This window comes from Zosterops lateralis, assembly GCF_965231275.1.
Source record: "Zosterops lateralis genome assembly, chromosome: 5".
In the NCBI taxonomy this organism is placed as follows: Eukaryota; Metazoa; Chordata; class Aves; order Passeriformes; family Zosteropidae; genus Zosterops; species Zosterops lateralis.
Genome location: NC_139766.1, coordinates 18,626,704 through 18,770,882, shown reverse-complemented (window position 1 = coordinate 18,770,882; position 144,179 = coordinate 18,626,704). Strand labels below are relative to the sequence as shown.

Below are 144,179 nucleotides of genomic sequence, written 5' to 3'. Positions count from 1 at the left end.
CTAGTTCCAAGCAGATTATCTCCTAAAAATTCATTTGTTAACTCTTGCAGAGAACAGCTAATTACACTGATTAGAGAAACTAGGCACAAATGTCCCCTATAGTCTGCAGATTTATGGAGAGAGCTGAGAAGTGAGGACTTCATCAGTTGGGAAGACACAGAGGAACACAGAGCAGATCCCAAATTAAATAAGCAGTAGCTGTCAACTATTAATTTCTACCCCTTGTTTTTAATTTGGGCATTGTTCTTTGCCCAGGAGAAGTCAACCTAGGGACCACTTTGTTTCCTTCTAGTGTTTCTATGAACCCTCACTTCAACCACAGCCTAAGATCTGTGCCAGGACTGCCTTTCTTTGCTACAGCTTCAAATCTCCCCATTAAAGAGAGCATGAAGGAAAGGCAGCCTGGTGAAAAAAACCTTAACATTTGCACTCAATGGATCCAGGCTGAAAAACTGCCTGGACTGCACAGGGAAAGACAGGAAAACACCACTATTCAAGGCTGCCTTATCCTGCTGAAGAGAGGGTTAGGCAGCAGAACAGGATAAGATTATTCATTACTGCAAACTTTTTTCAATTTGCTTTAGAAGGAAAATGCAGACCCTGTGCCAGAGCAGGTAATCACAATCTCAGTACTTCGGTGCTATCTTTTGAGGATGGGAACATTACATTTCTAACAGCTAATGATTATACATCTAGAAACAGAGCCTGGACTTTGCCTTCTAATGCTGTTAATCTCCTGCATTTCTCAATCAAGCTGTTCACTAATAGATTTTTAAATGAAAGAAAAAAAATATTTTGGAGAAAAAAGTTCGGCAGGGTGCATGATATTCATCCAATAATATTTTCTTTAAAATATTCTATAATATCTTCCAGAACAGGAGACATCAATAAACATGCTCAGTGTCCTTGTCATTCCTGAAAACAATCCTCAGGAAAAGCAGATAGTTACCAGTGTTGATTGTCTTCTTGATAACACTCGCCACTTGTCCTTTAAGCACAGAGTTTAATAGTTTAACAATCATTATCAAACAGGAGCACAGAACAAGCAGGGACAAAGCCAAAAGGATGAGCCCGATGGCAAGATCAGGCAGGTCTGAGTTTGCAAAGAGGTGTTGGCCTGAAAAAGAAAAGGAAAATGAATTAGCCTATTCATTTTTGCCTGTGATCCTAAGTCCAGCTCTGGTTCTCATTCACTCCTCTAAGAAAATTGGACCAAAGCACACACAGCTTGAGGGGTTGATGGAAAGAGGGAAAATACCACCTTCCTTCCTCCACCAAAGCCATGTCTGAGTGAGGCAGGAGACGTGCTTCCATAGACATGCTTCTAAAATACACAGCCAGTACCCCTATGGGGCAGGCAGGAACCACGTGCATAGGAGAGGTGTACAAAGGCAGGAGAAAATTTTGGGGTGCTCCAAGCCACATGGTGCGCCACCTTTTCCCAGAGGTGGCTGTATGCCTGAGAAGGGGTGTTGAAAGTCCTGCAGGGCATGCATAGGGATGGAGATATCCTAGCAACCATTACAGCAAAGTAACCGTAGCTCCAAGCCATCTGAACATCGAGGGTGACATGATACTGAAGGTATCAGGCAGATACTGAAGGTATCAGGCAGATACTGCCTGGTATCAGCCAGCATGGAAAGAGATCCATCTGCAGCCAGATACCATGATGATGCTGGTAACTCCAGCTGTGCAGGTACAACAGAGCACCTCAGGCAGCACCCACAGCAGCACCATGTGTCCATAGGCAGGTGAGGGCCTCTGGATACACCTCTGAAGTGGTCTGTTAGCACCATTAGAAAGGTATATACTATATACTTTTAAGTAAAGATATGGCAGAGAAGTAGTTCTACTACTTACATTTACTAATATACTCTGTTTCAGTTACATTCATGAGGGTCCATGTAATGTTTCCCATAGTCCAGCAAAAGTCAGGAGATGTGCAGTTATCAGGAGATGCAACTGTGACATTCTGCAGTGTCTAAAGATTGCCAGACAAAGCAGATAGTTCAGTCATCTACAATCCTTTATTAAGAGTTCATGTAGAATTTTCGAGTTTTACTACAATCAAGATTTATCAGCTAAAAAGTTAGAATTGTAAGCTGGCACCACATTAATGACATGATAACATTTGCATTCTTAAAATAAATTATTATGCTGTTACCCAAGTCAATCAGTACATCATTTAAAAGGTTAAAATACCCCCAAAATCTTCTAAATTGTAATAACCACAGCACCAAGAAACTAATAGCTAAGGACCTTAACTACTGATAGCAGTTTTTGTGGAGTGAGGTTCATGTTTGGCTGCAGCTGTGAGACAGTGGCATTCCTTTTCCAGCCAGTGCCCCACCTTCCTTGGTCAAAGAAAGACCTCTTTACTGACATCTCAATGCAGTTCATAGTCTGATGAGTATTACAGACTGTGAGTCAGAATGCTACAACACTAGCACAGCCTCTCTTGCTGGATGAGCACAAAGTGCTCAAGCTGATTTTCTGTGCCTGAGTTTTCTATGTCAGTAGAAACAGAAGTGCTGCTACTACTTTAATTTTCAAAGTTTAAATGCTATCTAAGAGCTTATTACAAGCTGATTAGCTTGTAATATATGATTGTGATATATGTAATATATGATTAACATTACTAAATTATTGAATTTCTGTGTGTACCACAATAAAACTTTCTTTATGAGCCCTCCTAGCTCGGACATACTGCATTCTGACACCAGGTCCATAAGTCATTATACAGATTAAGGTAGAGTTTGCTGACTGAGCTGTACTTCCACATGAGAGCAGCTAGCAGCCAAATGGACTCTGAACCATGCTCCTGAACACGAGGTATCTTTCCTAAGCGCTTGAATGATTTTCTTTTACAGAAATGGGGTAAGAGAAATCATATATTTTTGCTGGGTAATGCCTACTGACACCTGCATTTTGTACCTCTCTCCAGATGATGCAGGTGGGCAAAACTGGGAGTGCATCTAGTGCCCCCACGTCTCCAGGGAGTGCCTGGGCTCCAGGCCTCCCCATTGTAAACCTTTACAAACACAACACTATTCTGTTTCTCACCTTCCTGAATTTTTTTTCAAACATCTGAGTTTCCAAGCAGTTGCACTAGGTCAGAATGTTTGCTTTGCTTTAAACATATGAGGTCTGCATATATTTATCCTTGCCATAACTCTGTTTAATAATTTTTGCTTGAAATTAGTTTAACCCATTAAGAATGCAAATACTTTAAATTATTATCCTTTTCCCCCGCCAAAATCAAATCAAAATTCTGGGGGCTTCATATGTTTTTATAATTTAACTGTAAGTTTGAGCAGTAGATACATAGCCAAAATACAGGCAAGCACATAAAAAAGCGTGCACCTGGAAATATACATTTCCCTCAGCCTGCACTTTCTGTGTGGTTTCTTGTCTTGTGCAGGACTCTGGGGCTCAGACCTCTGCAGCTGAGGGTCAGGCTGTGCCTGAGGGGCAGTGAGGAGCACCAGGCTGGGGCTCTGACCGGGGTCTGGCAGCTCTGCCCCAGCCCACCTCGGGCTCCCCGAGGCGAGACACCCAGAGACCCTGCGGGTAACCCGAGCAGGGTTTCAGGTGAGCACAGCTCTGCTCCAGCACTATTTCCATAGGTAGCATTTCACTGGCCATCCAGACTGTCATTCAATAGGAGCTGAGCACTTGATTTCAATCTCCACTGTGTGTCCTTAAGTATCTTCTGCCTCAGGACTTCAGGAATTACTTTTCTATACATGCCAACAAGTAGAATACTCTAATTAGAGAATCAAAGGATATTTAATGCTGTAATTGCTAGTTAGTTGAACAATGCAAACCAAGCACTCAGCTCCATAGTTTACCAAAATACTCATTGGTGTTGATCTGGGTAAGAGATTCCTCCAAGCTGCAGGGCTGCTTGGGGTGAAGAGGAACAGGACACAGCCCCACAGAGGCTTTCTCCAAGGGCAGTTTTCCAACAAAGCTGCAAACAGCCAGCTGCCACCAGATCACCCTAACACACGTAAAACTAAAGCTGATTAGATCAGCAGATAAATGGTGGTTGAAGCAATCTTTTCTCTGGCCTATGCTGCGGATTTTTTCCACTTTCAGGGAGTTGGTAGGAGTATCAGAGTTTAAAAGCATTTGGGTTTGAAAGGAGTAAAAGACTTGGCACCAATCCACCAGTTCTGATAGGCAAGGGCCTGCATGGTACTGAAAGCAGCCAGGTCAAGGTCACCACTGGTGACTATGCTTTGTTTAAGTGGAGCAAAAACGACATTAATTTTTTTTCATTCTTTTTCTGCTGATAAAAACCTCACCATCATAAAAAAAATCTAATTTCACAATCCTATGATAAGGACCATCAGCTGCAGATCAGTAACATATTTCCTGAGGTACCTGACAATTAATTTAACATAATACTCACCACATTGGTTTCAGTGACACACCAGATCTTTACCAGGCTTTTGTTTTTTGCTGATTCGTCATTAGTAGCAATTGCGTTTATTACTGATTTATCAAGCTTAAAAAAAAAAAAAAAAAAGATTTTTTAAAAAGCATTATTCCAACTTGTATCACATACTTCTGTTCAGCTCTACTCAAATTACCCCCTTTGGAAGCTCAACCTATAAAGTCTGCACGACTCTAATGCTGGAACTCCTGCCCAACAGGTAGGAGGGGGGTTACTCCCAGAAAAATGGTACAACTCTGCATGCCCAAACGCTTTGTCTCATTCTCCCCACATCATCTGCTCCCTCACCTCACCCTTTCTGTTTAATCAGCTGCTCTGACATAACTGCCTGACCGTATTTACTGTCACTTCAGAAGCTGTGTTCATCCTCCTGGCCTCTAGATGCACATGATTATGTCCCATAATTGCAGTGTCATCATCAGGTCCAATGCTGATCCTCTGGCTGTGCAGGGTTGTCTCAGCTAGTGCTATCTGCCAATGTGCAGGCAACAGGCTGCCTTCCCACCCATCCCATATAGCTCTGTTTGTCCTCACCTGCCTTCCCAATCCTCCTAGCTTGGTCTGCCATTGTTACAGCAAAATGTGGGAGAAATAGAAACTGGAGACATAGAGCTGGGGCTTTATGAAATGTGAATAAAGAGAAGAATTCATCTGCTAATGAACTTTACCCCGAGGATACAGAGAAAGGAGTCAAAGCCTTCTCATACTCAGAGCATTTTGATTAGTTGTGACTGAACCAAGTAAACAGCTTCCTTGAAGTGAGAAGGAGCTTACCTCAATGATGAGCTTCGTGAAAGGGTCTGTGATAACTTTTAGTAGCTCCGGGGCATCCTCACCACTTTCAAGATGAAAGGACTCAACTATAACATTGGTGAGATGGTAGAGATAGCCAGAAATAACTTCAATGGGCAACAGAGCAAACACAGCTAGCCAGTTAAAGAAATCATGGATTGTTGCCCCAGCAAAGGCCCTGCAAGAAGTTTAAAAACAGAATTGATTTTAATTAAACAAAATGTGTAAAACATCAATTAGTTATGAAATCATAAAAGGTAGAGATGAAGGCCATTTCAAAGTGGGAATCATTTAATTTCTGGGGTGAAAGGAGATAGCTACTTTGTTATGGAGTGCTAGGTTGGCTCCACACTGTTGACCAATTAATGAGCCAGACAAGTGAGTAAAACAAGAAAAACTAGAAAAGACAAAAGAGATCCTTAACCCGAGGCTGCCAAGAGTACTTGCTTGAAGAAAGAAGTGGCTGTACAGCCTGTATTTATTTTGCCTCTCACCTGTTTTTGGTACATTTTTAATCCTCAACCAGTCATTGCCTCCAGGACCTGATCTCCCTGACTTCTGGGGCAAGAGGGCTTTGCAGCTCTCCCATGTTTCTGCAGACTGTTGGTGTATAGCTCCCTTCCATCTTCTCCTCCAAAGCCTGAGGAGCCACAGCTCGTCCCTCAGAGGCTTTGGCTAAGAGTATTTCAATACGCCCCGTGAGCCATTAGAGACAGGGCACCAAAGTCTCCTATCTCTCCCAAGTTCACTGCCCTTGTCCAGTAAGCCTCTAATGAGGCTGCTAATAATGCTCCATGAGCTCCACAAGCTCTCTCAGTGGCAATGTCAAGTGCCAGTCTAAAAATTGTCACTGGATATATTTGACAGCCAGAACACTCCATTTCTCTACAGATACTAGCTCTGGCTTTCTGCAGACTTAAGAACCTTCAACATTGATATCTCTTTTAAGGAAACCAGACCAAATTTGTGGAATATCAACTTCTTACACAGCCCTCCCACAACTAAGACATAATACAATGTGGGTGGTATAGTAGGAGTACTTGAAAATTTATCCCCATGTAAGAGCCTTAAAAATGGGGAATTTTACAAACCCACAAAACTTTTAAAGGAATGTGATATGTTTTTCTTCAAGCATATGAAGACATACATGTAGGCAGCATTATACCTTTGCCATGGCCATGCTTCTGACTTTCCTACCTAGAAAGGTTGAATGTCTGTAGTAGTGATAGAGAATATAGAAGATGACTAACAAAAAAGAAAGAAGCAATTTTCCAGATCTAGAGTTCAAGTACAATACCTTCTAAATTCATTCCTGTCCCCAGCTTGCATAAGTGCCACAATTGTGTTTGTAACTGAGGTGCCAATGTTTGCTCCCATGATGATAGGAATAGCTGCTCTAACAGTCAGTACTGGAAAGCAGAAAAGGAAACACTGAATGAAAAAATCAGATCATCAGCAAGCTCTACGCTCCAATGAAAATTTCTATCACTGTCAGTGAAACCCTGACTTCCCTTGATGTCAGTGGGATTAGCTCCTCCAATCCAAACAGGTTTACTTTTATTTTTTATTGCTTTTATCAAGCCCCTTGGGAATACAGCACCCTCATAGTCCCACGATCCCCACTATGGCCCATGGTTATCCATTTTCACCACATGGGCCAGATGAAGATAAAGTCTTTTCTTTCCCAGGCATTTGCCTACTTACTGCAGAGTTTTGAAATGATATCAGATATAATGAGGTTCAGTAACTGCCTAACATGAGAAAAGTATGCAGATAATTTCAAAATTAAGTCATTCAGTGCCAAGGCTTACAATAATTTTCATTGCAGTTGTGGTTTTATTACCACTACCACTACTACTACTGCCACTACTATTTCCACTACCATTATTATTTCTTTTTAAAATTTGATTTTAATATCAGGGAAACAGCTGTGAAGATCTTTTCCTACAGTCTCTATTCTTTACCTAAAGCTTCTACAATTTGAACACAAGTAGGAATGTTTGCACTTGAGACAAGGTTTAGGAGTGGTCTCTAGAAAGATACTGTAAGCAGACTTACATGTGGAGGACACCATGCTGACTATAATGGAAGAAGAAGTGCTGGAACTCTGGACCATAACTGTCACCAGAACTCCAATCACCAGTCCCGCAACAGGATTTGAGAGCACTGAATCATCTTTAAATATGTCCCCTGCTGCTTTACCTATAAAAAAACATATTCACAGAGTGAGGGAAGTACAGAGTAAAGTCCATAGAAATTATCAGAGTGTTTAATTAAAGATCATTCAGCCATTTAATTGATCCATATATAACCATGCTTGCTATCCCAAAAATGTACAATGCAGCTCAGAGATCCAGATTCCTGTCCTGGACTCTCAGCTTATCGGTTTTTAGAGAATACTTTATATCCTCTCATTTCAGTGACCATAAGTCCTGCTGCACTCTGCAGAGAAGCATATAATGCCACAGCCATCAGCAGAAAGACTGTAGGACAAAAAAAACCCATATGCCTTGATTTAAATGTTATTATTTGGTATTTTTGGATACTGAATTAAGGAAAATGCTTTTAATAATACTGATTAATTCTGGTCCTGTACCTTTCTGTGTTTGCAAAATACTTCCACAGAAGTGCACATATTTCTCTGATAACCACTCCTGAGCCCATCACCTGAATTCAACACTTCAAGGTAAATGTGAAAAATGCATTTTAATAGTTTTCAGCTTTGAAGGATTTGGGGGACATTTCAGTGTTAGATGCTTTGGTCAAGAGCACAATTTTTTTATTTCACCTTGTTGAAATGCCTTTTACATGGAACAAATTTATGCACAGATGTATTTTTGCAAACTATTACTAAAGTAACAGGAAGCTACTGGGAAATTTGGGCCAATAATCCCTATGTCAACAGCTTTTTGGAATTTGAGACAGAAAAACCCTTTCAAACAAAAGAAGGTAAGTGTTCAATCAGAGCTACTTCCTTATGAATCTATGTCTCATCACATATGAAGAATGTTCTTGAAATATGGTAGTTGTAATTGTCTCAGACAAAATTTACTGCCTTATTTATAGTTTACTCTTGATATTTTAGATATTTTCATACCTCCTACCAGCTGAAAGGCAGAGCTCAGTATATCCAGAGAACACACGAACATGTAGAGTAATCCAAGTAGCATAATGAACTTCCCTATCCCGTAGAGTACACGAATGATTTTTCCTTTTCTATCCAGTTCTGCAAAACAAATACATTATGTATGAAAGAATCATTTGAATTTTTCTCTGGAATACTCTAGTGCACAAACAGAGACAGTAGAGACAAAGACAGTGATATGGCTCCAGTGTGTGATTAAACCTAAAAGAATGTTCTTAATCACATTTTAACTGCAGAAGCAGGTATTTTGTTTATCTACTTTTACCACAAAAAAAACCTTTTTGGTATGTGAAAAAAGCCTTATGAAATCTGACATTGGTTTCTTAGTCATCCTACTGAGTAAAAAAACCCAACAGGTGGCTGGATAAAAAACTATAATGGTGGACTGTTTTACATATATCTCCTTGTGTTTTAAGGAGGGTAAGAAGCATGATTTCAGGATTTTTCTTAACTGACTGAATATGATACAGCCATTAACTCTTGAAGAACATGAGACAAGTGATGGGAAAACAATGTAGGTAACTTATTTACAGAGAAATGGCTACCTGACCACTTGACCCCGGTGTCCTGCAGTTCTGGCAGAGCCCACGGGTCTTCTTCTTGCCTTGTCTCATCTATCAAAGCTACTGTGGAAAATGCAGGTTGAATTTCCCCTTTATTTCCAAGTGAAGCCACATTGCCTGATGAAATAGAACATATAAAAAACTGCTTAATTACTTTCCATCTTTTCCAAGGATCCCCGAAACTTATATATTTTTATAACTCATGAGTGAGCACATTACCTTTGTGATTTTCTCCTTCTTTCCCAGCCATGTTCTGGTTTTGTTTGGAAGAGTCTCCAATATAGTTGTTGGTTTCAGGCTTTTCTACCTCTGGCCAGGGAGCCATGATCTGTGACTAACAAAGTAGTGTTGATTGAAATGAAAGTGCAGTCAAACTATTCACCTTACATGACTGTATGTAAGAAATATGATAAGGATAAAGAGCAAAGGAGATGAAAATAAAACATAAACAATTTTCCCCTGAACAAAATTTTTTTACTAAACTTTATTAGTTATTCCTCTGTTTGGGAAACTGATTTCTCAATTATTTTTTAAATCACAGTTTATTTATTTGTGTACACAATTAAAAAAAATTCCATCTCACATCTGTATTTTTATACACTTTTAACTGCAATGAAAGCAAAGATTCCTCTGCTTTCCAAAAGATAGGCATGTCTTTTCTTTAATTAATTTTAACACCTTTCAACAAGAAGTCAGAGAATTGTTTTGCTTTCTCCCACCTTCTGGATTTAAGCAACTGCCTGGTAATCCAATACACAGACCTTTACCTGGTAATTCAATACAAAGAAATTTTTTAGCAAAAAAAATTTTCCTTAAAGCACCTGTTAGTTTGGGTCATGAATGCTAAACACAATGCCTTGTTGCCTATACTGGTTCATTCCCATGGAAACATGAAGAGGAGAATCTTGGACAAGGTGGAAGAGGAGCCCAGGGTTTTGAGCTTGCTGAATGCTCAGAGAAGAGGACAATTAGAGAGCAGTGGCCATTTGCAGGTCTGTATTTGCCTGTAACTCACAGCTGATGCTGCAAATGAAGCTGAGCTGTTCACAGCAAGGTCCAGCTCACTCAGCTCACACAGGCTCTCTCTCTGAACCTCTTCCTTCCCAACCCCTTTTTGGGCACATCCGACATGCACTGTAATATTAGTGAATAATAATTTAAAAAGTAAGACATGACGTGTCCAAATCCTGCCAACACAGGTGCAAGCACACATGACAGACCTGGTCCAGGCACAAGAGGAGGCCAAGCCTGGAAGAGTCCTCCCTGTTTACTTCACCAGTACTGGAAGCCAGAGGGAGAGACATGAAAGAGGGGAAAGTGACTGTGGAAAGACAAGCCAATATGTACCACAATGCTTCTGCCTTTACAGACTTGGTGACATCGGCCAGCACATATGAAAACTCCACATATGAAAGGATGGGAAAAGTGAATCCTGTCCAGGAAAGCTTCACCTTCAGGTCTCTCTCTTCCACCCTCTCTGCCACACAGAGTCAGCCAGTGCTGCAGCCACAGCTGCCCCATGACCAGCACATCTGGCATCCACACAGCTGAAAGACTGGTCAGCAAATTTGCCTCCAACACTCTTCATAAGCAAAGCCCCTGTGCCCAGCCTCCAAAAGTCAGAGCTGTTGTCATGCTCCCATAAACAAGGTTCAGCAGCAGTTAGCAGTCACTCTAAGTAAGTATAATTAATCATTTATTTAATTTTAATCTTTTATATAGCTGATGGTGAAAATGTTTTTTCCCTGCCCACATAAGTAAACCACACAGCTTCCTCCTTTAGCTGGGAAGGAAAAGTCACAGACAATGCACTTGTGTCTTACTATAACACAGGTGGGCATTGTTTTCTGGCACTCCACAAAGAAAAGAGTATCTCCCCTTCCACATTACCAGGAAAAGTTATTCTAATAGCAAAAACTACATGTTTCACATTCTTTATCTGTGATCTAAGACCCAGAGCAGCTCCCAAGATATACAAAGATCTTTGAACAGATGAAAGAAAGTCACTCTTGCTTGTTTCAACAAGGATTCCCATTTGCTTGAAGCAAATTCTCGCATTTTCATCCATGCCAAAACAACCTCTGGCCCCACCCAGGAAAAAACACCTCCATCTTGTTAAACAAGTTTTTCATTTATATATGTTCAGCATTTAAAGAGCTATTAAAAAAATAACTGCTCTGCACAAGGGATTCTTAAGTGAAATGTAATCATGAAAATATACTGGAAAGTCAGATGTGAAGTTGCAAATTATTCCAACCATGGAGACACAGAATATGCTGGACACCACCGTCCCTAGAGATGCCATCAGTACGACAGCTCTTCTGTTACGCTTAGTATGGTAATGAAGGATTCAGCCTGCATGATTACTGCATTATGGAAACTGAGCTGATGCATTCAGTGGAGAAATAGGAGCTTGAAAACTTCAGCAGACAAACAGCCTCTATGTCTCCTAAATAAACTCTCCCAAACAAGAATTCGGCAGAGCATTTTTCCATAGTAAGCATCTCCCATGTTTCTGAGGCGCTCAGGATCCCACAGGTACGTCATGTAATATTATTGTTTTTGCTTTATGTGATTAAACATCATAGAATGAGAGTTAATCACCTCTTTAGAGGAAGGCTTTTAAAGATATGTATATAAAGTCATTCATATGAGCCCTAGCCAACCTCTTATTTGAGAAGGTAGACTTGAATACTGGAGGCCTTTACAGCATTTGCCTTGAGCATTTGGGTTTGCAGACTCATTACTAGAGTAGTCCATGCTGTGTGAATGGTATCAAGGACTGATGCTAGCAGAACCATCTATACCCTTGAAGTCCTACCAAAGTTGTCAGCTTTCCCAGATGCCAGGTCTTGCTAAGAGGAACAGCTGTCAAGACAGTGGAGAGACACCTGATACTCTCTGCTGGAGTCCTAGCCACAGCTACTTACTGTTAATTAATCACTGTGCTACAAAGATAATCTACATTCTACAGCTTTCCCTTTAAAGGATTTTTCTTTGGCCCAAATACAGACATTAACACCTTGAGAACATACTCAGAAGAAAATCTATGTGCTGTGGAGGAGCAGAGCAGTGGAGTGGCAAAGTGACCACATCGCTCCCTGGCAGCTTCCACATGCCCTTGGAAAAGCTGACGTCAGGTGTGGCAGAAAAGACCAACATTGCTGACGCAAGGTATCAATGACAATGAAAACCCTAATAATGGTTTACTTTTGAGCACCAAAGACAACTACATGAAAAGGAACATATTAGAGAACAGGCCAATGACGACACACACTGAAACAATTTGCTGTGTTCAGCTGGACGCACCTGTCCAGGTCCAAAGGCAGGAAAGCCACAATTGCTGGATGAGATGCTGGAGTGATGAGTTCTGCCCACCCCTGTGCCAGCCCAGGTGTCTCAGTGCTGTGCGTCTGGTTCCTGCCTTGGCTGGCAGGACACCAGCCAGGGTGCCTGCACCCAGGGTGAATCATGGAGCTCACATCAGGACATGCATTGGTGCTTTGGATATCCACCTGTTGGCATCGGTACTGAAATGGGAGCTCGTTTCCTCCTGAAAGTGGCAGGTCATAATATGCTATGCATATTGCAAAGGTCTGAAAACCAATGCCTCTGCAAGATGTAATCCAGTCCGTTTCGGTGAACCTCGTGGCAAATCCTCTCACACCATCGTGTATGCTTCTTTTGCTGTGAGTATAATCTTTCCTTGCCTTTGGAAAATGCTAACCACGTGTGACATCCTTTCTAACTTCAAAAGAAACGGAACCCTCCCCCGCCTAAGAGGGAGATAGATGGAAAAAATCAATGGCATTTAAATTCTGAAATAAAATGTGAGAGAGAAAAACTCAGAGCCAAAGTGGGCTCCTGTGGTTTTTATGTCCGTACTCTCTCACTACAGCATTTCAAAGAGTTAAAGTCTCTGGGGAATTATCTAAGCAACACTAGGTGTCATGCAGTTGCCCTATATTGCATTCCTCAGTGACTCACCAGTCTGTAACAGCTTTGCCTCTGTTGCAGAGTTGCACTCTCTATGCTTTGCAGTTCTAAATCAGAAACAGTTGTCAAGTTTTTGTTCTGCTGGACTTAACACAGCTAAATGAACTACCACCTGCATGTGCCCAGCCAGAATTGTTCGTACCTCTCGAGGCATGACAGCTCACCAAAAGGCCACATTGTGCCTGACCATAACTACAGAGCAGTAAGCCTTAAAGAAATCTCACTCCTGGGGAGCAGACCCAGTCAAAACAAGATAAAATAAAAAGTGCTGAAGAAAAGAGCAGTATTTTCAAAACTAACTGATAATACCTACAACCACCAACGTGACCATACATGCACTTCAGGCTGCTTAAGGAGCTCCTATCAGATTTTGTGCTCAGCCAGGCTTTCCCCATTCTCTCCCCCTCTTGCTCCCTCCTTCTGTCTCAGCCTTTCTACAAAAATACATCACCTCGTTATCATTCACCACAGCACTAAATTTTTATCTTAAAAAGGGATTTTTTTAAGGGATAATCCCTTAAAAAGGGGATTAAAAGGGATAGCTAATCTGATATCCAAATATATGACTTCTTAAATATGAATATTTATCACATATACTTCATGGGAATAAATACCAAGCTACATATCAGCTTTTCTTATACAAAGTTTGAAGAAATATTGTCTTTTTCCCCTCAAAATGTACCACTTGAACATAGAAGCACATTACGAAAAGACTGGAAAAGAAAGCTCCTCAGCCAATACAAATTCATTCAGTAGCTTTACATCAGCTGATAGTTTTGCCCCAGAACCTGTTCCGTGGCAGCCACAAAGCCCCAGGTACAAAAGAAACAGTAACAACCTAAATAAACACCAGCAATAATTCAGCCTTGCTAGGAGCAAGTCTTGTCTTTGCTCAGGCACCAGCCCCTTCCTTGGGGCTTTTTCTTTGAATAAGTCAGCAGGCTTAGCTGGGATGTAAACTTTCAACTCATGCAGTACAGAAAAAAGAGATATTATGAAAGCTACAAAAACAGAGCACTGTGCCCAGTTTTATTCCTATGCATCTGTAAGACCCATTGCTCACAAGCCTGAATCTAGCACAAAGCAAAACTAAAAATACCACACAGAACAAACCTGAAAAGAGAACAAATATCTAGGTATGTGCAGAGAGAGAACAAATCCCAAAGATTAATTTTTGAATTCACATCCAAGCAAAGCACTGGAGATTGCCACCAAGTAACCAGAGCCAGGAAATACTAGTGAACTACTTGAAATGCCTAGTAGATATTTAAATAAAACAACTACTTTTTCAGAATAAAATGCCAAGAAAATTAACCCCACCAACAAGGAAATAGTACAGATCTACCCCATCCCATAGACAAAATACATAGTAAAGAATAAAGAGAGGGAAAAATAATGACATTAAAAAGACTTACTGATCTAATGGAAGAGCTGATAATAAAAGTTACTGAGAAACCAGTTGATTTCTGCCTACTGCCACATTGTTTGAGCAAGCTACATTAGACTCTAATGTATTCCCTTTACCTCCGTGTATCAAACCAAATTAGCATAAGAAAATGTTTCCATCGAGAATAGCCTGACAGGACCGTGGTGAGGCACACAGGCTTTACAGAAGATCTATGCTAACACATGAACTGACCGTATTTCCTTCCAATGTTTCATTAATCATATCCTAGACATTTTCCAGTATCTGATACCACTGATTACTATGACTTAAAATCTCACTTCTCTTCAAATAACAGTTAAACAAATATTTTCTTTTGCTATAGGCAGCTGTTTCAGGGGGGTGGTTTTTTGGCAGCTGTTAACAAAATATTTCTTTATCATATTTCATAAAAATGAACCTAGCTAATTGCAGGAAAAAAAACACAGTTTGTTTTCAGAGCCTTTTTTTTTTTTTTTTAATCACTTCCTTAAAATATAGATACAGGTAAAGGAAAACAAGGTAAAAACATTAACAAGAGGATGACATTTCACATGCCACTCCAGTACCCCGCATTACCTGTCTGTTGCCATTTCTTGAAATGCAAAAGCAGAGGTTTAGATTTGGAAGCTAAAAAAGTTCAAAAGAGAAGAAAAGAAAACTCAGTCTTAGTTGCTTTTACTTACCACGACTTAATTCCGAGACAATAGAGTAAACGGATCAACTGGGCAGCCACTGAAACCTGCAATATATATAGACAGGTGTTGAGCAAAGTTTGCTTTCATCACTGCACACTAACATTCCTATTTTACAGTCCAGAGGCACTGCCTACCTGCAACTTAATGATCACAATAAAACTTTTTTTGCATGAGTGGGCAGCAACCAACACTGATAAAACTATGGGCTATTTCACACTTATCACATTCTAAAAAATGTCCCATCAGCATTTAAGTACAAGTTACAAATGTGTTCATGTGAGTGCTGGGGAACGGATTGTTCCAGCCTGAAAAATTGCCGTCCGCCTGATCATTCAGTAATCTTTTTTCCAATAATAATTTTCCAAAAATAATTTGCAGTCTCAAAAGTCTGTCAAAAGGCTGTGAAGGAGATGTAGTACTGTTATTTGTCTGTTCAGGTGCCTATTAATCTGCCTAAGAACAGAAGTGAAGGAGAATCAGATAAAAAACGGTGTAAGTAGGAAACACGTAAGAACTCCTTAGAACAGAGGATGGAGTTTCATTCTTATCAGTGCTCAATGTTTACAATTAAGGCAAGCTCATTAGCATTTTGGCTGTGGCTCTACTTCCAAAGTAGATTTAAAGGTGTAAGGACACCTTTGATCATTGCATTCAGAACGCTAGAGATGAAAACAAATAGATGAAAAAAAGGTATATTATTCAATAAAACAGTGTTGTACTGTAGCTTGGACAAGGCAGCCACCAGCATTGCTATCTGTTCTAGTGCTGATCTTAACAGGGAGCTGGGTTGGGGGGCTACGTTAGCTACTGCAGCTTTATTATCTTTGAATTTTTTCTGTTTCAGTAGGCTTCTTACACTGAGAAAATAAGCCGTAAACTAGTCGTCTAAAGAGCAGATCTGCTTTGTCTGCTTGAATGCAGTCATATCTCCCAGCAGCTTAGTGACTTAGTAACTTAGTGAAGTAAAACTCCTGGTTTTTGCACCTTTCAGTCCCATGGAGATGCCCAGCCTTTGGAGCGGTGAGTCACAACTTCCTCTTCTCCTGAGGCGGCGTCAGAAATGTTTAATAAGCAGTGACCATGAGAGCCTCTGCAGCCCCGCTGCAGCATCACATCCTGGCAGCAGAACCACCAAGCACCTCCCCTGCCTGCAAGTGGCTCTGCTGGTGTCGAGCCCACTGCCCACACTGTACTGGGCAGGGCTGACAGTACAGCCCGAGGATGGAAGCAGCTGCCCTGCCTCACCCTCTCCACTTCAGTTTGCACAGAGGTGGAAAGGATGGAAAGGAAACCAATTCCTCTTTTATGTGAACTGAAGAACTGTCCAAAAGTGGAAAGAAGTCATGGAAAAAGGACCCAAGGTCTATCGTGGTGGTTCACAGGCTCAGTTTTCTTAACAGAAGTGCGCTTTAACATTATATCTAAAAATAGTACGTTTTAAGTGATGCTCAACATGTAGGAAATCAGGTGAATCATTTAATCGGAAATACTTGTATTTCTTTGAGTTATGGCATGTTCTCTTCTGAGTCTCTGATTGTGCAACCCAGCTCTTCTGAGTGGGAAGGTATGAGATGTGCACATTTCAAGTACCCAAGTACCCTGTCATGGCTCAACCAGAAGCTGGTGATGTTTTCCGCAGTGGTGGTTTTTTTTCCAACATTGCTCATTCCATTTGCTAAAAACAACCTTGCTGAGCAAGTTAGCATTTTAGAAAGAGAAAAATTCTATATCAGACATATTGTACTAAAAAAGAAAAAAAAAAGAAAAAACAAAACAAAACAAAACAAAAACCACAAACCCCTAGGAAAGAAAAAACAGTCATTTACACAAAGGCAGACAATCTACAGTCTGTCTTTGGAAGTCCAGGGTGAATCTTCTGCAGAGTTGCTCTGAAAGAGCCTTCATAAGAAGCTTGTCACAAGGGTTGGAAGTGGGTGTTATTTGTTCCAGAAGCCTTCCCTTCGTTCAACATCAGAGGAGAAGAAGCTGATGTTCTTCCCGGAACACCAGGGCAGCCAGACTGATAGTTCAGAGTGCTTGTCTGGCACACATTCAAAAGATGCTGCTGCTGCTGTTGCTGCTTAGGAAGTATAAGGTAATGCTCTATCTTACCACTTTAGAATTTACTTTGTAACAACTGATCTAAATAAAAAAAAAAAAGAAAATTGATAGGAAACAATAAAGTAAAGCAAGCAAGCAAATTTCAACAGTCCTGGTTTCTTCTAACAAAGGTGGTGGAGTACTCTGCAGCTATTTGGAATAATACCTGTGAAATCTAGCATTTAGCAGGAAGTGCAAACACAGAAAATGTCTTAAAAGCAGAATAAGAAAAAATTCCTAGCATGTGCAAATTCTGTGAGAGGTGAACTCTGTCCAGTCACTGTTATATGTTGCAAGAAGTTATGACACAGAAAAGAAACATGTCTACATAACATCTGTACTACAAGGTCTCTTGCAGACCTCCCCCACAAAAGGGATATCTGCTGTGCAAGTGTACTCCACCCATCTTTAAAACCCAAGCCCTAGTAGAGTAAACCAAGTGCACTTAAGTCACAACAAAACCAAAAATAATTAAAAGGAAGTAAAAGAAATGGCCATTTATCCTGAAAAGGTGTCAGTGTAGTCCTAGATACATATTCACTAACAGTAATACTAACATGATGAGGTTTGATCTTTTGGTAGATGCAGCTTCAAAAGACAGCAAGCACAAGCATGGATCTCAGCTCATGTCTGAAGAAAAAAAAATATACCTCTCTGACACTTTAATTTAAATTTTAATATTCCAGAAATCCAAAGAATTCACACCTAAACAATGTACATTCAAAAGGGTTGGAATCTAGAAAACAGCTACATGGCTTTTAACTGAAGAGAACAGGTATTGTTTCCATCATTTGGAAACAAAAATGTATATTTTATCTTGTTCAGAAACCTTGAACAAATTTTGTTGTCTACATTTGGGAATGACATGAGTGTAAATCAGCCTTCCCTTTTACAGATATGTGAAACACAAAGCCCTGAGAGAGAGACCAGCGCTGACTTCAATAGAAATTATAGCCAAAAGAGTTATTTGTTTAAGGACTTACATCCATTCTGCTGAAGAACATTTTCCTTCTTTGTGCAGTTACCTGGGAAAATTTAAGTCCTGGCTTTATCTGTTGTCTGAAAAGTATTCTGTCCATAAACATTTTAGCAGTGATGTTTATTAATGAGAACACCCAGACAGATGTGGTTTTCAAGTATGAACTTCCACAGTGGTACCCAGCTGAGTATTTATTTGGAAACCATTTGTAGCAGACTTTGACCCTGACATTATAGAGGATCCTTTGACTTTGTAACAGAGGGTAAGTGCTACAACTTTACTGTTCACTAATCAATTTATTTTCCATTAAGAAGCGTAAATTTGTCTTTGAAGGAGATCATTAGCTTTTAGCTACCATGTACTCTTCTGCCTATTACTACTGCAATACATACTCAAAACTTTTTAATTTTCCCCAATATTTCTGGCATGGTTTGGAATTGTAAAGAACAACTTCTAAGTCTACTTTGACAGGAATAAGAAAATCCCTAGTTTAATGTATAAAGAAACTGGATCCTATCACAGGGTTCTGTATTACTACACTGTGCATTTCATCTAACATGAATGATATGCAAAAGAATTAATGGAGTTACAGTAGTTAACATACTTACAGAACTGAGTAATGAACAAAGTCATAAAGAGACAGCATTCGACAGAACTAATGCCAGGAATAGAAGGGGGAAATAAAATGTGAACTTAAGGAGTCACAAAGGGAAAAACTACAGGAAGGGCTTGCAGACATACAAAGGAAAATAAATCAAATGCAACACAGGAGAAATAGTTTTTATGAAGCAATAATATGGCAAACAATTTTAGACAGATAGAAGTGTTTGAAAGGGAAAAGGAAACCTCTTTTGGTCCTATAATAACTGAGCAGCTCCTTCAGTATAGAATGAGTTGATTTTCATTACCACCATGTCTCAAACTTTTCTGTCAGTACAAATGCCTCCTTGGACATGAGTTAAGGGGGTTATTCTGTTCATATTTTTCATGATAGCTATGTTTTTCATTAAAATCACTTATTACAGTTGTTTTTATTGTTCCTGAAGTACCTTAGTTTAACATCCTATTTAGTTGATAATTTGCTACTAAGATGCACCATTCTCAACATTTCCTGACGTGTAAGGGACTGCTCATCTGAAGCCTGCAGTCCAGTCACTGGCAGTTCAGAGCAGGGGCAGTTCTGCTTAGCCCTGCAGCAACCAGGCACCACAGCTTCTGACCCTCTCCCAAGGGAGGCATGGCCAGAGGCAACAAGGTACAGGCTAAAACAGGGCATGTGAAAAAACAGTACCAACAGCAGCCTGCATTTGATTTCAGCAAGAATGCTAAAAATTTGGATCATGTAACTTGCTTTGACCACTGAGTCCCAGATAAATTTTTAAAACTTCACTTACCACAGCTGGTCTAAACTTTTACTTCTTGTCTGGAGTGTATAACTAAAAGGTTTAACTAAAGGTTAAGATAATTCATTAAATAATCTCCAAAACAAAGACCTGGTGATGCTTTGGGGTCAGAAATTTTTAATCACGAGAGAAACCCAATATTATTCCCCTCCTGTTAACCTTTCCTTACACTTTTTATACTCTCTCCCCTTACCTTGCCTCGACACCACACCCCTCTTTCCCCACTCCTGTTCACTCTCTCAACCAATCTTATATTGCACAGCCTCTGGTTGCCTCCCATCTTGGACACATATCCATGAATGTAAGTAGCACCTTCCCAACAAACAAGTAACGGGGAAGAGGAAGAGAAGTGAAGGGAAATGTGAGAGCCCTTAAATAAATAATAATATTCACACTCTTTGGCAAACCTTAATTTACAGATTCAAATGCTTCGGGAAAGTAAGCAATGTTGACTCCTTTATTGTCCACAGACAGTTTAAAGATATGTTTAATTTTAAGAAACCCATTGTTTTCTTCCTACATGCTTTGTTAACTCAGCTGACACTGGGCATGATGTTGCTGGCAGCAGGACAAGCAAGTATAATTATTGCCAGCCAGCTGAGCATGATTGCAGGGATGAGAAGCTTCATCTAACCTTTCCCACCTGTGCACTCCTCCTGTGCCTGCTGGCCTCCCCATGCTGCCTCTAGACAGCCGCTCAGGTTCCCCACCCACACTTATTTATCTTCTCCCCAGATGAATTCTGCCAAAAAAGCAGATTTGAGGGTGACATAAAATTAGGATTTTTGACAAAATAATCTCCCAAGAATATGCTACTCATTCAAAGGCCATATGCACTAATTTTGTGAAAAAATGTACATTCCAAATAAAGTATGAAACACTTCAAACTCCAGGTGAAAAATTACAAATTATTTTATCAATGACACTGTTCTGTAATTACTGTTGCATAATGCTTGACAGTATCTCCTTTCTGAGCTTTCATGCATGAAACAGCTTTTGGACAACTCTAGGTGACTTACCTAAAGCTGATCTGTTGCCATAAGGTGAGGGAATAAATGTCTTTTCTTTGAAATTAGTTGCCATACAACTAATGGTCCAACTCACTAATTCTATACAAGTCAATAAACTAGATCTGCAAAATTAAAATCAAAAAAATCAAAGCATCTGGTATTTAATAATAAATAAATATCAAATACAATAACTTTCTTTAATGTATAGTTTATAAGCAATTACCTGTGATTAGCATCTAATACGAAGGTCTTTGAATGTGTCTGGAGAAGGGCAACAAAGATGGTGAAAGGTTGAAAGGAATATCATGTGGGGAGCTGCTGAGGACTCTGGGTTTGTCCATGTAGTAGAAAAGGAGGCTGAGGGGTGACTTTATGAGGAGGGGAAGTGAAGAAAGAGAGAGCTGATCCCTTCTTCTTGGACCCAGGGATAGGAGTCATGGGAATAGTTCAAAGCTGCATAAGGAAAGGTTTAGACTGGACATTTCTTTAACAAAAGGGAGGTCAAACCCCAGATCAGACTTCCTAGAGAGGTGGTCAATGCTCCAGGCATGTCAGCATTTAAGAGACACGTGGACAATGCCCTAAACAACATGCTTTAACTTTTGGTCAGCCCTGAACTGGTCAAGCAGTTGGACTAGATGATCACTGTAGGTCTCTTCCAACCAAGTCCTATTCTATTCTATTCTATTCTATTCTATTCTATTCTATTCTATTCTATTCTATTCTATTCCATTCCATTCCATTCCATTCCATTCCATTCCTGCCAGGATAATCAGGAAAGGAATTCAAGGCAAGTCAGGTGTGAGGACAGCCCTCTCCTGTGTGAGTAGTGCAGTAATTTAGTAATTTTCTTACTGCATTAGGCAAACTAGTCTTGCTGCATAGTTGAGAGATCTTGCAATTAGGAGTATGCCTAACTTCAGAAAAATTGTCTCCTTTCACAGCAACTTCTCTCAGTGATACCTGTGCCACATAAACAGTTTTGATCCAGTCCTGCTGTTGGCCATTGAAAATGTGGATTCTGTTGGAAGATTTTATTATTGGAAACATGACATTGTACAGAGTGCAAGAACCATTCTCACCCTCCTTGCAGTTAAATTTGACATAAGTCCTCAGCCTTTAGTCCCACACAAAGAAATGCAAGGCTTTTTTTTCTTTATATACTTTGCCCAGGACTTTCTATAGACTTCAGGTGCCCATCTTCAAGGTACATGCAATGGGTTACTTCACTAGAATAATAAGATGTAACTTCTTGTAAACTTTTGAAAGATGAAATATTCTATCCACACACAATTACAGTTCCTATTGACTCAGAAGTGTAAATGTATATGTGTAAGGCATTATATTGACCAAGGCATGCAGGCAGTAGCTGCTTTTTAATTGCTTACAGTTAATCTTTTTATACAAATATTTTTAGCTTTATAAGGGATAATTAAGGGAGTAACTAGACCAATATTGCTTTTACAAAGGAGCACTGCAATAGGCACGAGGCACACCTGAAGAGGAATCCAAGACAAAAAGCATTTCTTCTTGTGCAGGATTTTTGGTGTTTGCTTCCCTGAAATGACAGAAAGTGATGTGCTTTTATTGCAGTTGTGTCTCTTATGGAAAACCAGAGAATCATAGAATGGCTTGAGTTGGAAAGGACCATAAAGATTGCCTAGTTCCCACCTCTCTGCCCTGGGCAGGGACACGTTTCATTAGACCAAGTTTTTCAAAGCCCCGTCCAACCTGACCTTGAACACCTCCAGGGATGAGGCATCCACAGCTTCTCTGGACAACCTGTCCCAGTGCCTCACCACCCTCATGGGGAAGAATTTCTTCTTAACATCTAATGTAGACCTGCCCTGTTTCAGTTTAAAACCATTGCCCCTTATCCTGTCACTCTCTGTGAAAAATCCCTCTCCCTCCTTGTTGTAAGGCCTGGAATCTGTAACAGCTTTTCCTACTGAGTACACAAAGCAGAACTTAAAGGTATTAAGTAAATACCCAAATCTTTGGGCTCAGTTATGGCAGAAAAATGCCAGCAAAAACTCACAACAAAATATTCTCTGTCCTGTTCTTAGGCTGAATTAATGAAACAGTAATTTGAACATTTCTTGGAAGTACAAAGCGATACTTCAAGAGTATCTGAACACATCATTAGCTACCTTTCCTAAAGGAAAAGACCTAAACTTTGGTTGGTTGCTCAAGTCTAAAGAGGAAATACTATAGCAAAGACCATCTTCTTACTCTAAAGAGTGGATCATGTTAGCTTTTAAAAGCATTGTGAACAATTCCTCTGCTCAGGAAAATATAATTTTATCTCTCTAAAAAATTAATTGATAAACCACTGATTATATAGTTGGGCTGCCCTTTAAAACCACTTCAAACTTAGGCCCAAATATTGTGCTTACTGATAAGCCGGAATTTTCTGGCATAATGTGACCTAGTTAAGCTCTGGCTTTTAAATCTTGCTAAGTATCTCTATCAGTTAGCAGAAACACAGTCTTAATAATAGTTTATTACATTTTCATTGAAGTTCCTGCACTTTCAATAAAAATTATACTATTACAAACCTTCAACTTCCATTACTTTCAAATTAAATGTTTCTTTGTTTAAGTTACAAGTGTAAATTAGTTCAACGAGAAGACAAGAATTGCTTCTTAATTGTGGTGGAAGAACTTTTTTTTTAAACCTGAAGGTAACAAGTGTCATTTTGCATATATTAAGATTTAAAGAGGTGCTTCTGTTACAGCTGATGTGTAACTTGAGACTTTCAGTGTTGTAAAACTGTAACTTTATGCTAATTTATATAAATAATGTATAGCCCATTTACAATACGTTACGTGCTGTCCTTGATCCTCACACCATGCTTGGATTGGTCTGCTATTTTTTAATCAGCTCTGTCTCCACAGGCCTCATAAGCTGTTACAGGTTCCAGGAAACAAGATTTGACTTACCAGCCTTCTCCCCTGTCAGTCACAGCAAGGGTTTGCACATGCCATATGCCACAGAGAACATTCTTTGGTTATTAGGTGAGTTTGGTTCTTTATTTGAAAAATATTGTTGAAAAAATAAAAAATTATGAAGTATAGAGCTTGTGATATTCAGAGATAGTCAAAGCAGACATTTCAGAATAATTATTATGTATGACTTTTCCACAGTCTGAAGCCCTTGATCAGATGTAATTGTTCCATGCTTGCGGCTGTTCCTTTCAGTGAAACTTAGCAGCAGGAATAACAACCAGGATCCTTTTTCAGCCCAGGTGCATTAAGGGCAACAGGGAACAACTGTGCCTGGAATGAAAGCCTGTCTGAGGCACCCACTGTGAACTGCAGTCTGTCAAGACAAGCAGTGACGGGGGTGCAGGTGGGACAGAGCTGCCCACCTGCACTCAGGGACATGGACATGTCCCTGCTCCCTCAAGGATGATAAACACACACTCCAGCAGGTACACAACAGGGGCCTGGCAGCAACTGAGCATCAGTTTCTAAATGTGGTGCCTTGGGAGACACATGGCTGTTTCTCAGGAGTGAATAAATAGTGTCATGAAATACAAACCCTGGAAAATTGGAAAATGGGAACACAGCAAATTGCCAGGGTTTCTGGTAGGGTTTAAAGTACGATTGCACACACAAACAAGTGCACAAGGCTCAATCCAACTCCCTTTTTACACATAGAAGCAGTCCACAAAAATGTTGTTTCCAGTTGCAGTGTCTTTCATGTGTGTAATATGTCATGCACTTGCCTGCAAAGCTGGAAGCCCTCTTCTGTAGCTGGATATTACAGAGATGAAGACAGAAAACCATCACAGCAAAGGATAGCATGAAGAAGGAGAAATAGCTTTTACAACCCATTTATTTCTAATATCAAGCATGCTATTGTATGTCTTTTACTGCCTTACTGATATTTCCTCTAGAAAGTCATTGACTCTTTTTCCTAGTCTCATCATTTCTGAAAGGTGTCATATTTACTATGTGGCGGATTCAACTACTGGTCTTGCATTATGAAAATTAAAGCAGACCATAAAATGGCATTAATGGAAAGCCAGCATGATCTTTTCAGGAGGTATATAGAACAGTTTCCAGCACATTTTGTGTAATCTCTAAACAAAATATATAAGGCTAATTATGCCTGATAATGGTATAATAATATCTGATTTTTGCATAGTGCATTTCACATTAAAGGGAATCAATCTGTTGAAGATGTAAGATGCATGTTGAAGATATAAGATTAAGATAGCTGTAAATGGTTAAGAGCAATTTCTGGTGAAGGACAAGTTAATGTAGCCTGAGACAGGTGCCATACCTTTCACAAGATACTTACACATCTCTGCAGTCTTTGTTTTAAAGTTTTCTGTTTCAGGTAGTACCGAGCTTAAAATTGTTCTTTGAAAGCAAAGACAGGGAGATGTCCATTTGAACAACCATTTCTGAGAATTTTCTGTCTTTGGAATACTTTCTTAAAATAAGTGCTTCAGTGGCACTTCTATCCAGGCCAGTAAGCACAGGAACATTGGGGTGGCCAGTTTGAGCTGGCTGACAAACTTCCTGCTGAATTCTTCAAAATGTGCCGCCTTTCAGTCAGGTGACAACATCATATCACCAGTAGAGCAGCTTCCTCTGGCTCCCAGTGGCCCCTTGCTCTCCAAGTCAGGCTGCCTGCAGTACCCCAGTTCCTGCTGCCACAATTTGAAACAATATTTGGGTTTACACAAGCTTCAGAGTAACAGTGGAAACCTTCCTGCTCTAGCCACAGTCCTTTCTGGGATGCTTTGCTTTGAGCTGGACCCCCCAGAGTACCTTCAGTGCAGAGAACTCGACCATCAAACCCCTTCCTCCTCCTTCTGCCCGTGCCTCACCCCCTTCCAGGGCAGCCTGAGCCCAGCAGCCACAGCTCTCTGGCAGTGCCAAGAGAAGGGAATTCATTGCAGGTGGGAGCAGCCACGGGATTCGCACTGCTCCAGGGGCAGGGGTGGCTCCTGCTCTGAAGGAGGCAGGGGCAGCCCAGCATATCACTGCTGCTCACTCCATGAGTTTGCCCCAGCACAACGTGCCAGCAGCACCCACCAAGGGACACCATCCTCTGACAGCGAGGCTGTGGTCTGCAAAGACAGGCATGTAGAGGGATGGAAGGGAGGAAGGCTGAAGTGCTCTCTGATGTTAGTGTAGGAGTTGGTCCTCATCCTCACTGACAGCAAATCCAGCTGTGCTGTGATCTGTTGCCACACAGAAACATGCACCAGCTCTAAGGAACAGGGTGAGATGTGCAGCTCTCATCCTCCTCAAAGGGTTTACAACTTGCCAGGAGGAATGAAAACTCACAGGCCTGGAGGTTCAGGGTGTAACTTGCACATGCTTAGTCTAGCCCACAGATCCTAGTGATACAGTAAATTCTTCACAGATAAGAAAATGCACAGGGCTTTTTGCGGGCTTTTGGTTTGCAGGAATTGCAAGATATGTTTTGCAAGATAACTTTTATCTTATCTTTATTTTTTCAGTTCTAAAGTAGAAGTCTGTATGCTAAAGCCATTTCTGCCATAATATTAACCCCATAAGGCAGAACAAGATTCACTAAAAGAATTTTAGCCTTAGCCTGAGATTCAAGGAGTTAAAATGTGGCATTAGAGCTTCAACAGAGTTTCTAGCACTGGAAGATGACTCCTTCTACACTGCAGAAGGCAGGGTGCCAGAAATAGCTAGATAAACCACTCTCCCTGCTACTCTCCCTACTACTCTCCTCCTAACCTACTCTCTGGCTAAAGCCAGTAATGGTTGACTGCTAATATTCTTGCCACCCACTCATTTTGTATATATATTTAGACTGATTTCTAGTATTGCAGTCCTCATGTGGTTTTTTGGGATGATACTCAGACCAATACCAAGTGACTGATACAGGTCTGCCAGATACCTCTTCACCAGCATCACACTTCTCACACTAATACTTCTCCAGATTTAGTTATTACTTTTTTCTGAGAATATATTCACAGTTTCACAGGAACACAGATAAGGAATTCAGCAGGACTAGACAACAGATATTTTTATTCAAAACATTTGTAGGTTAACACATCCTACCTACACCCAAGCTTCTGTTTTATCAACCTCCATACGTTCATAATTCTTGTCTCATTTTTTTTTTCTGAGGCCTTGCATACTACAACATACGTGCATTGTTTTGGCCACTGTTTTCTTCCTTCTTTCATGGATAATATGCTACACTTGCTATTTCCAGTCTTGTTATCTTCCTCCTGGGCTGGCAGCCATTTAAGCCATCTGACCCACATTCCCTCTGACCTTTATTGCAGAATTTCTTCTCCCAAATGACCAGCCTCTCCAGTGCACTAAAGCCATTGGTATGGTCTATATATTCCCACTCCTAGCCCTACTTGCTGCCCTGTGCTTTCCCCCGGAAGAGAAATCTTTTTTTTCTTTTTCCCTTCAAAGATGCACCATTAACCTGGTGATCAACAGGACACAGGACACAACAGATCCCACATTTCTTTTCATGGTAAAGGAAAGAGGACACCATTTGAGGCATGTTTAACAAATCCAATTACCCAAAGCACATCATCTCTGCCTAGGGGTATAAGCAAAGACAAACTATCTGCTATTTGAAGACAAAATGCACACCTATCATTTTCACATACAGAAAAGGCTTGTATGGGAGGATTTTTTGTTTTGCAGTCACGAGCCTCTGGAGGTTCTAGGCTTTTAAACATAGTAATACTTTATATAAAATCCATTCTCAAATCCCCTTTCTTTAAGTAGATCTTGAAAGTAAGAACTGCCTTACAGAGCACTTAATCACCTCAGCTGTCATTACATCACAGAATAGCATGTAAGAGCACACTGTATTTGGGACTGCATGTACATCATGGAACTCATTGGTATTCACCCAATGCACTTGCATAGAAAACAGTGTTTCCTGAGAAAAAATGCCTGAGAAGCAAAATGGGAGTCGCTTTTAGTCACTACAGTAAATAATACTTTCCTACCTGACAGCAGAGAAATTTTATTGAAGTGTGTCACACAGAGCAGCTGGCATAGCCTTCACCTGGTGCAGCCTTCATCTTGTGCCAAGTCACAGTGTCACACCTCTGGAAGGTGCGTGCTCAGGTCAGGACACTGCTCACAGCCAAAGTCACAGCAGTCAGAGACAGCTCAGGGTGGCAGCTAAACCTGCAGCCACAGGATTGCTACACCCACCCTGAAATGAAAAGGCCAGGGCAGAGGCCTTTCCTCCTCCAAGGAGGAGGAAACCACTCCATAGACCTTGAATATAAAACCAGAAGGTGAAAAGGCTTATAGGAAAGTCCTCTCACCTTTCCTGGAATCTTGTTCAGGCTTGCCAGCAGAACTTGATCCTTGTCCCATACAGAAATCACTGGGTAGGAAAAGCAGTATGTCAGTTCTCAGAAATTCTGAGAAGGCAACAACTTTAAATCCTTCTACCTTTAAGCCCTTCCAATTAACTTTTTGATTTTTACATTTGATTCAACACACCTTGTGTAATTTATTACTTATATTTTGTAGAAGGTCAGCACAGTAAACATGGATTTGTATTCAGCAATTGTGTACATAAAGGTAATCAGGAAATTGGAATGGAAATTAGGTACATCAAGATGATCCTCACAACTTGATGGAACAACATAATTATGCAGTGTCTTATTTGCCATATATTCAGGGGTTTGTCATTTGAACACTTCAAGAAAAATGTAAGCAGGTCACTCAAGCTGCCTTTCTGAAGTATTCCTTAAAACCCAAGGAGTCAGGAAAGGAGGTTAGAGGTGGAGGTAGGTGTTTGGGACCTTCAACTTATGAGAGAAAGCTGATTCATCAAAACTCTTTGTGATTCATACATTTTACAGCAATAAAACTTCTGAAGAAAAGGTTCTTGGATGGAAAACTGCTGTGTTGTTTTAAAAAGAGGCAAGATTTTTGGGATGTGAGCCCAGAAAGTTTAGTTCACGAGTAACTCCCAGTAAGGCTTGATTGTACTTTCTCTTCTATTCATGGCTGTCCATGCAAACACCTATGGACAGGGTCACTGGAAGAGCAACTACTGGGGTCAAGAGCTACTTGAGATAATTTTCACTTGAAAAGATTAGAAAGAAGTTGATAACCCAAGCAACCGTGGAGCAGAAGTGGCTTTGGAGCAGAGACAGCCATCTGTCAGGGGCCTGAAGATGCCCCTCAATTGCTAACTGCGTTGCCCTTCATCCAATGAGAAATGACCAAAAATTTCAATAATCATCAGCATATCAAATTTTTATGTTTGACACCAAATACCAATTGCCTGGTCAGTAAGACTACAAAAGAAACATAATAAATTAGAAATGTATTTTTTTAATTTACCTTGCAGTCAGAAAATGATTGCCTATATCAGATATGTATCACTTTCTGAGATACTAAGGACCCATGTTTAAAATTCTGCATGTAATAATAGCATGTCACAGCAAAGATTTAAAATTTTTTTGTTAACCTAAACATTTATAGGAAAACAAAACAAAGGTCATAATAAAGTTTAAAAGCTAGAAGTTCAAAGAAAGCAAGGAAGAGAGGAAAAAAATAATGAATATAGCCAATAGTTACAGTACCATGTGAAGAATGTAGTTAAATACAAAGCCTACTGTGGTTTTAAATAGCCCAAAATAAACAGACATACAAAGCCATTTCCAATTTTGATAATTTCCTTAAACATGTCTCTTCTACTGACTCACGGGAGTAATTTGAGGACAACGCTTTTAAGAGATGCTCCTATGGAAACACCTCCCTCATGCTGTTGCTTGCCATATATTTCAGATACAAAAGCAAAGCCACATGACAATAACACCTTTCTTTGAGCATTAGTTTACATTAAAATTCCCTTTTGTCTACACTACTGCTCTACATTTTATGATTCAGATGTTTAAACTTGATTAGATCTAGCAACAACTGCTTGTAAAAATAACAAACAATTGCAAGAAAAGGTAAAAAGTACTTATAGCTGTGATGAGTATCATCAAAGAGCTCAGAGATCTATAGAATTTAATGGCATTATTAAAAGCTGGTGTTTCTAGTGACATAGATCAACAAGAAAGTATATTGCCTTTCTAGTGCTGATCTTAACTTTCCCTCTTTAGAAAAATGCAGCTTCTCTGTAAAACCTTTATTTTTAGTTTCTAGTCCTTCACAATCAACAGAGAGAGACCGGCTTTTCCAGAAGGTGTTCCGAAGGTAACAACATACCACAGTACTCCTACAAAAACAGCTTTTTTTTTCCCCTCTGCTAATTGAAGAGGTAGCTTACAAAAGTGCTTATTTGAATTCTTTCCCTAAACTCATTTTCTGAACTTAACCAGTACACTGTGACCCCTGCTGACAGATGGGTTACATCAGGACAAGAACTCTGGTATCTTGAGCTCCCAGAAGGCAGTGATAAGCATCTTTCCTGTGCACTGGACTAGGCTAAGGACTTGATGACTTTAGACACAACAGTGGTGAGTCTTCTCCTTGGCAAGAGGAGGCTTCTTGAGCAAAGGCAGTGGGTAAGGCCAGAACACAGGAAAAGAAAAGTGCTGTGAATATTAGGAGATGACCCCTCAAAAAGAAGAAAAAGGGCAGGAGAGGGGAGGTGGAATACATTCCATGGCTCCAGTTAGGATGCAGGCTAGGCCACAATCTGAAATTACCTTCACAGAGCTCTGAGATATATTTACATGTTCAGCAGAGTCAATATTTAGGTTTTTTAATCTACTGCCAAACCAGCTCCAGAACTGAAACAGTACAACAGTATCTCCCAAGTAGTGCTGCAGAGAGGACACTGTAATTAGTCTGGACATAATCCCATCCTACAGTAGCAATACTCTCCAGATGCCCCTGCACTGTGGCCACATTAGGGCATTGAACCACACTGATTTCTCTTGGAGAGTTCAGCCAGGATGATACAGAGTGCTTGGCAAGCATCAGCAGTTTTCAGCAGGGTGAAGAAATATTGGATGTTGACTTCTCATTTACACAGTTCAGGAGAGAAATGTCGTGGGCTATTTAAACAGGCTAAATACTCAAGCAATCTCATCTGTGTCTGAGTTGTACACACTAAAGAAACCTCAACTTTGCTTCGGGTCTCTGGTGACAAACAGCATGCAAAGAATGAGGAGATTACTAGCCAGGTTCCCATGACTGCAAGAGGAAAAAAAGGATAAATTAGATGCTACTTTTTAAAATAATGGTTCTTTCTCTTTTAATCAGGGAATTACAGTTCTATATAGTTAAGATCCAAACCCAAGCTAAACCTAACCATATCTCCTCAGCTCAAGGAAGTGAGAGGAAGACTAGATTTAAAATAAAGACACCTTAAAATACAAGCTTCTGTTCTAACTCCACTGTGTTCATCTTTCTGCAGTAGTGGAACTTTTTAGGTGAAAAAAGATAAAGGCATGATCGGCTCCTGGTCACGGTAAAGGGTAGTCCAGTTTCACTGTTTGCACTGGCTCAAGTTTCTAGGTTGAATTTTCTCTAGTTCATTTCTGGTATTTCTAAAAGAATCTGAAAGAGGTTGCATCAGCTTTTAAGGAGCTGTACCTGTTGCTCTGGATCTGTATCTATGTTGCAAAATTCTTTTATGCTTATTTTAACTACTCTCAAAATTCAACTTGCCTTCTAAAACAGGTTCCTTTATTCCAGAAGTAACATTAAGGCTTTAAACAGATACTTTTACCAACTGCTGACCAGCAGCATGCCTCAGGCGTCTCGCTTGCTTACACTGGTCTCCACTGAACTGCTGGAACAGAGTTCAGACACCTCTGAGAGAGTAGAAATTCAGAGAGGTTGGTGATGCCAGCACACCAGTGCTGGGCAGTGTCCAGACTATCAGGTTATAGATGATGGGGTGCAGCATTTCTGTAGTTCAGCTGCCTTGATTTTGGCTGCAAACACACAGCTCTGTGAAAAGGCATTGTTTATGAACAGATGAGCTTGAGCTGGCACTATTCAAGTCTCTCTTTCTTGTGCCATCTTTCAGTGTCTAGGGTGGGGCCACCCTCTGTGACTTAGAAGCCCAAATTCCACAGACATCTAATGACACCATTTTTGACCTTACTGAGGGATTAATTTTTCTATGACAAACACTCATCTTCTGCCCAGAACAGACAAGTTACAGGCACACATGAGGAACCACCGCAGCGCATGTTTCAGGGTGCTGAAACTTCTTCAGTGTCCCTTATTCTCTTAGCTGTTCATGTAGTTGGGCACCAATAGTCTTCATGCCTCTGAATATAAATAAAATAAATAATAAAAGACTGTAATAACAATAATGTAAATATAGAATAATATGAAAGAGTTCAATTTAAAAATTAGCAATTATTAACAATTAAAATAAAAATAAAAGCTAGCCTTGTAAGAGAAAAGGAAGGGGTGGGATTGTAGGCTGTGAGAGACAGATCTCCAGACCTCTGTTGCATGGGCAGCAGGGCTCCAGAGTTACACTTGGCAGCTGTGCAATTTCCAAAGCAACAGAGGATGCCCATAATTAGCTGACAAGAGGCTTAACCTCTGAGGCATTGATGGTGTTAAATACTTTAATGTGGGACCCATACACGTGCACTTCAGCACAAAACTCCTGCAGAACCATCTCTCTCCTTTTCTGTGGCTCTGCTCTGCTATTCACTTGTTAAGGTTTTTACCAAACACAAGTAGTAAATTTTCATCATCATTTTTAATACTCATGCTTGGAGGGCTTTGCTAAGAGCAACTTGTTTTGCTCTTGTGTTTTCTCCTCTGTGCTAATAACATCAGCCAAAACAAATGGAGCTGAAATACAGCTCCAGCAGAGGAGTGATGTTAATGGACTCCCCCCATTTCACACAATGAGAAAAGAACACAAAAAAGGAGTGCCAGAATATAATTTCTCACATCAGCTCTACTTCTACTTAGCACCTGAATGATCAAATGCCTCCAGCTGAGATGACACTGAACCACAGATAAAGACAAAAGCTGACAAGCCTCAGGTTTTTTTGGCCTCTGAAAATGTCAGATTCTGCAGACTAAGCCATGAACATCTAACCTTGCTTCATTCCTGAGGAGACAGGTTTATGATCTCATTAAAAGAATTGTTTTGTTTGGAAAGCTTGTTAGCCTTCCGGATAGAGTCAGCTTAGCTGAAAACCTATCTATCAAAGTTTTATTTGATTGCAAAAAAGATAGACCAAATAAAAAGGCTAAGCAAACACCAACCAAATAAGACTTACATATTCAGGGTTCCCAGAGCCTCCCTTTTTCTTTGTCTTTAAAGTCATGATTATTCATTACTATTTTTAGCACCAGCCACATGCTCCTCTGAATATTAAAGAAACAAGCAGCATCACACTCCTACAAGGAAAGGAAAGTCATACAATACAGCACCTCAGCATAATTCCTAGTATGGAAAGAGTGAGTTCAAGTAAATGAATAATACCCCCTGTGAAGTTTGCAGGTACTGTGCCTTGACCAGACATGTTCAGGTACAAGCTGGCATAGAATTGGCCCCAACTATCTTGATTTCTGGACCATTGATCAAAAGGCAGTTTTCGGTCAGCAACATCAGCTCCCCACCCACTGATTTCTCAGGGGAGAGCTGGAGCTTCCTCATTCACAAAAATAAACCCTCAAGAGAGACAGCTATGGATGAAACAGCCTTTGCAAAAAAAACCCACCATCTTTGTGAACAACAACAAACAAACAGCAGATTTTAAATCTGTATAAAACCCAGCACTGCAGGTCTGCAATTCTGACCAATTAAGAGCTGCATGCTCAGGATGTCTAAAGTTAAAGTCTTATTTTGGAAAACTGAGAAAGTTGAGGAAGTACAAACCAGCAAGAATTGGTTTGCATAGCAGACATTGCAGGAAAGAGGGGCAAGTGAAAGGCTGCAGTTGCATTTCCTCACTCCTAGTAAACAGCCCAAGCCCATTTCTCCCCAGAGTAGGAGTTAAATCAGCTGGCCTGTAGAAAAGGTATCTCAGCAAAAAAATTAGAATATAATAGATGCATTTTCCATTTGTAGACCTGGATCTGCTCCAGAAAGACAAGATGAACCAGTCCCTTAAAAACTCAGCAAAACACTTGGGTGATTTGTCACTGGTGGAGAAAGAAGCAGTGGCACTGGCGTTAGTTTATTATTGAGTTAGAGACTGCCATGCACTCTGCTTTCTCTTCCAAGCCTCAGACTGCATCTGCCATACCTTGTTGCTTAATTTTGATGATAGTTCTAGTTATTTCAGTGCCTGAGAACATACTCTATAACCCTGAAATACATTCAAGGAAGTTTAGAGCTCCATAAAAGAAACAATTGAGGAAAAAAATAGTATAGATGTAAAAGAAAATTATTATTTATTATCTCTTCTGATTTGCACAGCTGCAGTTTCTGAGCTTGACCAAATAACTTCTCATCAAACTCATAATTTTAGATTAAGTTGAAGCACCTAGTATATAGAAAATACTTAATCTTGGAGATCAAAGAGATCAGCAGATGAGAAAGCCAGTAAGTGCTTGAATTGATTGTTTCCAGGTAAATGATCCTCAGTTAAAAACATGAATGGCACACAAAGCTTCTCTGTCCATCATTAAGAGCTTGAATATTTTTCCTCATGCAATGAAATTAAGTATCTGGTACTAATCAAATTCTATTTTCAGCATACTTATAACTGTGTCTGCCAACCTGCCAAACTGAAAAAAAAATGGGAAAAAAGGAATTTAAGGGCAGAGCAAGTAATTTTTCCAAGATAATTTTTTATTTCAGAACTGAATGCTGTGGTCAAATCCATGTAAAAATCCATTTTTCATTTTCTGTATTCATTCTACTATGTTTATAATTAGAAGATAAATTTTAATGGCTTTTAAATTGCAAATAGACATTCACAGATAAGAAATACAAATCATGCTATAATGTGGAAGAAAAAACACTGCAAAAATTAAAGAATAATTTCTGTGTCTATTTCTCTTGTCCTACAGCTTCTCCTCCTTTATTTACCTTACACATTCCTATTTCCAGACCTTTCCCATGTCAAATGTGTTTACATTGAAGAGCATGGCAGCAGTGGCTGACAATAAGTATGTGTACTAACACCCTTTTCCCCTAGCTGGTAAAATTTTAATTGATCTCCACCATGTATTTACATTTGAAACTGTGCATCACCTGTGACCATCTGATATCACCTATGCTGGCTGATAGTCAAAGATTTACTTCCCCACAGGCAAACAACTGGATCACACAAACTTTGTTCATACTCAGCTCTGTTCACCATACCTTGGTAATAACATCACCAGAGATGCACTGAAAGACTACATACTGCTACCAGAAACAGCACATCAAGAGTGTTGCTATAGAAATAATGCAATCCTTTTGCCTAAATATGAATTTCTGTAAAACAACAGATGACAACCTGGTTTTTTACTGTATTTGCTTTTTAATTCTTTGTTCTTTCCAGAAAGTGTTTACACACATAAATCAAAAGGGTGCTCAATTAATAACAAGAGCCAGGTTATGCACAGGTTCCCCAGAGGAGACAAAGGGGGTGACAGGTGCCCCTTCCTCCATGCAAGAGAGTGGTGGGGCTGCAGCCCACGGATGCTGCAGTTGTGCACCCACCAGCACAGCCCAGAGCACCCAGCCTGCCCTGGACACCACCTGCCAAGCATCCTGCACCTCCAGAAGCTGCCGTGGGAGAGACCAAAAAGCCCCACCATGTGCAGCAGAGCAGCATCCATGTTAATCCCTGTGATGGGTGAGCAGGCAAAGGACTTGTAAGGGGTGGTCCCAGACCAGTGGCAGTGCTGCAGCCCCAGGTTTGTGAAAGGTTAGCTACTCCAGAAACAGGATTTCTCAAAGTTGCTTCTGTTATGTCTACACTTACTAAACAAAAAGTATCGCACCACACCCTACCTCATGCTAGGTGACATTCAGATGTAATGCAACATCTAATTTCATGAAACCTGTCTTGCTAAAGTTTGCAATGACCTCAGCCAAGGTGCTGCATTCCCACCTTCCTTTGGCACAAGACGCCTGCTCTTCTGAGTTATGTTGCCTTCCTTTCCTTCACTGCCAGCCTTCTGCTTTTTCTTTAACACTCCTACAGTTCTCATAAAAGGCACTTGCCTTTTCGAGTCCTCTGCAACTCTTCTCCACTTTCTATTAGCATCCTATAGATCTTTGACCTTGATTTCTTTCTCTTCACCTTCAATAATTTGCAAACAAATTATACCTACAATGTTCATAGCACTGAAGTGTTAGAGGTAGAGAAAGTTTTACTTTTTTTTTTTTTTTTTGAAGTTAGACTCATTCACAACATAAAGATAGCATCTTGTATTATTAGAGAGCTTCTCCCATGTTTTGATGACTGGTTTTGTATATGACTTCCCTATAAATTTTATATACAGTGTAAAAAATTAACCAAGCTGGAGCTACTGCTGAGCTGAATTAATTTGTGTTCTTAAAATATGCACTTCAATTTCCTAGAAGTAAAGAATATCTGAAGTTGGGAGGGACCAGTAAGGATCATTGAGTTCAACTTCAAAAAGCTGCGGAACAAAACATGACCTGGTAGTAGATTATTTAAGAAATTATATAGTATATAACAAGGACTTACAAGTAAAGAAAAAGCAGCTTAACTTTCACACTTGGTGGCTTAATATGCTGTACTTTGGCTTATGAAGCTTTTTATGTTTTCACATAATTCCTTGAGAAGCACATCTGCAGGTTACCTACAGAGACAGCTGTCAAATGCCCTGCTCTGGGCATTATGAGCACGGAAATAAGAAGCTACACCCATCGTGAGACAACTCCTGGCCCTTCTGAAACAAGTGTCAAACTCTCTACTGACAACTCCAGCTGGCCTTTCGTCATCACATTTAAACTGAGTGTAGCCTATTTTTGAAGCTTGATAGCCTTTATACAGCCTGCACTAGATGGGAGCATTTCTGTGCTTACAGTAACCACAAGCACTTTCACAAACAGCAGAACAACATATCAGCTCTTAAAAACACCAGCAATAAAAAACAATAATTGATTTTACACATCAAGTAATCTGAGCTGGCTTTATCTCAGGACAGCTCTTAGACTTTGTGCTGCATCATTGCAAAGCCTGCATCAGCCCAGGTGGAAACAGCACTGGAGATAGGAATGGGGAAGCCTGGTCTCCTGAATTTGTGATGGCCTCAGTGACACTGCCCATCACCAGGAGAGCCATTTCACCTGAACAAATGTCTGTAGACACAACTGACTGGGAGAAGAAACAGATTTAGAGTCTGGCATGAAATTGATTATCTAAGAGTGAGGAGTTGCAGTCATAGCTGGTCATCAGGGGAGGTTAGGGTTTAGAAATGGATGAATTGTCTAAAATATCAAAGGACGAGCACAAACTTGAAGAGAAGTTATGGTAAGGTTGGTAAAGAGTGTGAGACAGAGACAGAAAACAGGAAAGCTTTGAATGGAAGGGTAGACTGGGGTAAGAAATTACAACTGAGAGGGAGGTAAAGATTAGGGGAAAAGCCATTTTATTTCACAGTTGGTATCCAGACTGTAATAGGAACCAGCTAAACAAACAAAATGATAAAAAGATCTTGGGGCACTGATGGGAGACAGAACAAGGACACCTGTAGAGCCCAGAAAGGAGAGCAGTATCTGAGAATGGGGAGAGATTTACAGGTAGGAATCTCAAAGAGCTTGGCTAGTGATTTCCATAGTGAGCTCAGGATGATATCTGTGCTTGGCTGAAGATTTCTAAAGAGAGCAGAGGAGATGGCAAATCAAAGTGCACAAGGGACAGAGCTAAGTCCAGCTCAGATTGTAGAGCTGGAGAGAGAACATGGGTGGCCTGGGGGGAGGGAGGAAATGAAGGAATAATTGTGTCTGTGCCACCAAGTACACAGTTTTCTTCATCACCTGGGATACAATCCAGCACTCAGGACCTTTTTCAGCCTTTCCCCATGTACAAACTACAGTGCTATCTTCTATTTCAAACACTTGCTTCAAAGGGGAGTGCCTGCAGGAATGAGAGTTAATATCATGTTATGAACCATCTCCTGACCCAGAAGCAGCTATAGTCTGTTACAAGAAAGTTGTAACTTTTTGTACATCTCTTTCTGATCTTTGAGTTCAAGCAGCAGGGCTTAACCTAAGTATAGTGCTGTTTATTACACTAACACTCATTATAGGAAACAAGAACACAGCTTGAGAAACTGTAAACAAGGACCATCAATATTATCTAATGATTCATCTAACCTGGTTTAGAAAGCTGTAGAACCCATAAAGTATATTTCAGCAGTCAGTAGGCCATGAGATTTAATTACAGACAGTTGACTTCCGCAAGGAAACTTTTTCCCATTATTTCAAGCTTAGAAAAATACTAAATGACAGAAAAGCATAATTAATCAAATCTGATTACTAATTTCATTAGTGCAATAACAAATACTGTTATCAGAACAGGAAAGCACTTCTAAATCACTGTTTTTTAACTAAGATGAAGTTAAGCTCAGAAGAGGTAATCTGAAGCTGGACAATTAGACATTAGCTTGATGAATTTGTTGACTATCTTTCTGGTCTGGCCATTATGCTGCCAGTATCCAGCTACAGGGTAAGGACATACAGACAGTGCAGAGGGAAAAGGACAGGGCAACACTGTGGTGATAATATGTTCTCAGATCAGCGTACATTAGAAATGAAGACTGACCTTGCTGAATACAACAATCAACTTTCTGGATTTAATAATCAACTCCTTCAGCAATTGTAGACCTGCATTCCAATCACTCCTATTTGTGCTTGAGAGGGTGGGTATTACATATAATTGTTTCATTTGCAGAAAACAACCCACAACATTTCATTTGTGGTTATGATAGGCAGGAGCTTGCCATCATCCCTCCTACTCACTCGTAGCTCCTTCTCTAGTGCCAGAGCTGCTGGCATCACATCAGGTGTATGAAGACCACCATGAAGGACTGGCCCAGGCACAGGACTCCAGACTAAGTTTTTAGCTTGGGCTGTCTGTTTGACTGTTGCTAAAATAGCCTATTACAGAACATAGGGATCCAAGGCCATGACTTTGTATTTTGGGTCTGCTCTATATTTAACAACACTTCTTTTCAAGATGCACTTGCACCTGCACACAGGTAGATTGCAAACCAAAATCAGACTTAAAGAACATTGCTAGTTTCCATCGTGAATTCAACATTGGATCAAGAGTGGTTGGCAGCTCTGGAAAATACTCTCCTGGAATAAATAATTCATAACGCTTGTGTTGTTTGGGGCTGCATATACAAAAAGTACACAAATTACTTTTATCAGTCACAGGAGGGACTGACAGTTTATGCTCACTGAAACAATTGTACGAAACAGGTGGAAAGGACGCAAGTACTTCACCAACTGGCCTGCCAAAGATTTTGGTTTTACCTCTATAAAATGAACTGATTTTGGACTATTTTCCCAACACAGGTAACATAGTTTTCATACACATGCTGTGTTTCTGCTCACACTCCTACCTTTTACTTCATGTTTGCACTTCAGGGATGTTGTAGAGCTCAAGAACTTAAATATTAGCAGCTACATATTCTAAGGAAGCATCAGGAACTGAGAATACATTATACATCTTACTCTCTTCAGCCTCCTTTGGAGAGTGATCATCCTCCACCTCTTCCTCTGGGACCATTTAAAGAAGATGAATCAACTCATAACTTGACACGCCTAATTATTACACTGCTAATATTCAAGGATGCTGCCAGATAAAGAAGAGGGAGTAGCCTTTGTTCAAACATGCCTTCCTGATCTCAAACCAAAGGCTGTCCTTTAATTAGTCATCTAATTAATTTAGGTCTAAATGAGGCTTCAGAGAAAAAAGCAAATCCAGATGAGACACCATAAATGTGCAATTAGAAGCTGTTCCCTCATCTTATAATTACTAGATATTTTCAAAGCAAGCCTCATAACAAGGCTGAGATCTCCTATTGTTTCTACCAAGAAAGGAAGAAAAAGCTTCTCTAATCATCCTATTTAAAAATTAATTTATATAGAACTTGACTAAATTAATAAATATAGTAACCTAAAAAGTTTAGAAAGCAATTAAGAGAGATTTTGAAATTATTTAAAACAGCTAAAGTTATTAGAGTGATGGATAATCAAATTCTTTGCTTTGAAACAGTTCTAGCAGTTGTTCTGTATTTCCTGGATCCCTGATTATTGAAAGGCTGCTCTTATTTTTAATTTAGTAACTTCTAAGAGAAAGAATCATCAATCCACCCCAAACATCATATTTCAGCAGAGATTTGCACTGGATAGGTTTCAGTATTAAGCTCAATATTCAGATGTATTATGATACCAAGTGATGAGTGTTTAACCAATATTTAGATTCTTATGCAAGTTTCTCTTTTGCTTTGGCCCAAGCTCTCTTTCAGCACACACTGCCCACTAACCTTGGCAGAAAGGACGGCAGAATGAGTGCAGCATTATTTTCCCAGTCTTTTTTGGAGGCAGCAAAGAGAGGCAGCCAAAGGATGCTGTATTTTTTCCAGCTACAGCAACAAAAACTGAAGTGAGCTGCAGCATGGTAGGATTCCTGCAACAGGAAAATTGGCTTGTCTTGCACCTGTCTAGTGCTTATCTCCGAGGCAGCGCTGTTTACACAGACTATAGAAATACAGCAAAGACTAAAAAAAAAGATTGGCCCTCATGCAATGGCTTAGAAGGTAAGTTCCTGTGCAAGTAAAAGAAAGGAAATAAGTATTGTCTTTGTCCCCATCTCAGTTCTCATTTCTAGACTCCCACAGTCCACCATCTGGGCTAGCACACAGCACACCACTTCAAGTTCTTTCAGATTTCTTCTGTAAAGCACCTTGAGACAGCAACCAAACAACTGAATCAGACGCAAATTTAGGGAACCTGATGCTAATGAAACATTCACAACAATTCTGCTATTGCACCTGAATCCTTATAGCAATAAACTCATTCTCCCCTCTAGATCCAGGTAATTCAGACAAGCTCCACTTTCATTTAGAGTTATTATTTTGCAGAGTAGCAGGTTATAGTATTCTCAGGTCATTAGCCAGAAGCAGGTCACTAACCTTTTCAAAGCAAAAGCTAAACGAGTTTACAGAGAGAAGCAATATTTTGGGGCTTTTCAATCAATCTGTTGCTGCAACAAACTTTTGAAGACTGAAGAAGCACTTCTGTTTCTTAATGCAAATCTGGGGTTCTTTTCCAGCTAAATCTGTTGATCTGACAAAATGTAATGAATGTAATGATCTCTTTCTATAAATACTGCCTTTCAGAACACCACCAATATATCAAAACTACCACTAATCCAAATGAACAGATTCGATACTAAGAAATCATTTTAGGTTCAATTTTGAGGGAGCATTAAACCTGTAATGCCAATAATACAGCCACAGCATTTCAGACTGCACAAAGACAGTACAAATTTTAATAGGGCAAATTAAGATCTTAATGAGCAAAGTACATTTCCCCAAAGCACTTTGAGGATGAACTCCAAATGATCAAAGCATGGGGCAAGATTCCTGACACTGGCTGACCTGCACAGCCTTGTATCAGAAGATTCCCTAACACGGTGATTAGGACAACAGAGAAAGTGTAACGAGGCCTCCGGCAGGTCATTAGGCAGAAGACATTGGCATTTGAAGTGTGCACCTGATATAAAGAAGAACATTGCTTGAAGGTTCCAGGGATAAGTGTTTACTTAAAACAAACAGGAATTCAATAGCACTTTTTGCACTTAGAGAACAATGAATCCATAAATATTTTCCACTCATTTAATTTGAAAACAAATCCACTTAATCTGTGTTTTCATTTTCTGCATTTGCTCTCTGTTCTCACTATTGCAAAAAATTTAAAAGGGTGGAATATTCTGAGAAACTGACTTTTAAGCAATTACTACGAAGAGATTGCTTTATATGTAGCATAGGATATTTACAAACTGAAGGCAGGCTGAACAGGCATAACCTAAACAAACAAAGGGGAAAAAGGAAAAGTCATTCTGTGTAGTCAAAATGTAAAAAGAATAAGACTATTAGATAAAGCTGCCTTCTTAAGATCCATATTCACTTCAGTCACATGCTCCACCAGTTCCTAGCCACCCCAGAAAGTACAGAAAACCCACAGAGAGTTTCTGAAATCAGACTTCACAACATAATTCCTCTTTTCCCCACCTCTCCCCTTTTAAAAATAGATAGTTGAGCTCTAGCTTCTCCTTAAACAACTTCAGTTGCTCAAAGAGAAAAATGCTTCTGTCTTTCTTCTCCAGTTGGGCTCTAACACTCTTAACTATCCCAGATCGAAGCACTCGGAGCTGGGTCTGATGACTGGAGGACCAGGCAAGAGGGCATGGTAACATTCCTGTAGCATCACATAACAAATATGGAAATGGGGGAGCATAGGTTTAATCAGAAATCTTAAGTCATAAATATTGTTTTCATCTGAACCAGAAACGACACAAAGGAAAAAGAACAGCATTGAAAACCTTCCGTGGTTTTTGTCCTCTGGTACAGAATTAAAGTTTGGCTTTGAAAAAGTAATGAATAGGCCAAGCACCTGACCTTTAAAATAGTTACGGTGCTTTATGTGCTAAAACGTGCAAATGATCCAGCAGTCAGGAAGTAGGCACCAAACTTCTGAGGCTTTCTGCCCACACACACCCTCTTCCTCCCCTTCAGGTACTTGGTCCATTTCTCCTTGTTTCCTGGGTGTGAGGTAGCTGCGGCTCCAATGGGGCTGGAACCCTTGACAAATGGCCACACTGCATACACAGGCCAACCTTAAAATGTGTGCATGTTCAAGCAGGCTGAGGGCCAGCAAAAGGTTTATCCAGAGACAGTAAACATTAAAATCAAGCCTCTCAGCAATCAGTTCAGAGGATGCATCAGGTTCGTATTTCGGATGCGCTCATAAACAACAGCAGCCTACAGCCAGATGCTTCAGTCCCATTCACAGGGAACTTTTCCTGACTGAAGCCCAGATTTTCAGAGGTACCTCCCTGGCATGCAAAGCCTCCCACAGTCACATGAATCATCCAGTTAGTCCTGGATGGGTTTTTATCTGCACATATTCTCTCTGTGCTCATCATAATTACATTAAAAAAGAAGGTTCAGGTTGTTCTTTCACCAAAAACAATTCTACTTGATAGAAAGATATGAAGACATGACTGCTAAACGAGCTGCTGTGAGCTGAGGCAGGGTGTGGATTTACAGCATACACCCAGCATTTCACAGAAGCTGCCCTTGAGCCAGCCCTCCCCACATGGTGCTGTGGTACTCTCACTGCAGGGTGGCTGCTGCACCTGCTGCCAGTCCTGTGGGAAGGCACAAAGCAGCTTATTTCTATAAATCTGCAACTTCCACTGTTATGACATGTCTTGTTTGTGGGTCTACATCTGTATCCATCCATCCAGACTTAAAGGAACTTAGGTTTCTAGCTTAGCTGATAAACATTAATGGATTGACACAAGGCAAGATTATGTCAAGTCACTGCTTATATCACAAGGATGACTGTCTAGATTTTCTTTTTTAATTAAGTGATACAGTACAGGATTTTAAAAGCACAGCCCCATCTGTCTGTGTGAAACTTTTGAGCTAAGCTAGTAACAGATGGCCTTATTAGCAAGTAGAAACAGTATGGAGCAAGTATTGGGAGTAACCAACAGGTATGCTTTTTTTAATTCACTTTTTTTCAGATAGAGAAAAAAACTTTAGGTAGACTTTTTTAAAAGGCATTACATACTTGGCACTGCATTAGTATTATCAGCATTTGCCTACAACGGTTTGAAAACAAACCTTTATTATGTCCAGACATGATTTACAGATACAGTCCTTCAAATAGGAACCCTGTTCTAATTTTAAGACAAATCATCTCTTATGCCCATATCTGATTTAGTTTTGTTCAAATAAAAATGTATGACGCAGGTTTCCATTTGCATTCTTCCAGGTACTTCTATATTTAGATGCAGGTCAGCTTTATGCTCCTTTTATGTGCTTACAACTCCAATACAGCAAATGGTGCACCTTACCAAGTTTATCTAACATTCTGCTAGATAAAAAAATTTTGCAAAATTGCTGACACAATTGTATCAACATCGATAAGAACAGCAAGGTGTTTAGACCTCCTACTTGATGGAAGTTTGCTAAAGGAAATTACATGGGTTTTTTCCTTTTCTTTCTTTCTTTCTTTATTTTTAATTGTAATTTTTTAATGTGGGAAAAAACCAGAAAACAAAAGCAGCTCTTTGGCTACACTCCATACTGGAACCACATTGCTCAGACACAAAATGTCCTCTTGAATCATTTGAGCTGGGGCTGCTCCAGAGGTTCACTGGCTCACACTGCCAAGCCATAAGATCTCATCTCATCAGCTTTGCCCAACATGGTCTCCACCTGTCTCTCCCACTTCCTTTCACACTCACCTCCCAGTCTCCCTGCTCTGCCCAAATTACTGATGACTGGCCCTTTTGGATTTTTTAATCCACTCCCAAATGTGAGCTTTCTTACATCCCACTCACACTAATAGAAACAACCTCTTAGCCAAATATTTCCCCCTCATCAAGGGTACTCAGAAAACTTCTGTTCTGAAAAACACTCCACTGTTAAAAATTATGGAAATATATAGAAAATAGGAAGTGATAGGTACTTCACTTTATTTGTGTCTGATCCTATGTCTGGCACCTGTTTGGTTACATCCAGACAATGCAGATAATTACTTTGTTAGCTAAAGGAAAAGCAAAAACTCTTTCAGCATTTTCTTTTTCCCCAAGTGACAAAACTGGGGTTTGTTTTTCAACAGAAGTGGAAACTTTGTACATATTTGATACATTCATATTTCTTTTCCCTTCCCTATCAAAAAATCAAGTCAAACAAATTCCTTGATCGGAAAAACAGCTTTTTCTGTTTATCTTTTCTTTGTTATGGTCTGTAGTTTCTATTTTATGAAAAAATGAAAACTTCAAAAACATGGATACATAATGACAAGAATATGCATTTACTACTCCTCTTGAAACTAAACTTACAGTCCAAAGTGGGGGAACACAGACAAAAAGGACTTAATTTACTAATTCCAGTCTCTATCAGGCCTCTGCAGCACAAGTGATGATCGTGCAACTAAAATGTGTGTTTCAGGAATCTGTAACATTCCTTGCTGCAAGCTTCTGGGAAAGAATCAACTTTTTCTGGTAAGAAGTTCTTCTTCTATTAGCTAAATGATTCTGAGTTATTTGAAACTATAAATATTTGTCCAAATGTTTACATGACTGAGAAATATTAGGTTAATTCCATCCAAACAATGAAGCAACTTCCAGCAATGTGTAACAAAAATAGTGCCTCCCTTACATTTTTACTTCAGTAAATGTCTAAAAGTGATCCCACAATCAGGAATCACAAGGAGAAATGAAAAACACTGGGAGGATGGCAACATTTGGAACAAAAACACTTTTACCATAATGTAGATAACATATGTGTAGGAAGATAGACTGTACTCAGTTTCATTTCTCAGGGATGTTCTCACTTATCTATTCTTCTCAAAGCTTCCAAATTATTTCTTGCTTTAGAAAAACAAAACTATTTTTAGAGAATTTCTGAACTCTGGATAAATATTTTTAAATAACACTTAGAAAGCCTACTAGAATGAAAACACCTCTTTGTTCCTCACTTAGTCTAACTGGCTCTATCAAGTATTTCCCATTTTATTGAAAACACTTCCATAAACTGAGAAAACAAGATCCTGCAAATGATTATATTTAAAGTAAGCCACGATTCTGATCTAATAGATGTTGTTTGAAAACAAAAATGCAGTCTTGACCACATTAGCAACCAGCTCTTTCAAAATCATCTATTGCAGAACTGCAAGGATTTAAAATTAAACATCAGATTAAGAACTTTGTCAATGATGCAATTACATAAGCATGTCCTTACTATTACATGTGTTAAAATTGGAAAACATGAATATGTAGTAAGCAGAAAAAAAATCGTAATTGAGTTTTGCCTGTAACCAGAAGTTAACTAAGGAACTACTAGATTAAAAAAAAAAAAAAATACTGTATAGTTATTTTTGCCATATAATATTTTCTCAATTTTTTACAGAATTAGTGAACAAAATTGGAAGAAGAGTGTTACTCATGCAGCTTACAAGCCATCTGCAAGGGTATTTTTTTGAAGTCAATGCCTGAAACTTTTGCTGGCTACCTATGAGTAATACATTCCCTCACATCTCAAAACAGATCTCTGGCTATCGTGAAGCTACAGCACCTTACCTCAGTCCCACATTTTCCGTGGGCTTTTAAATATGTAGGAGGAGTCTGAGAATTGAAATGAAAAACTAACAAAAAAAATCACAGTCCATGATGTAATACATTAACAATTATGATGTGTGGTATTTGGAAATAAGTCCTTTACTGTGAGGGTGGTGAGGGACTGGCACAGGTTTCCCAGAGAAGCTGTGGATGCCCCATCCCTGGCAGAGTTCAAGGCCAGGCTGGATGGAGCTCTGCGCAACTTGGTCTAGTGGAACGTGTCCCTGCTTATGACAGGGATTGGAACTAGATGGTCTTTAAGGTCCCTTCCAACTCAAACCCAAACCCTTCTATGATCCTGTGATGATTGCTGTAAATAACTATGAAGCTTGACACAGGACTAAATAAGATTAAGATCTACACAATGGAAGCAGTCTCCAAAGATTTGATAGACAACTGCAATCCAGCACTCTGATTGCAGAAACCCGTACAGGATTTCCACCACTGCTGTTTCCCTATGGGCAGGCTCCCAGGATGTTAGAGAAGGCCAATTCCCACCTCATATTAAGGGCTGGTTTGAGAAGCAGACTTTCCCAGTAGAAAATCTGCTATATTAAGTCAACAGTTGGAAGAATAAGACAAGGAGCAAGGAGTGCCTTTTATTGGTGCTGTCTATTATTAAATGTGTGGCAGGATCCACGTCCTGCCAGTTGTTTCTCATCCTACAAAACTAACAATCATACTTTCTGACCTCACCCTGTTGCAGAGTGATGGGATTTTCCAAAGTTGTTGACACACAAGGCTAGTAAATCAGTATGTATTTGGCAAAGAGATTGATAAAACAAAACACTCTTGGAAGACAGAGCTTCAGGAAACCACCTCAACAGGCATCACTTCCCTGACATCTTAGTGACATGATACTGCACTGAAGTTTAGTTTACTGCCTAGTCTGCACCTTCTTAAGACACTAAATTGAGCACAGAATCTAATCTGAGCAATTGTTTATTATTACTTTTAGAGAAAAGGCAGCAGAAAGGTTTTGGTGAGCAAAGATACCTGGAACAGCTTATGCTGGATAGAAAGTGGTATAAGCAATACTGACTTAGCAATAAATCAGCTAAGGAATAGTAAGAAAATTCATTCCAGAAGAGATGGTAACAAAAAAGAAGGCAATAATGAAGGGCTTGGAAAATAATGTAGCAGACAAAGCAAATGGAGGAGTTTTCAGTGAGGACTCAGGGAAAAATGCAATCCCCTTAAAACACCAGTGGTGTTCTGTGTAGCACCTAGAAGTCTCTTGTTCAACTTCCTCAGTCCAGTCATACTTGATTTATGAGATCACAGCCGTTTGCTATAAAATTCCCCTCAAATACCTTTTAAGGGTTGTTAAAGCTATCACCTCCTTTACAGTAAGTTTGAAAATGAAGCCACAAAACTACCTGATAAAATAGTTATGCTATAAATCCATAAAACTAGATCACAAATAAAACTATAAGGGCCAATAAAAGTCATTTGGATTTAAAAAAAGAAATCAAAAGAAATCAAACCAGAAAACAATGAACTACACACTAAGAATACCCCTCCCAAGCTCTCTCTTCCAACCTTCACAGAACATCTTCATAAAGTTATGTTTCTCTGGCCTAGTGGAATGTATTCCCCATGGCAGGGGGCTGGAACTAGGAATGATCTTTGAGGTCCTTTCCAACCCAACCATTCCATGAGTCTACTATCCTGTACTTTAAGCATCCTAAGATGTTCAAAACAATGTGACATCAAAATGTAAGAAAGCATATTGTCAATAACTGGTAATACTCAAAACAGGGTATAAATTTGGACCTGACTGAACACCCACCAAATGCTGATTTTGCAAGCTGAGAAACTGAAAGGAAAATCTGGGTCTATTACACAACCTTAAAACTGAAAGTCCCTAGTTGTGACACAGGAAAAGAAAAACATAGTCAATAAACATTGAGGGAAAATGAAAACATAAATTTTACTTTTTTGGGGAGACTCTCCCCTCCCTGCACCTATAATTAGCAGGGATACACTTGCTTTGAAGCTCTGCCTTGGTTCACTTTGTGGCAGTCCAATTCCAACATGGCTACAGAGATTTTGGCACAGCCTCACTTTAAGAGACAGTCTTTGCAATTAAGAGTTCCTGCTGGATTTGTTTTGCAAAGTATGTAATTGGCACTTTTGCTGATGCACTTCATTCCAACAAATTGCAAACATTTTTATTTTGTTTACCTCTCCTTTGAGTGTAAACATATGCATATTTCTCCTCGTAATGCTATGAAGTGAATCAGGTGAGCATGTTTACTGACATCTTCCAAGCTGCTTTTATGAATAGCTCAGTATTAAGCTAGGAGGGAGGAGAGGGGAGGAGAGAAGTGGTCTCCCTTCGTGGGGGAACTTCTTTGACCAGGACTTTAGAACCAAAGGCTAACCATGATTGGCTTTGCTGGGTTAAGGACAGGGTGGCACAGGACTTTGGCTAGAGCTGAGATTGTGCCCATCACATGTCAATATACTCAACCATGACAGATAAGGCTGCTCCTTCACTCAGTACTGAGCAATCAAGGTTCAGGTCAAGGAAATATCAGTAATCTAAAAAGATAAAATGCACTAGAGAGACAGGAAATTGGGGACAGAATATCTGATCATTCTCTTCTGGCTTCAATTTCTATCCTGTCCCTGAATGACAAGCCAAACCCACTCTCAGTGTCACTCCTCCTAAGCAAGCCATCGGATCACTCTATTTAAATTAAGCAGAAATCCTTAATAGAGATCACAGATAAATCAATATGCTCTTAAACCCCGGACTGGTATTTTAAGTCTTCCAGAATCATAGAATCATCAAATGGTCTGGGTTGGAAAGAACTTAAGGGATCATCTAATTTCAACACCTCTATCATGGGCAGAGATGCCACTCCATAAATGACATTGGTAAGGGCACCATCCAACTTGCTCTTGTACAGCTCCTGAGAGAAGGCATCAGATACACTGCTAAAAATACTTGCATCTAGTTCTTTCTCTCCACCTTCCCTTAATACTCTCTTTAGACTGTGTCCATCCTTTCAAAATGTAAAAGGCACTGGCTTTGTCTCCTTGCCCTTACTTCTTACATAATCAACAGCAGCAACATAGCAAACCATAAATTCAGGCAGTGTAAGGGAAGCCAATTTCATTTTAATTTAGAATCGATTTCATTCACTCACACCCTCATATCCACATACTCAAAAGAATCTGAATGTGCATGCCCAAGTAGTTTGCACAAAATTCAGGTGGCAGACTCTTGAATCCAGGAGGTCTGTCTAGGACTCCTTGTGACAACACAGAGAAAAAGGGACACCAGCTATAATGTTGTCAGCAGGAACAGGCTCACTCTGGGAGGCAGGGCTCCTGGGGGACCTGTCAGAATTAAACCTGATATGATTCTTTATCCTGTAGGTTAAATGTGAGAACTGCATAAAGGCAGGAGCAGGTATGATTACATAACTGCAGAGCTGGGACTCTGCCCGCTGGGAGCAGAAGCTGTTATAGACCCTGTGGGCAGAATGCTGAACACCACAGGACACTTCCATCCCAGACTAAGACAGCTCTTCCCCAAAACCAGCTTGTGAAGCAAGAAATTAAGATAATAGCCACAACTCCAAAAGCAACAGCTAGTTCCAGGTAGCATGAGAGATCTCAGATGTTACTGGTGCAGTAGGTAACAACAGACATGAACCAATTCCACCCACAGAGATTAAATACAGGCCACATACCAAGGAATTTCCGTGCTTACAGAGATGGCTTTCCCATTTTACAAATGGGGTTTAAGGCATTTTTTTAGGTAGGTTTTATCAGGGTCTCCCCCAAAGAGATCAAAACCTTCAGAATTCCACTTAAAAAAGTTGCTTAAAAATGGTGTATTTCAAAACAAGAGGATAAGTTTAGTATTCAAATTTTGCAATGCCAAATAGCAATTTAAAAATATTTATTTTTAAAACACAGAATGGAAACTTGGTCCTTTTCACAAATACAAGGTACACTCACTGTTCTGAAGGAAGATCATGCATTAAGCAGCATTGTTCATTCAAAGAGCTGAGCTTTAAGTCAGTTAAGAATAATGGCTAGTAGGGAAGAAGAAAACATTTTAGATTTCTAAATGCTGTTTCTAGTTTCTACTGCTTAGCACTACATCATGCCTACAGTAATATATAAATAGCAAGTAACATGAGTATGCTGAATGCTATGCACAACCTCCGATGCTAAATCAGAATAAAAAAATATACTCTCTGTTGAAGTTTTTCACTACAAAAAATTACAGAATGAGAAGACGGGCTTTCAGGAACAAATTCACAGAAACTAGGAAAGCTGAGACATGCAAATATTTGACAAATCATGCACTGCACACACACATTACACTGAGGATTAGAGAACTGCAGAGATTGAAATGCTGTGCTACCAAGGACAGATATTATCCAGAGCTTTTAAAACCATGCATTTCATTAACAGTGGCTAAATTTTGTTGTGTAACTAGCCCTACAATGATTTGCAATATTACATTTTGGTTCTACAGTAAACTTTCATACCCATTACTAGAACACAAAGTCTGAGAAGCAAAGAATTAGGCTCCAAGTTTTGTTGTTTTTATATACAACTTTATTTTATCTTTATAACAGTATTCAGGACTGAACATCATAGCTACAAAAACTTCAGTTGGTATTTCTTTTTCTCCTCACCTATTAAAAATGGCAAATAGAAAAGCTTTCAAAGCTTTAGCTGGTACCAAACCATGTGCCAGACAAAAAAAGAGTCAGTAAAGGTACTCTAGAACACAATCTTAGATGAGAAGCAATACAGAATTCCAACTTGATTCAGCTGCCTGAGAGATTCATCATCTCAGCAGCCTGAAGCCGGATTACTTTCTAACTAGTTAGATGACCTTTCAAATGTATCACTCCCAGTCCTAGAGACAGTATTGATAATGCCCCTGCTTATTATAGCAGCCAGGATGAGTTTGAACCTGCTTTTAATATTTTCTGTTCATTCTTCAATACACAATTTCTTCGTGCCATTGAAAGCAGCATTTACGGTTCAGTCCTGTCTCTTCACTATTACCCAAGCCTACTTCAAGGATCCAGACTTGTCTCATGTTCTTCAGTTTCATCAGGCAGTTCTTCAGCAGATGCATCACACACATTGTCCTGGCCATCTGCAGGCTGATTTGGCTCATCAGGTTCCCCAGCAGCGATCTGAGTTGTTTCTTCTTCCTCTTCTTCCTCAACTTCCCCGTCATCCTCTACATCCATCTCAAACACCCTGACGTGGCGGAGGTTTGAACTTAGCTGTAGAGGCAGCAAGATATTCCTGTTAATGACTAATTAAGTAAAAACACCAACAGCATTTTAATTGTCTGCCATTAGCTTTAGAAATAACCCTTATCTTTGAAATGGAGGTTTCAAGGGAATTAGCAACTTTTTTATTGCTCTACAGGCTGAGAAGTAAAGGAAGCAGATCTATAACCTTCTGTTACTATTAGACAGGTATGACTGTATCCTGACACACTAATAGCAGATTATGAAAAAATAATCGACTTGTTAAAAAAAAAAAAAGGTAACTTTTAGGTTACCACTTCAGTCAGCACACTTCCTTTAATAGACAGGCTTTTTCAGTGATACTGCACTTACCACACAAGAAACTTTTCTAATGCCATTTACAGAAACATACTGAGCTTTCATATTCTCCAGCACCCTCCACTGACTCTCCAAGAAGACAGCACGTGTGGGTATCTCACCGCTTCGCTCATCCAGTCTGCACACAACAAGGAAAAAGCACAAAGCTGGTTCACAAGAAACAACTGCAGCTTTAAGAAAAACCTCCAGTTTCTTATGTCTAAATTTCATCATATGCAACAGGCCAATAAGCCTCTGAAATCATCACAATACTGCTACAATACTCTAGAACAGGAGATCCAACTGTAGAGACACAGCATGTCCCAGGCAAGTTATAAACATTACAGCAGGTGAGAAGGGAGTTGTTAAGTCCAATCTTCCCACAAGAAATAGCTATAGCAGGATGTGGCTTTTCTGCAAACCTCTCCTCTGCACAAAGAAGTGTTTCTGAACACAGTCCTGGATGCAGTGCCTTCCCTTACACACAACTTCGGCCTCCATGACCTTTCAAATATGCATCACTACCCCACTCACAGGGATTGTATGAAGACACTCCCTACCTCTTACACCAGCCAGGATTAGTTTGAACTTGCTCTTAACGTTTTCTGTTCATTCATCAATACACAGTATCTTTATGGCATAAAAAAGTTAATTTACAGTTTAGTGTGTCTCTTTATTTTGAAATAAAAATGCATCTTAAGCAAACCACCAGAGAAGAATGGGAAAAAAATAAAAGCAAGGGACACACAACAACTAAAGGAATGGATTCACTGCTTGAACTACATTGGCCTTTGTGTGTGTGTTCACTTTCACCTGATGCTCTCCTCTACCTGCCAATACAGACAGCAGTACCAGTTCTGACATCTTAAGGTTAGGTGACAATATTTGTAAGGGTGACTACCAGGGAAAGATCAAGAAATACCCGTGTATTCTTATTACAAGACAGAGGTATATGAGCACGTATGCTGCAAACATCTTAAATTGAAGTATTCTGACCAGCAAAGTTAGCATATTCTAAAGAAAGGAAGTTTTCTGATTCTACAAGTGTCTTCAGCTGATCTTTGCATTTCATGACAGCTAGGTACAGAAGTAGTATCAGTATCAAAAAACTCAAAACCAACCTCTCAAAAACCACAGAACAAACTATTTAGAAAGCTTCCATCTCCCCCATCCTACTCTCCTGACACAAAAAGAATTTGAGTCTTTTAAATATTTACACGTACACAAAGTATAAGTAACTGTACACAATTACAGTATTTGCTTAATTTGCTTTTCAGTTCTACATTTTCAGATTTGCTCAAGGTTTTTCAATACCTTTCCACAGAATCCCAGTTGAATTTCCCATCTTGGTCCTCATCCATATAAACTGAAGACAAAGGCAGCTGAGCCAAGACTCTCTCCTTCCCCTCTTGCTGCACACTCTCTTTCAGAACTACAGTTACAGTTTCATCATCATAGAAGTGAGCATCCAAACAACTGTAGCATCTATAAGAAAATAATTTAGAAAGCACCAAGTAATATAAGAGAGTACAGAACTAAAATATTTTAAAGTTGCACAGCACTCACGTTAAAAAGTATTTAATACTTAACAATGGGCTTTATTGTAAATAATAAAAGAGGTCAGTTGTGCAGCTATGACACTAATGATAGCAGTCACCTGGGAAACTCCTCTATCATACAGGAAAAATTATCCTGAAGGGGGGGGAAAAAAGCAATTCACAAAAAACTCTTACTAGCAACTTTCACATTTCAGATGAAACAAGAAACAGTAAACACAAATACCAAAGAAAATTTAGAAATACAGCTGAAGGTACTGAGGGCAAATCACATCTGGCTTTTCCACATGAAGAGAACGAGTATAGTCTATCATCTGCCTTGTAACATGGCTACATTCAGTCATACCAAGTCTCATCTTACTTAAAGAATATCACAGAGATAAACAATACTTGTTTCCAGCTAGATGTTTCTTGCACACGTGTCAATGCTTTAGTTTTCAACTGGAAAACTACAATTTATTTGACCTTGAGATGAAGTGCAAAGTAAGATTTGGACAACTCTGCAGCTTCGTGCACTATGCCATTTCTCACACCCTCATTCACCCAGGTGAGTTAACAATGAAAGAAAACTCCTAAGAAATATGATCTTTAATTCAGCAAGAAAAATCAAATATACTGACCTGGAGTCTGAGCTCTCATTTATACTGTTGTTCAAGAAGTTTCCAAAGTCTACTGCAACAATCCCATTACTGACAGACCTAGAACAACAGAGTTGAATTATTTCAGTGACAAAAACCTTTCCCTTCACTGAGAATCCAAAATCTCTAATGGCAACTGTGGTACAAGATGGTGTAAAAGCCTATCCAAGCTTAGCACAATGCATGGCTACATGTCAAAATTATGTGATTGGTGGATAGGAACTTTTTAAATTCTTCCGCTTCTCATAAAAATGTGACTAATGGAGTCAAATGGAAAACTACATCTGGCTTATGGGATGCAGCTCTTTGCTGAATTACTTGTTCAATTGTCCTAGTCTCAGGTTCATTATGTTACTTGTTAATCCACAGCAAAAGAGGTTAGATTGTTTTAGGTATCAATCAGGGAGGAACTAGAAGCCACCACAGGGCAGGACTTCTGTCATCAGCAGCTATCAACTAGAAACACAAAATATATTTTTCCCATGTGCTTTCCTTAGCAGTCAAAGTGCTTTACAAATTCCCATTCCATCACAGTTTCACCCAATTCACTGTCTCCTCAAATTAAATGATAGATTATAAAAATCAGTATTTTACAGAAAGGAGGAGTTTTTGTTGTTTTTAAACCTAGGTTATTTCAGCCATCCCATTGATAGAACACAGCTTGAACAGTTGTATCAGCACACACATGCTGTGAGAAATCACATCAAGGTACACACATCCACACTCCAGAAGAGATGCATTCTATTTGATGCACCTGTGAGTGCAGTCCCCATATTTCCAAAAGTATTAAATTACACACTGTGAGACATTAATCAAAGAATACTATTTACAGTAAGACAAAGCAACACTGGAAGCATGATTCTCTGTAATTTTTCAGAAGTTTGCACAGGTAAGTAATTCTGTGAGCCGCAATCTAATGGAGTCTGATTTTTTCCTTATCTCAGAATCATCTTGGGTCTTGAGATGGGATTTTCTGAGTCTAATACAACAAAAACTTCTGCTGCAGTTTCCTGCTGCACTTCTTAATGTACTCCTCATTTTCTCTAGCATCCAAGAAAGATTGTATTCATTGTGCTCATTCCTTATTTTTACAAACAGATTTAAATTGTAACTGTCTCTGTACAAATGCAGCAAAGCCCACACACCACTTTTTCCCTTCTTTTGTCTTACCTGGAAGTATCAGTATGTCTCCTCAAAATATGTATTTTAGAAATAGAATTTTCTAACATGGTGAAGAGAACATAATGTAAATTAGATGTTTTGTCATTCCACCTGCAATGTGGGGAAGAAATAAAAAATTAGATCAAGTTTTAATAACTGGTAAACTACATGGAACAAAGAATAGCAGCATACTTACAGAAAAGGTAATTTAAATAACTGAGGTGTGGAATCTTCACTGCAAAGGAAAGACAAAACAGTTTATAAAATGCTACTCATGCGTGACTTTTAGTTGCACTTCTTTAGCTACTTTTAGTAAAGAAATACCTTTGAGAAACTTTGTAGAGAGACATGCAGACTGCTTGATGCACTGACTTTCCAATCACATCCTAACAAATATAATAAAAATAGACCATAAAAGACCAGAAGTTATTAATAATTATATGTTTTTAAGACAACCAACCACCAACCTCTGAGTACATCTGTACATCTGAAAGAAAACTCTATCAATATTTATCCTGGAATAAACATCCCTAATGCAAACCCTACTATCACTTCATACACTTGTTTCATGTTTCTCCATATTAGACTAATGTATGGCCAATTAACACAGTTATCTGGTACACAGCACATACACACACATAATTAACATTAAAACCAGATCCCAAAATCATGTGAACAGAATATGTTAAACAAAAAAATCCCCCATTGTGCTTTCCCTGGCCAAAGGCTTGAGATATCTCAGCAGTGAAGTTGGGCTATACCAAGTTGTAGGCACTCAAAGGCAAAGATTAAAGCTTTAGGCCTTGCAAAGCATGACTGCTATTTTCAGTTGACCACTATCCCTAAAAGAAAGTTATCATTTGTAAAAACTGAACTTACTGCTGGCTTTTGTAAACACTGATCAATGATCCCTTCCATTTGTCTTTTGACAAAATGCAATGATTTCTCAGGATAGTAGGGAAACAGAAGTGGGCTTTCTGTAAACGGACAAAGTTAATTTTAAAAATGCTTGTATCTCTATAAAAACATAATACACCATTATTATCTCTAAAACCAGACTGTCTAAAGATTATTTTCCAAACAAAAATGCTACCATTTCCCCCATTTTTATTGAATTAAATACCCAGAAGACAACTGTGGTAAATTCTATTATATGCAGCTTATGCTGTCAAGGTTTTACAGTCTTTGGTTTCTAAAATTAAACTAGAATAATTGTCACCATCTGCTCATTATAGTCTCTTGCTTCTTTTTCATCACTAATCAATAAAATAGTCTCAGACTCCAGTGAAAGAGAACAAGTTAGGACACTTCCCCCAGGTACAACCTAAGCATAACTATCACTTTCTTAAGCTGGAATTAAGATACCCTAAAATAGACCTCTTCTGGGATTCCTTCCAAACCAACACTTCTGAGACTGGTACAGAAAAGATGGGGAACTCCCAATATCCAGCAAATGGTAATTGACTGGGTAAGCAGTTACATAAACCCTGTGCAAAATAACAAGGCCCCTTTATTTCATTCCACTCAGATGAAGATGAATGAGTAACACTACAGAAGTAACTCATAAGCATGGAAAAAGATAACTCTTCTATATTTGTCATGTTCTACATGTATCTTGCATTTACTTCTTTTTCATGAAAGCACGTTACCTTTAAGATGAGTACTATCTTTAAGAAAGTTAAACCACTGGTTTCCCTCTGTATTAGGTGGTGACACAAGGTCATCATCTTCGTCTTTCAAGTACTAGAAAAGAAACACACATTTTTAAGACTGCAGTTTAAGAATAGGGAATTTTAGAAGTCTCTATCACTATTGGCCCTAGCTAGTATATTACACATTTCTTGTTAAATTAATATGCCACAGTCTTAAAACTAAATATCCCACCCCATCTAGAAAGAGTAAGAAAAATAAGATCATGGTGATATTTCCCTAAGAAACCCATTTTTAAATCAAATATGAACAAAAATGTTTTGAAATGCAGTGATTAATGCCATACAGACAACAAACATACCAGTTTTACTGAAGCTGGCTTTTAGAGTTTTACTACTGCTGCAAAATGGTTTTTTTCTTTTCCTAAAAATACAGCACATGCAAAGTGAAACTGTAAGGTTTTAAACCCTCACTAACAGTAAGGGGAAACAATTTACTCTCTTTTACCATTACTGGTATGTGCAACACAGAGCACAAGGGCCAGGGAAGAAAAGTGGGCACAGCTTTAAAAGCTTCTGCAAGGATTTCCTCATTTATTCTTTTTGTATTTATTCCTAAGTTCTTTACCTGGCCAACTCTCTCCACATTGAAGTATTTTCCTTTACGATTGTAAAGTTCTGGTGCCTAAAAAAATAATGCAAACAAACCCATTATTTAAACACAAAAATAAGGAGAAGTAATAAACAAAAAGATTATCAAATTCTAAGATTTTACAGACTCAGCTATTGTCAGCAAAAATACAGTCAAGTCATGTACTTTGAACAGTATCACTGACCTCATTGAAGTGCTCAGTAAGAAAATCGGCAACAAATGTGATATCTTTTTGAGTCATCTAAGAGGAAAAAAAGCAATGAGAAAAGAAAAGCGTAAGAAATACCTTTCAATGAGCACAGAAAACACATTCTATAGGCTGCACAAGCACAGCTCCCTCAGCCTGTGCTCACAGGGCAAATGTTCCAGCCTCCAACCTGCTTGGGAGTGCTCTGAACTCATCCCAGACCATTCTTGTGCTGTACAGGATGGTCCCAAACCAGAGATGCAACTGACAAGTGCTAAATAACGACAACAACTCCTTCCCCTGACCTCCTGGCCATGCTCTCATTACTACAGCCCTGGTCACCTCTGCCCACCCTTGTCAGGGCACACAGCTGGCTCATGCCCAGTGTGCATCCAGTGACTCCCACATCATCTCAGCAAAGCTGACATCTTCACAGCCACATGGGCTCCAGCAGTGCACTCACAGGAGGTTAACCCACTGCACAACAGAACCTCGTATTTTGTCCTTCATGAACTGCAAGAGGTCCCTACCTGTCCATTCCTCCAGCCTATCTATTTCTGGAAGGCACCACTGCCCTCAAGTGAGGGTAGTGTGATGGTGGCTGCAAATCCAATGCAGGCATTATTATATTATTATATTATTGTGTTATAATATATTCCCTCTCCACTACTGGGGCATTGATAAAGACATTAAAATCTCACTCTGGTTAACTTCATCATTTAGGGCACATAAAAAGCTGCTATACAGAAGCCTTGCATACCCAGCATACTAAATACAGTAGTGTTACCAAAGAAAACAGAAAAAGGAATTCATGCACAACAGCATATTGGTGTGAATGTGCAGGCATCAACTTTCTCAAACAAATGACACAGACACTACTCTTTAAATTCTGGAGCAATAAGAAACCTTTAATTCTGCTTTCAAGATGAGCAGAATATAGAGGATATCACCATTTATCAGAAAATGTTACTATTACCTTGTTCAGTTCTGGAAGTACATGATCTTCTGACATCCTCAACATGGCTGAGGGAAAAATTACATTCTTATTGCATTAATATTGTTTTCCTAATATTCTTAAGTTTTCAAGTGTATGTAATAAGACACTGCTGTTTAAAAAAATGCTTCATTAGAACCTGCAAAAGAGCCTGGAATGAAGAATTATAAACCAAGACTGAAATTAAGTCTCACTAGTCTCATTAGCTAACATTACAAATCTTGAAGAATTTTTATCTTTTATCTTTTCCTACCGTATTCTACCCTGTACGAGACTGAAACAAAATTATTATGAAAAGAGCTCATAAGAATTTTTTCATGTCCATACTAAGAGTACTAAAATGAATATATGTAAAATACATTAAAACTGCCATGCTCAGAAAAATGTGTTTTAAGAGAATTGCACAGGCTTAATTTGAAATCTGCAAGGCTTGGATAAAGTTCTCTTTTAATTTGAAACCAAACAAACAGCGAACATAACATTATGATGAAGAACTTTGATAGCTCTGCTTTCTGCAATTTTTAAAATTAGAACTATTATATTTGTGCTAGTAAGTGCTCACACTGCATATCTGGTGCCTTTACAATATCTGGTAATACCACTTAGTTTTAGTAAAGTAGTTTTAAAAAGATCAAATAGAAGCTATAAACTTATTCATAAATACTTTATAAAAATAAGGAGGCTAAAATACAGTGTTTTTCACTTCCTTCTAACATCTTCTCTGCAGCTACCCAGACACAACTGAAGGTGGCTGCTAAGTGCATGTGAACATTCAGAGACTGTTTACATCTGTGCAGAACCTTACAAGTAACTAGGCTGTCACAGGAGAAAACAGCAAGTAACAGAGTAAAAGATATTAGGCTATACTTTAAATTTGATGCAGACTAAAAAAAGTCCTTTATTTTTCTTCAAATCAAGACTAGTAAATTGCTCATGAAGCAGAAAACAGTTTGGAGCAGCATTACAGGTCAAGTATATACAACATCCATTCTACACAATAAATTTAATTGAGAACTACCAAATTTATAATGTGTTTAATATTATAATTACTCTTGCCTCATCAACTCTATCCCTTTACAGTCCAGAAATTTTCTATGATAGAAAAAAAAAGTTTATTACTAAGATTGGCCTAGTTACTTGCCTGCACTTCAATGCTTACAATATAAAACAGATATTGGATGATCACTATGAGACTAATCTTACCAACATAGAGCCATCGAAAAAATGCCTTGAAGTTTTTCATACTACTGTCGATCACTCTAAACAAGAAACAAGAAAAGTAATTACAAAATCTGACTGTCACAAGCTGCTCCAGGCTTAAGTCCCATCTTTACCACAGAAAGGCATGCAAGTACTGTCAGGTTTTTTTCAAAATGTCCAATGCAACATTTCAAGTAAGACTATTCTTGTGGTATGAGTCTGACATGCAGTGAGACAAGACGAAAGGTCACCACCCAACAGAGGGGTCTTGCTCTCCCAACCTCCTCTATTCCTAGCCCATCAAGTCTCCTCCAAGACTGAATAGGGATGTTTTTTAAACTTTCCAGACTTTATACTTACTGAAGCAGCTCATTTGCCTTCAGGATGAAAGAACCAACAGCAGTAATAGCCTCTGTAAAAAATGCTAACCATTATTATTAAGCTTGCACAAGTGAAATCAGAGCTGGTAGATAACACACACACACTACTGTACCGTCAATTCCAGATGCATCTAATCCCAGAGATTCATATTTTTGTTTCCATAAAGCCATTCCTTTCAATTCACTCAAGTGGTACAGAAGTGCCTCAGAGCCACTAGGAAGGCAGAGAAAAGAAGTATAATTTTTTTTATTCACCATCTGGAAATTCAAGCGCTCTGCTGCATGCTGCATTTTTATCATTTAACACACAAAGTGCAAAGCTTTAATAAGGTGGTCTGACATGATCAAGAGGTAAGGTATCACTTCAGAGAAAAGCAGTTATTGTCTCAATGACACATAAGGTTAGTGTGAATATTATGCATAGATCCTATAAAACACACCAGGCACCAATTTACAGGTGATGTATCATAGAGATTTTTCAAAATACTTCACTAGTTCTCTACTATGCGAAAGTAAAATAATACATTTTGCCATGATCACAGTCTCCGTATCAGCACACCTACATAGAAAGCACCACCAAGATAGCATACTGTCTTTTAGCAAAGCAAATAATATGCCATTTAATCTATAATTCCTTTGAAATTCTGTGACTTACCTCTGCAAATGACTTATAACCAACTTCTGTATACTGGAATAGGAAGACTCTATGGACTGACCAAGTTTTTTTAAACCCTGTTAACAAAGAAATACAATCCTATGATAATGTTCTGTTAACATAAAAATGATTAAAAGATATTGAAACAGATTAGTTTGGTATGTTTAAAAAAATGTTAACACACCTTTACTGTCAGTTGGTTCATTAGTAATGCCTGAAGTTCCAGACTGAAGAGGGAGGGGAGAGAACCAAACAGCCATTTAATTTTGTGTTTCAACATCAAGTGCAAAGGCATACTCAGATGAAACAACAGTAACTACCTTGCTTTGCCCCATAACAACAGCTGCATAAACTCATCCTGAACAGAAGTGGTTGTATTCTTTTCCTGTCAGTCAAAATGATTGAAATAAGATTGGTGAAGAGATTAAATCCAGGCTACCAAATTATCTCACAAACACTCCATTTAAAGTACTTCAAAGAACCCACCAATACCTTTGAATGTTAAAATCAGACTACTGATAACCGAAAATTTTCTGATCACTGAAAGCTTTCTAGTATTTCAAGTTATTTTCAACTGCATTACCCAATAAAAATTCTAAGTAGTTTGCCATCACCAAGAATCTATTTTAAAAAATAAATAAATTACATGATTCATTAACTTCTGGCTATGGTCAATGAACACAAAATTTAAGCAAATCCAATAGCATCTTAAACATGGATAATTTTATGTGCTTCATTGAACTAGGCTGTGAGTGTTGTTACTGAACATTTACAGTAATCAGTTTATCAATGACTTAAGTACTAAGAGCACAACCCTAAACAGAAATCAACTGAACAACAGCTGGGCAAGCTGAAAACTATATTTTAAAAATTCAGAATGAATAAAAGTATCACAATACAATTATGCTTGATTGTACACAGCATCAGAGCACTTGACACACAATAACTTCCAGATTGTCTCTGAACTTAAAGACTGTTACCTGGAGGCATTATCCTTGAACATTAAGATATGCAGTAGACTAACAAGAACAACAGAACTACTGTAAAAAGTGTTTTTCCAAAAGGATGGTTAATCCTACAGTACCTGTACAAACTTTGTTAATCTTGAGTCCATCTGCATCAGTATTTCTTCCCATGCTTCACACATGCATGTCAATGACAGCTTTATATACTGTAATACAGAAACTGGTATTAGTATTATTTCCTTTCTCTCCTACAACAAGACATTCAAAAAATGGATGTTATAATATAAAGGGAAGATATACTGTAGATCTTATATAAAAATTATTATCAAATTCCAAGTTGGAGCTCTACATTTACTTAAAACCAACTCAAGCCTCCTACTAGAAAACATTTATTTCACTTGCATTAGAATGCCAAAGCCTGCAGAAGCACAAGACTAAAAGGATGGTGTAACACAACTGTACCTGTAACAGAGTTGAAATGTGAGTAAACTTCCGGGCCATTCGAGTTACCTCAGGTAAGTAACTTGATAATAGACTAGTGTCCAACTATAACAAATGAAAAAAGCAACAGTTAACAGATGATTTGTCTTTCAACATTATATAGATTACAGAAATAAAAGACTTGAAGGACCCACAGAAATTCTCTTAGTTCTCAATTCCTTAAGTTTAGCTTTATGAGGAAAATACATTTAATTCAAGGAAACAATAACTAATTTTAATATATCTATAAAAACCTCTGGTAAGGTTCCACATTTTGGAGCTCCAACAGTAATAGTTTTAAGGATGACTGTTCTGGATAGATAGGATAATCAAAAGCATTGCTGTTATGCCTTTGTGTGCAGAATGAGGAAATCAAAATAATTGTAATTGTAGTTGAATAAATTCAGGTTATCCTGAAAGTAGAATTTTAAAAGAATGCCTCAGGTCACCATTGTCAGTCTCATCAGTGAAACTCCATGTTAACATCATAGGTTCAAAAGCTAAAACTGGCTTTAATTTCAGAACGGCTGAAACTGGTTGTTTTGTTTTTCTGCAAATAATGGGAAAGCAATAAAGCTACCAGAATGTAATTTTAAAAGCAGTTTTACTTTTAAAAAACATTTAAAAATTAGTTTACTTGCCTGAAAATACATTATCTCTGCTTCGCTGTCTGAAGAGCTTTGTATCTCTGTAATAACTGACAGTGATTTCAAATCACTAGACAAACATAATCCACGACAAGAACCTGCCACCTGAAAGATTCAAGTTAAGCTTACAAGTTAATAAAACATTTCATTTCCTCTAAGATATATTTACTGCTCTAACACATTGACATACAAAGACTGTGTTCAATGACATTTAAAAATGAAATGTAATTTTCATCTGCTGCTCAGGAACAAGCCCACTCTTTTTATTGTTTATTAACAGTGAACTTTTAAACAAGATGTTAAATTTCCCAGTTACAATGTCTTTCCATCAATAACCAACAACCTAATCAATTAGTTTCTTTAAATTCAGCAGCCCAGTTTCACTTATGTGTAACCATATGTGTATTTTCACTCAATTCAGCTGTAGTTTGGTATATTACGAAGAAAAAATATGGAAAGGAACCAAACGTACCCCATTTACTGTAGCAATCTTGAACATTCCATAAGCATATATCTCAATAAATCCTGAGCTGCCACCAAGGACAAGAGCATTAAGTCTATAAAAAATAGAAGAATGTGTTAATAAGCATACTGAAAAAAATTTGGATACGCACAGATAAAATTCTTAAATTCTTAAAACTTAAATTCATCCCTTTAACAATGTTCCTCTGAAGAATCACTACAGAAAAGGAAACACTGTGTTACCTTCCACAATTCAAGAAATTTAAATTAGAACAAACTAACAAATTACCTTGGATTTATTGATAAAATCTGCTCCTAACATTTATATTAAGAGTGTCAATTACTACATTAACTGAGAGAATGGGGAAAAAATAGCACAGTTTAGTCATAGAGTCCTTTTTCACTAAAAGTATTAAGTTTCTAGCAACCTTCCCCTTACCAACACAGGCTTAAAGCATTATTACAAACCAACTTTGAATTACCCTGATTATATGCACAGTGAGTTTGTCACACTCACTCAGTTGCACTACTCAGTACCTCAAAGGCAATGAACATTTGAAATGGATGCAGCAGCAGTAACAGCTACAGAAGTAACAGCAGCATCAAAAACAGAAACCCAGTTCAAAGAATAGTCTGGGACAGATGAGTCTATGTTTTGCTCACTTATTAACACTTATTTGCTACACTGGCTTGGGAAAAAGCCTGCAAATACAAGAAAATTAACTGCAGCTTCTGCCTGTTACGTATCTAAATAAATATACGTTGAGGCAGAATGTCTCTGTTAAAGCCAACACAGAACTTAGGAAAACAGTATCTTAAAAACTTTTGGTTTGATTAATTGAGTGGATGAAGGCAGCACAGAGAATTTACAAAGCTCCTACACCACAGACAGCTCACTCTCTCTCAATCAAGGGAATCCCACTGTAAGAAGAGCCATTGAGTTTTAAAAAGGAGTAACTGGTGATAGACAGAGATGCAGATTTGAATTAAGGAGGGCAGTTCTGAGTGAGACTGTAAGGAACAGTGACATGGAATAAACAGGGCACAGACATTAAGTGTCCTCCTCAAAAAAAGCAGCACAAGGCACTGCACAAAGCCAGTCTCAGCCTCCTAACACTTCCACCAGCTGCCCTTCATGCATTTCCTAATAACAGATGTTTATTTTAAAGTAACACTGATACAGCTAGTTTCAGACCTCCTTTTAAGTTTAGATTTGTCACGCTCATAGGAGGAAACTCCCAGGAATTCTCTGTAGAGAACAAGCATTCACAAATGTCTCCAAGACAAGGTTAAGTAACACAAAAATCAGCCTTCAAATGTACCCCAAGAAATCTGCTAAGAAAAAGAAGATACGACACCAACAGCAGTTGCCGATAAAGGGCATTATAATCCCTCTAAACTAAGAAAAAGTGACCAATGGAAACTTTAATATAGGCTTTGAACTTTACCTTTGTACATAAAAAAAAGACTTTCCATATAATTTCTCTGGGACTTTAAAAACAATTATGAACAACTTAACAGTAAACTCAATCATCCATTATTTTATACCTTTTAAAAAGCAACCAAACAAAAAACCTCAACCAACAACCCACCACCAGAATTTACCTGACATCACCCAGAAGCTTCATAATCTCATCTGACTTTTCTTCACTGAAAATACAAAGCACGTAATTAGGGCTTATGTACTTTGTCTCAATACCAGAAAACAAAATAAAATTAAAAAATAGAGAGCTATAACATGACAATTTCTTACCTGAAAATTTTTGCAGTGGTACTGTAACTGAAAACAAAGTAATTACTGTCAGTAACAATGATCAGACATCTGTAGGGCATTAAAGATTTTGAATAACCAAAATAACGACAAATGACAAATGGCACTTCCTCAAGCTTACTAGTGTAACACTTACTTTTTTGGTAGTGCTGGTAATTTAGGCAAAAGGAGGTTTGATTCATCTTCAGCATTGTAAAAGGACGTGAGAACACTGAAAAAGACGTAATACTGACTTTATTATCCAAGCTGTAAAAATAAGAAGAAACTTTCTTTTCAGCTACAGAGTTAAGAGTATATATTCAATGCATAATGTATATCAAAATCATAAATATCAGAGGATAATCCTTTATGAGACCTTTAATAATTTATCAAGTGATCAAATTATTAAAGAACTGAAAATCTTTTTTTTATTTCCAGTGAATAAAGTTTCTATCTGGTGGCTCAGAGGCTTGTCACCAAATCCTGTAGTGCAGTTATTGTCAGAGGCTTTCTGTTTAAACTCTCTCCAAACCTGAAGTACAATCTACCCACACCTCAAAACAGCTAAAGACACGTTGCAGTGAAAGGAAGATCAAAGCACAATACTTAATATCACATCTTAGATATGTCAGAAGGATGAAATTCCCCGTAAGAGGCTATGCCTATCCCCCCATCAGGGGAAGAATGTTAGTGTGGTTTAAGACACAGCTATTTTCTTGCTGTTTTAAGACTTACTGGAGGTGAGGAAGGAAATCCTCAAGTCAGAAGCTTACGCCACCTGCCTCCTTTAAAGAAATGTTTAATTTAACCGCGTTCTTGCACTGTCATAAGGTGCATATTGGAGAACACAAAAGAAATAGGGACCACGATGTCCTCCAGGTCACAAGTCCTGCTGAGAATTGTTCAATCACACAGAGTTCATGGGGATAATCTGACTTCCTGAACAACAGAATTGCCCATGGAATTGGATGTAACACCCAAGACAAAACATGAAAAATCTTGAAATAAATAAAGATCTTGAAAACACAAAGATTTAAATATAATACTTATTTCTGACTAACAAAATAGATGAACATAACATTATTGTAGTTAGTTTAATAAATTGATTGGTATTGAAGCAAACTGGATCAGAAGACAGGCTGTACATGCTAACACTAGATTAAGCAGCTTTTTAAAAGGAGAGGCACAAGATCATGCTGGAATTTAATGTATTTCCCGAAGAACCACAAGACTAAGGTATGAATACTAAAAATAAACACATAAAAAGTGTCTGTTCAAAAAAGGGAAAATTTTAGCCAAGTAGTGAAAACCCCCCACAGTTGTGGAATACTGTATTACTTTATGTGACTGCTTGCAACACTGCAAGTATAAATTATCAGTAAGGTGGCATTACATAGCCTGTGATTTACATCTTTTCAGACTCACCTGTTTTCCTCAGTTACTTCCATCCAATGCATGTATGTAATAGATAGGTCCACAGAGAAGGAGTGCAAGCTTTCAGGTTTTTCTACATCACACAGAATAATCCGCTTGGTATCAGCAAGGCCAAAAGCCAAAACTAGAGAAAGACAAGTAAAATGTATAAATAACCAATGTGACAAACTCTGTATCTTACACTGACCTTGAACTGAACATGCTTCTAACACTTCTAACTATAGTTCTGATAAAGTAGAAGCTTCCAATGTTGCAAACTTGAGTCCAATACTATAAATAACATTGTCCATCAGAAAGGTTTGGTGGACCAAAAACAAATTAGGAGTTGCTGAGCAACTTTTGCACCACTTCCTAACTTTCTTCACCCACAACAGCAAATAGTAGGCAGAAGTAGCTGTATTTACTTCCTTATAATCACAGGTAATCAGCTTAAAAAGAAGTTTCTTAAACTCTTCAGATGCCATGGTAAAACAATATAGATAGTCTTTATCTACATGTCATGGAAGAAGATTGTTCCCTTTCTCCCACCTCCAGTGAATCAAATATTAAATGATTTCTGGCATAAGTTTATGAAGCAACTAATTTCAACATTATTTCTATTAATAAGAAAAAGGCTTTTCTTTTTTCTTCCCTGGTCTATAATTAGAGCAATTTTAGCCTATCCCCCATAGGGTAGGCTAAAATTTTTGCCTATGCTAAGTAAGCTGAGCTCTTCAATCAATCCTGATCAGACAGCTTATTTCTCTCTCAATAAACTTTGTAGTTCATACTACATACACACAAAATATCCTGCTTAGTTAGGAGGTTGAAATTTTGCTATACTCTGAAAAGCAGCATTTGGGACATAAATCTGGTTTACAAATCTTTCTTGCAACTACATTCAACAGTATTAATCTCTCTATTACTGTGAATGAACCTACATAATATAAAGCCACCCTTCCCTTCAAACACAGTTTACTTGAAAATCTCCTTCACAATGAGAGGTATCATAACTCATGACTTCCCATGGGGTTTTATCACACCATATCGATAATCTCATATACTTGACATTACTTTTGCCATCTGGTCTCCAAGCAAGAGCAGTCACTTCTTTTCCTGTATTTTCATTTGGAGGCAAACTCCACACACGTTGAAAGTTTGCAAGCCGATGAAGTAAAACCTACAAAGCAAACGCATTAAAGACAAGCTTAAACCACATTCTCCTGTTAATCAAAGTTTGTAAATCAGTTCAAGCTGCACAGAGTTTTTTACTAGTTTTTAACTCATATGTCTTAAACACAACCTGCTCCTCTAGCAGATGATTCACTCCTATGTTGTTTTAGAGGACCTAACAGAGCTCACAGCAGTACAGAGACACAAGCTGAGCCCTGCAAAAGGATACAAGCTCCTATCCAACAGGGGTTACCTATCACCTCTCCAGCAGACAGCTCGAAAGCAGCAGTCTTGTCTTCATGAAGGATCACATACTGCAGTTCCAGAGGAAAAGGTATTTAAAAGTAGATTTAATTTAAACAGGAACTTTCACGCACTTTAAAATCCAACAAAATTGTTCGGAAACTAGGATGCAAAAAAATGAAGGAGCAGTAAGTATTAAGATGCTTGATTTAAAAGGCTGCTATCCCTAAATGCCTGGCCAGGCTAATGAGAAACGTGCCCCAAGTAACAGCAAAGGCAGCCGGGCCTGCGGGGAGAGGCGGCGCCGTCCCTGCCGTGCTCCCTGCCCAGCCCCGCACTCACCTCCCCCGCTCGGTTGGCCAGGGCGATGAGATCCCTTTTGGGGGACCAGGACATGAACACGACCTCCTGCGGCAGCTGCTTCTCGCCCACCTGCCTGAAGGCGGGCATGGCTGCCCGGGCCCCACCGGGCCTCGCCGGGCCTCGCCGGGCCTCCGCTCCCGCTTCCGGGGCGGCGCTTCCCGCCAGGCAGCGAGCGGGGCGGGCCTGGCGGCGGGGCGGATCCCTGGGGCGGGGCGGATCCCTGGGGCGGGGCAGGATCCCTGGGGCGGGCCTGGCAGCGGGGCTGGGATCCTTGGGGCGGGGCGGGCCCGGGAGCCGTGCCGGTGTTCCCTGGGGCTGGACGGGCCCGGAGCCGTGCCGGGATCCCTGGGGCGGGGCGGGCCCGGGAGCCGTGCCGGTGTTCCCTGGGGCGGGGCGGCCTCGGCAGCGGGTTTGCAGCAGCGCCAACCGCGCGGAGGCGGGTCAGGCTCTTCCCGCTCCGTTCGGTTACTATTTAGTACTAGTAAATAAAGTACTTTGGTTTTTTTAAAGCCCCTTTTCCATCTGGAGAGACTTTTTTTTAAAAAAATCAGAAGCCATCCTGTGAAACTACTGTAACAGAGACTGAATTCCTAGAAATTGTGCGTTCCCACCACCTATCCTCGCTTCCTCCCTTGCCCATAAAATCAGAGCATCCGCCAGTACCTCGGCTCTCAGCAGTCAGCCCCTTAACGTCCAACTCCCACTACATCAGACAAACACCTAATCCTAAGTACAAAATTATCGCATTATACAAATACATGGTAAGGACTGTGGTAGTTCACTTTGTTTGGGTTTTTTTTTTTTGTACCAGTAATGATGTATAATAAAGGAACTGTCAATTCAATCAGGTTTTATTCTGGATGTTAGCATTTACATTTTTAGAAACTGAAATGAAAGGCTGACAATAAAAAAAATAAATTAGCAACTATGTAGCAGCAAGAAAAGTCATGTCGTTTTTTTCTTCTTCTTTACTTTCCTCTTGGAGAATATGGCATGTTTCATAGCTAATCTTTTACAGATCCCCATTTTTACTCTCTTTCGAGTTTTCCGCCTTTTCTTTTTGTCGGGTCTGTAAAGCAAAAAAGGGAGACAAAAAACCCACATAGAGATTAGAATAAAATTAAGAACACATTTCTCTATACAAATAAATTTGCTGGTATTTTAAATAAGTATCTGAATTTTGTGGCAGTGTGTGAAGTACTGTTGCAGAAACTACAAGGAACACTCCACCTCAAAATGTTATGGTGTCTCAACTTCACAACACTGTCCACTTTACTGCCATCACACATTCATTCATGTATTTATTCACCATTTAAATTTACATTGATATTGAAAACAAGAAACTCACTCACTAAGTACAAAAGGGCACACACAGAGTTTCATGCTGAATATATAATGTATGAATATATAACAGAAAGACTTAGAAGAAAGTACATGGAGTTTAACACCATTAGGAAGCATCCTGCAATTAGTACAGGACCTAAATACAACCAGCAAGTGGATTGTTTTCTGTCTCTGACAAAAGATGTCATAATGCAAAATGCTGAATAATTATAACAAAACACAAAATTTTTTTTAGAAAAAGAAATCTAAGTTATCTTCTGCAATGAATCAGCAAAAGAACTAACTGATGGCCTGAAAGTACTAAAACCATTCTGGCACAACTGACAGAACAGTATCTTCCTTGGCATAAAAAAAAGATGAGGTTTCATGAAATTCTTTTAGCATCCTTTTTAATTTTTTTAGCAAAGGAAAAAGAAACATTAAGGGATGGAATTTTTATGAGAGATATATAAAATGAAACATTGCTACCTTTTGTGTCTAATACTCCCTAAGCAAACCTGGTTTAGTATGAGTAGGACATGAAGCAATACAGCTCTACCCACCTGCCATCCAGCAGGCACCTGGTGAGTCTCTGGATACTGATCCAAAAGGGGAATTGTCTGAGTCTCACTGTGTAACGTAGGTACAGCTTTTGGGAGGGAAAATTTGCCTCCCACTGCTACAGCCATTCAAGTCCAGAATCACAGAAAAACCCATTACTCTGGATAGGAATTATAAAAGTGCAATCCTGGACTGGAAAGACTGAGCCATCTGCTGGATCATCTCTTGGCAAATCCCCTTTCCTCTTTTCAGTTAGTTCCATCTGAAGACAACCACATGCCATTTACTTGGCTCTCTGATACATAGAGGTATGTGTACAGTGTTGTTCTGTATGTAACAAAAGGCTAATCATGGAAAAATAAAAGTACTCAATGTGATTCTCATTAATGCTGGAGATTTAGATCATACTACAAAAAGCATCTGAAATACCAGAAACAAAGCAAAAGAAAGAGGAAGCAATAAAACCATTGTAGTGACTCTTCTCTACCCTTTCACGAGGAATACAAATATAAGTGTTCTATTACTTCAATTTTCAGTCATCTTGACAGAGCTCCATGCATCAGTCACCAAGTTTGCAATCCATATGAATCAGTTTTGAAAGAAAACCCACAGAGAGGGAATTGGGAGCTCCAGTGAGTGACCTGCCTTTTATCATACTCTCCCTTCAATATATACTCCCCAGCAATGCAGCAAGTGGGCAATAGTGAAAGCTGACATCAGCACCTAAAGCCAAAAAATCACCTTTTTGAACTGATTCCATGACATAAGATCTTATCTCATCTGAACGCTGTATTTTCCTGCATTAATGCAACATCACACTTACTGACAAGTTGTTCTGGTGTGGGAGAGGCTGGGACAGGCACTGCGCTTGTGACCTGCCTTGCCACAAATGAAACAGCCAACGTCAGTCTTCTCACAGCTGTGCTTTTCAAGAGTGCAGCAGCTGCAATTGTTACAGTGAAACCAAGCTGCAAAACAAATAACATGATTTATGATCTTGGAGAAGTGTAAAACTAACATTCTGAAAGTAAGCTTTAAATATAGGCCACATTACCAGGTTTTTAATTCTGGATTAGCTTTAAAGACATGGATGTAGTCACTTCCTGGTGCCTTATCACATTACTAGACATACTGTGCAATAATATATGAATTATTTTGCCATTAGAACTTCTATCCCGTGTGTCATCTTCAAAAGAAAAATAGTGCACATGTTACAATGTACTTACAGGTTTAGATTTTTGTAACAAAAATAACTGCTTCAGCTGTTTATACAGAGGTACAAATACAACTAAATTTGTGCATGAAACAATTTTATCATGGTTTCTCAAACATTTTAGTAATTGCCTACTTGTTTATGAAATTAAAAGTTTACAAAGTTAGGAAATACTTATATGACAAATGAAAATATTTCTGTTTTGCCATGATAAATATAAATAGGATTTAGTGTGCTTTGACAAGAATTTGTTACATTTCCACACACTGCAAGTACACCTAAACTAAAGAATAGCAACTAGTGTGAAATTGAGATTTTTTGTTTATTCTGTGTCTTCTGAATTAGCACATTTTACTTCTTTCACAGAATATTTTCTCTTCTAGTTTAGAATCTCAGTTTCTTTGGACTAAGTACATTTAGAAAATATTATTCTGTACTTACAGGGTTTTACACACTTTTTGCAAAGAACACAATGCTTCCACTGTCTGCCATCCTACAAAAGGCAAGCAAATGATTTTGTTTATTGAACCCTCCCATTGATCCTATCTTAAAACAGAACTGTTCATGTATGGTCTCCACTGTTTACAGGAACAACTCCTCTGTAGGAAGGACTAACTCAGAAACAACAGTCCTGAGAATCTGTGAAAACCACAGATGAAATTTTGAAATTATCAAGTTCTACAGCTTCAAAGCATAAGAAAAAAATGCACGTATCAACAGAGAGCACAGCTAGGTAAGTTCTGGTCTAAGTGGCAGAAAATTTGTCCAGTCCTCTTTCTAACACAAAGTAATTAGGGAAAGAGAAATTAATTCCCAGTGGGTTATGGAAGATGTACTGTGAAGGTAATAGTAAGTCTATGAAACTGAACTGCTGTGGGTTTCCCATGGAACTCAGTATCAGAACAGGTTTTTATCAAAGCAAGTATTACAAAGGTTATTATCTGACTATTGCTAAAATTTCCATTCAAAAAGAAGTAGAAATACTTACTTTTGATGTACATGAATTGCACATCTCACAGTGCTGGTTACCAGAACTAACGTATCGCTGACATACAGCGCAAAATCTGGGGAAAAAGATGTACTTGTCTACTATTTGCACACAAAATAAATAATTTTAATTTATACAACCTTAACAACCAATATAAGAACTGCAAAATCACTTTGTTGAACTAAAAATGATATCATTGCTGCATGAATGACCACTTAGGCCATTTACACACGGTACATCCACATAGTAAAATTCAGATCAAATTATCAACAGTATCAGTAGTAAATGAAACTAAATTTCTCTGTCTTTGATGCTTCTCTTACAAGTTCATTTTTTTACTACTGTATTAACAGCTGATTATCAGACATAGCTGTAAATCTCTTACAGATGTAGACAATACTTCCTACAGACAAAATAAGGAATCTCATCATTCTACACTAGAAAATTTAAATGTCCTTTTAGACGTTTTAGCTCTCCTACACATCATTTATATAATATGCAACTTTAGAATGGGACAGAAATATGTGCTCTTAAGCCTGGCACCAAAGTTGGTCAAGACACTACCAAATAGCACCACCTCAAATTCCTTTGGAGACTTTATGCCCTAATTAAGAACAAAGATACTCTTTTTAAAAAGTGACCCAAGTATTAATACATCTTACCTATATCCCTCTTCTTCAGGAAGCACAATCATACTTGGGGTAAGGTTCGTGAAAATACGGACAGGAGACTGTCTACGACCTGTCTTGCCATGTTTATACAGTGCATGATTATCATAGTCGACCTAGAAAAATAAAACCATAAAAATGAGTCTTAAACTGAATGCTAAGCAGAGGCAGAGCAATTCACATATTTATTAACTTTATAAGTGACTAATGAAATGTTCCTGTTTATATAAAAGTCTCTAACCCCAGATCAGATTACAAGTTCTACATCAAGGTTTTTGTCTCATGTACTTGTAAATTTGTGCAAACATAGTATTAGGCTAGACTCATAATACTTCATATTGTACTTAGTCCTTTTTGCTCATTTGCATGGGATACATAAGGTAACATTGCAGCTGTTTACAAGAGCAACCTACTAAAAAAGAAGGACCTATACAGTTTGGTTTGTCACTACAAGAAATGACATCTTAACTCATCTCAGAATAATTGCAAAGTTGCAAATCCAATTAGCCTGCTTTTTTCAGCACTGCCTTCAGAGACTTGTCACAAAAACTCTCAGCTCTGAACACTGGCAGGAATGTAGAGCCTAGCCTAGCATGAGTTTTCCATTTTCTTCAACAAATTTTCATTCTACAAGACACAAATACATAGTTCAGAACATCAATGTCAAAATTCATGCAGAGTTGTTACAATGAAAAAATAAACTTTTAGTTTATTTTTCATGAAACCTTTAGCTTTTTTTCACGAATACCGATGACTGAGCCCTCAAAACACACCGAAGTCTGTGTGCTTAAACTATGCACAGAATGGATACAATATTAAAGAAAGTGATGTCAGTTTATTGCTTCATCACTGACAAGTTCACTTATTAAGTAATTCCAAACGTTTCCATTGTTGTAATTGTACTCTGAATCCCAGCAGTTTTGGAGATGAAATATCTTAATTTTTTAATATATATGTGGTTTTTTTCTAGGGCTGAGCACTACCCACTGACATTTCAACATTTGCAGAAAATGAGATACTTTTCATCAAGTTACCTCTCACCTCTGCAACAAGCACCTGTCAGAATTAGCACAAATTTTGTTACAGCCTGGCAGAAGAAACAAGTTCATGGATAAATGACAGGTGAGTTAAAGATCCATGGCAGGAACATGATCAAGCCATCACAGATACAGAAATACAGAATCCAGGCTTCACAGGAGCAAGGCCTAGCTACAGAGCAGCACTGCCATTGCCCCTGCTTTCACTCATATTTCTCTTCACATTACACACAACTGGTATTTAGCAGATTCACTGGGTTCAGCCATACCTGGTAATCCATCATACTGAAGCTTGGGAAAAAGTCAAGAATGCGAGACTCAAAGAAGTATGGAAATATCCAGAACATGGGCATCTCTTTGTTGTCATGACCTAGTAATGAAAAGACTTTGGTGTACATGGGAGAAAAACATAGTACATGCAGCATAAGAAATTTACAGGGAACATAAACATGGATAGGGATATCATGTTGGGCAGAAGAACTAGCTCTCTTAGGCATATTTTACATGTGGAGATGTAAGTGCCATGTAACTAAACTCTTGACATAGACTTAGATTGCTAAAAAACTGTACTGGTTTCATAGCTTATTCTTCTCTATCTCTAAAGTCCATTTTAATTGCAAAGTAGATTTGGGGAAAAAGAAAGGAAAAGTTTTTAGGATGACTTTGAGGATTATGCATCACTGAACTAAAAATATCAGGAGAATAAATTAGATATATAGTAGTTCATCTTTAGAAATTAAAACATGAGTGTGCTTGCATTCACCTGAGTAACAAGAATCACAGACTTACAAATAAGTACTTTTTCCTTAAAGTGATGTTACAGCACAAGCTCCCATCTGGCTGTTAATACCTACCTTCTTTTTCTGTTTCCCTCCACATTGCCATCAGTTTTTTAAAACTAGAAGCCAGTGCTTCCACTAGACCTCCAAATGGGGGATCAGTTACTATAATGACTCTTTCACCATTCTCTTCACACAAGAATTTTCTGCAAGTTTCACGTGCAGCCTGTAAGAAACAGAGATTTGAGAACTGTAAACATATTGTCTCTGGCAATAAACCGATCACTGTAGAAGTTTCAACTTTGAAGATGGGATTTTTTCTCCTCTTGTGGAGATCAATTTCCTCTTGAGTAGTATTAAAAAAAAACTCACAAAAAACGCACCTAGATTTGAAGGACTGAAAACAAGTGCCTTGTTCAGCTAACATATAAAAACATTACTGAAAATCAAAGAATGAGACTGCCTCCTTTTCAGTAGTTCTCTTTCACTCAATTTATTAAATTTATGCCAACTAATGTTGCTTACACACCTTAATTGCTGCTTTTATTAAAATTTTCTCAATTAATTCATGTTTTCTACTAGACTAGTCATGAGTTTCTTACAAAATTCTGCATCAACAACATGCACTTTTTTTACCAAAGCACTCAATAAATACTTGGCCTTACCTCTCCACCAAAAAAATGATGATTGAACATGTTGTAGTGGCAGAATTCATCCTCTGTGTAAAATTGTGAATACCTGTAAAATAAGTTTTGATAGTAGTAGAAAAATATAAATCATTTTTTGTCTATCCTAGGGGGTATTTAGAGGGAAAACAGGCCTCAAGAAAAACATCACCTTTGGGTTCTGATTACTGACAACACATACTGAGAAATTAAGTATACTTGCTTTTCTCATCAACTGGATGCCATTTGTGTATGTGTACAGGAACAGAGATGCAGAAACAAGAAAGGGGAAACAACCACCAATTTATCTCTTAAGGCAGTAAGAATACACATCTTTGTATATGTTCTTCAAATACATAAACATTTGTTAAAACCTACCTGAAATCAATATCTAGCAGAAGGCTTCTAACACTGAATTCTTTTTCTTGTGATGCTTTTGACTGGATTATTTCATGAAGCCTGAAGAAAAATTGGAAAAAAGAAATTTAACACATAATCACCGACTTCAGAAATGATCTTGCAAGACAAGAATGCCTGGTACTTTACTAAACATAAACCAAACAGAAAGAAAATGGAGTAGTCTAAACTTGGGTGATTCCACTTGGTCTGTACTCTAAGTTAAAAAATGGGTTAGTCTTAAAAGATGAGAAGTCAGTGGAGCCTCACATTGAGGGATCACCTCACACAAAAAAAGCATAAGGTAAGAAACTCAATGTCACTTCATAAGTACCAAAGAGATCTGAAGTGTGTATGTGTGCTATTTGCAGTGCTGCCACAGACTTCCCTGGTATCTTATAAGTTCAAAGCTAGACCTCACTAGATGTCTGGATAATCCCAAGCAACTAAAGTGTAGTGAACCTCTTGTTATGGGACAATCATTGACTATGTAATCATCAGTAAGCTGTACAGTTTTGAGAGAGAAATATTATTTGAAAGTGTAACAATTCTCATTGATGTACCTGGGTGTTCCAACAGAGAGCACTCGTCTGAATCCCAAATCTATAAGGAGATTCAGTAGGAACTGGCAACTTCTGTCTGCAAATAAATACTGTGCATTTGTTTTTTTATTCTCCAGTGGATGTAGAAGTTGACTTGGACTTTTCAACTGGGCAGTGGTGATATCACACAGGAGCTGGTGATCTGAGTGTTTTTCCCATTCTGCTGGTAATAGCAGTTGCTGGCAGTCCTGGCAAAACCTCCTCTTTGATGACGGCAACAGAACAAAATTCTTGTACCTTTGAATACAAAAGACAATAGGGAACAAAGTTTGAAAAAAACCTCTATCAAAGATAGGAAGGGGAGCTATGGAGGGTTTTTATATTTTAGGAGTTAAGATATTTAAACAGACAATGCAGTTTACATTGCTCTTGCAAAACTCCATGAGAATGAAGCATTATTTATTAAAAAAATACTCAAAGGACACTTCAAAATGCATAAAATATTGTCATCAAATATACTGGGAATCTCCATAAAATACCTGGATTACAGAGTGAAGATTCCAGCAACTATCAGCAAAGTCCTGTATGTTTGTACACAAAAATTCAGGCACCACTTAGTAATAAGTTACCTTTGCTTCTTTTCACAATGTTAAGCTTGTTACTTTTGCAGACTAAAGTCAGGAATATTTTTTTACCAGATATTGCTACTGACCTCTTGTAAGCATATTATGAGTACTAACTTAAGAATAATTATACATACCAAAAAAAAACCCCAACCCCTCCAGTTCCTTGGTTGAAAATACTGTGCTCTAGTTAAATGTTTCATGCTATTTCTTTTCCATTGCCCTACAACAGTTCTTATTTGTCCAAATACCTCTTTTCTTATTTTAAAGAATCCTGAAATGTTATCTCTACATTCAGAGTACCTAAATCTGTATTACTACATCCTTACTGAAGAAAATATTAAATACATTAACTATACCTGTCCACGTTCTGCCTGTGTGTGAAAGAAGGCTGATGATTTCTGTTATAATCTTCACGTGCTGCAAGCCTAGTTTCTGACACCTGTAAAAGTTGCACATATGATAAGATACAAAACTAACAGCAACTGCTGTATGTTGTACATCAAATCTCAACATCAAAAAAAAGGGTGCATCAAAGGTCTCATGCTTTAGCTACTTGCAAGGAAGAATAACCACATTTGTTGTTCCAGAAGAACAAGTACATCTGCAGCACAGGGGCAGGCTGCAAAGCAACACAAGCCTCTCATTGTGAGCTTAAACTGCACATTTCATTCTCCTGTCACATATAGGACTCGGAGAAAAACTCAAAAGGTGATTATAAGGAAGACAGAAAAAAACATCCTTTCTATTAATGTGTGTCACTAGTTGTGTTCTCTCTGAAGAACTATAATCTGATTCTGAAAAAACTGACGACAATAGAAATGTTGCCCAAGTTTTTTGTGTGAAATCTTTTTGAAAGCATGACAGCTCCTTGTTATAATCTGCACCTGAGTCTTTAACATTTCAGTCTCTCCCACTTCTCTGAGTCTTCTACTTTGTTCCCATAAAACATACTCATGGTTTCACAACAGTTTCAAGACATTTAGTCAAAACTTAAGGAACTATTTGCTTAAAGGAGACTGTAAAATTCAATACAAGAAAAGACATTGTAATATAAGTGATATTCAAAATGAATGATAAAGTGCTGCAGATATTCTGAGACTACTGAGCATCATGCTGAGCCCCACCACCTCAGCATTTTGTATAACTCACTGTTTGTATCCAGTAGATTTTTTCTATCTTAATTAGGCATCTTGGGATCAGAAGTGCCCAATTTTATTCAACATTGCACAGCACTGGCAAACTTCCTATACATTTTGCCAATAGAATAACAAATGCCAGGTTTGCTCAAAATGTACACAACCTTTCTTAAAAGCTATACTTGAAACATCTTCTCGTGACAGAAATAAGTGCTCAGCTAAATATCAACTATTACATGAAGTTTAGAAAATAGCACTTAACAGACATTTTCACAATAAAATAAACTTTTTAAATTGATAAATAGAGGAAAAAATCGCCAATGTTTTATAAAACCATAGAACGATTTGGGTTGGAAAGGAATTAAAGACCATTTAGTTTCAACCCTCCTGCCACAGGTAGGGGGCACCTCCCACTAGACCAAGTTGCTCAGAGCTCCATCCAGTTTGGCCTTGAACACGTCCAGGGATGGGGCACCCACAGCTTCTCTGGGCAACTTTTGATCTTAATCTCAACATTAACAGATAATAAAATATAACTTAACTATATAAAACCTAACTTCCCTGGGCAACTTTTCCAGTGCCTCACCACCCTCACAGTAAGGAATTGCTTCCTAATATCTCATCTAAACGTATCCTCTTGTCCTTCCACTACATGCCCTTGCAAAAAGTCCCTGTCCAGATTTCTTGGAGGCCTCCTTCAGGTATTGGGAGGGTGCTATAAGATCTCGCCGGAGCCTTCTTTTCTCTCAGCCTTTAGGAGAGGCTAAAAGAGTAGAGAAGAGGTGCTTCAGAGCTCTGATCACCTTCGTAGCTCTGAGTCTTTAGCACAGCCTTAGGCAGTGCTCTCTTACCTTCTCATCTTCCCACTGAAAAAAGTTACAATCCTTTCTATCCCTACAAGCCGAACAAGCATAGAATCTTCTTCCTTCCTCTTTTCCTTGGCTGGTCTTCACGAACAGAAGCGCGGGACCTGGGGACAAACGCGAGGATACGATAACACAGGGAACACCTGCAGATCTGTTTCACTGCTCCGCCGCAGGAGCCGAGCTTCCGGAGCAAGGCCTTCGCAAAGGCTGCCGCAAACCAGCCCGCGCCGGGAGCGCAGCGGGAGCTGAGCACAGGGACGCTGGGGAGGTGCCCCCCGGGCCGGCTCACCGTGAGGGCAGCAGGGCGCGCCAGGCGCCGGCCCCAGCAGGGCGAGCGCCGAGGACCGGGGCCGCTCCGGGCCCGCCGCCACCGCCGCCGCCATGGCACCGCCTCCTTCCCGACGGGCACCGCGCGGGCGGGCGGGCGGACGGCGCCCCCCAGCGGAAGGGGCCCGCCCCACAGGGTGACAAAGGCATCTCCCTTTGCAACCGCACCGTGGTTTACATTTAAGGCTTAAATATTGAAGTTGCTGACACGCTACATTAATATTTACGTCCACTCAAAATTATATAAAATACAAGCATTTTATTATTTCTGAGTTCAACAATATTGCTTAGAATTACAAAATACAGCAATGTCTGAAATACTGAAGGTTTCATAAAAGCAGCAAATTTTCTCCCCTTCCCAGTCCTGAATGTCCAGAAAATTATTAAAATAAAAATATTAACCACATTACATAAGTCACAGACCTAGAAACATGACTGTCAAGTCTTAAACCAGGTAACTTAAACATAAATGCAAATGGCAATTGGCAGGTGAGCACAACATTATTCAGGGCACAAAAATAATTCTCTGTCCTGTAGGTATTCCAGGGTTTTTTAATTTTTCTTTTCCAGTCAAAAAACCCCAAACAAACTGTGTTTAGCTAGAAAATTATAAGGCAGACTGGCTTTGTGGTGAACACATTAGTGCCTCTGTCATTAGCAGAGGAACCACTCCGGTGGCAACACATTTTTACACAAATGGCAAAACAAACCTGTAACAACATGGTGCAATTCCTTCATCCTGACCCATCTCCAAAGAAATATCACAGATTTCCATATATGTGCTTAAATATACAAGTGCTAAACACTACAGTGAAATTTCAACCTCTGAAACATACACTCAGTGTATTTTGTCATAGTAGAAACTGTGTGTATTTACTTGGGTTGAATTTTGCTGTAATTCAACTATTTAACTATTTTTGGTCCCCACGTGCAAAAAAGTCTACTTGGAGCATTTTTCCTCCTTCTCCCATTCTTTGTTTTTCCAAAGACAGATTGATTTATTTTTTTTAAGTGCATGACTTTTCAAGTAACTAGTCTACAAAAACCTATAACCAGTTTAAAATATCAGAAGTTCCAAGGAAAAGCATTTTTACAATCAAAGATAACATTTTGAACTTTTTTTTAAAGACCATACAAAAAGAAATTGAGAGTGTATGGATTCTCACATTTATATTAAACAAAAAAATTCTATTGTATTCAAAATTAGTTTCTCAGCATATGCAAACTGTCTTCCCTTATTCAGAATACATAAATTTAGCCTATAAAAATACAGTATGGACAAATTCTTTTCATTCCCTGACATAAGAATTCACAATTTTGACACAAAAATTGTAAACTTTTATTACATTCAAAATACATTTCTTAAGTCTTTAGAATTTAAGTTCTGAGGTGTCAGCAGTCAGAGCTCTTGGTATACAGCAGAAGTACATTATTGCAGAGCCTTTACACAGAAGTAGCTTTCTAAAGTTAAGAGAAACTTACTCTTCCCATGTATTTTTGTTGCTACCAGGAGGAAAAGAAAGGCTTCCTGCTATGAAAGGTCTGTGTGAATGCATTACTCAGATGAACAATTCGGCCCTGACTTCCAGTGCTACTTCGCTCTACAATCACACGTGGCATCTGAACAAGCTGAATGGGACTCTTTTCATCCTTTAATGCCTGAGTAAGGTTTAGTATCTAAAAAGAGTAAAAGCAGGTGAGGTTAGGATGCATAAATAAAACTGTGGCTAACAGGCTTATCATTTTAGATGCCACTCTTCAATCAATTCTGTAGAAGACTGTACTGCTGAATAAATTGATTTCAAAAGATGTCTATTGCAAGTAGAAATATTTTATATGTTCAGTTACATGAATACATCCTACTGCTGTCTACCCTTCCATTATTTTCCTATTTCATGCAGTCCTCCCCAGGATTTTCAGAAAATTCTAAGAGTGAGAAATCTAAGAGCATTTTAAATCTAGCACATATCTTGAAAGCATTGCACCTTTAGTGAAAAAAATACCTATAAGAAAGCCACCAACATGATTTAACTTAGGATGTACCACCAGTTTAGCTACAAATTATTTTCACATCAGAATATATGAAGCTATATAATTAGCTCATACCAAACCCAGTGCTAAGACCCAAATTCAGCCCTCAGCTCCCAGGAGTGTTATCTTTCCTCCAAAACTTCAGGTTCATGGACTGCCCTCATAACTTACTCCATGTTTAATGTTATCCTGCTGAAAACTGAGGCAAGTATTCCATTTAGCTCTAGTCACACACTTGCATTATCCTTGATATCAAGCCTTTTTTCCTCTGCACAATGCCCCTTTCTTCCTTGTAAAACTGGTCCTCTGCTTACTCTGCTCTTTCATGGCCAAAGATCCCCAACAGAGTCTTTTGGCTTATTTACTGCAATTTGGTTCTGCCAGCGACTCCACTAGACATTTACATTCTCAAAATTCTATGGCAGTCCTTTGTAGATGTGTTATCCGTTGCTTAGACCCTACATTCTTGAGAGAACTATTTCTTTTGGGGTTGAAATCCTTTCCAAAATCTTCTCCTACACTTCACAAAAACAGGCTTCTAACTATATTTGGTATCTTAGATTTAAATACATTGACTCTTCCATGCAAGATATCTTTCCCTACAGTTTCTTTATCTGGATTCTTCATTTTCTAATTCTTAAATTCTCATTTTTAAGGATATATTTAGATGTTTGTGTATACTGCAAATTCATCCCAACTGAATGAATCCCTTAGCATATAATCTAGATAGCCAAATCTTCTGTAATGCCCTCATAACATACTTTGGCTTTACACCAAAAACGAGTTTAAAATCAGTACTAAGCACATTGTTTGCCAATATATTTCCAATCGTATCCAAGGATTACTCATTATCTGCATTTCTTCCATGCCTGAAAATCTGACATTTCCCATGGTGAAACACACTCTTATACAGCTAGAGAGAGGTAAAAAAAGCCCCCCAAACTAAAACAAATATCTGCTAAAATCCACCTGAGGGACTGTGTGAAGAAAGAGTTCAGATGCAGCCTTTATAGTGGAAAATTAATTCTGACAACCCCAGCTACATCACTCTCAATTATATCAATCATGTTTTTCCAAGTGTTTTGTTAAATAATAGATTCCTTGTAGCCAATTGTCTCATCAGAAAAACACTACTTAATACAATTTAAGATGCATGGGTACTTCAGGAACCCACCTTCCAGGGACTACACAAACTTCTCAGAAGAGTTATTTCAGAAAAAATTAATGTAATTCAATTTAGTAAGTAAGGTTTACTGTCTTTTAGCTACCACACAAAAGATGTTAACAGAGATTACGTTTGACTAAGCAGAGCTGCAGTCTTGTGCAAGGTACATCTTAATATAGGAGATTCTACAGAGAAAACATTGAATTAAGACACTCTAGGAATTGTCTGATTTAAAACTATCCATGTTGAATTTATGAACACAAGGACTAAGTTTCAATAAATTCAGGGCAAATGGAACTATTAATTTGCCTAGTCCAATTGCCTTACACTTGCAGAAATCACTATTTTATGCCTACAGTGAACGAAATTTGTTCCTAGCTAAAGCTTTTTCTCTAGTATTTCATACTAGTCACAAATTGCAAAATAGGAGGAAGATGGAGAAACCCTCTCCTCTCTTACTTTAGTGTTTAAGAAAAAACACAAAAAATTCCCAGAAAACAAAACAAAATAAACCCAGCACTTAACTATTATCAACTTTCTAACCTGAAAATGGCTGGACTGTTTTGAAGTATGGTTTTAACATTTGATAGGATAAAGAAATTTTATTACTATTATTGCTTTTAATAATCAAGTCAACCCTCTAAAATGAAGTAACATTTATTTCAATAGCGTAAGGAAATCGGACATCAAATTTTCTTTCCAAATTTATTACACTTTTTCATTTTAAAAATGCTTCCTAAGAATACACATTTAAGTCCTCCCCATCCCCCCAAAAACAGTAAAACAGAATTAGAATAAAAGTATTTTCTGTAATAAAAAAAAAAAAATCAGCATACACTTTCTGCTGTTTCATCAATCCATAAATAAGAACAAACCCAAGAAAGAAATTTAGTCTTCTCAGATGAAAATACCTTCAAATGTCATTCATAGAAGTTAGTTTTTGTAGCTCTAAAGAAAGCAGCTGAGGAGTGCTGACAAATATATAAATAAAAATGTAAAAAAGCAGTCTTACCTGCCCCCTCATAACAGACATCTGGTTTTCAAAAGTAGCCTTGTCAAATCCTTTGTCAGTCTTTATTAAGAAAACAAACAGTTCATAGTAAATAACCAATTTATTTTTAGCTATATATTTAGCATGTAAATTCATCAGTATCATGATATGCATATTCATATTTACCCACACTATAATAATTTTTGAAAGCTTCAAATAGAATGTTAGTATGAATCACAAAAAGGTCTATTTATTGCATCAAGTTTACATATGTGAAAATTAAGACTGTTCCACATCATAAAATAAAATACATCAGTGGATACCACTTTTGGGTATTGGTAAATACCAGCAGGTGGTAGATACCAGGCTTAACATTCTCTCACAATGTTACACTTTCTCTCATGACAACTCCAGCAGAAAAATACTTCCTCCTTCGGATTTACTAATGGTTAACTAATAAACCAAGAGGCATTTTGAACACAATAAGTCGAAGACACAAATATAGCAAAAATGTGTTTCAGGATCTAGTTTTGACATTACAGCTGCATTTTCATTGGAAGTTTAAAATTTCCAATTCTTTCCATCCTTAATTGGATTATTTCACTTGAACATCTGACACAAATGTTTACAAAATGTTTTAGAGAAGGAAACCTTTTACCTGTCAATACTGTAGACAGTTTCAGTACCTTTAAAGTGAGTTTGACTTTGAATATGATCAATACTTCAGTAGCAGCTTAGCACAATATATGCATATAAAATTAAGTGTATGAAAGGTATGGAGGTACTTTAAGTTAAATCACATACATTATTTCCTCAGGCTGCTATACACAGTTTAAGTGTATAGACACCACACAGATATGTTAAATGGGGTTTTTACACAGATCTGTGCTGTAAGAGTAAACTACCTTTGATTATGTGAAACATATATAGAATAGGTAATTTAGATGAGCTAATTACTGTTTTCAGATGAGCTAATTACTATTAACCACACTGGTGACACTTTCCTTATAATTACATAAACCCTTTCTACCATGCCAATGTTAAAGGTAAAATAGCACAGTATCTTGGCATTCAGAAGTTAGAAGGTTATTTTTTTCATGCATGTAACTGTCCCATTATAAGTATCAGATACTTCAGTAATAGTCAATTCAAAGAAGCACTTGATTCACCTTAAATAGCTCATAAAGGTCTTCACAAAGGTCCTGTACGAAGTTCATATCAGAAAGGCGAGGAAGAACCAGATCTCTGGTCTCCTGAGAGAAAGGAACTTTTGCTTGAGGAAGCCAAGCCCAGTGAAAGGGATCTAATGCAGAAAAACAGTGCAATCAATGATAAACCAGCAAAAATGAAAACCAACAAAAATGAAATTCTGAGTCAAGTACCACCCCTTTTTCCCAACATTGTTACCCCACACATCCCCTTTGGCTACAGTTACCAGAGCAGCTTTACAACTGCTAAGCCATTTTTTCAAACAGTGAAATATATTAAGCAATAAATATTTAATTAAAGCCATAAAAGGTGTATAAATTAAACACTGTGAGCAACCGTTGAGGCGTTCCCCTAGTTTAGTAAGGCAGTTTCCTTTGGAGTAAATAATAATTAAATAATTAATTAAAATTAAATAATAACCTTTCAGGTATTTGACTCAAGGAAGAATTAACAAAAAAGTTATTTTTTTAAATATATGTTTTAATTTTTAAATGTCTTCTAAGTACATTGAGAGAAATGCATTCATAACTTTTCATGTAATTGCTATTAGACAGCTTCTATCAAATTGTATTCCAAAAGCAATTAATATTACCAGAAGTTAAACAAGACACCAAACTATTAATTGCAGGAGCTGAGAAAAGTCACTAGCAGCAGGCCACCCCTAAACTTCCTCATAATGCCCACAGCCCTTTGAATCTGACAGCCCAGTCAGTTTTCTACATAGTTCACAGTCTGTTCAGCTCATATCTCATGTTTCCCTACAAGAATACTGTGACAGAGCATGTAGAAGTCCTTACCAAAGTCAAGAAAAAAAAACAAAAAACAACCAAACAGTTTTCACTGCCCTCCCCATAGCCATTGAAGCAGTCAGCATTAAAAGCTGCCTAGTTATCAAGCACAGTTTGTCCTTGGTAAATCCATGCTGGCTTCCCCATCACCTTCCTGTTCCTCATGTGCCTGAACACAGCTTCCAGGAGGATTCATTCCACAGTCTCTATGGAGACTGAAGCAACCTCTCACATTACTGTACTCTTTCAAGAGTAATGAGAAAACTGCATTACAAACAGCATCAGCCAGCTCCCACTGTATCCACTGCATCCCATCTCTTCCTATCAACTTCTGTATGACCATTTTCCTTAAGTGCTCCCTTTCTTCTGCTTTGGGGATTCATTCCCAGGGGCTCTACTTATGGGCTTTGAGATCCAAGAGACAGAGAGCAAATATTACAAGTGGAAACTGAGGCAAAGTCAGCATTGAGTAACATGTTCTTTCTTTCACCTTTATGCCTTTGCTGCACTTTTCTTCAGTCCCACTCTCGCCTCTAATTTACTCAACTCTTTCTTGTTGTTCTTTATGTCCTCTGCCAGCTCTACTCCAGCTGAGCTTCAACATTCCAAACTCCATTCTTGCACTTTTGGAAAAATTCTCTATTTTTTCAGGGAAGTCTCTACATCCTTGCTTTTTTGTCCCCCCCCTCCCCCCCCCACCCTTTTTTTTTTTTTTTTTTTTTTTTTTTTTTTTTTTTTTTTTTTTTTTTTTCCCCTTAAATATACTTAAATTTTGCATCCCAATTCAGTCAGGATTTCCCTGTTCATCCATGCTGGACCAACTTCCTGCCTTTTGCAAATGCTGCTTTCTAGCTTTCAGAAGGTTATCCTCAATGACCAAGCAGCTCTGGTCATCAAAACCATGCTCCAGATGGTAAGAGACTGCAATTTGTAAAACTTATGCTACAAGTTTATATTTACAAAACTATCACACCCCTATCCATCTGCAAAATAACTCTAAAGGATTATTCAAGTTTATTCTTTTTGATGCTGAAGTAAAGATGGTATAAAATAAGCAATAAATTGCTGTCTTTAGAGCAGCTATTGAAGTGACTGTAGCCAAGAGATATGTAGGGCAGCATCTATTTAGTATAAAGAGAGGCTGCACAGAGCTCTGGGTGGAGTACTTAACCAGCCTTTTGACAGCATAACTAGCCCACACTTAACTGCCAGAATTACCTGAGTGGATAATAGCCCACACAAGTCATGGCAAGCCCTCCTAATGATAAATAGTCAGAGATGTGGTCAAAAACAACCTCATTTTAATAGGTCAGTAACAGGTAAGTAAAAATAGTAGTAGTATTTTCAAGCAGATAGAAAATTGCCTAACTAAATATTAACTTCTACAAAGTAAACTAAAGCTGAGAACAAGAAAAAATAACCTGCCTACTTGTCCACCTACAACAGTACCCTTAATTTTGAAATAGAAATTGGGCCAACAAGAGAGACAACTTGCAAATCCTTGCAATCAAGTTATTTTCCACTATGTATTTCAAGAAAACATGTGTGAGAAACATGTTCCTATATTCTTCCAATTCCACCATTATACAGAGTACTATGCTTAAGAGTGTCCATGTATTAATATTGTTTAAAGGTAAAAAATATGAATGAGAACAAAATCACATATGCCACTGCAAAAATGGCATCTATTGCTAACTTTCTGAAGAAGAGTACATTATTTAGAAATTCAATATATAACTACAGTGATGATTTCTTAGTTCCTTACTACAGCAACCCAAATAAAAATTGCCTCTTTGGAAGTTACACTCCCGAAAGGAAAATGATTGAAGAATGCTATACTTACATGCCCTCCACTCATCAGGATGTTTAAAAGGAAATGCTAAACCATTGTCAATTGCAGCAATTTTAATAGATTCTTTAGTTATAGTCCATTGGCTATCCTACAGAAGGAATATTCAAAAAGTAAGTGATACTTACGTGCTTACACAAACAGCAAAACACATTAAAAACACTAAATAATATACTTTGTAGCTTCACTGATTAATTTAACTTAAACAATATAAAGTAGTATCCAAATAAACTCCACCACATATAATTTTTTACTCTACCACCATTAAACAGAAGCCCTTCCCTAAACAAAAAATAAGCAGATCACAAAGGGATGAAGAAATCTGCCTGAGCAACAGTGGATATTGTTACTGTTATAATAGCCCAAGCTAGTAGAGTAAAAATACAGAATAAAAATTATTTCTAGCACTGTTCTGTCCTACCCTAATCAAAATAGCTTTTCCACTCGTTTTGCCTACAATCATTTGTAGTTATCATATTTCTTGAAACCATACAACCAGGATTAAAGATATGCCCTAAATCTCCAGCAAGACCAAGTTACAAAACTAAACAGTTTAAAGAATCTAAGTTTCAGAGTACAATTCTCTTACCTTATCTGACAGATCAAGTCCATCATCTTGTTTTTCGTACCTGACTAACCAGTTGTCATTACCTCTGTCTTTAAACAGGAAAACGAATGTCACAACATGTCATTTATAAAGAAATCATCATCTACAGTGACTTACAACTACATTGTAAACTGACAGTTTACCCATGGAGTTCGGCAAAACTGTTCAAATAGGGTTTTTCCCATTACATGTGGTTTAGTTTTACTGAAACGTACAGGCAACCAATTCAGTGGAAAGACCAAATTTACCATGTGTTCTTAGGTATGTACTATTAGGTATGTTCTTTAGGTTCCCCAACTGGCTGAATATGCAGCAAACTACCAAGAAGGCCAAAAGAAACTATCTTCATACATTTTATGTAGAAAGATCGGTTGCAGGATGCATTTTTTCCTGAGGAAAACACTATCAGACCCCAGTGACATATTTTTTAAGCTTGTTTTAACGCTGATGACTAAATGGAGGAGGCCTCCAATATTATAGATAATGTGGCCTTTGAAATACATGAAGAAAACAGACTCTAAAAAGATGGAAAAGGGGCAAAACTGAACAGAAGAGCAAGAAACTGAAAATGTCTACCGTTCAGACAAAACAGATTAAACACTCTAAGAAGGTCTTTCAGACAGGAGATGACTGCATGGATTTGTAGGACCTTCTGTCATTTTAAGGTGCTCCCTTAATTTTAATCATCATCAGATTCTCATGTTCTGTTATGATTAGATATATTTGATGAAGGTAAAATCATCCATGCAATGAGGTTTTGCATTTTGACTATTTGCTTCACAATTTTAAGAATATAAAAAAAACACTGTTTGGAAACATTGAGGCTGATTTGATAAACCTGACAGACTATGACAACAACTAGCAAGTATGTTCTTATGAAACTTTCTTCTAGTTTGCTTTGAAAAGGAGAATTCGAGAATAGGAAAATGAGTTAGACCTGGTATGTCTGAAGAAAAGCAAAGATGCCCACCTCTGCCAAAACAGCAAAGTAAATATTTTAAACATAAAGCTGCCTTTGGTTTTCTCAAGAAGTAACAGAAGAATCCCAGCTTCTGAGTGATAAAAACAAGAGTGCAGGAGAACTGATAGGTACACATTGCAGGGTCTACACAATGAACTATTGTGAGTTGGTGTGAAACTGTGCTATTATCAGCTCCAGTTTAGAATAAAAAGAATTGTAGTCATGGCTTTTCTTATGGGTCCTGAAACCTCCACCCTCCTTTATACTAATCAGGGGAAACAGTTAATAATAGTCTATGCACAGAATAAAAGCACAATGAAAGCATTCTTTCTTGACTTCTCAAATTGCTTAAAAAATAGTGAGCAACAATCAAAGAGTTGTTTGGACTGTTTTTGTATTGCAATATTTAATGCATTGATCCAAAGTAATTTTTAATTTAAAATGCATCTTTATGGCCTTCAATCATGAGAAAAGCATCTGAAATGCATTAAAAGCCTCAAGTATCAGCTTTCAGGCAGCATTGCTTTCTGCCTCACAAAAATAGATACAAGGAGATACTAACAAATACCTGTATTTCTGATGACATAATCCAAGACAACCAATCTTTCAAACTGCGACTGAAATTCTTTCCTTGTGTTCTCTGGTAAAGGATCAGCTTCAAACTTCCTGAGCCAGTAGTCAGCTTCCTTATATCCTTCAACAAACAGCTGGAAGGAGCCAACCTGAAATATTAAGAAACTGCATTTGGAAAATGCACATGGGTAGATCACATAAGTAATCTTAACATTAACAGAAAAAATTCATTATATACTTTCAAAGTTCAGAGGACAGGAAATATGACACTAAATTAAATGAAATAATAAATAAATTTCTCTTTCATTCCTATATTCTTAAAAAAGGTAAGAGTCAAATCATGTGAGGGTGGGTTTCTGAGGGTTCTGGTGGTGGTTTTTTAAAAATATTTGTTTAAATACTCAGTGAGTTTACCAGGAGTAAAATACTCAGTGTAAGTGAACAGTTAGTATTACAAGAAATATATGAAACAGAGAGAAAGAAGTTAACACCTGTTCTCTTTTTCATTGGAAACACTTGTTCCAAAAAGTTCAGAGAACACTCACTACAAATTACAAGAGAAAAATCTTCCTCTCTGAAAAGCCTTAAAACTCCACTGATAAGAAAAGCAACACTAACCATTTTCTTCAAGACAGATACTTTTTGCAAAATATGACTGAAATACATTTCTCAAAAGAGTCCAAGGAAGAACATGACCATTGTCATAGGCTCCATATGTATGTGAAAGGTGCTCAAGATTGAAATTCAAGAACTTATATTTGAGAACTGACATGCAGGGAGATAAACACACAGCATGTGGAATAACCATGCTCATACAAGCTTGCACAACTTATGTCACATGGATCTGAACTGCTGGGAACTGACACAAGTGGATTACTCAGACTGTACGTAACCTGTGTTTTAAAAGCTTAGGATTAGAACACTGGTGATATTCTGGGGATACAATAAGGCTCATTAGGCAAGAAAGATGTGAGGTTTTTAGTCAATGTAGTCCGCACATAAGACAAAAGGGAGGTAGGAAGAATACACCAGCAGGTTACCCAAAAGAATAAAAACAGTAGAAAGAAAAAAAATAATTAAAAATTAGATTAACTGCAGGGAAAAAACAGACTGACAATATCAAAACATGAAACTGAAAGGACAGGTAGTAAGAAATCAATAAATAGAGCAAAAGTGAGATATACAAAAATTAATGTTACTACTCCAGCAGAAAACTGGACTGTTAACTTAAACAGAAAGTGAAAAGATTATTAAAATAGTTCAAAAGAAGGAATGATGTAAGAGTGGATACATGTTGCATGGAGATGGTTGTATCAAATTTCAGACAGTTTTCAACAAGCAGCAAGTTGTTTTTTATTCTATCTTTGAAGTTACTTATAAAAACCCTTTTAAAAAAAAGTTTTATGTAAGAGTCAAGAAGTGCACAAATTACTTATTTCTGATCTTACCTTAGGAGGTAGTCCAATTCGATTAAATTTTTTAGCAACTTTTGGCACTTTCTCTAAAGCATATTTTTTTCCTCTTGACTTTGCACGATCTATTGCACTGTAATTAAAGGTCTCGCTGACAAGCCAGACAACCTTAAAACATGAAAGTTAAACAGCTCAGAATTCCTCATTATTTCAATTGTAAATTTACAGTTAATGCTATGCTCAGATATAAAAAAAATTAAAAGAAACAAGAAGTGAGCATCAGGCATTTTCAACAGACAAATTCTCTAGTTTACATACCCCAAATAAAAATGGGAATTTTATTATGCTGATTTTTGCAATTTGCATCTCATCAAAACATGAGGCACAAAAGGTATCAGAAAATGCTAGAAAGTGGTTCCAGAGAAGAGATTCAATTCAGATCTCAAAATTATCCATTAAATCAAAATTAGTCACTTTTTCTACATCAAATCACTATGCCTTTGTACTTGCAATAGTTTATAAACAACTTATAAATAACACAGGATATACAAGGCTATCTACATAACCACAGTTCAGAAACTGACAAATATGTTGGGTTTGTTTTTTGTTTTTTGTTTTTTTTTTTTTTTTTAAATTCAGTAATTTATGTGTTTTAACTTTTACCTTGGTTTTAGGTACAACTCCAAGCCCCAGCTTCTCATCCACAAGATAGGCACCAGCTTCAGAGAGATATCCCTGATTCGGAACGAGGCAGCCTCTGCCAAAGCAGCAAGGACAACAAATTTTGTGAAAATATTTGGTCCATTTTGGATTGAGATGTCCATAAGGCTCTTCAGATTTTGGTTTGAACACTCCAATAATTTTCTAAGGTAAATAATATAAAATTAAAATATGAGCATTTTGAGTAGCAAAACATTAAAATTAGTTTAAAAATTAGTTATTTTAAAATACCAGTTGAAGTCTATCCAGTGTGTTTTACAGTTGCTCTTTTTAGATGACGAAATACTAAAACTAACAAACCTGAATTCCAAACAAATTTAGCACGAAGTGCTTCTTTAGGATTAGTACAAATTCAAAATAAACTCTTCATAAGAGAAAATCCAAACTAACATTTACATTTTCAAAATGTTTTGTCAAAATTCAAAAGCACTGCATTTTAAAAAATATATATATATTTATCTTAAATTCTTAAAAAAGGTTTTAAAAGTAGCTTTAAAAACAATTTTCAACCAACCAACAACTCACTGACCAGCTATTTCAGAGACATAATGGCTCCAGGAAAGTGACAAACATATAGCAGTAAAAATCAACTGATTTGTTTTCTTTTAAATCTATTTTTCTTATTATCCTGAGTTGAATGGATCAAAAGGACCATCAGCCACCATTGACATTAGAAACACATAGTAAATCTTAAAGTTAGTCAGAGCCCTGTGTTCAGTTTTGGACACTGTGCTTCAAATCTGCTAACAAACTGGAGAAGCTGAAAAAAATGAGAATAACCACAAAGTATGTGAATAATGAAATACAGTGCGAACAGTGAATGCTTAAGCTAAGAGAAAACTGAGGCATAATGAACTCCAGAATAGGTTGCTATAGAAAAAAAAAAAGGAACAACACATTTACTGTTAACAAGCCAAAAAATGACAGGCTTAAACTGCAAAAAAGAAACCCTTTAGAAACTTAAGTGCAGCTCGAGACTGGAACAGAAGGCCAGGTTCTGCAGTCTCCAAAGCAGGGTGCAATTAGCAACACGTTAGCTAAACATTCCTCAAGAATCATGTTAAAACAATGCTGCTCCACAGCACAAGCACTAAACTGGCAATTTCTCAAGGTGCCTTCCACTTAGGGTTCTATATTTGTTAACCTCAAACCACAGGGTTATTATCACATTTAAACATATAACCTTTCAATTGTCTGTGATAAACTTTGGCCTAGTGCATAAAGTTCACATAATGACTCTTCTGTAGCTCAAGTGGAATGCTGCAGAAATGCTGCATCTTCATCTCTTCTCACTGGATAAGAGCAAGTAAATCAGATTCTTTCTGATAAATGCTTAGGACAATTGTTAAAGAAGCATTTTTACACATTAGTACTTCACGAAATCCTCATGAAAAAAGTGAGTACCTCAATAAGCTAAACACTGCCTGCTGTTGCACCAACACTCAAAAGCTGATTCACACTCAGGTCATGAACACACTTCCTGGCAGTCAGAAACCAGCACTATTCTCCAGCAGCTGCTGATTCAGCTGGATTAGGGAGAGGATCTGACCAGCTGGTTTAGCTTCTAGAGATCTTTCAACCAATTTTTCCAAAACAATCTTGCTTTGTCCAAGACTGCCCAAGACTACATAACTACAGGAAACTTAATTCATTCAGTTTGTAAACAGATACACAAGACATCAGGCATTAGTAGCATCGTCTGTCTCATCCATCTATTTTGATTCATTCCCATTAACTACAAGGAACACTAAGTTACAAATACCATTATTTGCATTAGTACTATAAAATTAGTGTCCTATCAACAGAGTCAGGAAACAAATTGACAAAGAATTCTCTTGGGTTTGGTATGCTGTTATCTGTGATTCTAAGGTTGCATTCTAAACCCTGAACACAACTGCACAGAGAAAATTCACCTTAGACCTAGGCAAATGCAATAAATATTCTACGCAATGTGAGATGCGACCATGTTTTTTGAATACTTTACTATTTTTCAATTTTTAAATCACAGCATTTGGTATACTACTTTAGTCCAAATCCCAATGTTAGGTTTAGAATTGTTAAAAAGTTATTTAATTTTTTCCTATTGAATCACATGTATTCACCTGCTTAAAACAAAGCTAGCAGATTTGCATTTCTTGGAAACATTGTGGTGTATCTAGAAGTACATGCCAAATCTTTAATTATCTCTTCTGAATCACTCTCTGGCTAATACTTCCTAGTAAGTGCCCATTTAAAAAAGGAGCTTAGCTCATTCTATTACCAGCCTGGACTGTACTATGCTATACAGTCAAATCTAGATATGGTTTTCAAGGGTTTGCTGAAGTTAGTACCTTGCTAAACTTTGCAGAGCCACTGCTGTTGAGGACCAGAGTAGAACCAAAATATTCAATCTGTAGAACAAGCTACCAAGGCCAGTCTTAATATTGCCAGTCAAAATGAATTTACAGACTGACTCCATTAACACTAGCAATTAGTTGAAATTGTCAGGAACATATTGCAGAACAATTTGTAACAGACACAATGTCTTTTATTTATTGCTTACACAATGAACAACAAAAGAAGAAATTTACAAGCCTTCTGTAATAGGGCTGCTTAAGTACTGAACTCCATTTCAGTATGCAAATATATAATTTTTGTCAATAAATGCAAAAAGCTAATTTTAATTATGCAATTTGAAGTTTATCTTTCTGATAGAACCAAATCAGCACATAAGGTAACCTAATGGAAACAGCTTATTTTATCTGTAATTTGGTATTCATTTTGGGCAAACACTTGGTGTGTTTGTGACCAGTAAGGTGACCAGTAAAAAGGCTTAGCACATCTTTAATGAACTCCTTCCCAGCATAAGAAAGAGGAGATTACTCAAGAGGAGTAGGAGAAAGCAAGTGACAGAACCGGTCTGAAGTAGAATGATGCAATACTCAAACAGGATCTGAAATCCATTCTACACATGAAAGTTGTACTATTGACAAAATGAAGTTTTATCAGACCTTTAATATGGATAGCAAACAAAGATAAGCTCTAGAACAACAGCAAAGAATTAAAGCAAAATCTGAAGTCTGCTAAGCACTCAGTATCGTTATTCTCACATATCCCAAATACTTTCATATTTTCCAATAAATCTTTTCTGAACCATATAAAATAAACAATCTTCTTTTCTCAATTTTTGATTCTCCTAAATACTTCCATTCAAATCAATTACCTGCATAAGAGAGGAGGGCAAGTCACTACTAGAAACTTAACTAGGAACAAAAACAACACAGCGAAAGAAAAGTAAAACCAACAAGAAAATCATCGCATAAGAAACAAGGAGTAATTTTTTTGTAATTACTATGGTTATGTTTATACTAAAATGATGCACAAATACTCTCTCACCATTGCCAGGGCTCAGTGAGTGCCTCAGGCATTTGCTAGTGACCAAAAACCAGCAAAATCAATCTAGATCAGCTTCAGACAAAACGGATTTGCACATATCATATGATTTCTTTTCTCTAGTGATTTCTCTGCTAACTTTCTAAGAATAAAAAAATCTTGATTGCACAGCGTTAAGAAAAACTCAAAAAACTTAATCAGTTCCAAAGCATTTTTAGCATGACACTCTAAAATATTCTTCAGATACATCATGCATAGAAATTTTGAAAAACTATTGATTCAAACCAGTATTTGACTACTTACATTTTTTCCTATTGCATATTAAGTAAAATATAAACCTACTTTAAAATACTAGCTTAAAAAGAGCAGAAAGTTTGAATACGTTTGAATATATAAGCACACAACCAGAAAATCTACAAAGACCTAAGCTACTAAAAAAAGAGAGTGATCTGAAGCTGGAACTCTGAAGAAGTTTTTATATTTACAGCATTGCACGTGATAACAATGAATCCCACAAAGCCATTACAGAAAGATTTTTTTTTTCCTTCGAGTTTCAAAGAGAGACACTCTCCTTTTTATTTCCTCCACCAGAATGAAGGAGATCATTACTAACAAACGCTCCTGGAACACAAGCATATGAACTGCAGTTTTCAGAACGTTTTTAAAGGGTGCTTCTGCCACTTTCCATAAAAATAAAATCATAAATTGACATAATTATTTATATTAAAGTCATGTAACTACTCTTAAAAAAAATCGCTTATTCAATAAAGTGTAAAAACTATCACCAGAAAACTGCCATTAAAGCAAACTAAACAACTATGAAAACTAACTGGCAAAACTGGAATATATTTTCTAATGACCAATAATATGACTAAAAGCTAAACAAAAGCCACACTACCTCCTAAATGAAAGGGAAATTACTGTTATGGGAATGACAAAAATCTTGAACATGCTCTGAAAACCTAAGCATTCAAAGCATTCCAGCTTCTATTTCCAGCACAACTAGGATCTTCAGTATTAATGAACACCTACATCTACCTAAGAGCTAAAAATGGCTGATTGAGCTTAAAATAAAATCAGATGTGACAAATTAACAAAAGTTGAGCAGTTGGAGGTCTTATTTTGTGAAACAGGTCAATAGCAAAGTATTTCTAATTTAAAGAAAACAATGTGAAAGTATGTCTGAGACATCATTTCCTCTTACTAAATAATGTTAACCACATGTTACTTTTAAAGAGAAAGATTCAAGTAACTATTACTTCTCTGTCTCAAAGTAACCTTAGGACACCTCACTGATGATTACTATTCAAGGTGCTATTTACCAACTACAGAAGGGAAAACCAAATCTTGCAGAGGGGAAACCAAATTTTCCAGCTAAGATTCAGCAGACAAGTACAACTTAAAAGGTAGATTTGATGATATCACTCTTCTCACCCATCTATGAATCATACATGAGAAAGGAGACATGACCTAAATAAAAGGCTATCTAAGAAGAAAAGAGAGAAAAACGTATGAGGCTTAGCTAGAGAAAGTTAAACCATGCTGAAATCAGGAGTTCAGTTGCACAAAAATCAATTAAAATGCACAGAGAACAAGATTCTGCACAAGGGAATTCCTGAATTGTTTTCAGATGTTAGAGGCCCTTTTATTCTTTCCTTTCTTTATTCTTTCTTTCCTTTCCCTTTTCTTTCTTTGGTGCAGATCATCAAAAACATGATAAAACTGCAGCAGAAATAATAGTTATTTTGCTCTAGCTTAGGCAGGAAGACATAACTAGAAATCTAAGTATTACATGCATTGATTTTTCTAAAATAAATTTTGGCATACAATAAATTATTAAATAACTTATTTAAATTAATTTGCATATAGACAGAATTTTTGAATTTCCATTTTCAACTTGCTGCTGATGGTGTGTCTGACTTTGCAGTAATATGCTCACCCCTTTTGGATCCTTAGCAAAGTAACTTCCACTGGATCCTTGAGAGATTCTTTCTGGAAAAACTCCACATTCTATAGCTTGTTCTGTTCTCAGAATAAGTTCTGCAAATTCTGGATCATCTAAAAATATATTCATATCTGCAGTATGTCCTGTAAAACAAGAAAACAGCCAGTCTTAAGTGCAACTTGTTCTACAAATTAAGCATAAGCAACACACTGATAAGCCAACAGCCTTCCCTGCTGACACCCATCCAACCACAGGCTGAAAAATCCGGTCCATTTAATCAGTGCAAGTCTTTCCACTGATTTATCCATGTCTAATCAACTTTTCGTTTCAAGTAAATCAGCCAAATCTGCAAAAACAAATTTGAGACTGCCACTGCTAAGTGTTTACAATTTTCAAGGATTTCTCCTTTTAATATTTATTTATGAAACAAATCTAAGGAAAAAAAAGTTCAAAGTAAAAACTGTAAAAAAAGTGTTAAAGATTTTACATATTATTTTTGTGTCCTGTCCATTACCCACTGTTAGAAAAATTTTACTATTTTACTATTTTTCTTACTACATTTTACTATTCATTTAAGAGCTTGGCTAACATGTTTATTATCTGCTAAAATGGAAGGAAGTTGATCCGCTGAATAATCTGCTACATGTAGCACTCACAAGTGTCAACAACACAGCAGTGATGCCCTGCACGCCAGAACCATTCCAGCCTTCAAACACTGGAAGTGACTTGCAGCATTTCTTTACCTACTGACCAGAAGGTGAGGTTTGTGCAGACATTCATGTCAACTCTAGGACTCCATGCAAATGTTTAGAAAGAGAAATAGAAAAGAGGGTGCCAGAATACTACTGACCTTTCAATTTTTAAAATATTTCTTCACAAGTTTTGATACTTGTGAAGAAATATTATATTATTATACATTCTTTTAAGGCTAGGATTGTTTTGCATGTTGACCGAGTGAATTCTAATGGGTCTGTGCATTAGGGCTCATTTCTGCATTAACAAACAGCTACATTATTCTAAAATAAACATTTACAGAAAAAATTGCTTTGTTCCCCTTTCAGCAATTGAAGAAATTTAATATACATCCTTCTGGAATGACAGCCTATACAGGATCCATTCAAAAAATATACTCCTTAACAGTTTGTGTAGAGTCAAATTAAAAAACAAACAAACAAACAAAATCCCACTATTTTTGTAGCTCAGGACAGTTTTTGAAGCTTTTTAGAACATTAGCACTTGCTTGCATATACCACTTAAAATAGTAACATGGACTCCAAACAAAAACAGTCAAAAAGTATTAAAATATAGGAAAATCTTAGTATAAGTTGGCAACAAGGAAGAGAAACCTTAAAGCTAATAGCAGGTCATTCTTAAGAATCAACAGCTACAGCCCATTAAATGAGAATCTCTTATAATCATTTGGCCGATACTGCTGTGATAAAACACATTTTAAGACTTTAGAGTAGGACAATGAGGGAGCGAAGAGGTTCAAAGGTTTTCCCATCACAAAGTATTTAAATGAGTTAGGGAAATGAACCAAAAGACTCACAATAAACTATATTCACAGAAAAAATCACTTTGAATAAGTGGTTCTTATTTTACAGTCAAGCCTCAGCTATCTCCACACATCTACCTTACGTCACATAGCTGAGTTCCAACTACTACATATTTTTGTCCCTGAAAGCAAAATCAGGGTTGTGCATTACACTGTTACCAAACAAAGTGCAACATCATTGCTAAGTCATTCTGCACAATTATCTTCCAGAAGAAGAAAACCTACAGATGAACTTTGTATTACATGGATTGCAGTTGACTGTGTGGAAGACTCAGAGGTCAGTTTTTAATTTCTGTGCATTTATTCTAGAATCTAGAACCATTAAGTAGTCTCACTGTCTGAGGAAATTCTTCAACCATGTCTTTTCTAACATAAAAGATAACTTCAGAAAAAATAAATTCAAGCAAACAAACAAAGTTACACTGCATGCTGAAAGAAGAAGAGAGAAATAATTTTTGAAAGTCATTATTTGTTCAGTATTGCTACTGTGGTGCTAGGAAACAGGTTACTACTGTGATGTGGCTGTACAAAAACAATTAGGCTGACAAGGAAACTAGCAGTTTTAAGGAGTTTATAAACCCTCTCCATATGAAAATAAGCCATATTAATTGAAGATAGCATCTGCTGAATTAGGCTGGGTTTGGGGGCTTTTTGCATTGGTTTCTTTTAAAAAAATATTTTAATCAAGTTTTCCACTGAGAAACCATGTTACATCACAACTTAATCTCAGCACAGTCTCTAAACTTACAATTATAACTAATTAAGGTTTCTCTTGCAATTACTCTTGAAAATTACTCTTCTCATTAAACTCCCACTAAGGAGACAGGGCTCACGCATACACAGTCAAACTACTAAGCTTGAGAACTTTCTTCACATTAATTTGGATAAGGCCCATGTTTGTGAAGCTGCTATACTGGAATGATGAGCACTTGCCAAAGAAGATACAAACACTACCAACCATGTATGCACCTCAACCTGTTCTCCCATCAAGTAAGCATGACATGAGCTAAGCTAAACTAATGCAAGAGTAACATGAACTCCTTCAGCACTAAGCTAGATTCATACTTTTTAAACATTAATGTGATTAAAGGTGGTCCCTTTAACCAAGTCCACCTTCTGTTCAGTCTCCTATTCTGACCACAGCTCCATTAAGGAAACACTCTGTGTTGCAATAACACATATAAATAACATCTGGTGTATGTCGGTTCCACCTGACAGGTGAAACAATCCTGCACCTTCAAGGGTTACACATACGGAAAAGGTAAGGACAAGGAAACAAAGGAGGAGATGCTGTAATCAGTTTCAGTTCTGAGATTTTCTTACACACTTTTGAGGCAGATTCCAGGTAGTACTCTGCATTCACCATCCTAATTGCTTCAGCGGTGCAAGACCCGTGGCTCTAGCCTCCAATCTGAAGCAGCAACTTCTTTGTTAAAGTTTCTAAAAACATTTTGCTAGAAGCACTATCTCCTTAACAGATCTTAAGTCTTAAGGAAAAAGACAGGAAAACTCTAACATTTTAATGGCATGTTTACATTACACATAAGGACTACACTTCAGGCCAGCACTTAAAAGACTAGATTTTTCTCTGAAATTACTAAAATAGAATTATTAGCACAACATATTTTGTTAAATTGGGGGGGGGGGTGTGTTTGGATTTTTTTTAAGCACTCTATTGTTGCAAAAGGAACAGTGCTGCCAGTCTCTGGCAAGAAATTCTAGCATATAATTACAACAGCAAAATCAAAGAAGAGACAGAACTCCACATATTTCTGCCAGCAAGGCCATCCTAGATGTATACTTACATAGAAACTTGCATTAAATCAGAAAGCTTGAAAGTCTAAAAAAAGTAAGCAATAAGTATCATGTGATCGATCATTTTGCCAGTATATTTACAATTAGATAATGGGCACGCTTGTGTCTCTTTTTAAGTTAATAACTAAATTCTTGCATTTCTCGACCTTCACAGTTTATGTCTTTCCTCAATAACTGATTTGAAAATATAAAAAGAAGATAAAATTTTTATGAAAACCAAAAATATGACAGTAGAGCCCACATCTAAAACTCTTAAAGCATGTGATGGCAAAAAGTGAGCATATGATTAAAACAAAGAACAAACACAGACTTATTTTTTGTTCAAGATGAAACGATGGGAGTCACAATAAAGTAATTAGTGGGATAGGCAAGTCAAACCGAAAACTTGACACCTCTCCAAGTGTTCAGGAAGCAGCAGCCGGTCCCACCACAAAAGAGTCTTTAAAACATGCAAAGCCACAAGTTTCGAACATGACAGAAACAAAGCAAGGCCCAACAAAGCAGCAGACAGAGAGCGGGGAGAAGTGACAGAGGAGACATTCATGAAGATGTAAAGGAGTTCGAGCAGCACCGCTCATGGGGACAAAGCAGCCGAACTTCGATCCCTTCCCAGCACTTTCCCTTCATTAACATTCAGCGAGCCCGTATGTCGAGAGAGCTCAACACATCTGTGCTCCCACCGATGCTGTGCCATCGGACACGGCACACGGAGCGCACTCCAGTCCCGACAGGTATTTTTGCAGCCCCGCTGGCAGGACAGAGCAAGGCAGGAGCTGCCTGTGCCCCCGACCCTCCCCGCGGGCTCCGGGCCGTACCTGCGGCGGCGCGGCGCTCCCTGTCCCGGCCGGCACCCGCTCGCCGCCCGCGGCCGCCGCCCGACGCCCGCAGGAGAGGCTCGTCCTCTCCATCCCCCTCGGGCCCCGAGTCCTCCGAGTCCTCCACCTCCTCGAGCCCCGGCTCCCCACACTGCCGCACGGCCCCGCCGGGGGCGGCTCTGGCGCTCTGCGGCCCCCGCCGGGGCAGCTCTGCCTCAGGAGGCGACGGCGGCGGCTCCACGAGGAGCAGCAGCCGCTCGTCGGGCTCCTCCGCGCCCGGCTCCGCCATGGGCGGCCGGGCCCGGGGCCGAGCGCGGCGGGAGGAGGCGGCGGCGCGGCCGGGCGGGCTCGGGGCGCTCCCGCCGCTCCGGCTCCGGCTCCAGCGCCCCGCGCATGCGCACGGCCCCGCGCCCGCCCCGCCACCTGCCTTAAAGGGGCCGCGGCCCCGCAGCGCGGGGGGCCTGGGGGCGGCCGGCAGCGGCTGCGGGGCCTTCCCGGGCCAGAGACCCGGCACAGCTCGGACAGCGGCTTCATTAATAAAAACATCCTGAAACTCGACTCAGTTCTACACCTGGAACAGGCTGCTTGCTCGCCATTACCTGCCATAGCCAGCTGCTCTCCCTCCCCAAACTTTGCACAGTGTTCTTTCTATACCATCACGGTAACTTCCCAAAGGAACCCTAAAAACGGTGTAAGAGAAAACAGTATGAATACATTGCAATTATTTTCCTGTCCCCACCCCCAATCTATGCGTTATTAATTGGAAGAAAGAGAATACAACTATAACCCAAACATACTGCATCAGATTTCAGCCTGGATGTGTTCTCCCAATCCTGTCTACAGAAGAGGGGGTTTCCTCAAGTTTTAATGAAATATGAGAGAAAGATACTTGTATTAAATACTTGCATAGCACTGGGATTGTGGGTTATAGTGGGAGCAAATCAGTTCTCAGCTAAGAATAGTAATTTTATATATTTATTATTCATTATTCTTATAGTTGAGACCATGGTATAAGAATTTAACACGTGCATAATCTGGATTGCAGGAAAAACAAATCACTTTTCTTGGTTACTGAGAAAATATAACCTTACTGAAATGCTGGACTCGTGTTTGTTTTGTCTAGGGTTGCCTGTCAGCCAGTGGACTTTGGAATTAAGCCGAGTGTAATTTACTTATGTAACTACTAATATCTGTAATATTTGATAAAATCTGTTCACAGTTGCATTTCTATTCCTATTCCTTTCTATTAAAAATGAACTCAGTCAACTGTGACTCCAGATGAATAGCCATTTGATCCTTAGTAAACACATATATGAAGGTTACAGCAACTGGATGTAATTTTCTGCACAGAAAACTATACAGACATTAATTTCTCTGCGAAGCAAACAAAAAGATCAAACTAAAAGGAAGAAGTCTGACACTTTTCTCAGCAGACTGTTAAGTAGTACTGCACCTCCCTTTAGCTACAAGTGAGTTGTGGCTGTTTCAATAATGTTCCATTGAACAGTCAATTTATGAGCTTCTAAAATAATTGAGAGTTCATTCTTTCGAGAAAAAAAAGAAACAATAAATAACTCATTAGTTATTTCATAGGAAGGCCTGGGTTGGAAGGAACCTTAAAGACTATCTATTTCCAACTCCCCTGCTGTGGACAGACACCTTCCACTAAACCAGGTCGCTCAGACCTCCACTGAACCCAGCCTTATACACTTGCAGAGACGGGGCATTCACAACTTCTGTTCCAGTGTCTCACCAGCCTCACAGCAAAAAATAGCACAAAACCTTATTTTTTCTGGTTTAATGAATCCATCTGCACATATTACTGTATTTCTAAATGCAGTCAACTGGTGCTTTTCATCTTCTGTTTCAGTAAGAATTCTGTAACTTGCTCACAGATCACTTGATCTAACAAAGCCTTTACATTGTCTCACTCTTCTGTAGTGCAGAGTTCAAACACCACGAGAGCTCATAATTTAAAAAAAAAAAAAGTACACACTACCGTCATAGTAATTAACAAACCATTAATTTAAATTCCAAATAGCTAATACTCTTCAATTAGTCACTTGGATGAAAATTACTAATAATTACATCACATAAATAAGCTGGGTCATTTTCCTGATGCTAAAGCTTTTCTAACCAACAGAGCAGACTTTGTCATCTGCTTATACGTATTTGAGCACTATATCGAAACACCGGAGTGGAAGAAACAGAAGGAAAAAGGGGAATACACTCACAACGGTGCGCTTATCGCTTTCGGCGAGCGCCCTCCTGTGGTACAGACCGGGAGGAGCAGCTGCTCGCCTTCACAAAGCGGCAGCGCAGGCGGGGAGCGCCAGGGGAGAGCTTAACTTATGCAACTCTCCTCTGCTCAGAGGGCTAAGAAACTGTGTTAGTTATACTATGAGCCGACAATTCAAACAGGTGTGTAAGATTACTCTGTCAAAATGCCCAAAAGATCCCAATCAGGCCAACTAAACTTACAGAAACAGGACAGTCGCTACGTACACTTCACGCCTCAAATAGCCGTCTGAGCTTAAAACTGCAAAACAGAACGATCAGATTAGATTTCATAAACAGATTCAGTTGCCCAGGTACAGGCTGGTTATAATTAAATATTTGAACAACCACACCGCGTACTCAACGCGCCTCTTCAAATTTTTTACATTCCCTACTAGTTATTTCAAGGAGGCAAATGGGAACGGCCAGACCCGCGGCCGCCTGGGGACAAAGGACGCGGCCAGGTGCCCGCGCTCCGGGGAAATTTCCACCTGCTGAGGCTCCACTGCCAGTGACCAGTTTAAAGGTGCAAAGCCTGGCCCAGATCTCCGGCTGGTGTAACTGGTTTTGCCCAAACTGTGTAAAAATAATAATAATTTTAAAATAGGTCTCGCTGAGTAAGAACATGTCTTGGTCCCTGTGATGCAGTTTTGGGCTACGCGCCCAGCCCTAGCCCGCTGCTGCTATTCCCCGAGAATGGTCCCATAAGGACCGGTGCCCACAGACAGTCCCGGGGAGCAAAGGGCGCCCTGGCCCGGCGGGCCCAGCGGGGAGGCCCGCGGGTGTTCCCAGCAGCCTAAGGCTGAACTCTGCGGGGCGGGGACAGCCAGCCACGAGCCGGCTCTGCCCGGCCCAGCCCAGCAGTGTGGGCTCCGGCCAGCCGCCTCCCACCGCGGGACGCCGCCTGTGACAGACCCCGAGCTCGGCCCCGCTCCCCGCGGGCCACCGGCACCGGGGGCGGCCGGGAGGGGCCGGGAGGGGCCGGGAGGGGCCGGGCGGGGCGGGCCCGCCGAGCGCTGCCCGCTGCGCGGCCCTGGCGGCGGGGCGGGGCCCCGGGGCTCGGCGGCGCTGCGTGCCCCGCCCAGCCCAGCCCGTGCCCGGCCCGTGCCCGCCCCTTCCCGGCGGGAAGTGCCCGGCCGGCGCGGAGCCGCTCGGCGCGGGAGGGGAGCGGCGCAGCGCGGCCATGAACGCGGAGAACCAGGGCTGCAGCGAGCGGCTGGTGACGGCGGCCTACGTGCGCCAGGGGGCGCAGGGCCGCCGCGCGCACGAGCTGCGCCTGCGGGCGCTGCTGGAGCAGGTAACGGGGCCGCCGCCTCCCGCCCTCGGCACCGGGCCCAGCGGACACAGCCGCCCCCGCAGCCCGCTCTCTGCGCACCGCCGTCCGCACTGGGGCACAGCCGCTCCCTCCCGCCCTCCGCGCCGCGGGCTCCCAGCGGTCCGAGCGGCCCGACGAGCGGCCGGGTGCGGTGGGGAGGCGATCCCCCCTGGCCGGGCAGGGCCGCGGGGCCCCGCGCGGGCCGGGAGCGCGCGGACTCTGCCCTCGGGCACGGCGCCACCGCCCCGTCCGGCCCGGCCCCGGGACAGCCGCCGCTCTGGGGGCGGGGACGTGACCGAGCCCACAGTGACAGGCCGCGTTGGGGAGGAAAAGAAAATTACTGCACTGGGTTTGTGCACTTGCCGAGAAAGGCCCAGCGAACAATTAAATAAATGTTTTAAACCAGTAAGATACTAGGTCATTGTTACATGGGGTAAAAAGTGATGCTTAAAAGGTGCCAAAACAATGTATTTCATTGCTTTCGGTGTCTAAAAATCACTGTCAATGTTTCAGTTCTTGAAATCCTCAGTCATGTTATCTACTGTTTCCAACTTAACTTTGATACCACACTTCAGAAACTAATTAGATTTAGTGAATGAGCTGTTTTGTTACTGGGGCATATGAAAAAGCCTCTGGACCTATAAAAACTCCTCGTGGTTTTGTGGGTCTCTGTCCTTTGAGAATCTTGTCTGCAGTTTGCAAAGATGGGTGCAGTTGTTAATTCAGTAAAGAGCGCAAGCATGAGCACGTTTCTGGTTGCAGGTTTTGACATACTTTGGAAATGGATTCCTTCCCTATTAGATAGCAACTAGAAGGGAAAATGTGTAGATAGGAAGATGTGTTACATTAAAACTGTATTTCTTTTCTGCTCTGTGGGGTCCTTTCAGCCCCTCAGTGTAAATACCCAGGGTCTGTTTGGGCTCTGCTTCAGCTCCACTCCTTAAAGACCCACAGTAACGCTGCTCATGTTTTTGGTTCTCTAATATCGGAATATCTTCCTTTTTGTGCAGTTTTCACCGTTGAGTTCTTGTAGTTGTACATCATGTCTAGAGAACACATCAAATAATCTGTAGTCTTTTAGGGAGTAATTAACATGTGTACCCTGCAGTGGTTTTGTGGGTACCATAGGAAACACTTGAAGGTAAAAAATATCCTGATTGTTTTAATGTCAGGATGTGCCAATGTAATTCTATTTAATACACAGAAAAATCATTGTTTTACTTTTCTCTGAATACAGGTTTATAACATTATATAGTATAAAAGAGAATAATGAAAATACAAACTGCTGCTTAGCATGAGAAAGAAGGGTAACAATAATCAAACAAGTTGCATAAAGTTTTGTTTATTGTTCATTGTTTGTTTCCAAATTCCGTACTTATATTATTATTATTATTCAGGGGAAATGTCCTGAAGATGGATGGGATGAGAGCACCATTGAATTGTTTCTTCATGAACTTGCTATAATGGATAGCAATAACTTCCTGGGCAACTGTGGCGTTGGTGAGAGGGAAGGAAGAGTGGCGTCAGGACTTGTTGCCCGAAGGCATTACAGGTACAAATTATAGACTATTTGAATTATTAAGGTTTATTATTAATCTTTCCAGTGCCAGATTTTGTCGTAGTTTTGTTTGTCTAAGACCTTGATAGCATTTGAGAAAAATAATATAATGCAATAATTGAATTGATACAGCTTTTTATATTAAATTTTCAGTAATAACACATTAGAAAGTCTTGAATGAAGCAAAAATGTTTTGCCAGTATTACGTTCTGTATGCTGAATTTGTAGAATCTGAAGTTGTTGAGTTGTCCTCTACAAGGGAAGCAGAGATCTTACTGTTTTAAAATACTCTATGCATTACGTACCTTTTAAAACAAGGTGCAGCTTTTCATCTATATATTCTTAAAAACTACTGTGCATTGTAGTTGCACAATATTGAACATGAACAGCTATTTGTATTTCATTATATTTGTTAATAGCTTTATAATGTGATTAGTTGATAGGCAGATGAAACACCAGTCCATCTATAATAGATTTTATATGAAGTAAGGAGATCTCTAAAGCTTTTATTAGCTTCTAGCCCTTCTGACACTTACTTAATGGGTGTGTTGGATGCTATAATTTTAGAGGCTCTGCATTAATTTCCTTATCAATGTACTTTTTCATATGTGTGTGTTGAGTTCTGTGCTGAGTACCATGCTGCGACGTTTTATCCAACAGGAGCAAAATGAAGGGAAAGTTGCAGGGTGTTTCTCATTGAAAGATAAACACAAAAACATATTAGAGGCCAGGAATTTAGTAAGATTTACATATGGAGGATGAGTTACTTAGTCTTGACAGCTTTCATAAGCCCTGCAGTACGGTAAAATACTTACAGCAAAATCCAGTAATACATCAGTTCGGCTTTTTTGGTTTTGCATACAGCTCTCTAGATTAGGATATGCATGGTAGGGGAGGGGAGGGTATCTGAGGAAGTTCTGCTTTTGGACAGTGCTGGAGAAAACGTGCCTGGCTCCTGGCCAGAGGAAGCCTCAACTGGCATTCACTACTGTTGCTCCAATGCAGCTCTGTCACCTGGCATCTCACCTCTCCTGTGAGTGTCAGCAACACCAAGGTGTTGTCGCCTCCACTTATTTCTGCAATAAGTTTTACAGGTGACCCTGGGAGTATTGGAGGTAGCAGGAGATGGTTTTCAAGCTGTCTCTCCTTTCAGTTTAATAAAGGGTCAGTCTTAGGGAGCATTACTTCTTAAGAAGAGTACATATCTGCACAAAATAAAAAATACTGATATGAGACAGCTATTAAGAACATAGCAGGAATGAGGGAAGAAAATATTTTAGGTGGAGGGAGGGTTATATGTAAGTTTCAATTAATTATCAAGTGTTTGTTGATTTCAGCTTAGAACTCGAAACAGGAAAATAAATTTAAGCTGTAAAACCATGCTCCAAGAAGTTTTGAACATCATATACTCCTTGGACTGCATTTTATTCTGTTGCCAAGACAAAAATGGAATTAAAGCTATAAGTAGGTGTATACTGTTACTAGCTTACTTGAGCAGCTGCTGCATTTCAGCCATGGGTAAGGTTAGTTCTGTAAGTTTGTATTTTATAAATTACTTCAGGATCCTCCATTCCTGAACTAAATAATGTTCAATATTTATAAATGCAGTTTATAACCATAATTTATAAACAGAATGCAGAGAGACATAGTATTCCATGATAAGATAACATTGAATAACAAAATGATAGATGAAGTAAAGATGTATAAGATGGGCAAAGTGATACATATATCCATGTGTGTATATAGATATGTATCGCTTTGTATATATTATTTCCTTGCCTTATGAAGATGAAGCATTTGTCAAGGGGGGATCTATAATACCACTATGCCTATGCTACACTCCAGACAACTCATTTTTGTTTTCATCAGTTGTGTGTCTGAGCATGTCAGTATTTATAATACTGTTTTGACAAACATCAAGAAGTGCTGAGGTGCACTTAAAACCTGTCAGATGCTAAAGGTGTTGCTGCTCAAAGTTTTTAGTTGCATGTGGGAACATCGTTAATCTATTGTTGAAAAAAAACCCAGAATTTCATACAAATATGTGTAGTTTGTTAAAATGGAATTGATTGTGGCAGATATTGATGTTGCATTGGGTACAAAGTTTTCCACAATTATTTATCAAATTAAATTCTCTTGAGTCAGCAAGCATTATGCCTTTGCAATATGAAAAAAACTTGATGTGTGTTTTCAACTTCTTTTGTTTAGGTTGATCCATGGAATTGGAAGGTCAGGTGATATTTCTGCAGTACAGCCTAAAGCTGCAGGTTCAAGCCTTTTGAACAAACTTACTAATTCAGTAGTTCTGGATGTTATAAAACTGGCTGGTAGGTGTAAATATGAAAACTCTCACTTGTTTGTGAAGTTACATAATGGATTCTTCATGTTCATTTTTGACTTGCTTTTTATGTGCAGGTGTCCGGACAGTGACCAGTTGCTTTGTGGTTCCGATGGCAACAGGCATGAGTCTAACACTGTGTTTTTTAACATTGAGGCACAAGAGACCAAAGGCAAAATACATTATCTGGCCACGTATAGACCAGAAATCTTGCTTTAAATCAATGATAACTGCAGGTAAGAAGTTAACTGATTGATGGCATAGTGTGTGTTCTTCAAACAGATATGAAACTTCCATCTATCAGAGTGATCAATTCATATTCTTGTAGCAAGATACAAAAAATGGCCTAATGCATGGTAGTTCTGCTTTATTTATGCACTCCTCATTTCTAACATGTAATTAAAACATGCATGCTGTCTTCCTAATTCCTTGCAAAATGCAGGTGTGTGCAGTGGTACACAGGTGTATAAAGGAGTCAAGTGAGAACACAATATTAAGGAAGTTATAGTTTGCCCTCAGAGTAAGATGCCTAATTTGCTGTCCTTAGAATTATGTAAGACCAAAGCTTATGGTTCAAATCTCTCAAATTTATGCAAAAACTTGTGTCCTAGGAATTGTGATCAGAAGGTGACAATCTGTCTGATTTGTACAGTCTTTTCTGTTAGAATCTATTAAAACAATAGTAGTGTGAAGTGTTTTTCAGATGTATACTAGAACTAAACCCCCACAATTAGTCAGAGACTTGTTGAGTTATATTCAGTTCTTGCTTTTTTTTGGTCAGGTTTTGAGCCTGTGGTGATAGAAAATGTATTAGAAGGTGATGAGTTAAGGACAGACCTCAAAGCAGTGGAGGCCAAAATCAAGGCTCTTGGTGCTGAAAATATTCTTTGTGTGCATTCTACAACATCTTGTTTTGCTCCAAGAGTACCTGATAGGTAAGCAGTCTTCGTAAGAAGTGTGTTATTTGTTACTGTTAAAACAAATAAACATTTTCCTCACTCCCCAACAACAAAACCCAACCAACCAACACCTCTGTATTTTAACCGTCCATCTTCCTAAAATTGCTTCTGCCAACAATTAGTAAAGGTTCTTTAATCCCCTTCCAGGAAAGTATACTTAAAATGTGAGAATTACACAGAAGGTTTTTCTTCTGTCATATAAGTGAGGTTAATGTTGCTGTCTTGTGGTAAAATTAATGTCATTTTGCTAGTGGTTTTTTTTTTAATTTCATTCAAGTAGTAAAAGTAGACTCTCATGAAAACATAATCCAGGAAATGTAGCTCCATAGCTGATGCAATGTTTTAATATTACTGTTGCCTTTTCTACTCTCCTCCTCCACAAGCATAGGAAAGAAATGTTATTGACTCTGAAATGTGGCAAGTAAAAATATATTTCACTGTCCTCACCTACCTTAAGAAACCCCCAGTATTTATCATAGGTTAACCTAGTTGCTAGAGGGAAAGATGGGAGTTAAAACCATATAATTCTGTCAGAATACTATGAACATTGCCTGAAGTTGACTTGTAGATTTATTGGCTAACTTAAATCACAGCTCTCAAAGCTGAATGGTCTGCTTTATAGCTTGGGTAAATTAATCTTCTCCTTATCTGCTTCCTCTTTTTGACATGCTGCGATTGTTTTGTCCTCTACAACTGAGAGATGAATTATTAGGTAGTGGCACTATGTTATGGTATACCACAGATACAGAAAGATTTGAATGTACTTTCTGTTTAAAAGAAACTATCAACTATTGAAGGCCATAATCTTCATCTTCCTATAGGAAGGAAAACCCTGACAGCATTTCTGGAGGGTGCCATTTTAAATGTCTGTTTTTAAATATCTGCATTTGTAAGAATTTACTTAGTTGTGGTGGTCACGTTTTAAAATTTCAAGTAGTTGTATGGCTGCTGTACCTGTGGCTTTCCTTTGAAGTACTGTTTAACTCTGTGGGAGTGATTCTGTAGTGTATAAATGCTCTTTCTCAGTGTTCTACCTGCTGATGCTGTAAGCTGTTTCTAAAACTATTGTATTTAAGACAACCAAAGGGAAAGTGTCCTTTTTAGTTGGTTTATGTACTTAGCAGAATTATGTATCTTTACTTTCAGTAGTAGAAAAAAAGAACAAAGCTTTCTTTTCATGAACTTTAACAAACAGGAGAGGAAAAAAAGGAAGAATAAGCCGGGAAATATTTCTCTATTTGTGACTATTAAGAACTTCAGTAGCCAATTTACATTAATGCTTTATTTTTATGACATGAGTAGTAGTACTTTCAATGCTGCGTTCTAGGCCTTAGAAGCAGGTGCAGGTACATGTCGGTGCTGTGCATCGTTTGCTTCAAACTGTACCATTCTCATTCTGTATTGCGAAATGGATCTAATTCTTCAGTAGAATATTTTTAGGAAAAAAGAGACTTTTCTGTTTTCAGTACTTGTAGCAATAGGTTATTGCTCCTTTAATTTTCAGAAGGTGAGAAAGATGAACATACATAGCTGTACACCATCTGTGTTTCTAGTTTGGTGGAATTCTCTGCTTGCACTTGAAAAGAAGCCTGTAAGAGGGAAAACTGTTCCTTTGAGGCTCTCTGGAAGGTGAGGAATGTGTCTGATTAAGAACCAGCAGATCAGAAGGCAAAAGCTTTGCTCTGCTTGTTGTTTATTCCCTCAAATACTCTGTTAACGAGGGGAAGCCACGTGAGGAGCAGCTGAGGTCCCTTGGTCTGTTCACTCTGAAGAAGAGGAGATTGAGGGGAAACCTCCTTGCAGTTACATATTATTCCTGGGGGGGGGGGAAGAGGAAGGGCAAGCACTGATCTCTTCTATGTGGTCCCAATGACAGGACACAAGAGAATGGGCTGAAGGTGAGTTAGGGGAGGTTTAGGTTGGATATTAGGAAAAGGTTCCTCACCAAAAGGGTGGCTGGGGACTGGAACAGGCTCCCCAGGGCAGTGGTCACTGCACCAGGCCTGACAGAGCTCAAGAAGCATTTGGGCAATGTTCTCAGGCACATGCTGTTAATCTTGGGGATTGTGCTGTGCAGGGCCAGGAGTTGGCCTCTATGATCCTTGTGAGTCCCTTCCAACTCAGAATATTTTGTGATTCTGTGTTGATAAATGTGAAAAATTATTAGAAATGCATCTCCTGGCAAATATCTTGACTGTAGAAGATCAATATGTACATTATATTACTGGTGTTTCCTAATCATAAAGTACTTTTGATTTTTTAAGGATAATATGGTGATGATGATTTCCTAAGGATTTATATTTTGAAAATTTAATTTGACACTCGCAGCAGAATTTTATATTGCAGAACAACACTAGACAATGTTACAGAAATAGAATGCAAAGGAATGTCACCTCTTGGAAAATGTTTTCATACTCTGTCACGTTTTATATGTATGTCAGTAAATTACAGATAGAGGCTGTACAGAAGGAGATAGGGTAAAAAATGCATTGGAAATAGAGCTTCCTGATTTTTTTTAAAGATATATTAACTTTATCATCACTTTAAATTATTTTATGTTGCCTAATTTTTTCAAATAGATTCTACTTCTAAAATAAATTCAAAAGTTTGGGGAGAATCATGAGGGTGGTTTTTTTTTTTTTTAATCTAGCATGATTGGAGTGCTTCAGAAAAGGGTATTGCATATATGTATATTTAACATGCTGAAGGATCTTACTTAAAATGATCAGTGTGCTCACATAAATCTTAATTTGACTGATTAATCAATCCAGGTTGAGCACACTGTGACTTCAGGGGGTTCTAAAAGCAAGTGAAGAGTAAATAGCTGAACAAATTTGCAGTTTGTTGATGTCCATATTCAGACATTTTAGGGCTCTCCGTTCCTTTAAAGAATTTCTTTTCTCTAATCAGTTTATCTGAAACATGCAAGTGAGATTCTGGCCAAAGGATGGAAATACTAGTTCTTTGAAATAAACAGAAACATGTAACACTTCCTGTTTATAGGATGCTTTTGATTCCCAAGACACTCTTGAAACTGCTATAGACTGTTCACACTGAATATTAAAGAAAAGAAATGACTAGCAAAAGCTATGTTAGTTAACAGTAAGGCAACAGCAACAAAAAACTTGTATCTAAAGCAGAATGTGCTTGTATCTAAAGCAGCGGTGTCCAGACAAAACTTAAAGTGAAGCAAGAAAAATCTCAGAGTAGATCAGCAGTTTGCAATATATGTAAAAGCCAATAGAATTTTGATCTCAACTTTTATAGCTTAACGTGACAAATACTGCCTTGAGGTACTAATCAAAAAAGTTACTTTTCTCATTCTGACTTCCTTGTAGACCTTTCAGTCTTTTAATGGTCTGACTTGTAAGATGAGCTACAGTAATCAATGCTTCTCTAAATTGCAATTTTATGCTCACAGGCTGGAGGAGCTGGCTGTGATTTGTGCTAATTATGACATTCCACATATTGTCAACAATGCATATGGAGTTCAGTCTTCAAAATGTATGCATCTTATCCAGCAGGTAGGAGCTGTGTATTTCCAATATTTTTAGCAAGCATCAGTAAATATGTGATTGTAGACAACCTAACAAATTTTATCAGGTGCTTCATAGCTTTGATAGTTATCCCCTGTATGTCTGATATTTGAACAATTTTTTGGGAAAGCACAACAGACAGAAATAGAATTTAAGCATAATAGTTATTTCTATCATGCTTTTTATGGAACCCTAAATTTATTTAGGTTTTGTGCATGTTCATGTGTCTTTATAATGGAAAAAATATTCTTAATAAGCTTTCTTAAAATATTTGCTAAAGTTGACTAAAAGTGACATAATGGATCATACTTAAATAGAAATTAAACCTTCAACAGAATGAGTTACAGATTTTTAAATGAAGGTACAGGGTTCTACTGCAGCACAAATATTGTTGGCACAGAGAATAGCTGAGGAAATTGGTTTAAGTTCAATGTTATGTTTAAAAAAGTTTAATTTCTGTTGCTGCTTAGTTTGAAGAAGAGGTTGCTTGATAGCTAAGATCAGTCATGGAACAGAATTCTTATATATTTCCTCATTGTATTGTATGTGCATTGTTCTTCAGTATTCTCTTTTCTGTTACCTATTCAAAATAATAGGGAGTTATATTTTAATAGGATCTGGAGCAACCTGAACTATTAGCAATTTAAGATACTGCTCATCTTTTTTTCTGATTGCTAAGACATTACTAACAGGACACAGACCGGCTTAATGTACAATTGTGAAAGAACATCGTGTTGGCATTTCTAAATCTTGAAAGACTGAAGGAATTTATGAAATAGAAAATGGTACATGCTTTATTTGTAGTGTACTTAGTACATGTTTATTGTATTTAACCTCCTCAAGTTTAGTGGGAAACTAAAGTGAATGAGGCTGTGGAAGTGCTGGGCTTTGCTGCATGAAATGTTCTAATGATAAATGTTTTAGTCTATAATGCTACAAATAGATTTTTTACTGTGTTTGTTTCTGTGTTTTTTCTAGACTCAATAGGTTGTTTGTTCCTTGCTTATGCAAATATATAGATTTGAGCCCTGATTTGTTTCACATTTTTTTACAAAATTCATTTGTGCTAGAAAATTTTCTGTTTATGAGAAAGCAGTTATTAATGAATACTTAGGAATATGTACATGCTGCGCACAGTGTGAATATAACTTGCAAGAGTACCACAGGAAAAAGCTTTTGAGACCATTTCATGTTGTGCTTTTCCTCTGGTGGTCTCCTGTCAGTTAAATCAAATGGTAGCTGCTGGCATTCATGTTCACAGCAAAAAGCTGACAAACTTGGAGTGTTCTTCCTATGTCCTGTGCATTAAGCTATCAAAACATAGAACTAATTAATGAGGTTTAGTTGGCTCCACTTTTTTCCATTTGTTTGCCATAGGTATTAACTCTGTTTCTACTTCTTACATTTAGTATGTAGTCTTAAAAATGTGTATTTGCATGTATTTTGATATGTATGGGGTTTAACCCAATTTTCAAGTTCTCTTATGCTGCATACTTTTTAATTGTACAGTTCACAGTTACATGCTACTCATATTGAAGGTGTACTGCAGAATCTACTTTTTTTTTCCTTTGAAAATATGAGAGGTTATGTACAAGGATGTGGGGGATATCTGCTGTAAGAAATTACTTGAATCTTGATTTTGAAAGCAGCCTTAGAAGAAGGAGTGCTGTAATAAGCCTGTTTTTAATGCAAATTTATATATGTATTGAAAAAAGCTTTGCTAATGAAGCATTAACTTGTAGCCTTTTATTGTAAGAGTTGTAAAAAGTGTTCAGGATTGAATAGTTTTAACTGTATAATTCCCATTAAATTTTGAGGAGTTTCTGTTTGGTTGTTGCTGAAAAGGAGCTACACTTAATCTTGCAGGAACTAAAATCCATATCTTAAATCACAGGAAAACGGGAATTTGTAAGGTACTATGTTAGGCAGACAAGGGTGCTAATGGTAAGCTGTGCTAAAAGAGGTAATACTGTGATTTTTATGTTTTGATCACAAATGCGGTATCTGAGAGTTCCAAGAATTATATATTTTTAAAAAGTACTTTTATATAATTACGGTGCTATCATGTTTCCCTTTTTTCTAATGTATGCTGTGGATTTTCTTTTTCGTCCTTTTTGATAAAGGGTGCTCGAGTTGGCAGAATAGATGCTTTTGTTCAGAGCTTGGACAAAAATTTTATGGTTCCAGTAGGTGGTGCTATCATTGCTGGCTTCAACGAGTCCTTCATTCAGGAGATCAGCAAAATGTATCCAGGTAACTAGTTCATGGGCTGATTTCAGCCATACAGAATACCTGTAGAAAACTTGCTTATCAGCTTTCTTTCACATAAAATTTATTTTTGCCACTTTAATCTGTATATTGGGGATTTTTTTTCAGGAAGAGCATCTGCATCTCCTTCTTTAGATGTCCTCATTACACTTCTGTCTCTGGGAACCAGTGGCTACAAAAATTTACTGAAAGAGAGAAAGGTAAGCTCTTTGGCAAGCAATATTTTCTTGAAGTCAGCTGTTAACAAAGTGTTGTTGCAAAAGTGCTTTGTGTAGTAAATCCAGTTTCTGTCTAGAAAGCCATTGAATTTATTCTGAGCTCAGAGGCTCTGAATCTGGAAAGTCAGTACAATAGAATTACTTCTTGTCTAAATGGTGCTCCATGGGGAAGTGTGATTTCCATGCTGTTGTTTGTTCAGACCAGGAGGCTAAACAGAGGGCCTCTACTATCTTGTACAGTATTCATGTTGATGTTCCTAAATGTGATTAATACAGTAGAAGTTTTTCACAAAAACTTAAATGGAGAGGTACTATACTGTTTTATCATGGACACACTGCTTCCAGGACAGGAGATTGCACACTCAAGAGTAACCCAGAGTCTGTGCTCTTCTGCTTGTGTCCCTATTGTGCCTTTGTGCTATGACAGTGCTTAATTAAATGTTTGTGTGCCACATTCTCTGGAGTCTTACAACTTCTGGTTGGGTTATGAATACCATGCAGTGCCACAAAAAGAGAAAAATATTGTCATTTTAGTTATTCATCTAGACACACAGCTAAGTTTCTTTTCTGCTTTTCACAAACTAGGGATTTTAATTTGCATATAATTGCACTGCACAAAAATCCAGTGGATGTCAGCTTGGAATTTGTATATCTTGAGTTATCCTTAATTCTGGAATTAATACATGCCTGATTTTTCTCTCTTCATATAGTAGTACAGGAAATTGTTTTTATAGAGGCTTTATATAAGGAAATGCTGTGAATTAAGTGCTATTAAATTAATAATTTTAAGCTATGCATTATCTGTTACATTATTTTTTTTGAAAACTATGTTCCAATTTCTTTTCTGCTGACAACTTGCTGTGTCTCTGATAATGTGGCAGAGCAGTAGTTCTGGATGCTGTAACTTATTTCTAGCTGCTTATAGAAGCATCCAGAAATTCTGTACTGGAACTGAGATCCCACAGGAATGGCTAGACTACAGAAAACCAAACCAACTTAGTGGCCTTACAATGACTAAGAAGTGATCTGTGCAAGTAAAGTGAAAACAGCTTGTGAAACACTGAAAGCAGTTACCACTTTTGCCTTTACTGCAAAATTTTATTCTGGACTGTTGTATGTATTGCCATTTATGTTTTGTGTCTTCATTAAAAGCGAGTTGTATTTTTTCCCCTTTACTCTTATATCCAAAAGAATCTCAAGTGAATTTATTGTTTTCTACAAAGCTGATTTTGTTCTTATATTTCTACCAGTAGCAGATGTATAAAGGGCATGAGAAATATTATCCAAGTCATAAATAATAATTCTTTCATAAATATCTTAATGAATAGCTGTATACTTTGAGTCATTTAATTTTCTTGGAAGTAGAATTTTAAAGTGAATACAGTATTATATTTTTACAACTTCAGGTCTTTTTATTTCAAATGTGAATATACTCCATGAACAGGGCTTTATATATGGCATAAATATGCTTCTTTTATTGGATTTGCTATGGAAGTAGAAACATTTTTGCTTAAATCTGTTTGTTCCTGAATTGTAAAAATGCAATAGTGATAGTTTATTGCCTGTGCTCTGAGGAAGCAGAGCAGAGCTATTAAGCTTCCAGCAGGAACTATTTATAGCTTGACATTGAGTACTCCTTTCTATATTGGTGCAGCTGCACCTACTCACACACACACACAAAAAAAATCATCTATAAAAAACTTAAGGGTTTTTTTTTTCTCTTTTTACCTGATCCTCATTCGTGTGGGTGTTACTTCAGGTTATTTGAGCTTAGGCCAGGAAAACCAGAATATTACTGAGAAGAGATTAGTCTTGCACAAGCAGGGAACAAAATAATCTGCCCAGTTTTTCTTTTACACAGATTAAGTGTTTAATACAGGAAGGGAAGAGATTATATGAGGGAGAGGAGCATGTACATAGTGTGAGATTGTTTTGATAAGCTAGGAGTTGTGGAGTGTGCAGTTGTCCAAGAGTATGAGATTATATGTAGCTATATGAAGGAGTACTGACTTTTCAGAATTCCTTTTTCTAAGTTTATGTGATGGTTAGAACAGTGGTTTTCTGATCTCAGTAGGTGATTCTAGGTCCTTTTGCAATGCAGATAACAGCTTGTCCATAGTCAAATTTAGTTAATATCTTTGCTTTTAAAGAACTTTATGTAAAGGTTGTATTTTTATAGTAACTTTTGATGCCTCAGTACAGGTTATGATATGTCCTTTATTTTACATTTCTAGGTGGTAAAAGTTTCTATTTTCATATGTGTATGTGTAGGTCTAAACCAGGCCATGTGAAATATAGTTGTACTGTGTAATGGCATAAACAACAGGCTTAGTTGTCATCTCAAATTTCATGGAGAGCAAGAACCCTACATTCAGGGTTTACATTGAGAACCCTACAGGCCAGGTTTAATGCTTGCTACTATCCAATATGGTTCTTTTAATACCCTTAACTAATTGTTGTACTGGTATTATTGAAGAGGTGATGATTTTATTTTGTTTACAGCAGTTATGGATTTCCTTATTAGACTTAACAATCAAGATAATTCTCATTTTCTTAAATGCATTTCTGTGTTACTGTGGGATGTGATAGAGCTTTTTATATTGGTATCCATCTGTCTGCATACTTTCTGAGAGTAAAACTGGAGTTATTTTTATGTCCTTATGGAGTGTGTATCTAAAATATTTAAAATCATACAGAGTGGGGGGAAGTTGTTTGGGTTTTACAATTCATTATAATATTAGGTTTATGTTTCACAAGTTATCACTGATGTAGTTCTGATTGGAATAAATTACTTGTACAGTTCAGTGTGAGTTTGTATTGCTGCTCTACTTATGGAAGGAGAGGAAAACCATTTAATGAGAGATATTAAAAATGTAAAAAAAAATCAGCTATTCTCAAAGCCAGACAGACATTTGTTACTCTTCTTTTTTTTTCTAGTCAGCTTTTTGCACTGTGGCATGTCAAAAATGAGAATATTGGAGGATTTTCCTCATGTGAAGTATATGTCACCGTATTGAAACTTCAGAGTAGCTGGAGGCAAATCAGTTTAAATGAACTGTTTTAAATGGTGGTGTGTAACTAAAGAAGTGCCAAGCATGAATGGAAATTTCAGAGAGGCCTCTATACTTAGCAGCCTGTGTTGGAGAAGTGTGGGTCACAGAGCCTGAACTCAAGGTCTCGCAAGTGCTGAAGAGGAAATGTGTTGATTGCTGTTGTTAAGAAAGACTTTTTAAAAAATGTTAACCAAATTAGATTGGCAAGGCTTACTGGGCACTTTCTGGTAGATTACACATATGTTAGATACAGAGGATATAAAGATGTAAAGGTTCTGTAATTAATTTCATATTTTAAAACTTTCTAGTATAAATCCATAACAAAATTCCTGCAATGCAAGAGGATCTGCCAAGGAGGGTGTGTGGTACATGCAGGTGTCACACACACATGTATAGTTTGTTGGAGAAGGGAATACAGGTGACCTTGCCCCTGATAATTAACAGCTGTGTTAATTACTCAATACAGGCTCACCTCTGATGAGTTACAGCTATAGCCAGTAAAGATAAGTGTGATGAAGGGAGTGGGTTAGCTGGTGAGGGGGAATCATGAATGAGGAGGAAGAGAGAGCAAAGGGAATCATGAAGAAAGAGGATCCTGGGGAGAGAGAATCGCTGCTTTGAGATTGGTCTGGGTCTGCAATTAGAGCCTGTTATTGGAACCTGCAGTCACAGTCTAGCCAGGTAAAAGCCTGCAGTCAGAGTCTGCAAACTAATCCCTGCAGTTGTAGTTTAGCAGGAGATAACCAGCAGTCAGAGGCTGCAAGGGAAGCCTACAGCAGGAGCTGCTGCAGCCAGAGTCAGTGAATGGTTGGAGTCAGGATGGCTGAGCTGTAAGGAGTAAACCAGGACCCTTTTCATGCTATGATAAACAAGAAATCTGTGTCTTGGCTCATTTCTACCCTCTAACAAGAGGGCTGCTGCAACAGTTTGTCATGTGTTTGGCTGCATTTCAAGAACTGAGCCTCCTTCTGGGCTCTCATCTGCTGGCAGGTCTCCATGTTCAGCACTGCAGCTCCTCTGCTGGGTGGCACAGTGCACCAAGTGGTCTGAGGCACAAAGCAGGAGAGGCTGTGATGGTTGCATTATAAAACAGCTGCTGCTGCAAAGTAAGATGGGACCACATCAGTCTCAGGCAAGCACAGGAGAGCTGGCAGACTGTGTCTAGGATGAAGAGGCTGTAAAATGACTCTTGCACAACGTCCTCTTCTGCACCACAAGCGGCTCTGTGGCTGTTCCCTGAGGACAGCTCGTCTTTTCAGATGAGAGTGATGCAGGGAGGAGGGCAGAGTGTTAGAGACTCAGAGTGTAAGCAAGCTGGGTGGTTAGAGCCAGCTAGGATAGTTTCAACCCTGCACAAAAGCTTTTCTGGCCTTCATCAGTTGTGTCTTTGTCAGCTGGTATGGGACTGATGGCTTATTCAGTACCCCTATCTTCTTTTTCTCTGGAGTTACTGGCTTTTTCCGTATTTGTTTCTCTCTTGTTCTTTTCATTTGCAAGAACAGTCCCTATCATAATGGAGCAACAAATGATGAGTCACTTCTACTAGTGTAGGTTCTGTTAAAAAAAGTTTTATAGTATAAATATAGTATGATTCAAATGTTTTTAATGATTGTTACAACACTTCTTGAAAATATTTTTATGTATGTCGAAGTAGACTGTTCCATCCAAACAATTGAGTTATTTGGCCTATTTGATGCAGACATTGTTGGTGACTTATTCTTTGTTTAAGGTGTTTTGTTGGCTTAGATGCTCAAAGAACCAGAAGTGAAAGAGATTTCCACATAGTTTAGCATTCGTCTAAACTAATGAAGTTTTGTGATAAGTTTCTAAAGTAAAAGAGTGAATTAAATAACGAAACTTAACTGACATGCGGTGCTTGAGTTATTCAATGTAACTTTAGCATAATAGTTGGCTTCATTGGAGAAAACTTATGTGCCTGCTACAGAAAATCTATTATGTAAGAGCTCAATTATATATAATTGCTTAGAGTGCTTATAAATTTTCCATATAAGAGAAATATTTCATAATGGAGGTCGCTTATAGATTTGACCTCCCAAAAATATTGCTTTAATCCATTGTTTGGAAAGGCAGTTAATCTATTTTGCAACAAACTTCTGAAACTATAAAATATCTACAGGGCTTCCAATGGAAAGATGCAAAACCATATTGTTAATAAAAACAGGAAACTTTGAATTTGTGTTCATGGAGCTTTAGTCAAACTGATGAAAATACATACGTGGAATTTTTTTTGCCATATTTCTGTCCTCCTTTTTTTTAATGTATTCCTATGTATGTAGAAGTTCATCTATTAACCTAATTTCATTTAACAGATTTAATTAAATTTAATATATTTATGCAGTGGGTAACTTTTTATACTAACTTTCAGTAGTATTTCCAGTATTCCTTTCAGTAATGCTGTAAGAGATTTATCAGAGCATTTCCTAGGTACAACACACAAAAATTATTTGGAAATTGGTCTTGTTCCAGTATATTTTTTCTCAGTGCTAGTTTCACCAATAATATCTTCAGAGTAGGCACAATTTATGTGTATCTCTACAATATTTTGGTTCAGTTTTAGGAAGTATATAGCCAGCAGAGGGAGCACATATTAGTTTATGGTTTGTATTCCAAAATAAATACTAATAAAAGGGCTAGTACATTAGTGATGCTTATCATTGAAAGTAACAAATTAATAATGTGCTTATATATTGAGGAACCAAAGGAAGGGCAGAAGTGTCTTAACATTTGAAACAAATATTTTTCAGCTTCTCTTAGTGAACTGTAAATAAACTCTGAACTGAAACCACAAAATCACTTGATTTTCCAGAAACAAGAATTATTTTTCACAGATTTCATGTTCTGATAATTAAATGTAGAAACCTCCCAATTTTTTTTCTTCTTTTTTCAAGTATTATAGAAGCTTTATGTTTTTGAGGATAGTTGTATCAACAGCCTGATTCATTTAGACAGTAAGAGGGTACTTTTTTCTCTCCATCTGAATTTGTTCTATGGTATTAGGAAGTACAGGTGGGGAGCTGTGTTCATTTAGTCACTCACAAAGGGAGGCGAGGTTTCCTGCAGTGGTTCAAGAAAAGCAGCTGTAACATTCTTCTTGCTTAGGTACCACAAAGCTCATTTGGTTTCATAAGACCTTGGGGAGGTTCTGTTCAAAAGCATAATTTTGGTCACAAGCTGTAATTTATATCTGTCAGAGTCCACAGGTCAAAGCAGGATACTGGTCTACAAACAGAAGAGGTAATTCTATTTAAAGAATGAAAAATCACTTGTCAGGTCCAGAAATTGATGAGAATGCTTAAACAGGCAGTCACACTAAAGCAGATAAGCAGGACAATTTTTATGGCCTGAAAGAGGAGAAGCCTGGTGTTTAATATCTTTTAAAAAGGCTACCCAGTGTCTGTATGGTTTTGCTAGTTTTTATGAGAGACTAAGCATTAAAAAAAGATAGAAAAACAGCTGAAGTTTACAATAAGAAGAATGGTGTCTATTCTCACTCTGTCCATAAGTGTTTGGGGCTGATATCTGAAGAGGAATATATTAAACTGAGGAAGAGCATGAGCAATTATCATAGATTAGTACTGGGAAAGAGGGAGGATATAAAATACAGATGATGTAAGAGAGGCAGTCTTTTATGTGCAGTGTGATTTGTATCTGAGCCAAAGTATTTATGAATCTGTCTTATGACACTTTCACAGTAAAGGTGCAATCCAATTAAGTGATAGCAGAAATTCAGATATTTCCATTCTTATCGTCAGCTTGAGGGGGGTCCTAGAAAAAGGACAGACTGCTCAACAGCTGAATATTCAGGAGAGTGTATATTGTATGAAACAAAATACAGTCAAATGTGTACTTAGAGTCTCTTTAAGAACTGGATTTTTATTCCTTGCAGAAAAAGAAGTCTCTGCACTAGGGAAATGTGATTGTGTGATACATGGTAACAAAATGTAATGCTTTTAGTCTGGAATGTATTAAAGGAGAGAAGACAACACTTGGCCAAAAACGTGGCCATCTGTGATAACAGTTCATTCTCAGTGGCTTAGGGGGCTCTAGGGTATGGGAAAGCTCTTGAAAAGTAGGGTGGAGTAAGACCTGCTGTGCAGTGGGAATCTTTTCAAGATTTTTTAGCTCCCTAGGTTTCAGGGCCACAGAGAGAATGAATGACATCCCAAGCACATATATTAGACCAGATAGAGACTTCTGTATCAGCTTGAGAGATAAGAACAGTGTTCAGGAAATGGAGCTGTTCCTTTATAGAATTATTTCAGAGAATTGTCCAATCCACTTACTTGGTCCACATGAAAAGAGAATCAGCTGAGCACCTGTAGGATGTAATGGATATGTAACAGTTTTGTGAAATAGGTGCTATTTTCTCTGTTTGATAGCTAATAACAAGAATATTGCATCTCTTTTTCAGGAGATGTTTTCATATCTTTCAAGTGAGCTGAAGAAGCTGGCAGATAACCACAATGAGAGACTGTTAGACACACCACATAATCCCATTTCCTTAGGTAATTGTTGGGGTTTTAACTTTAAAAAAATGTAATATACTGTGGATTCATAACGCACTTCCACACACTATTCCCTATATATTAAACATCACTACGCTCTACTAAATTGAATAATAATTCAATAAGGTTACCAATAAGGTAATCTGCTATAAAAGTAGAGTAGTAACTTGGTCCCATTATTTTGCTCCTGTCCACCGTATTTATTTGACAGAAAGAAATACAAGACAGGCTGAAAATGCTAGCATGTAGTAATACTTCATAAAAAATAGATTTAAAACTAAATTAGGGTGTAATTACTCATCATCTTAGTGTTTATAAAAGAAATTATGGAATTCCTGCACAAGATATTTGTTCTAACCAAAAATTCTGCTGAACACCAAAATAATACTGCCCACTTGCACAGAATCTGCATGTGGCCTAACCAAGGAAGTAATCTATGACAGTGTTTGGTTTTGGGTGTTTGGTTGGTTGGTTAGTTGTTTTTTTTTTAATGTCAACACAAAAATCTGGCTCAATTCTTGCTGTTGGAAAGCAACATGTCATTTGTGCTGGTTCTTTAGAGAAAAGGCAGCTTTGTAGCAGTTTTAACCTGACCTTATGTTACTTTAGCCATGTCACTGAAGAATCTCGATGAAACTAATGATGCTGCTGTTACCCAGCTTGGATCTATGCTTTTCACAAGACAAGTTTCTGGAGCAAGGTATGAATTTAAAAAATTGGGTGAGTGGGGGGGTGTATTAGCATATATTGTACAAAGTCCTGTGAAGTGTTTTATACAATTGTGTAGTGATTACAGAAGGCAGTATAACAATAATGAGTTAGAGAGTAATCACCCTTTCATCATCACTGTTATAGCGTAGTAATTCCTTGCCTGAGTTAGCAGTGAGACTTTCTATGTCCACTTTGGTAGCCTAAATAGATAATCTATGCCCATTTAATTTAGTGTCATTATTCCCTAGTATTCCTTGATTTCATCTAGTTTTCAGGTGTGGTCTGATCTTAAAATTTTAGGTGTAAGCTACAACAGAAGATCTTTGTTTTGTTTATTGCAACACAAATATGGTTATGCTGGATGTCAAGTGAATAAGCTTTTAATATTCTACATAGCTTTTTGTCAAATGGAAAAAAAAATCTGCTTTCTGGAGCTAATTGTGTTAAAAAAAAATAGTAAAAATCTATAACCTGAGCCATTTTGAGCTGAATTTATTCTTAGAGATACTGTTACAATGAAATGCCAGCCAAATAATTTTAATGATTTTGGTTTAAACCTTTTAGAAGAAGAGAATGATTTAAAATTTGTTTTGGCAGCATTCCTTAATCTGAGTATTACTGCTGCCATGCTAACTTCTGTCATATACTTAATGTTATTTTTTTTGTAGCAGAGCTGAATGTTTCCACGTCAGAAGGTATGCTTCATTAGCTTGGATTATTCCACTTCCTGCACAGATGAATGACAGTAAATCTATATATACTGTGGTTAGATGCTCTGTTTAATTTGCCTGCAGTTTTAACAATCTTTGGCTGAAATTGTTCAAAAGTTTCAATTTTTGAAGTTAAAACTTTCCAATTGTTTGCCTGATGTGAAGGTTTCAGGTTTTCCCTTTTGATACATAAGCAGTTCTTTTGTAGTATATACTGTTTAACCTGGCATTTCAACAGATTTTAAGTTATGCTGGTGCTGAGCATCAGTGGTAGGAATAGCAACTCATTACTTCAGTAGGAATTTGTGTAATTGTATTCAATCTAGAGTACCACATAAAGTGTCAAGACATCTTCAACTGAGTTGTGATTTTGTTTGTTTGTTTCAGGGTTGTTCCCTGTGGGTCTGTACAGACTGTGAATAACTACACGTTTAAAGGCTTTATGTCACATGCAAATGACTATCCTTGTGCTTACCTCAATGCTGCCTCAGCAATTGGAATTAAAAAGCAAGATGTAGATGTATTCCTAAAAAGACTTGACAAGTGTTTGAAGACTTTTAGAAAAGAAGCAAAGCAAGAAAAAAGTATAAATGAAATAAGTGATGCTAACGCAGCCACAGAACAACTCAAGGACTAGAAGATACAGATTTAGTAACACAGGAAGATAAGGTTTTGTCTGAAGTATGTTAGGTTTGTATTGGGTTAGGACTGTGCATCTGCAGTACAAAAATCTATTCCTGAGCTTATATTCTTGTTATTGAAAACAATAATAAAAGTTTGGGTGGATTTCAGCTCTAAGAAAGTAGGTGATACTCTCTCCAAGAACAAAGGACCAGACACCAGTTTTTTGCAATGTATGAAATGCACTTAATATCTGCCAAAGTAAAACTTTCTGTACACAAAGACTAAGAGTTTGCCTTTCAATCCATATGTGGCTATTTGGACCAGTATTTACCAAATCATGGTATGTTTATTCACATGTTTTTGTTTAACAATATTTTCTGTTGCAGTGACTGAATTCCCTCCTAGGTATAGACCATCCAAACAACACGTTTCTCTGCTCTCAAAATACTTTCTTCTTCATCGGTGAATGTGTCACTTTTAGTTTCTTTTCAAAGATTTATGCAAATGTTGGAATTGCACTGACTAACTACAGTGTTCAAACTGCATAGGTAAATGACAGAGTTGGAATAGTAATGTTTTTCAGGTGTTCTTACCTGTCATGAACTATCTAGAAGTAGTCAGCCTCCAGTGGCAAAGAAGAACCTAGAGTGCCTCATATCCTGTCAGTATTCAGCTCCTGAAGACATTTGCATAGTTCAGCAGCCCAAAGGAGCTTTAATACTGAAAGTCAGAGGGTGTGAAGAGGTATTTGTTTTGGCTTTGGTTTTTTTTTATTTTTGTTCTTCCACTTCAGTTGAGTGATCAGATCAAAAACTCACTGTGATCAGATCAAAAAGGAGGAATGCCATGTAGGACTAATGCATCAGTTTTAGGAGCCAGTGATAGCTGGGAGTATTTTGGCATTTTTAGTCCACTGTTGTTGAAATTTATTTACTTCCATTTTTGTAGTGTCTCTTGCCATTGGCACTGCTGCTTCTGTGGATCTGTGCAGTTGCTGATTTGAATTCATTAAAGAAACAATAGATTCAGAGTCTGTTCTTCAAACAAAGGTTCCATATCACTGGAGTGACAGTGGTGCAGGTTGCAAAATGTGTAGTTATTCTTAAATGTGCTTACTACATTGTACATAGCTTCTATGTAATTTACTGTTCAAAGTAAGCATAATGTTCAGAGACATTTTCTTTGTCTGTCAGTAATGTAGTGTTGTTCAGGATACCGCAATTAATGAGTTCTAAATGCCAGGAAATTTATTAGTTATTTTGTTGGGTGGGATCTGAGACATGTATCCTTCAGAGCCCTCTAAATCACTTAATCAAAATAGTGGAGCTTTTGAGAGATTGTCTGTCCAGCACATTCAAATGAATTCAGGCAAAGGTGAGTATGTGGGAGTTAATAATGTGCTAATTATCATGAAGGTGCTCTCACTTTTAATGAGGTCCATTGTATCTTCAGCTTAAGTTGAACTGCTGCTTCCACATTGTTATTGCTGGAGTTACACATGAGATTGATTAAAGCTTGTGCCAGGTACAGCTCCCCAGACTGCAGTCACCATTGTTGTTTGCTGTACAAACACATCCTAGGAGACATGTCAGGTAACTTGGCCACTGAGCCCTTTTGGCAGTAGGGAGATGTAAGCAGCTTGTCTTCTCTCTCTCTCCCTCTCTCTCTCTCTCTCTCTCTCTCTTTCTCTTTCCCCTTCTCTCCCTCCTTCCCTCCCTTTTTTTTTTTTTTTTTTTTTTTAATGAGAGCATATTGTACCTCAGGTTTTCCAGTCAGTAAAATTTCCACAAACTTTGGAGACACATCTCTGCAGCTTACTGCCTTAATATTCTGTATATCAGAGCAGCCAGTGAAAACCACCAGCTGTTAGTGATACCTTTCTTCCTGGTTTTTGATATTGCTTGAATGAGTATAAATTATTGATTTAGATGACCAGTCACAGAATGTGAATGTTAGCACTATTACTACAAGAGTTTAGGGAGGTGTGATAGCAGCTAAAATAAGCACATTTTGATTAGTAATATTCTGATTCTGAATAAAAAAACACAGCAGTTGCTTCTCTGAGAGGAAGACATTTCTGCCTTTTCTTGGTCTCATACTAAATTATCTGCTGAAAGTAATTTAGTCACTTCTAACGCAGATTGAACTGCTTCCTCCATTAATTTTTTTCTGTCTTTGAAATGTTTCTCATTTGCAATCAAAGCTGAAATTTCAACAAAGCTCTAGACAAGAGTTCACAGACCTAAGTAGTTTTTGATTTTTACTTCTTAAACCTTTTATTAAAAAAAATAGATGGTGGCTTTAATTGAAAACAAATAGAAAATTTGTGTAATTCAAGTCCTTCACAGATCTTAGTGAAGCCACCTGAAATGAGAAAATCTAAAATATTTTGAGAAATGTGTCCCACCACAATGTATAAACTCTTGAACTAAGTATTTGTGTTATATTGCTTTGGTAAGCTTTTGTACCAGTTTTCAGTTTTGTTTTCTTGCTTTATCCCCATAGATGTCTTCAGAGCATTCTGTAATGTCACATAAATGTAAGGAAATTTTAAGTAATTCAAATGGCAATATCCTTCCAAGTAAATGGTTCTATACAGCATATTTGAAACAGTAGATTCAGTAGAGGATAAAAAGTATTTTTCAAGTAAGAGTATAAATTTCTTATTCTCTATTCAGTAATGCCTATAATAAAGTAGTGAAATAACACTGGAGCATATACCTACGAGCAGAGGTTTCATTTCCTTTGTTTAACAGTTCCAGGGAGATTTCATGGCTATGGCGGCAGCTCTCACCCACTAAAAGTCGCACTGTGAAAGATGGCAGTGGCATGGACAGATATCAAACTGCACAGGGTAAAACAAATAACAAATACATGAGCAGTATTTGCCTTTTATTAAGATCTTTCCAAGATTGTACAATGAAGTAGAAAAGCTTCTTAATTAAGTTGCAGCCCTTTTCCTAATCTCTACATCATCTCTAAAGGCTTTCACATGGCTCAAAAGTCTGTAGAAGCCAACTTGCTGCCTCCAGCTTCTGTATTATGAGGGAGAAATCTGGCAAGGCTGCCTGGGCTTCAGAACATACTCAAGGTTTGTAGAGCAGGAATCCTTAGTACAAACACCAGGAAGAGATGGCCATTTAGTAAGGCTGTCTCACAGCTACTGTTTATGTAGCTACCTCTCCCTCATCTTCTAGGTCACATAGTTAGCATGTTAGAGTGCAAAGGGTAAGCAGGCACTGCTCAGGTTGCTTCAGTCTGAATCACCAAAGTGACTTTCCCCCCCTAACAGGGCCTGCAACTGTTGTGTGAGGTGCTTTTCTTTCCCTCTGATGTTGCATCTTAGACTGTCTGGTTCTATACAGGCAGAAGAAATGAGGGAGCAGATGGCTGTGCCTTATAAAAATAGCACTGGGATAATATAGTGCAAGTGAACTGACACTGAATGACCCATCTCACAGGCCCACTCTTAGTTTACTTTTTTTGGTAGTATCTGAGATAATCAACAAAACAAAAGACTTGGAGCAATAATATTGCCTATTTGTGCTTTGCTCATAACAATTGCCTAAGATACAAAGCAAATACAATCTACCAGATGCAGCAAATTCTCTTGAGCCTAAGAAAGCAAAATTGTAATGTTGCAAATGTAAATGCTGGCATTGCAGCTTAATACACATATAAACCGAGCAATCTATATTGTGTGATCATCATTTTTTAAGAAAGGCTGGAGCCCAGAGACTAGCAAATGTTCTCATCTGCAGTGTATCAGCAGTTCTCAGTCTTCAGCTGCTGTACAGATAATAATTCTAATTGAAGAATCATTACATGGATCCATATGTGAATGATAGATGGGCTACAGCCTTTTGTTCATGATACTTTAAAAATTGAGTTGCTGCTTTTACTTTTATAAGGGGAGATTAGATTGCCTTTTCCTCTTCTCCCCCCGCCCTTTTTTTTTTAACGCAACATTTTAATCACCCTGGTCTGACAGGATTTGGAATCTGAAGGGAAAACAATTCCAATAGCTGATAATTTCTTTAAACAATAGCTATTTAAAGCCTTGAATTGGTTACAAAATGACATTCCACAGAGAATCTTTGTTCAAATATTTTTAATTCTGAAACTTGTGCTTGAAAAGTTGTGTTCCATGTGCTCTGTAATAATTGTTTTTCATATAATACACGTTTTTCCACTCAAAGATAACAGCATACACTTTAGTGCAGTTTAATAATCCTTTTTAAAAAAATATAGTTAAAACGGCATTTGCTCCATTACTCATCAAGCATCTGTTGTATCAAAGAACTGGTAATATATTTATCTTGATGGATAAGCTTCAGTGTTCTGGACCAAGTTCAGTGTAACTGGACCAAGCTTTCAATACTCCTTTGGGGATCCTACAGTCAAGTTCATGATCCAATTAAGATGGGTGTGATAATTATATCTGCTGCTGGACAGGAGTCTTTCATCAAACCATTTCAACTAAATTCAAAGCTGATCCAGTTCAGAAGCTGAATTGATTTCTTAATGTGGATGGTGAAATTTAATTTGCCCTTAGATCCTGTATTCTGATCCAGGCTGAGTCAGTTATAGTGGAATTTTAACTCTTTGATTTTTAACCTAATGTGAAAAGAAAGACTGCAAGGGCTTCAGCTGGGTACTAGCTTTCCTATTACTTGTTCTCAAAGGGCTGCAAATGTTAGGCTGCCATCTTACACCTACTGCTGTTCGGAGAGTGGCATTGGTCATGTACACATACTATGACAGCACCAGAGGTGTGTGTGTGTTAGTGATCTTTTTCTAGGCATCCCAAGTAGGAACACACCACTTGGGAATTCAAGATGAACACGTAGCATTACTACTGATCTGTTTTCTCAAAAAACTCTTTCTGAGGCCAATTTCCTATGACTGAAGTGTACCAGAGGAGCACATGGCCAAAATACAGGGAAAAGGAGCAAGGTCACCAACGTTTTTGAAGTTTTCTACATTGGTTGTGTGTGTTTGACTCTTGTGACATATAAAACTCATATTGGTATGGAAACTCATGTAAAGAATGTTTGCAGCTATTCTTGTCCCTTACCTAAACTATTTCTGTGCTACCTCTGTAGGCACTGGGGCAGGGTGCACTGCTCCAGCACTGCAGCTGGTGGTTCATGGGTGCAGCTCTGAGCTCTAGCTGCAGAATTTGGTGCCCAGTAGGGGAAAGCATTCCTGCTTTACTTTGATATTGGGCTGCCAAGTACATGCAAAGTAGAACTAGTTTGCAGACACAACTACTGTTGAGAACTTAAACCTGCAACTTTTTGGAGTCTGAGGAACTGCAGAAGGGAAAAGAGCTTAGTTTGGTCTATAATACGTCAAACTGAGAAATGTAGCTGTTGAGGGAGAATAATTTATCTATTATTATTTTCTAGAGAAATGTCTTTTTTTAAAAAATCAACATACTGTATAAAAATCAACATACTGTATAAACTCTTGATTAAATTCAGGTCTGCTTAGTACTCTCATTGTCTTCTGGCTTCTGATTCTATACAGCATCTATTGCAATAGCAAATAGCTGAGTGGGTGTAGAGGCTTGGGATATAGTAAAGACACATTTTTAAATGGAAGATGAGGAAAGTGTCTGTAAAGTTCATAAAAATAGAAACAACCTGAAATTCTTGCTGTGCAGCTGAGGAAGTGTTGAGTCTCCAGGAGGATCAGAGTATGTATAGTGAAGTCTTGACCTCCTGCACAGTACAAGCACCAGAGAATACTGTCAAAATGTAGCTCTCATTTCATCACAGTAGTAGCCTACTCTCTAATACTATGCATTTCCAGTACTCTGTTCTCCCCTCACCCCACTGAGTAATTCTGGATGTGTTTTTTTTAGACTCTGCTGTACTAGTGCACCAGAAAAAGGATGTGAAGGGAGGAGGTGTGCCTACCAGTGAATTGCCATCCCTACTGATGCAGAACCTCCTATGCAAGAAGTCAACTGGAGCACACAACGGTAGCAGGTGCAAGTGCACATGTTACTAGCTTTTTTTTGTTAAAGGGTTTATAAGCAGTAAATGGATTTGAATATAATTTTTATAATAATGTTTTAACTGGTGCAAATAAAACTCATGCTCATATCCCATGCAGATGGCACAAACTGTCACGCTCTGGTTTTCTCTTTAGTTTTGTTTCTAAAAATTTCAGCTGAATGTTAAATCTGTGTCTAAATCTGCTAAAGGATAGCACTTCAAGTTTCAACGAAGATGCACTTGTTGACCTCGTAGTGCATGTTTTCATTGGGCCCCACAGAGTTTGTTTTCCGTCTCTGGAGGCATGCATAGGAATTTCAGCCTCATTGACCCAAGACCTCCTGATGGGAGATATTTCTCAGTGACTCTTGTGTCACTGAGAAAGTGGAGATCTTTGTGGGCTCTTCACAGTGTCTTGTGCTGGCTTCACCCAGTGACTTCTAGATCCATATGCTCATTTACCAGTAAATAGCTTTTCATCTCTTTTTGCACTGAGATGGGCAATTTAAATGCTTCTTTATTGCTTCTACACCCTTATCAGTAGCTATGGTAAGTGAAACACTGCTGCTGCCTCAGGCAAGGCTGTAAGGCACGTGGGGGTTTGCTGGTGGGGTGGAACAGGACTGAGGGTGTTTGAGCTCAGATGATGGCACACCTTGTGCCGTCCCCTGAAATGCCAGTGCTCTGCCAAGTGAGGCAGGGCCTGCAGTGGCCCTCTTGCAGGTGTCAGCTAGGCAGAAGTGAACTGTGCAGCTGGCCTTGGGTTGTCCAGTCTGCTGATCTGGAAGGAAGTGGTGTTTTCTCTTTCCTAAATGTGATGGCTCTGCAGTGGGCTCAGAAAGAAGAGGCTGTAACAATGTATTTTTGTCATGGAAGGCAGTAACAGTGACTCAGGACTCCTGGGGCACCACTTAGCAGAGCTAAAAGATGCTGCTTTGATTTAGTTGCCATATAACTGCATTTCTGTGACTCCCTGTTTGCTTTGTTCATGCATAAACCCCTCTCCCTGCTTTTGCACACCCTAATTTTCCTCTCTGCCTTGCAGTTTTTGTAGATTTTTACATCCATGCAAGTGGTGGTAAAACTCAGCTCTTTTGCTGTGAGAGCATTTAGCATACATGCTGCATTTACTTGGCATAAGCATAGAAGGCCATAGTAGGAGCAAGGCAGTGGGGAATCAAGCCAGTTGTTTACATCTCCCTCTAAAGGACTGATAGGTCAAACATCCTTCTCCTGTCCACAATTCTCTGCCATTAACAGCTGTTAGCGAGTGTTAGCGCATCATATTTTTTCCCCTCGAGGCTGAGTACATTATCTCTACAACACTCCAGCACCTTGCTGGGAACATGCCACAGCTCTGTTTTCAAAGTGTTTTGTTAATGCTAGTGACCTTGGTGGTGTGACCACAACACCTGCTTTACCTGATAAGATCATTAATTTTTTTTTTCTCTTCAGCCTTTGTGTTGAGCATAAGCAAATCTTCATTTGTACCTGGAAAACATTGCCTGAACATCAGCTTACTGGAGCACTGACCTGTATCTCCCAGTATTTTTTAATGTGTTAAATAGACAATTAGAAGAAATCACTTCAATAAAGGTAGAGTGAACACAAGCCTCTCGTTAGCTGCAATCGAGCAAGATGGCATTGGAATCAATCACATGGCTTTTCAGCTGTCACTCTGCCACAGCAACAGCTGTCTGTCAGTCAGGGTGACAGCAGAGAGCTGATCTATTCTATTCTCTGAGCTATAGAGATAAGCTGCACATGCACAATGAATGTGTTCTCAAAATAAACACATTGGGAAGAGCAGAAGGGTTTTTTTAATGATAAATCTTCTCGCTTTTCTAACAGTTCCTCCTTGCTGATAGATTGAGAAGTGGCTTAACAGCAGATCCCAGAGGGTCGTAATCAGTGGCATAGGGTCTAGTTGGAGGCCTGTCATAAGTGGTGTCCCCAAAGGTTCAACATTGGGCCTAGTACTGTTTAACTTATTCATCAATGACTTGGATGAAGGTCCAGATGGCTCCTCGGCAAGTTCATGGATGACACAAAGCTGGGAGAAGCTTTGTGCTGATGCTGAGTGCAGCTTTGGGGACAGCTGAGTGCTGTGCAGCCCTTCAGAAGGACCTGGATATGTTGGAGAGCTGGGCAGAAAGAGACCATTTGAAATTCAACAAAGGCAAATGCAGGATCCTGCACCTGAGGAAGAATAACCCCAGGGGCCTGCACAGGCTTGGGGCCAAACTGCTGGAAAGCTCAGCTCTGCAAACAAGGACCTGGTGGACATCAAGTGTCCATGAGCCAGCAGTGCCTTTGTGGCCAAGAGGGCCAATGGTTCCCTGGGGTGCACTGGGGAGAACACTGACTGCAGATTGAGAGAGGTGATCCTGCCCCTCTACTCAGCCCTAGTGAAGCTCATCTGGAGTGCTGTGTCCAGTTCTGGGCTCCTCAGTACAAGAGAGACATGGAGCTCCTGGAGCAGGTCCAGAGGAGGGTTATGAAGATGATTAAGAGATGGGAACACCTCTATTATGAGGACTGGCTGAGGGAGCTGGGCCTAAGAAGAGACAGCTGAGAGGGGACCTCATCAATATGGGAAAGTACTTCTTTATTGTGTGAGGGGTGAGGTGCTGGAACAGGTTGCCCAAAGAGGTTATGGAGACTCCTTCCATGAAAATACTCGAGAACCATCTGGACACTATCCTGTGCCATGTGCTCTAGGATGGTCCTGCTTGAGCAGGGTGTTTGGACCAAATGACCTACTGTGATCCCTTCCAACCTTACCCATTCTGGAACTCTGTGATTTCTCCTTTTTCAGTTTACCAGGTTGCTGTCACCCCTGCCTTTTTTCTTACAGTGGCTGTGTGTTCTGCTGTTTACCTTACAGATTTGGTTTTCTGCATGCTGCTGCTTTGAATTCCTGTGATTCCATCCCACCTTCTGCTGCATTCCACCTTCAATCAAGGTGGGATCTGTCAGAGGAGGAGTCGCAGGTGGTGCTGCCTCCAGGGCTAATGTGACCATGGCTGTCAGTGCCATGGCTGCAGCTGGTGTCCATCCAAGTGCTGATTGGAATTGTTTGGATAAGATTTAAGTGGGTTTTAAACTCAGCAAGGAGTAGAAGAGGTGTAAGGGCTCATGAAGGGGTTAGTCCTACTTTAGGCTTTCCCCCAGTCCTTTGTGTAGGTAGGCCTGCAAGGTTTTTTGTATTTGCTCCTTTATTGATCAGGCGTGAGTTTAATAAATTGTAAGACTTTCCCCTCCCCACTCTTTGCCCCAATTTGTTGTTCCTACACTGCAGTGCTCATATTATTTTTGTGTGCAGGGTATTGCTGTAGCTCCTTTCTCTCTTCCTCTTCCTGTCTCTTCCCCTATGCTGGCTGGAGAGGAACAGACTTCTTGGCAGAAATCCTGTGTTTAGGGTCTTGCTACATGGCCCCATGCTCAAGTATATCCTGATGGTGTGTCCTGTGTGGAAGCAGGGCTGTGCAGAGATTGTAGTTGCTCCTGTTTTTTCTGCCTTACTCTACAGTTACAGGCATTTGTATTTAGGAATCTGTGCGTCTTGGGTGACCTCATTTCCTCAGTAAGACATAGCAGTGCAAGCACTGTGTTATGAAAGCATAGGGATAACACTGACTCAGAAGATTGATCATATCACTGGTCCAGCCTAAGAGCATGTATGTTATGAGGGACTTGGTTCAAGGCTTCCAAAAAGAACAATAGAAACTCATAGTGGCATAGAAAGGGGAGAGCTGATCTCAGAGAAACCTTTGCATGTACAAAAAGCCCATAAATATTTTCATTTAGAAATTCAATTTCATTCTTTATTTTGTCATTTTGGTTGTACAACACTTGCATGTATCTTTTATTTTGCCTGAGGTCTATAAAGCCTGAAGTGGAAAGCATGGATTTTTCCATCAGCCTGTGAGATGGATCTGAGTAAGTATCTTTCCCTTTTTATAGTTAACAAGGACAAGACAGCAGGATCCCTTCAGAAGGCCAATTGCCTTTCATGTAGCTGTGCCAGTTATGCCCTTTGGCTCTATCTCAGAAACCCAAAGCAGCAGGTCAAAGCGTGATGTACCAGACAGGTAGCTCAGGACACATACCATCCCTGTCCTTGCCTCTTTCTCTCTTTCACATGCAGACTGCTTCAAATCTTCCATTTTTACCTGTTTCCTACTTAAACAAGGATAAATACATTTTTGCCTGAATAATGTTTAGTCTTGAGGAATAGGATCCACAAGACTAAGTACGGCATTATGGCAATACATGGGAGTAAAATCAGCAGCTCCCAAGTTGCAGGCTACTGGGTTTAACTAGATAACTCCTTCAATCATTTCAAGTGGCTTAAGGTTAAAGGAGCTTAGAAAAGATCTCTGGTTTCCTTCCAGAGGGATGGAGAAGCACTGAAGAGACACTGAGCCATTGCCATTTCTGGTGCTCTCAGTTTATTGAACATGCACTGCAAGAAAGTATCAGTTTTCAGGACTATCAACAGATACTTCAAATAATTAAAATAGTATCTCAGCAATTATAGTTACCTAGCCTCTTGCTTGCTACCAATCCTACCTGAAGTCAATGGTTTTAGGAAAATTATTACAAGTTGCTGAAAAATAAGCCAATAACTTATCCACATTACAAAATGTTATTGCTTTTTAAGCTGTTACTTGTAGCTCTCCAGAAAATGAGGTGTCTAAAATAAGATTTTGTCAGGAAAAATTTCACTGCCATCAGTTAAATTGAAACAGTAATTCTCTTTCTGGTTTTATCTCATGATAGATCTTTTATTTTTAACACACAGAGTGCAGAACAGAAGCATCATATGCTGCATCTATACACAGAGATTTGTGTTGTTTTCCAAAGAATTTATAATTTTCATCCAAACTTAGGTTTTTGCTGAGGTCTGCTTTCAATTTTACTGCAAAGTCTCAACAAAGCAAACATTATCCAAACTGGTAATTTCTAAGATTTTTTTTTTTTTTTTTAAATCCTACTAAGAAAGTAGTTTGAATCATTAAAATATAGGTAAGTATAGGACTTCACATTAAGTCCTGGTCATCTAAGCTACAATTCATCCATACCTACACAAAATTTCCCTTGAGATTTCACATTTTCCAAGAACACTTTCAGTATATAAATACCCTTCCAAGTTTTTTGCAAAATCCAGATAATAATTTAGTTATGTTACCTTACATGATAGTTATATTATCGCTTTATACATAATAATATCGTAGTCATATAATAGTTGATAGAAATAACGACTGCGTCCAGAAATGTCAAACAGAAGAAACAATAAGCTGCTTTTCCCCCTCAGTAACATGCAGCTGCAGCAGACAGAGACACGAGGTGTGGCCTGTGTGTCTCAGGGCAGTCGTGTCGGTGCGCGGGCGGGAGCGCAGGCGGGTCACTGAGCGCTGCTGCACAGCTGGGCCCAGCACAGGCGGGCCCCAGCAGAACTGCTCCCTCCAGCCTGTGTCTGTCATTTAACCAGCTGTTAAATCAGTGAAAGATAACTAAGGGAAGAGATAAAACAATGCTCTTTGGGAACACCATTGAACATATCCAATTATACGTTAATAGAGCTTGCAGGAATGTGGCCTGATCCTCCCAGCTGCTGATAAACAGCAAATGAACTTCAGGGGAAGCTGAGGCTCTTGCTGGTACTTGGCATCAGCCTGGGCATCAACTGCAGCTCCTGACAGACCTTAATCAAATCTTTCCACATAAGCTTTTCCCACTAGTGTTTAACCTGTCTGAACTGCACACAAGTCTGCTTCTTGTGAGTGGAGGTTTCTAACAGGCCAGCCATAAAAGAAAAAACACCAAAACAAGAAACTCACAAAATAAAAAAAAAAAAAAAAGAAAAAAAAAAAAAAAAAAAAAAAAAAAAAAAAGGGCACAGGGAATATACAAATAGTTGCATCATTTCCAAGCTATGTGTGCTGGGATAGAAACCTGTTTACTGAGGGTAATCATCCAGTAACCACTCCTATAACAATGATAAGTGATAACTGAGGGCCCCTAGAACAACCCAAGAAGTCCTAGTTTATTTCTAAACAGCTCCTAAGAGCACTGATGCTATGATGAATGGCTCCTTACTTTAAACCTTCTTTCCCAAAAAATAAGACTGTCAATATTTATAAGCTTTAGTCACACAAGTCAGCAAATATAATAAGCAAATATGCAGAGCAAAATGCATTTTGATTGATTAGACACTTTGGAGAGAAGGCACCAAGTTTCAAATTACAGATATTTATCTTGTAGCCTTTTCCACTCTGCTGCTTGTTAGTGCATATGGAGAGTTTTTCTTGTATTTTTAAATACTGGTAAGTGTGAAACACGGGGATTTGTGGATTTTCTCTTATTTTAATTGAAATGAGGTCAGATGGTTGAATCATGTCTTGTTAAGCTCAAAGCTATATATTTTTCAAGAATTTAGGGCATTATTGAGAATTGACATCAACTATGCCACAAGAAGTGCAACTAAGATTCCCATCTTTATAAATACTTCAGGTGTCCGTTATAAAAACAGACATCACAGTAGCAGCAGCTTTTCTCCTTATCTACATAAGTGTAGCTGGGAATATGCCAGCATTTTGCCACCCCAAATGGTCACCAGTAGGTGGTGCTACTCTTTATGAATTCAATCCAAGATTCTCCCTGTTTGTCTCAAGCCAATTCTCCCGCATCCCTCCTCTTCCTGACAAATCTTTCTCAAAGCCTTTCGTTGATAAATACACAATTCTCAACAGATTGATCTCATATTTTCATATTCCTTCTTTGCTGCTCTGACCTTTAGTTGCTCTTGCACACTAGTCTTTGGTTTTTCCCCATGCTGCAGTCTTTTGCAGCCAGCTGTCAAGCAGGAACTTCTGGGAACGTGATTCCCACACCCAGAGCTTTGGCCGCGCTCCCAAAGAGCTTACCTTTGTCTTCATTCAGAGTTCTTTTATCATGACTGTATTTTTCCATTCTTTCTGAAAATGGGTCTTAACAGTGCTCCAAAACAAATGAATCATTTTCACTCAAAGTCATCTTAAATAGAACTTTTCTAAAATTCTGCTTTTGAATGTAAAAGCAAAAATTTAAAGAAAGGAAAAGGTTATATAAATAAAAAGAAAAATCTGTCAGATGGTGTAGAATAGCTCTGGTGATACCAGTCTTTTATCTTAAGCAAGGATATCCTTTTTGCTCATTGATTCAGAATTCAAACTAATAGGTGTATTCTGCTTCCAGTGAGGTTCAGGGCAATACCCCGTAACTCCAGCTTGTAGTTATCATAGTGATGATTCTCCTGATGGAAGTCATGACGTTAGATTTGCACTGATGGGGAGAGCCAGGCTTGCCACTATCCAGCTGTCAGCATTGCACTTTATGTTGATCTGAGCCCTGTGCAGGAGCCGGGAAGTGCCAGCGCCAGCTGGACCAGTGGGACCACACCTCCTCTCATAGCTGTGATACTCAGGGGGTGTGTTTGCATTTGTAATAGCTTTGGTAAGATTTTTTTTTCCAGTGCTCCCTATAAAAAGCAATAGACTTAACTCTAAGCAAATGCTGACTGGGGTACTTCTGACAGCCTGGGTCTGGAGCAGGGCATACCCTGTAAGAGGATGAAAGCTGCCAATTCCAGTATTCCTGCAGTACAGTATGGTCTGTCCATGTCCCTCAGGTCCCTCATGATGACTCTTAGAGGTATGTCTAGGCCAGAACACTTTTAGTAAGAGAAGATTCAAGCCCAGAGGCTTGAATCCTAATTGCCAGGAAAAAAAAAAAAAAAAAAAAAAAAAAAAAAAAAAAAAAAAAAAAAAAAAAAAAAAAAAAGACATGAGTACTTCAGATAATAGAATTTTAAAATCATAGAATGTTAAGGGACTAGAATGGGCCTTAAAAATCCTATAGTCCCAAGCCCCCTCTGTAAGGGGCAGGGATATCTCCCACTAGACCAAGTTGCTTATCCAACCTGGCCTTGCACACAGACAGAGTTGGGGCAACTACGACCTCCCTGGGCAACCTGTTCCAGTGTCTCACCACCCTCAGAGTAAACAATATCTTCCTGGTATCTAACCTAAATTTCCCCTCTTTCAATTTGTGCCCATTACTCCTTGTCCTCTCACTACAGTTGCTGATGAAAAGTCCCTATCTGGCTTCCCTGCAGGTCCATTCAGATAATGGAAGGTTGTTATAAGGTCTCCACACAGCTTTCTCCAAGATGAGCAGCCCAAACCTTCACAGCCTGTTGTCATTGGGGAGGTGCTCCAGTCCTCCTACCAACACCATGATCTTCCTCTGGACTTGCTCCAGCAGTTCCATGTTCTCCCTGTGTTGGCAACACCAGAACTGTACACAGTACTTCAAGTGGAGCCTCACAAGGGCAGAATGGAGCAGGAGAATCACCTCCTTTGACCTGCTGCTGCTCTCCTTTTGATACCCCCAGGATTCTCTTGGATTTCTGGCCTGTGAGTGCACATTGCTGGCTCATGTTGATTTTCATCAACCATCACCCTCAAGTCTTCCATGCAATTCTGTGTCCTCTGACTCTTTTGAATGTCATCCCTAGCACCTAGAGTATATATACGGTAGCTGCCATAAGTCCTTCTGACCTTAAAAGTATAGCTACTCTGAGCCCTCTAACGTCCAAATGGCTAGAGTGCTTCACTTGGAGCTGCAGGCAACCATGGAAAGTCCTTGGCTGGGCCTCAGCTGGGGAACCTGGGCCATACACTTGGAGAGCAGCGGCATCCTTGGAACACTGCTCTTTACCTCCTGAGTTATGAGGCTAAAGGTTGTCAAGCTATTTTTTTCCTTCTGCTCAGCTTAGTGAATGTTGAGGGGATTTTTTTTATTATTATTATTTTTCTTTTTTTTCTGTTTCTCCTCTTCCAGGGAGGAGAAGACACTAAGCCTCAGGGTAAGACTCTTCCCTCAAGGCATAGAGAATCTTTTGGGGCAATACTGAGACTAGATTTGTCATTTCCTCATTGAATGATGATCAGAAATGCATTGTATGAGGGAGGAACATGGTGGTTATCATGATATTTTAAAAATAGTGTCTGGAACTGCATTTTATGAATGTCTTGGTCCCTTGTTATGTTAGGGTGCTTTAAGAAAATAGAGTGGTTCAAGGCATTCATGGGGGCAGAGGGCAATAAAAACCCCATTTCTGTATCACCTTTGAATTTAAGCATGCCTGATCTGGAACCCTAAGTTTTGGGCAGTTTTGGACAGGGGCACCTTTTGACCTTAGGACCCACCAGAACTGGGCAACAATAAAGTTATTTGACAGGCAATCCCCTCACTATTGAAAACTATATTCTGTAGATGATGCCCAAATTTCTAAGCCATGCAGCCTGTTTGACTTCAGACAAGGCACAAGAAGGTCTCTCTATCATCATGTGCCTCTATCATCAATCTTGCATATCTAAGTCAGGTTTTCTTTTTTTACCCTCCAGCCTATCCTGAATTAGTTGTTGTTACTGATCCATCCTCCTGCCTGTGGGAAGAAAGTGTCTTCTGCCCTCCAGGGTCCATCTGATACATTACTGAAGTTTCAGTGCTCTGCACCTACACCCTGTATAGAGAGATATTACCTTACGTTACCAGCCTGTCTTTTTGAGTTTAGTTGAGAAGTACAACTCCTAAACTGCAACTTCTAGCATGTGTGCATTGCTCTAGATAAGATCTTGCTGACCCTGTAGGAGACTCCACAATAAAAGTCATTGTTTTGTTGCATGAGTATGATTTATGAGTATTGAAAAATAAAAAGGTTCCTAGCATGGGAAATAGAAATCTGATATGAGGAAAAGAGATATTGTTTGGCTACACACTGGGAAACATTGACATTCTTGTTACAGCTCTGGAGAAACTGGATCAGCTTAGCCACATGATCCAAAACATAATGAGCTTACACATTAATTTTAAAGATGTCAGTAAATCAGTAAGCATCATGAAGGGTGAAACAAATGTCCCAAGCATGAATATTCATCTATGTCTCTGATAGGTTTCATACAAACCTAGCTGTTTTACAGAAATTGGTGAAGCAAACATCTTTCACTTGGTATCAGCACCAGATACAATATATGACATATGTAAATTCGCTGAAGAAACAGATTCGCTTGTGAGGAGGAACTTTTATGATCCTTGACTATAGACGTAAGGGAAGAGTAAAACACAGAACTGGGCAGAAAGCCTGACCTATCCAAAATAAGTATGATCCCAAGAAAAAGACCAGAAAGGCAATTTGGAAATAGGCTGCCTGGAAGAGGCTTGCTAGAAGCACAGAAACTATTTTTGTTTTCTTAATCCCTCCTATGCCTTAAGGAACAGGACTCAGAAATTTTGTTAGAAACAACATAGCATCAATTTCTCCTAAACAGAATAACTTGCAAAGCCTCCACATTTTTGGCCAGGAAGAGTTTTAGATTTGCTGCTTTGCAGCTGCTTCAGGATCAGCTTTTTATACATTTTGTAATGGCATCCTTTTTTTCCCCAGTTTATTCCATTTTTCAGGCTTTTGTCTAGAACTGGTGCATATTGTCACTCCTCTGCCAGGTAGGAATAGATTTGAAGCTTTGCAGGCTGGTGTAGAGCAAGGAACCTGTTCTGCAGGAATACATTTTTAAATATCTTTGTTTTAGCTGCAGACATTGTGTGTGTAGGTATAGACAAAAATAGATTCAAGAAAATAATTTGTTGAACTATGAGGCCCCAACAGCACTTTGTGGCTCCTGCTGCACAGCCTCCAATGCTGTCCAAGTCTTGTTTTTCTCTTTATAAATCACTGGCCTGTACAGATCATTACGTGTTTAGTGGCTTATTTAATGTTGGTAAAGACTGAAGATAACAAAGGCTAAAATAGAGATGTGCAAATGATTACTTAGTACCATTAAATTTAGTGTCTTTTCTGCTAATAGATAAGACAATTTCTGTCTAAAATATTTTTGACTCAGTTGTACACTATGGCAACAAAAAGACATTTTTAGGTCCTGCTATTTCTAAGTTCAGATGCTTTCTTCCCCACTGTTTTATTTCTTTGCTTTGTACTAGAAAGTTTCAGCATTTTCTCTAGTTTTTCCTGTTTCTCAGTGTTCTTAATGAAAACTCCAACAATGAAAGATCAGTAAAAGCTAAATTCACACTTCAGGTGGGATTTTATCACATATTTTCCGTTAATTTTCAAATCCACAAATCCACAAATAGGAAATCATTAAAGCCAAGGGGTCTTAGGAGAAGGTACAGCTGGTGGTGTCTTCCAACCTTCACTCACATGTTAGCCAGATGGAAATAATACTTGAAATTAGTTGCATAGGTGTTTATTCTCTAAGCTTTATGCAAAAATTGTTACCCATTCTATTACTTTACTGCGGAATTACTAAAAAACTGTGTTTTGCTCCAGTCCATAAGAGCTGTTGCATAGGCTTAATGGTACTCATAAGACTGTATGAGAGAGAGGAGGGCTGATGACGCATAACAATCAGAGTCTCAAAACATCACTGATAGACTCAAGAATCAATTACCTACACTTTACAAACAGTTCTCTACTCCTACCTATTCACCCAAAGACAGAGGACTCATTGCTCTCTCAGCCAGGTGCCAGAGGCAGTGGCACAGGTGCTGTGCTCAGTGGCTTGAGGGGATTGTGCAGCAACACCAGACACTGATGGACAATGGGGGCCTGGCCTGCTTCTCCCTCTGCCAGTGTAGCCAGTTTGACATGAGTGGGGTGAGTCCTTCCCTGGCTTCCCTTGAGCACAACTGAAGTATTTCAGCCCTGGTGGCTCAGGGGGCTTGTCTCAAGGGCTGCAGTGAGCATCACACCTGGACACAGCAAGGCTTCCCCACCCCAAACAGAACCTGTGGCACACAAAGGGAGATGTGATCAGCTGCTTTTCCAATGCTTTTCCAAGCCTCTGTCTTGCACTTAGTGGGCTTCAGTGAATCAATTCAGAGGTCCCAAGGAGTTAAACATAGACATAATTCCTTCTCTCATAACAGGCTGGGGATCTGCAGACAGGGTTCAGCCACAATGTTAAAATCCCATTCAAGCAGAAATGTCACATTATTTACTTGCTAAAACAATGCTCTTATTGCAAAGACATGTTAGAAGTGAAAATATGACAGCATCTATTTTAGGTTGTCATTGATCTTTAATTTGCTATGACCTGAAGGTTTTCCATGTAGTCAGTGCTTTTTGGCCAAAATATATGACTGCAGGGAAATGAGTAAATGAGTGCCAGAGATGTTCCTTTTTTTCCTATGAAAAGACTGAAATTGCTTTGTGTAAATGTGTGGAAAATGCTGATATTTTGTTTCTATAAATACTTTGCCTCCTGCGTGCTGTATTTCATTTGTGCTGTTTCCTAGGAGTATTTGGCTTCTTATCACTTTTACACAGTGTGCTGAATACAAATGAGCTACAGTTTACCCAGCAACCAAGCTGTGGAGCATTTGTGGCTGTTGTGCATTTCCTGAGCAAGAGTAACTACTGAATGAAGCAGATTACCCTGTAGCCTTGCAAAACACTGAGGATTATAAAACATGCATTTAGTGGATAAATACACAGAGGAAAATGCACAGACAATCTCTGTTTCTATATATGGATGTGCATATACATGAATATATCTGGGTGATGCAAAAAAACCAACCCAAAACCAAAATAATCCATCATTTTTAATGACAATTTAAATATAGGGGAAGAAAAAACCCTCAAAATTGCATCTCTTTTTCTCAGTGATACCACCTACAACCAGGATCCTTGTTAATGGGGTTTATAACAAAGGATGATTCACATTGAAAGGATCCTCAGGAGATCACTGGTTCAACTTTAGCTCAGAGCAGGGCCAGCTCTGAGGTCAGATCAGGTTTCTCAAGGCTTGATACTGTTGTTTCTTGAAACCCCTGAGGATGGAGACTGCACAGCCTCTCAGAGCATCTGCCCCACTGTCTGTCCTCATGGGGAAAACTTTTCTCCACACATTCATTCTGAACCTCTCTTGTTTCATCATCTGTTGTCTCTCATTCTCCTACCATGTGTCTCTGTGGGTTAAAACCCTGGCCCTGACTCCTTGATGGTCTCCTCACAGATACTGGGTGGCTGCTGTTAGGTCCCTCTAAAGCCATCTTTTCTCCAGGCTG

General features: G+C 38.6%; 5 protein-coding genes across 7 annotated transcripts in view; 1 reads left to right on the top strand and 4 right to left on the bottom strand.

Moving 5' to 3' along the window:
* Nucleotides 1-15,084, bottom strand: part of SLC34A2 (solute carrier family 34 member 2) — a 20,513-nt gene extending 5,429 nt beyond the window's left edge. The window contains exons 1-10 of one of the 2 annotated variants that reach the window (XM_083862369.1): nt 15,068-15,084; nt 9,182-9,296; nt 8,945-9,079; nt 8,352-8,480; nt 7,313-7,456; nt 6,552-6,663; nt 5,237-5,432; nt 4,418-4,513; nt 1,861-1,981; nt 950-1,117 (exon numbers count right to left, since the gene is read on the bottom strand). In XM_083862369.1, the coding sequence (XP_083718495.1) occupies nt 950-1,117; nt 1,861-1,981; nt 4,418-4,513; nt 5,237-5,432; nt 6,552-6,663; nt 7,313-7,456; nt 8,352-8,480; nt 8,945-9,079; nt 9,182-9,287 (1,207 nt within the window). In that variant the 5' untranslated portion in view covers nt 9,288-9,296; nt 15,068-15,084. Of the gene's footprint in view, nt 1-949; nt 1,118-1,860; nt 1,982-4,417; nt 4,514-5,236; nt 5,433-6,551; nt 6,664-7,312; nt 7,457-8,351; nt 8,481-8,944; nt 9,080-9,181; nt 9,297-10,413; nt 10,504-15,067 lie in introns of those variants that run through there. The other variant, XM_083862368.1, reaches the window with a different exon arrangement.
* A 35,014-nt stretch (nt 15,085-50,098) lies between these two features.
* Nucleotides 50,099-68,125, bottom strand: ANAPC4 (anaphase promoting complex subunit 4). Its single transcript, XM_083861416.1, has 28 exons — nt 67,989-68,125; nt 67,305-67,410; nt 66,243-66,375; nt 64,975-65,049; nt 64,821-64,847; nt 64,673-64,717; nt 63,078-63,162; nt 62,600-62,710; nt 61,941-62,024; nt 61,598-61,684; nt 60,834-60,898; nt 60,698-60,740; nt 60,514-60,590; nt 59,972-60,072; nt 59,839-59,890; nt 59,482-59,537; nt 58,261-58,307; nt 57,282-57,338; nt 57,074-57,130; nt 56,446-56,539; nt 55,676-55,773; nt 55,121-55,182; nt 54,993-55,031; nt 54,806-54,907; nt 53,618-53,695; nt 52,756-52,926; nt 51,457-51,580; nt 50,099-51,114 (listed from the first exon to the last, which is right to left on the bottom strand). The coding sequence occupies exons 1-28, from the start codon at nt 68,094-68,096 to the stop codon at nt 50,899-50,901; spliced, it is 2,400 nt and encodes a 799-aa protein (XP_083717542.1). The 5' UTR covers nt 68,097-68,125; the 3' UTR covers nt 50,099-50,898.
* A 685-nt stretch (nt 68,126-68,810) lies between these two features.
* On the bottom strand, nt 68,811-79,296 carry ZCCHC4 (zinc finger CCHC-type containing 4). The gene is made up of 13 exons (XM_083861317.1): nt 79,099-79,296; nt 78,795-78,913; nt 77,164-77,246; nt 76,203-76,478; nt 75,622-75,702; nt 75,244-75,316; nt 74,654-74,804; nt 74,069-74,169; nt 72,757-72,878; nt 72,095-72,170; nt 71,548-71,599; nt 70,717-70,861; nt 68,811-69,078 (listed from the first exon to the last, which is right to left on the bottom strand). The coding sequence occupies exons 1-13, from the start codon at nt 79,190-79,192 to the stop codon at nt 68,955-68,957; spliced, it is 1,497 nt and encodes a 498-aa protein (XP_083717443.1). The 5' UTR covers nt 79,193-79,296; the 3' UTR covers nt 68,811-68,954.
* Nucleotides 79,297-79,375: 79 nt separating this feature from the next.
* PI4K2B (phosphatidylinositol 4-kinase type 2 beta) lies at nt 79,376-103,622 on the bottom strand (the record flags this gene model as incomplete). 2 transcript variants are annotated; one of them, XM_083861319.1, is made up of 11 exons in its annotated part: nt 79,376-80,813; nt 83,345-83,404; nt 84,493-84,626; nt 87,164-87,260; nt 87,759-87,826; nt 89,306-89,459; nt 90,759-90,890; nt 91,386-91,586; nt 96,754-96,902; nt 101,544-101,624; nt 103,426-103,622. In XM_083861319.1, 10 exons carry the CDS (start codon nt 101,548-101,550, stop codon nt 80,640-80,642), a joined length of 1,176 nt encoding a protein of 391 aa, XP_083717445.1. In that variant the 3' UTR covers nt 79,376-80,639. The 2 variants fall into 2 exon arrangements, with proteins under 2 accessions (XP_083717445.1, XP_083717444.1); XM_083861318.1 differs by lacking the exons at nt 101,544-101,624; nt 103,426-103,622 and adding an exon at nt 100,945-101,233.
* Nucleotides 103,623-104,404: 782 nt separating this feature from the next.
* SEPSECS (Sep (O-phosphoserine) tRNA:Sec (selenocysteine) tRNA synthase) lies at nt 104,405-130,471 on the top strand (the record flags this gene model as incomplete). Its single annotated transcript, XM_083861909.1, has 11 exons — nt 104,405-104,518; nt 105,934-106,088; nt 108,303-108,421; nt 108,510-108,668; nt 109,214-109,367; nt 112,813-112,915; nt 115,051-115,180; nt 115,304-115,395; nt 122,899-122,992; nt 123,602-123,692; nt 124,801-130,471. The coding sequence occupies 11 exons, from the start codon at nt 104,405-104,407 to the stop codon at nt 125,048-125,050; spliced, it is 1,461 nt and encodes a 486-aa protein (XP_083718035.1). The 3' UTR covers nt 125,051-130,471.
* Between the last annotated feature and the right edge of the window lie 13,708 nt (nt 130,472-144,179).

What these genes read in the sequence shown, in the direction of transcription:
- ZCCHC4 (XM_083861317.1), bottom strand. Translation starts at nt 79,192, where the DNA reads ATGGCGGCGGCGGTGGCGGCGGGCCCGGAGCGGCCCCGGTCCTCGGCG. An exon ending in GAGGGAAACAGAAAAAGAAG is followed by an intron (nt 74,170 to 74,653) that starts GTAGGTATTAAC and finishes TTTCATTACTAG; the next exon opens with GTCATGACAACAAAGAGATG. An exon ending in CACACCAGAACAACTTGTCA is followed by an intron (nt 69,079 to 70,716) that starts GTAAGTGTGATG and finishes TTTGCTTTACAG; the next exon opens with ACCCGACAAAAAGAAAAGGC.
- ANAPC4 (XM_083861416.1), bottom strand. Translation starts at nt 68,096, where the DNA reads ATGCCCGCCTTCAGGCAGGTGGGCGAGAAGCAGCTGCCGCAGGAGGTC. An exon ending in TACTTCCAGAACTGAACAAG is followed by an intron (nt 57,339 to 58,260) that starts GTAATAGTAACA and finishes TTTTCCTCTTAG; the next exon opens with ATGACTCAAAAAGATATCAC. An exon ending in AACTGGGATTCTGTGGAAAG is followed by an intron (nt 51,581 to 52,755) that starts GTATTGAAAAAC and finishes TGTTGTGTGCAG; the next exon opens with ACTGGATGAGCGAAGCGGTG.